The following is a 144,179-nucleotide window of genomic DNA, read 5'->3' as shown; positions in this document are numbered from 1 at the left end:
TGGGCGGTCTCGGGGTTCTCGTGGATGGCACGACTCAACCTGATCAAAATGGTGGTACTTCCCAAATTCCTATTCCTCTTCCAGATGTTCCCCACTCAGGTCCCAGCCGCGTTCCTACAGTCCATGAAACATATCCTACTCAGGTTCCTCTGGGGGGGGGAAACATAGGATCTCCTACGACGTCCTAACGAGACCCAAGGAAGACGGTGGGGTGGGATTCCCGGACTTCGATACATATTATAGGGACGCCCAGTTGAGGACTTTGGTCGACCATTTCAACCCTGGGTCAGAAAAGCAGTGGGTAGCACTGGACAATAGGTTACTTGCCCCGGTCACGCTCGATGAGTGGTTGTGGGTCCCCAGAGCGCACATCCCCAGGCGTGTTTTGGACCACCAGTACTGGGTGTACTGTGGTCTGTCTGGAAAGAGGGGGGGGTTACTATACATGGCTCACAACCTGGCCTTCCCCACTAAGATGCAACTGGGCGCCAACATTCATAGCTAAGGTTGCAGAGCCGGCCGCATATCAGAGGTGGAATGAGGCGGGCCTTGCCAGGGCTTGCCACTTGTGGGTGGGTGGCTCCTTCATGCCCCTTCTGGACCTGGAGGAAGCCCTGGGGCTGGGCAAGCTTTCACCTTTTCGTTACCTCCAACTGAAGGGAGTCCTATCCGAACCCTCATGGGGGGACACACTCAGGAGGGAACTCACGGACTTCGAGAAAATGATCATCTCCACATGGGATTCCAGGGGGGTCATATCTCGTTTGTACAAACTTCTCTTGCTTTCGATACCCAGGGATCCACCGCCAGCACGGATACAATGGGAAAAAGATTTGGGCACGGCAATAGACGATAAAATGTGGACCAAGATGTGCATCCGGGCCCATCGCTCAACGACCTCCCCCCAGTACAGACACCAAGCCCTCAAGGTTTTACACAGATGGCACTACCCCCCACAGTTGATAGCCAGAATGAGTCCGGGCTACGACCCACACTGCTGGAAATGCAAAAAGAAAAAAGGGGACTAAATGCACATGTGGTGGTCCTGTCCGAGGGCGCAGTCATATTGGGGAGAGGTCCTATCCTGGGTTAGGGGGGTGGATGGTGTCTCTAGGCCCCTGTGTCCCTGGTTGCTTCTATTCGGTATTGAGGTGGGTGATGACCAGGAGGACACACAGGGCCACATGTTGCAGGTCATGCTCGTAGCGGCCAGGTGCTGCTTGGCCCAGAAGTGGAGGAATCCGCACATGCCTGATGAGAGGGAATGAGTAACGAAGGTGCGGACGATATATGACTTCGAATTTTTAACCCATGTCCTGGATGAATCCAGATCCAACATTGAAGAACTCTGGCTTCCCTTCTTTGAAAAGTATGAGCGATTGACCTGAGGGGTGAGCCCATGAACTGTTGGCCTGTTTGGGTTTTGAGTCCAGAGGAAATGGAGGACCTACTAGGTATCCGTTGTAAAAGGCACGCGCCCTCCCCGTGGGGTGCTGCTAGGTTGAGCCCTAGACTATGTGTGCACTAATATATTCGACAGTCCGAACTCGAAAAATGCATAACGCGTCCCTGCAAGATAAGCTTGAAATCGGCACCTGTTCACTGGCTAGGGGTGGGCGGGGCGGGGGGGACGTTATTGTTTGAACATTTTTTTCTGTGAATGACATCGGATTGAAATGACATGTTTGTTGTAATAACCTTAAAAAAATGCTAATAAAAACTATATTTTAAAAAAAAAAAAGGCAAATTTGCATTAACAGAAATGAACATCGATAGTTAAAAAGGAGAAAAATAGCAATCGAAATTGGCTTAAGAACTGGATGAATTCCATTAGGAATGTGCAGTGGCAGCAAATGCTGGGGCCCCTTACATCTAGGTACTCCCACTCCATATGACAGATCCTAACGTAAGCCAAAGATCGTAACACTAAAATGATCTTCAATCCGATTAACAAGGAAACTTGGGAAAAACATATAAAATCTGGGGAGCTGTCCAAGCCGGAATTGCATATACAAGTGGATCCGGCTCCTATGCAGGTATGGCCTTTGAATATTAAGTTAGATCACGCAATTGAGGGAATAGTAAATCTTAAGACCTCACGAGCACCTGGTCCAAATGAGTTGTCCAACTTTGTGTTGAAAAGTTCCACAGAAGCATGGGCCACCATTCTTCTGTTGTTGTATAATAAGATTTGTGCGGGACATCAGATACCGTCCTCATGGCAGGAGGTTGTGTTGGTACCGGTCTATAAGAAAGGTGACAGAAAGGTCCCGGACAATTACAGGCTGCTGTCCAAGACCTTTCTCTTCATATAATTAGACAACCTCCACACCGCTTCTAGTTGCCATCGTTCTGCTTCCTCCCTCTCTATGCTCTCTATGTGTTGTCCCGTTCTTCTTCGTCCTTGTGTCCTTGTCGCGCCCTGATGCTTGCGAGCTTCGGCGCGTTACAAATAAATAAATAAATAAATAAAATAAATGTTGGACGTGACTGGTAAATAGTTTGGAACCTTCTTGCTGGAGTTGCAGATCTGGGCTGAGGAATCTGGAATCCTGTATAAATATCAGACAGGCATCCGCCCAGGTTCGGCAACTACATATAACTTAAGGATGTTGGACATGTTGGTCAGGAAGGCCGTGGCAAAAAATAGGCCTTCCTCATACATAGCCTGCGTGGACTTCATAGCTGCTTTTGATTGTGTTGATTGTGCTAATCTGTGGTACAAGGTACAAAAAATGGGTTGCCCGGGTTAGTTGGTTTATGCAATCCAGCTACTTTACACAAATACCCAGGTCAGATTACATTTGGACAACTAAGGGATTGTCAGGATTGATTGTTACCAGCAGGGGAGTCAAGCAAGGATGTGTGCTGGCTCCCCTGATATTTAATCTGTATCTGACTGATCTCCCGGCCTGTTTATTGGGCAAATCAAATTGCCCACCAAAGGTCGGCTCAGAACACATTGGTAGTATGTTATTTGACGATGACCCCAGTGATATTCGACCACACACAAAGAGCCTTGAGAAATATGTTGAACAAACTGAGTGAGTATGTCAATGAAAATGGCCTTATGATTAATGATACTAAGACTAAATGTATGCTTGTGACAGGGAAAACTGTGACTAAAGTATCCATGAAAACGGAAATGAGCGCGATTCATTACATGGAGAGCTATGTTTATCTTGGTCTTGAGATGAGTGATAAAAATGGTTACACCAACATAATTGAGACCAAGATAAGAAAGGCGAGATAACTGATTCTGCTCTTGTGTACGTTTACTAATACAACAGCATGTTACTCAATCCGGGGAATCCTAATATTTTACAAACAGTGTTTCAGCCCAATGCTATTGTACGGTCTGGAGGCCTTGGCTATTAAAGGCATGGTCTAGTAAAAAATGTTATTTAAAAAATAGATAGGCAACATTAAAAAAAAAATACTAGCATTCTCTTTTTTAAAACTTCCTATGTAAAATTTTGAGCTATTCAAGCTCAAAATTCGCAAAAGCAAGCACATGTGCGCATCCATTTTGTGAAATGGATGCCCTCCTGTGCTGGCTTTTGCTTTTGCGGCACTAATGAAGGAAAAGCCAGCCAGCTGTAGTAAACAAAAACTACCGCTGGGTGGCTTTCCCTTCATTAGTGCTGTACGCGGAGGATGGGGACCGGAGACCAGAGCAGGAAAGCTGCAGCTGAATCTCGGTAAGTGCTATTTATTTAAAAAATAAAAATAAGCACTAGCTGGAAGAGCCCGGAAAACTTAGAAATAAAACCGCAGCTTTAAAAACGTAGTATTTATGTTTGCGGTCGCTTTTGAAGCAACCGCAAACATAAATACAACGTTATTGTGTTGGAAAACGCTGCGGTTTTTCTTTCCAAGTTTCTCAGGCTCCTCCGGCTCCCCCAGTGGATCACCGGAGACCCAAAGTGAAAGCCAAGGCAGGCAGAAACACAACACGGTTGTGTTTACATGCCGCAATGTTTCTGCCTACAGCTGATTTCCCATTTGGGGCTGCCGGGCTCCCCACGGGGGGCCCGAGAGCCCCAAATGGGAAATGCTAAATGTGCTTTGTTTCTGCCTAAATCTGCTTTCCCATTTGGGGTTCTCGGGCTCCCCGGGAGCCCGAGAGCCCCAAATGGGAAAGCAGATTCAGGCAGAAACAACGCGGTTTTTTTCCGCAATGCCGCGTTGTAAGCACAGGTTGCAAACATGCAAGAAATAAGCAGTTCACATGTAAAAAACGCTTGAAAAATAAGTATTAATAATATACATACACAGTGGAAGAAAGGGTATATAGTTACAACATTTACAAGGTTAATGTACAATATATTTACAAGTTAGCAGAGGCTAAATACGGTTAAATACAGATGGATCAAGGCGGTAAAGCTATGATACTATATGAGAAGGACCTGATGTAGTTGGGCCATCATTAGCTCTGAGCTAGTTAATGGTATTGCGTCTGAAATTAAGGAATGTTTGATCAGCCCTCACAGGGGAGGAAGGGAGTTCCATAGCTGTGCCGCTTTGACTGGGAAACTGCTCCATCCAGCCTTGATTAATTTAAACCTGGGTACAATTAGACAATCAGACTTGGCAATCCTCGTGGGGCAGTTGTGAGGATTTTCTGTTGATTCTCTCCATAAGGTAACGGGGCAGCATTGTTCAGGCATTTGTGGTTTAAGGAAACAGTTTTGAGTAAGATTTTGTCATTAATGGACAGCCATTTGTTCTTTCTCCTAACTTCTGAAATATGCTCTCTTCTAGAGATGCCATCTACCACTCTTAGGGCAATCTTCTGTAAAATGTGGTTTTTGTTAATAAGCTGCTTGCTGGTGCCCAGGTACAATGAGTTGCAATAGTCCAGCTTGGACAATATTAGGGCTTGTGCCAGGATGATACAGCTATCTTTGGAAAGAAAAGGTTTGCCGCCTCTGATAAGCTTGCATGTGTATGCGGTGGCCGAAGCCATGGTGTTCACGTGTTTGGCAAAGTTGAGGGAGGAATCTAGGTAGAAACCTAGAGTTTTTACCTCTGTAGCGACTTTGATGAAGTTTACATCAATATTAAAGGATGAATATTTGGGGCCAAGTTTATAGAGGTTGAGAGCCGTCCCAAGGATGAGGAGCTCCGTTTTGTCATCATTCAGACATAGACCGTGAGCGGCCATCCATGCCTGGATGATGACATAGATTTTATTTAATAAGGCCAAATCCTTGTCATAATCTCCAGGTCCAGATCATCGAATAAGGGCTTAGCAAATATATTGTGCATTGTTGGTGAAATGCAGGAACCCTGCGGCACACCGCATGTAATAGGAATGGGGTCTGCCGCCGCAAATGGCAAGAAGACCCTCATGGTCCTTGTACTCAGAAAGGATTGTATCCAGGCTATGGCGCCTTGGGAAAAATAGGCGGCTGAATTAAGGTGATTGCAAAGTATTTTATGGTCCACCAGATCGAAGGCAGCTGAAAGATCAAGGAGTAGCAGCAAGGCTGTGTTTCCTTTATCCCTCAGCTCATCGATCTGGGTTTTAAGATTGATCAGTGCCGTTTCCGTAGTGTGTTAGGGCCTGAAGCCGGATTGACAGATTCCCAGGAGTTGATTAGATTCAAGGTACTCCTGAATCTGGAGATAGGCCACTCGGTCTAAGATTTTAAGAAGAAATGGCACAGTCGTAATGGGTCTGTAGTTGGTGGGGATGGATGGATCTAGTGATTGTTTTTTCAGGAGGGGAAGGACCCAGGATTCTTTTAAATTATTGGGGATGGTGCCTGAAAAAAAATAGGCATTAATTAGCTTAGTTATGAAAGGTGCAAGGTCTCTAGCAGCATCCTTTATGATTTGGGTTGGGCACTTGTCTTCCTGGCAGTTATAAGGTTTCAGGGATAAGATTATCTTCTCCACTTCAATAATAAAAACTTTAGAAAAGCTGAAGCGGTGTGAAGGTTTGCTGGGGTGAGTCTGGGTAGTGGCTGGGGTGTCTGCATTAGGTAGGTTTGCTTTTTTTCTTCAATTTTATTCTGGAGAAGGGTGATTTTGTTGGCAAAGGCATTTTGTAAATTAGAACACCAGAGTTTGTCCTTCATACAGTTGTCTGTCGATGGAATAGGGGCTTCTAGCTCTTTTAAGATGACAAAGAGTTCCTGTGTGCTTGAGTTTGCTTGCAGAATTCTGTTATTTTATGTTTCCTGTTTGGTCTGTATTATTTCTTTCTTATAGAAGGCTGAGATGTTGATAAGGTCAGATTTGTTTTCATCAGTGGGCAGATGTCTCCAAGTAACTTCACATTTTCTTTTTTCAGCCCTCAGAGCTTTAAGGTGTGGGGTGAACCAAGAATTCCAGTGAGCTTTGGAATGCTTCTTCTCATTTTTAATGGGGCGCTAATGTCTAAAGCTTTGGCCATGGTATTGTTGTAATTGTCTACTAGAGAGGTGGGATCAGACGTGTCTGGAAGAGAGTTGAGGATGGGGGTTATGCGGGGTATAAGCTTCTCTACAGTGATATTCTTTTTGTTCCTGTTCGGGATAGGAGGGGCAACTGGGTTGTTTGTGGTGGTGAGAATTTTAGCTGAAAGCGTGAGTGATAGGAGGTAGTGGTCAGTCCATCGTTGGGGCATTATCGAGGTGATTGAGGCGTTGCAGTATAAATACATTGTATAAATACCAGGTCACATATTTGTCTCTTAGTATGATAGCACAGTGTGTTGTTTAAATATGTGTTCCATGCACTATATATATATTCACAAAGATTCACTTTTCTATATTAGAAAATGTGTCTTGTGTATTGCTGTAAAAATTCAGACCAATCTCTAGGAGGCTGTTTTAGAAACCAGGATCAAATCTAGTCAATCTGAGTGATGGCTCATATGTGTAAATGACATATGTTCTGGGCTCAACCAAAGACTTGTTAGATGATACAGTTTTCTAACAATACATAGTTGTTTTATTTAGCCATGTAGTATTTGCATATTGCACATGGACATGTACAAATTCATCATAATCGCTTTATTTCCATAGAAAATTTACCATAAAAGCCAACATTTACACATAAAAAACGACATCAAAACTTACATTAGACCAACTATTAAAAATAGTTCTCAATGCCGGTAAAAAGCACCAGCATACAGTACATAATGGCTTCATATTTAACATGCAGGAATCATGAATGTCCATTCCTGAATTACTAACCCCCCATTAAATGCTAATTCTTTTAAAATAAAATAAAAAATAATCAAAATAGACCCAATAGAATGAATACAGGGCTAGTTTTGGTCAAGACAGAATATTGCCATCTTTCAACCTCCTACGCCAAGCGCGTATCAAGAGCCACCCTGTCGTGAACATTGCAAGGGGAACCTTAGCTCCCAAACAAAGGCCAATGGCATCGGCAATGGTAACAAACTGGTACTCCAGAAACAGGGGCTTGAGAGATCGTTTCCTAATGTCCACACACATGGGGCAGAAAAACAGGACGTTAACTCTATCCTCCATAATACTTGGGAAAAATTGACAGTGTGGGCTTGTACTGATATTCCATTTTAACTTCACGGATGCCAAAGGTAACATATCAAGGCGTAATTTAAGAAACAAAAAACGCATTACTTTGGCACACATGCAGTCTAAGTAATCTTCATAGCCTTGGGCCTGTTTTAGGGCCCAAGAGGTACTAAGGTGAGATGACCTGCCCAATCTCCTATTTATATCTGCCATCCTTTCTGACCTAAAAGCATGTAGCATGTTGTACAGTAGTTTTAGTATTTACATCGATGGTCATTGGGGAAGTCCAAAAGTTCAAGAGGTCCATGGCCGAGAATTCCTTCTTTATGTGCAACAACCAAAGAATGGAAAAGCCACCCTCCTGGGCCACAACATCCTCCATAGCTTAGCTTGCCAGTATCTAACAAGGTTTGCACTTCTCCTTAGCCTAATCCAATATAGGAGTGGTTTTACGCTACATAATTGATAAATAGATTGTAGGTCCAGCTCAAGGAAGATTTGAAAGGTTGGCGTACTGGTAGGAAGAAGCAATACATATTTCAAGAAGGCGTTCTCGCTCACAGGTAAATGGGTAACATTACACCACCCTCTGAGTTCAGTGCCGTAAACGGAAGCTTGCCTGGCTTGAGCTTTATAGGCCTCTAGGAACACACACACAGCACTGCCCACATGCGATTTTGCAACATTCGCTATTGAGCCACTCTACCTTGTTAGGGTCAGCCCTGCCTTTTTGGATTGTTCACTCCAAGAGCAGTTTTCATGCACCCTTATGCACAGATAAATGTACATCTTAACCTGCTCAATATGTGACCTTTCAAGTACCAAATCAAGCCCATAGCACCTTTTCTTCCTAGTTCCATGTACACATTGTTTTATGAGACACCAGGAATGTAGTATTAAATATAAAGTTTTAATTGTGTAGCCTATTATTTTCAATGAAGAGTACTTCTCATCAACATTTCAAATATAGGCCAACATGTGGTATACCCTTTTCCACAATTCTGTACCCTGCATCTTGGAAAGACACTTCCACACATTTATTTTTCTCCATTGTTGACATGCCTAAACAAAAACAAATGTCACCTCTCTGCTCTCTCCAAGGTGAGGCGCTAGATGCAAGCTACGCTGCCCAGGCTGGGGATTTAGCCCTACCCAGCATGTTGCATTATCCATAATACTGCAACACAGGATAGACACTGACAAAAGTCCAACGTTTTGGCTCGTGAATAGGTATTAGATAGGCATTTGCCAGCCACTGCCATATTGGCACTATCCAGCCATAAGATGCCAACAGCTGACAAATAGTGTGAGTATCTTGCATATGTTACCAATGTCTAGTAAATGCCTATAAAATGCCTATCAAATACCTATATGCAGGCCAAACCTGTTGGCATTTACAATTCACGTTTTAACAGGACTTCAGTGCAAGGGCACACATAAAGCTAACAAAACAAGTGACTTATAGCACTCGTGGCTAAGGCATTTTTCAGTGCAGTGGTGTGTGAAGGCATCATGAAGCAAGACACAGACAACAGATTCAAAGCTCAAATAAATTACTTTTATGAACTTAAATGTCAGGATGGTAGAAGGCCTAACTTGCCCTCTCCTAAGGTGGGATTTCCCTATCTAAAGAAACTAATGATCGTCTGTGTCCTTGAGTTCAACTTAAGGTTCTGTCTGTGTCCAAAATCTATGCTTGCCCTCACATCTAAAAATACATAAAGCGTAGGGATGTCAGCAACCACATAAATTGTGTTCAAAACAAAGATATAAGCTTCTTCCAGCTCCCTGGCTTGTAGTATAGTCCTTCTTTAAGTTCAATGCATCTTCACAAACAAAACCTCAGAGATCCTTTCCCCAAGGTAAAGGTCACTCTCCCAACCCATCCCTCACCCCTGCTTCCCTTGGCCACTCACCCTGCTCCTTCCTCCTTCTCTTCCTTCGCCCTTTTCTCTATGGGAGAAGTCACCAGAGTTCTCTGCTCCATGAAGGTCTCTTCTAAACAGATTTCCCCTTGCTCATCCATCAAGGACAACATTTGCTCTCTCGCCCCTGAACTCACTGAACTCTGTAACCACTCCTTTGCTACAGGTTCTTGTTCCTCCTTCCTCAAGCACTCCCTTGTGCACCCACTTCTTAAACAACCATCAGCAGACCCTTCCTGTCCAGCCAACTACCGTCCCAAGTCCTTCACCCCCTTCCTGGGGAAACTGCTGGAGAAGTTGGCCCTGTCCCAACTCAACTCTCACACTGAACCTGTTGCCGGTCTCCACAACCATCAATCTGGATTCCGAGCATCCAGAGGCATGGAAGCTGCTCTTCTGAACACCTGTGAAGAACTGTTCTCATCCCTGGATTCCAACTCCCCTGCTGTCCTCATCCTTCTTGATCTCTCCTCTGTATTAGACAGGGTCCACCACTCCATTCTCATACACAGGCTCCATGACAGCCTTGGTATCTCAGAGCGGACACTGGACTGGCAGACCTGCTTCCTATCAGATCGCTCCTCCCAAGTCATCTTGGGCACCTCCTCCTCTTCTACTTCCTTCTCCACCTGTGGTATCCCCCAGGGCTCCCTCCATTCTCTCACTTTGGCTCTTTAACATCTACCTTACTCTGCGCTAGCACGCCTCATCTCCTCCTCCCTCAACTTCCAGTGTACCAGTGTTATGCTGATGACGCACAACTCTTCTTGAAACTTCTTGCTGACCCCCTTGTACTTTCCATCATCCCTGACTGGCTCTCTGCCATCCAGGCCTCGTGCACTTCCAATGATCTCTGCCTCAATGCCAACAAAACGGAGATCTCTAATCTATTAATATCCTTGCACCCAATGTCTTCCTCTCACTCTGGCCTTCTTCCATTGGCTCTCATCCGGCTCCCTCTTTGGAAGCCAGAAACCTCTGAGTCATCTTTGACTCCTCTCTGTCCTTCCTCCCTCACACTCAGGACATTGCCAAGAAGTCCCACTTTCAGCTCTTCCTTCTCAAAGAAATTCTACCTTTTCGTACATTCCCCAAGAGGCTCAATGTTAGCCGGGCCCTGGTTCTTTCTAGGCTTGATTATTGCAATAGCCTCCTCCTGAATTTAACTTCTTTCACTCTGCGACCCCTCCAACTAAACCAGAATAGGGCAGCAAGACTTATCCTTGGCCTCAAGCCCAGGGACTGCATCTCTCCTACCCTAAAAACTCTTCATTGGCACCCAGTTGCTTCGCGGATTAAATTCAAATCCCTCTGTATCATCCACAAGGCTGTCTGCGGCCGGGGACCACGCTATCTGCAACTCTTTCTTACTAAATATTCCCCCTCTAGACCTCTGTGCTCCACTGGCACCAATTCCTTGGGTGTAGAGCGTTTGCTAAACAGAGAGCAGTGGTCGATTGCTTTCCTCAGCTGGCTCCCTTCTCTGGAACAACCTCCTCCTCCCTCTTAGTCTTGAGCAGGACTTTCTTAAATTCCAGAAGATCCTCAAAACCTACCTCTTTACCTCTTCGTTCCCTCCCTCTCTCCTCTGCTAATCTCACAGTCACGTGATTGGTGTACAGAGCCCTTGTGCATCCTCAGGGCCCTGACCTCCCACACCGAATCACCCCAGCTTCGGTCTATCCTTAGCACTTGCCTTGGCTCACCCTGCACCCTTGGAGGATCGCACTTACCTTACATTGCACTTCACCTGTTGCTCAGCCATGAGCACCCCAACACCTATCCCATTCCCTCTCCCTTCTGCACATGCACGTTCTGAACACTCCAAAGGCATAGTAGTTTCGTCTTCCCCTCCCCACTGTATTTATATTTATATTTGTATTTTTTGTATTGTAATTGTTTCTCATCCCTTTGTCCCCTCCCTGTTGTCCTGCGGGTGCTTTGAAACAGTATTTACTTCCTTTGTAAGCACCTAACAAGCCAACAATAAATAAGTAAACACATGGTAATACAGTCTCAACAAGGATCTTGGGCCTCCCTTCCCTAAGTTCAACAAAGTTCCAAAATAAGGCCTCAGGGTTCCCTTCCCCAAGTTGAACACAGTTCCAAAATGATGTTCCTTCTCTTGGTTTCCAGTAAGTTTTCCACACCAACTTTGTGGTTCAAACTGGGCTTTCCAGTCTAGGCACAGTTGTCGGACCACATGGTACAGCCATCACAGGTCACGTACCCGAAAACCATTGGCACTTCATTATAGTCACTGGTTCTCATTAAAGTTCCTTTCAGGCACAGGCCCCCTCTTTATACTTGCACCATTTAGCTATTTGCTGCACTTTCCTCTTTGCCTCTTTGGCAGCCTTCTAGGCTCTGCCTCCATGTGACTTCAACAATGTTCTCTTTGGGGAGATGTTCCCTGCCCCCTTAACACACTTTCACACTTTGCAATTCGGTTGTATTCCTTGTACTTTTCACTTGGTTTAAAAAAAGCCCTTGTTACTGACTCCCTCATTCTTATTCTCACAATGTTCATTGACTTCTTGATTCGACTTTCATTATTGTCAGAAATGTATTTCACTTTCCTTTCATTCATCCAATAGGTTTCACGTGCTTCACACAACTTTTCTTCAGTTTGTTATTCAAAATTGAAGATACGATTAACTTCATGTGTTTCACATAACTTTACTTCAGGTCGGTATTGAAAAAATGCCTGTAAGTAACAGGTAACAGGGGGATACAATGTCTTGCCTGTGGATATCCTCTCCTCAAGGACCCTCCACCCAGGTTATCCTCCCTCGCTTCTTCACCTCCAGGGTCAGGATTCAGAAGCAATGGCCTTTCCCTGGCCACTTGAGAAGAGGGTCCAAGGGGAGTAGGTGTGAGGATACCCTCATGTTTATCATAGGTGGCTTTATTAAACCATCCAATAATTCTTAGAATACCCATAGAAACAACAGTGGAAGTACTATACTGCACAAAGATTGCTGTTGCTGCTTCATAGATTTAGCTAAATGAGATCCAGGCAATTGTGTGTCGGGTGGGGATGGGCAGATAATGCATGGGAATGGCCATAGGGGTTAGCAATGCCTTGGGAAGTCCATAGGTGGGTACAAAATAAAAAAAATCCCACAAGCTTATGTCCCCCTTCACATCCTAAATTCCTCCCATCTTTACTACAATGCAATTGTTTCTGCTTATAGATGGCACTTCATCCAATAGCCAAAACTAAGAAAGGTTCATTCTTTTGATCTGGCTCAAACCTCTCTGCTAGTGCACTATTAGGTTTAGGCAAATTTTTGTGGCACTTGTGCCACTAAATTGCTGAAACAATTTTTACAGAAGAGAGATGGAATGGGGGTCCTTAACTGAGAATATCTGGTTGGCATAGCAACCGCCAATGCCGTGGCATGAAACTGCCAAATCACTCAAATCTCTTTTTCCAAACTCCTCAGCCGTACTACCCAATGAGAAGTTCCCTAACACTAGTTGCATCAATCATGAGCTTTGTAAGAAGCAAGTCAGGTGTCATGCTTTCCATTTCCCAGCTGCGCAGTGATTTCATATTGTGCAAGTTAGTGACATTTTGTGGACAATTGGGCTATATTTGTCAGCCAGCCTTGGATCCAAGGTGCATCCTATCAACACACATCAATCCAACTCTACACAGAGTGACGGGATGCATGTATTTCCAAATATTCATCATGTGATAGCCCTGGCGACACTGTACCAAGCAGGCATGTAGAAAGAAATGAGCATGCCACCTGTGTGTGACACGGCAATCTAACAATGTGGAAAATGCCCTTCCTCACACCCCGCATCCACCATTTGGGGGAAAGGTGAGCCCTCAAATATTAATGATATGTGATGATGGACCCTCGCTCCCTCCACAAAGCTGGACGCACAGTGGAAAGGGATCTGCTCATCCATTCCAAAGTATTTCGTCCCTGTGGTATTTAGAGGCCACACTCGTATCTTCGCACAGTCTTTATTCAGACTAAACATAGAAGTCTGGGTACCATTTTAGTAGCTCCCCTCAATACCTCCCCTCAGGGCTTCATCTAATCTGTCTAAAGTTGCCTGTGTGCATAATGCTATTACTCAAAAACAATCTGTAGGGGCAAAGAGATGTGGGAGGTGGCAGCCATTCAGTGCTTGAGCAGAAGTATAGTTAGACAGAGCAAGGGGATATCCAGGGGCAGATGTTGGCTCCCACTGTGGGGAGAAATGGCATGTGAGGAGGGACACACACCATGTAGGTTTTGTTTCAGTATATATCCACCCAGACTGCCAATGGCCATGCTAATCCTTATAACCAATCCAACCCACTTTCTGACCCTCCACGCCCAAAACACATCCTCCTAGGATCTCATTGAGCTGCCTTTATCAGGCCTTACCAAAGTTTATGCTCAAAGTGCCTGCAAGTTCTTTTCAAAGCAGTATTCTGAGAGTTAATTACTTAATTGGAGTTGCTAATGGTGTAATAAGAAATGTCTTGGCCAGGTCTGCCTTCAGCCACTCGAGTTATAAGCACTAGGCGTGCACTTCACTTAAGTCCTGTTAAAAACAAGCCTCAGCAAAGCAAGCAGTTTTGGCTTGTGTATACGTATTAGAACAAAGGGAATCTTTTCACTTTTCTAAGCATTTACACAAAACATTACATGCAACAAACACCATTAACCCTCCATAGGTAGAATTTTTTGTAAAGCCATGAATTGAAGCGATTCACGCATGATGGTTTGAGGGTGACTTTTTTCGAGGGGCGGGCCACATTTACTTTTTAGGTGGCCGGGCCTATTTCTTGTCCCAGTCCGACCCTGCCTCTATCTACAGAACTGTGTACGCATTTTCTTTGTGTGTGCATTTGTCTGTCCGTGTAACTTCGTGCATAGATGTGGGTTTGCTTCATGTCTCAGGAGGATAGCTCAGGGGCAACGTGGCGAACAGGGTAACAGGGAGGGAGAATAAAAGGATGGGAGAAGTAGGTAGGGAAGGAGGAGAGGGGGTGGGGAGAGGGGAGAAGATGAGGGAAGAAGAGAGGGGAGGGGAGAGGAGAAGGTGGGGGAGAAATGGGGAAGGGAGATGGGAGAGATGAAGGGGTGGGGTGTGAGGATAGAGGGGCAGGGGGAGAGGGTAGAAGGTGGAAAGGGAGAGAGGGAGAGGGGAAGCTGGGGAGCAGAGATGGGGAGAGGGGAAGGGGAGAGAGAGAGAGGGGAATGGGGAGCGGAGATGGGGAGAGGGGAAGGAGAGAGAGGGGGAGATGGGGAGGGGAGAACGGGAGAGGGGGATGGATGAGATGGGAAGGGGGAGAGGTGGGGAAGGGGGAGGGAGTGAGGGGGCAGGGAAGAGGATACAATGGTAGGTGAGAGGGTGCAAGGAGAGGGGAAGGGGAGGGGGAGAGGGTGAGTGGGGGTGACAGGGAGGAGGGGGAGCGGGAAAAGGGTAAGCGGAAGAGGAAGGGAAGAGGGGGTGATGGGGAGAGTAGGGGGAAGGAAGATAAGGGAAAGGGGCAAGAGGGGGCAGGGGGATGGGAAGAGAGGTGTGAGGTGTCAGAGGGAGGAGGTGGGAAGTAGGGAGGGGGGTACAGAGGTGAGGGGGGCGGTGGGAGGGAGAGAGGGGTAGTGGGAGAGAGGGGGGATGGGGATAGATGGAAGAGGAGGGAGAAGGAAGATAGGGGAGAGGGGGCAAGAGGGGGAGGGGGAATGGGGAGAGAGGGGAAAGGGGGTAAGAGGGAGGAGATGGGAAGTAAGGAGTGGGTGGAAAGGGGTGAGGGTGGAGGGGAGAGGGGGTAGTGGGAGAAGGGGAAGGTTGAGGGGGAAGGGAATATTGGAAAAGGGGAGAGGGGGAAGGGAGAGGGGGAGAAGTTGGGGGAGGAGGAATAAGTTGGGGGAGGAGGAGAAGTTGGGTGGGGGAGGGGGATACAGAGAGGTGAGGGGATAGAGGGGTTGGGTGAGAGGGGGAGGGGAGGAGAGGAGGTCAGGGGCGGTGCAGGGGTAAGAGAGGAGGGGAAGAGGGGGAGAGATGGGGCGAGGAGGAGAGGGGTGATGGGGGGAAAAATGAGGGGGGAAGGGGGGATGGGGACAGGGAGAGAGGCAGAGGGAAGGAGATGGTAGAATGGGAAAAGAAGAGAGGGAGAGGAGAGGGGGAGGGGGCAGGGAGAGAGGGGCAATGGGTGAAATGGGGGAGAAGAAGGGAAGGGGAGGAGGTGAGGGGGAGAGGGAAGGGGGAGAGGGAGAGGGAGCTTGATAGAGCGAATGGGGTTGAAGAGCGAAGGTCAAAATCTACCCCTGCTTCGTCTCCCCCAGACAAATGAACTGGAAGACAAACCGAAAGAATCATGATCGCGCTCACCATTCTGCACCAGTTTCCAGTGCCCCCATGAGTGACAAAGTATGCTGACAGGTACCCACTCTGCCAACCCTACAGCCCAGGAGCAACACAGACGCTGGCCAGAGTAAATGAAGAGCCCCTGGATGCTGTTAAAAACACCTCAATTGACAGTCTTCACTAAAGTGCCAAGAAGACATGCTCCAATGTCGTTAGAGCATGACATAGCAGCATCAGATATGAAGCGCATGTGCCATCCGAACATCGGGACACAATCATGCACCCAAATACATGAAGAACACATGCGTCAGCTCTATGAATTAGAGGACAGATACATGTACATACTGCCATTGCTTTTATTATTTTGTCATTAGCTTGACTGCAGCAGCGCAGAAACTGCAAGAAATAAGAGATCCTGTGTAAAGCTTGCAGATGCTTACATGCAAATAACCCTATGGAACTGCAAAAGCACTTGAAAGACCTGACAGAGCCATAACTGACTAATCAATGGATACTATAGAATAGCACAATGTAGAAGCCATTCTATGGATTAGGAAATTACTGTAAGCCATAATAATGGCAGCGCAGGCTGAGCTGGGATGAATTCAGAGCACACCGAAGAGCAGCCATGGGATGAGGCTCACTGCCAAGGCTACTTTTTTGAAAATGACCTTCCATTCCTTGAACTGAAGTAACACCAGCAGAGAAAATACGAATAATTCTTCATAAAATTCAAATTAATTCAAGCACGTTGTTGAACATGTGGTCCAGCAGAGCTGAGAGTGAGCCAAACTGGCATCTGGGAAAGAAGGACAGTCTCACGAGCCAGACAATGGCTTGCAACAAATTGTTACAGCCACAGCCGAGTGTGACATGAGTAAAACAAGCACTCTCATAGGCATCGATGGTTCACACACATTATAATGCAGACACATAATTGTTCTTATTACCTTGAAAAGAAACACTTTGAGCTGAGAACAGATTCTGTCCCAGGCCTGGGGGCACCAGCTCTAGCCAATCACAGTTCAGGACCCCAGGGGTGAATAGCAAGGAACAAGAACCAATCATCACTTATACTGCAACAATGTAGAAGTAACATTTTTCAGGGGTGACCCAGGCCCGCCCTCTGACATGGGAGAACCAATTAACTAACAGCTTAAGGGGTTACTATAGGGGAACTACCACACAACGCCCAATCACAGGATATGATAGGTTTTCTGGAGAAGGGCCCAAGTGTAATATCAGTGTGATGCAAGTGCATCAGAAAACTGGTCTGTGAGCCGGAATTCTCAGCGAAGTGCTTAGATCTTTGTTCTGCATGCTAATACCTGTGGGCTTTGGTCATAATAAACCACAGTTTGGACTTGCTATCTGTCTGAGCCTGCGTTTCTTTTTGCAAAGGGAAGGGGTTAGGCCTTCCGTGAGTTCTGGGTTCAAGAACTCCTAGTAGCCCTCCTGCCTACCTGGGAGTTTTCTCCCAACAGGGTGGAGCGGGGCAATCGAGGAGAGGGAGGTGGGGAGACGGGACAGGGGTGTGGGGTAGGGTGAGAGTGGGGACTGGGGGGGGAGGGATGATAGGGGAGGGGGATGAGAGGGAGCAGGGGAGAGTAGGGAAAGGGGCAGAAGGGGGTGCAGGAGAGGGGTTCAGAGGGAGGAGCTGGGGAAGGGATAGGCGTAGGAGGGGAGAAGACAGAGGGTGGAGACAGTGGAGGGGAGAGGGGGAGAGAGAAGGCGGAGAGAGAGAGGGGGGTGAGGATGTGAGTGGAGATGGGAGATGAGGGGGAGGGAGGTGGGAGAAATGGGAGGGGGTGGGAAGGGAGAGAAGGGGGATGGGAAGAGTAGAGGGAGGAGAGAGAGAGAGGAGAGGTGGGGTTGAGAGGAGTGAGAGGTGTAGGGAGTGGGAGTGGGGTTGAAGGGGAGATGGGGTTTGATGGGGCAGGGGGAGAGGAGAGAGGGGGAGAGGGTGAAACATGGAGAGAGTATGGGGAGAGGGAGGTGAGGGTAAGAGGAAAGCAGAGGGGAGGGAGGGGGACAGGGGGAGGGGGAGAAGGAGGAGATGGCGATGAAATGGGAGAGGGGGAGAAGAGGGAGCAGAGGAGAATAGGGAGGGGTGATGATGGAGGAGAGGGGCAAGAGGGGGAAGGGGGAGGGGGAAGTGAGGGAATAGGGGTGAGAGGGGAAGAGGGTGGGGGTGGTGTTGTAGCATTGAGGAGGAGTTGAGGGGGAGGGGAAAAGGAGAGATGGGGAAGGGAGATGGGGAAGGGGTAGGGAGAGGTAGGGGAAGCAGGGGATCGAGATAGGGAGCAGCAAGAGGATAAGAGGGAGATGGGGAGAGGGAGGAGAGGGAGAGGAGAGGGGAGAGAGGCTGGGAAGGGAGAGGAATAAGTGGTGATGGTGGAGAGGGGAGAGGGGAGGAAAGCGGGTGGGGGTGAGTGGAGGAAAGGGGTTGGGGAGAAGGGAGTTTGGAGGGGGAGAAGTAGGATGGGAGGGTGAAGATGGGGAGGGGGTGAGGATGGTTCGGGGACTGGGGAGAGGGGGAGGTGGGCGAGGGGGGCAAGAGAGGGTAGAAGATGGGGAAGGGAGATATGGGGACAGGGAGAGGGGGAGGCAGGGAAGGGGAGAAGAGGGGCTATGGGATAGTGGAACGGGGAGGGCGAGGAGGGTGGAGAAGAGAGGGAGATGGAGAGAAGTAGGAGGGGGTGAGGGGAGCAGGGGAGGGGATTGAGGTAGGAGGGAGTAGATGGCAGAAGGGGGAAGGTAAGAGGGGGAAGAGAGAGGAAGGGGGAGAGGGGACGGGGAGAGAAGGGGATTGGCAAGAAGGGAGGGGGAGAGGTGGGGAAGCCAGAGAGGGAGAGAGAGCATAGGGCGAGGGCAAAGGGGAGCAAGGGGATGGGTAAAATTGGAGGGGGAAGGGGAGAGGGGAAGAGATATGGGGAGAAGGGACAGGCATCGGGGAAGAGAGAGAGTTGGTGACTGGGGAAGTGGGCTGGGGGGTGAGACGGAGTAGGGAGCAGTGGGGGAAAGGCAGCAGAGGGAGGGGTTGGGGAGAAGGGGAGAGGGGAGGAGATTGGGAGAGGGGCAGAGTTAGAGAGGGGGTAGTGGAGAGAGGGGGTGAAGGGGGGATGGGGAAAAGGAAGGAGAACGGGAGGAGCAGGGGTGGGCGTGGGGCAAGAGAGGAGAGGGGTGAGGGGCAGAGAGGGGAAGAGGGCAGAGGGAGGTGGGGAGAAGGGACATGATGTAGGGGTGGGGGAGAGGAGTGGAGGGGTGAGAGGGAGGAGGTGGGGAGTGGGACAGGGGGATAGTAGAGAGGGGAGGGAGAAGAGGGGGCAGAGAAACAGGAAGGGGAGGGGGATAGAGAGGGGATAGAGGGGAGAGGGTGGGAGAGGAGGTATAGGGAGAGGGGTGAGAAGTGGGAGAGGGGGATTGGACAAGGGGGGAGGGGTAGAGGAGAGAGGGGGTAGATGGATGAGGAGAGAGAGGGGGAGGAGAGAGGGCGATAGGGGGGGAGGGTGTTAGGGGTGACGAGGTAGAGGGAGGGGGAGAGAGGGGAGGGTGGACAGGGGGAGAAAAGGGAGATTAGGAGGAGAGGGGAAGTGAGAGGTAGGAGGATGGGTGGGGGGAGAGGAAGAGTGTGGGGAGGGGGTGTTAAGGGAGAGAAGGGGGAGGGGAGAGTGGAGGAGAGAGAGCGAGGGGAGGTGGGTCGAGAGGGTTAGATGGTGGGAATTGGGTTGGGGAAGAGGCAGTTTGATGGGGTAGGTGGAGAGAGGAGTGGGGAGGGGGAGGTAGAGAAAGGGAGACGGAGGAGATAGGGATGAAAGGGGAAGAGTGGAGTGGGTGTGGATGGAGAAGGGGAGAGGGGGAGGGGAAATGGGGAGAGAAGGAGAGAGGGAAGGGGACAGGGGGAGAGGAGGGGGAGACAGGCAGTGGAGAGGGAGAGTGGGGAGAGAGGGAGCGGAGAGAGGCAGGTAGGAGAGAGTGGGATGAGAGTGGGAAAAAGGGATAGAAGAGGAGGGGGTAGGGGGAGAGAGGTGGGTTAAGAAGGGGAGAGAGGGAATGTGGGGTTGGGGAAGAGGGGAGGGGGGAGATTGGGAGACCAGGGATGAGAGGGGGTGGGGAGACAGGGGAGAGAGGAGAGGGGGGCAGATGGGAGAGGGGGTGAGTAGGAGGGGATAGGGAGGGAAAAATGGGGAGAGTGGGGAAAGGGAAGGGGAGAGGGGGAGAGAGGGGATAGGGGAGAGAGGGGGTTCAAGAGGGGGAAAGAGGGAGGGGGAGAGGGGTGGGGGACAGGGAAGAAGGGGAGGGGAAGAAGGTGGGGAGGGGAGAGGGAGAGTAGGTGGGGGAGGGGAGAGGGAGAGTAGGTGGGGAGGGGGAGAAGGTGGAGGAGGGGGAGAAGTGAGGAGGGGGAGATGGTTGAGTGGGGAGAGGAGCAGAGTGGAGGGGATAGAGGGGTGGGTGATAAGAGGTAGAAGGGGTTAGAGGTGAAAGGTGAGCAGAAGGAGGGGTGGAGAGGGGAGATATGGGGAGGGAAGAGGAGGAGATGTGAGAGGGGAGACATGGGGGTGAGGGGAGAGGGGGGAGAGGCAGGATGGGGAGGTGGAAGGGGGAAAAAGAGAGGGGGAGAGGGGAAAGGGGGATGGGTGAGGGGGTGATGGGAGAAGGAAGAGGGAGCTGGATAGAGGGTATGGGGTGGAGGTAGAAGAAGGGATGGGGTGGTATTAGGTGTAGAGTGGGGGACTTGGGGAGAGGGATCAGTTGGTGGAGAAGGAGGAGGTGGAGAGGGGGATGGGGCAAGATGGAAAGAAGGAAGGGAGAGGGTGATGGGGAGAGGGATGGAGAGGGGTGGGGGGTGTGGGGAGAGGGTGGAGAGGTAGATAGGGAGGGGTAGAGAGTGGAGTGGGGGAGAATTTCGGGAAGAAGGGGAAAGCAGGGAGAAAGGGAAAGAGGGGCAGGAGAGTGATGGGAGACAGGGGTTGAGAGTGGTGAGAAGGGCAGAGGGGAGTGGGGTTGGAGGAGAGAGGGGGTTAGATGTGGCAGGGGTAGAGAGAAGGGAAGAGGGGTGAAGGGGGAGAAGGGGTAGCAGGGGAGAGCGTACGGGGAGAGGGAGGTAAGGGTGAGAGGACAGGACAGAGGGGGGAGAGGGGGAGAGAGACAGGGAATGGGGAGAGGTGGGTGAGGGAGGAGATGGGGTGAAAGCGGGAGAGGAGGGAGTAGAGGGGAGGAGAGGGGGTGTAGATGCAAAAGGGGAGGGGCAGAGGGGATGGATTGAGAGGGGTGAGAGGGGAAGAGGGTGGGAGTGGGGTTGTAGCAGTGAGGAGGGTTTGAAGGGGAAAGAGGAGAGATGGGGACGGTGAGAGGGGGAAGGGGTAGGGAGGGGATGGAGAGGCAGGGGAAGGGGGTGAGAGGGATGGTTAGAGGGGGAGCAGAGAGAGGATAAGAGGGGGCGATGGGTAGAGGGAGGAGAGGGGGAGGAGAGAAGGCATGGGAGGGGGTTGGAGGGAAGAGGGGCTTTGATCGGGCAGGGATAGAGAGGCGATGGGGAGGGGGAGAGGGGGAAGTAGAGAGAGGGTATGGGGAGAGGGAGAGGTGAGAGGGAGAGAGGGGGAGAGGGGAGGATTGGAAGAGGTCGAGGGGGGACATGGGGTGAAATGGGGAGGAGCGGAAGAAGAGGGGAAGAGGGGAGGGCGAGGATGGTGGAGGGGAGGGAGAGAAGAGGGAAGGGGGAGCGAGGGAATGAGGTTGAGCGGGGTGATAGAGGAAGAGGGTGTGAGTGGGGTTGTACCAGTGAGGAGGAGTTGAGGGGGTAAAGGGGAGAGGTGGGGAAGGGGAAAGGAGGAAAGGGAAGGAGGAGAGGGGGAAATGGTAGGGGAGGAGGGGGGAAACAGGGGGCGGGGAGAGGGGGAGCCGGGGGAGGACGGGGAGACGGGAGAGATGGTGAGGGGAGAGGAGGAGATAGGAGAGGGGGAGAGGTGGGAGTGAGGGGAGAGAGGGAAGGGGAGAGAGGCAGGCGGGCAGGAGGGCGGAGGGGGAGAACAGGAGAGTGGGAGACGGGGGAAGGAAAGGGGGACAGGGAGAGAGGGGAGATGGGCGAGATGGGAGCGGGAGAGGTTGGGAAGGGGTGGGGTGAAGGGGAGAGGGGGAGAGCGGGGAATGGGGAGAGTGGAGAGGGAGTCGGGTAGAGTGTATGGGGTGTGGAGGAGGGGGAGACGGGAGAGGAAGGGGGGAAGAAGGGACAAGGGGTGGGGGTACGTGGAGAGTGGGGGACTGTGTAGAAGGTGGAAGGGTGAGGGGGAGAGAGGGGAGGGTTGAGAGGGAGGAGGAATGGTGGATGGGGGAGAAGGATCAGTTAGTGAGGGGGAGATGAAGAGGGAGAGAGGAGAGGTGGAGTGGGAAAGGGGCAGGGGGGAGGTGGGAGGAAGGGGAGAAGGGGATGGGGAGAGGGATGGAGGGGGTGGGGGAGAGCGATGGATAGGGTGGCGAGGGAGTGAGTATGAAGGGGAGAGAGGGAAAGGGAGAAGTGGGTGAGAAGGGGAAAGCGAAGAGAGGGTATGGGGGAGCGGGGGTAGGGTAGAGAAGGGGAGAAAGCTGGGTGAAGAGGGGGAGTGGGTGGGGAGGAAGGGGGAGGGGAGAAGGAGAGAGGGAGAGGGATAGAGGGAGGAGTGGGGGAGAATTGAGTGAGAAGTGGAAAGCAGGTAGAGGGTAAGTGGAGAGAGGGGCAGTGCAGAGAAGGGGGAGAAAGCTGGTGGAAGAGGGTGGGGGAGAGGGAGGGGGACAAGGAGAGCAAGGAGAGAGGTGGAAGGGAGAGGGGGAGAAAGTGGGGCGAGGGAGAGGTGGTGAGGGCAGGGGGGAGGGGAAGAGGCAAGGGGATAGAGGGGTGGAGGAGAGGGCGAGGGCAGGAGGGGAGGGGAGCATGGGGAAAAGGGAAGGGAGGGGGAGAGATGGGGAGAGGGGGAGAGGGGGAAATCGGAGAGGGCAGGGAGTTGGGGGTGAGGGGAGATGGGGAGGGGGATGGGTAGAGAGGTGGGAGAGGAAGAGGAGGAAAGGGATAGAGGGGAGAGTGGGGGACAGGGAGAGAGGGGCAATGGGTGAGATTGGAGGGGGAGAGGTAGGGAAGGGGGAGGGGTGAGAGGCAGAGGAAAAGGGGAGAGGAAGATTGGTAGAGGGAATGGGGGTGGGAAGGGGGGATGAAGGAGGGGGAAGTGGGGAGAAGGGACAGCGGGTGGCGGAAGAGAGATAGAGGTGGACTTGGGGGAGAGGATGAGAGGGGAGTGGGGAAAGGGGGGAGAGGGTGTGCTGGAGAGGGGCTGAGAGGGAGGAGGTAGGGAAGGGGTAGGGGAGAAGGGGAGAGGGTAGGAGAGGGGGAGAGAGGGGAGGGGGTGGGGGAGAAAGAAGGGACAGAGAGAGTGGAGAGGATGGGAGGGGAGATAGGAGATATGGTGGAGAGGGGGAGGGAGGTGGGAGAGAGGAGAGATGAGAGAGAGATGGGAGACAGGGGTTGAAAGGGGTTAGAGGGGGTAGAGGGAGTTGGGTTGGAGGAGAGAGGGGGTTTCATGTGGCAGGAGGAGAGATGAGAGCGGGAGGGGAGAGGGGGAGAGGCGGTAGCAGGAAGAGGGTATGGGAAGGGAGGGAGGTAAGGGTGATAGGACAGGAAAGAGGAAGAGGAGATGAGAGGGGGAAAGGAACAGGGAGAGGTGGGAGAGGGAGGATATGGGGTGAAAGGGGGAGAGGGGGAGGAGAGGAAGCAGAGGGGAAGAGGAGAGGGGTCGAAGATGGAAGAGGGGATGGGGAGAGGAGATGCATTGAGAGGGGTGAGAGGGGAAGAGGGTGGAAGTGGGGTTGTACCAGTGAGGAGGAGTTGAGGGAGGAGGGCGAAAGGGGAGAGATGGGGAAGGGGAAAGGTTGAAAGGGAAGGGGCAGAGGAGGAAAGGGTAGGGAGGGGGAACAAGGGGGAGGGGACATGGAGAGGAGAGCAGAGATAGGATAAGAGGGGGAGATGGGGAAGGGAGGAGAGGGGGAGGAGAGGGGAGAGAGGTGGGATGGGAGAGCGGGGAAGGGGAAGTGGGGGAGAGCGGGGAAGGGGGAGTGGAGGTGAGAGGGGAAAAGGGAGAGGGGAAGGGAGATAGGGAGAAGGGATGGGATGGGGGTAGAGGTAGAGTGGGTGACTGGGGGAGAGGATGGAGGTGAGAGGGGTAGATGGAGGATGGAGGAGTGGGATCAAGGGGGAGAGGAGGGAGGGGGTGCAGGGTGGGGTGACGGAGTTGGAGAGGGGCGAGTTGGGGGAGGTGGAGAGGAGATGGGAGAGGGGGAGAGTTGGGGGGCAAGGAGAGAGGGGCAGGGGGAGAGAGGCAGGAGGGTGGAAGGGGGAAGGGGATGAGGAGAGGGGGAAAGGGAGACAGGGAGAGAGGGCGAAAAGGGGACAGGGAGAGAGGGGGAATAGGGAGATGGGGGAGGGGGCTGGGTAGAGGGTATGGGGTGGAGGAGGGGGAGAGGAGGAATGGGGAAGAAGGGACAGGGTGGCAGTAGGTGGAGAGTGGGGGAGTCAGGGGTGCGTGAGAGGGGGTGAGATGGAGGAGCTGGGGAAGGGGTAGGAGGAGGAGGGGAGAGGAGTAGAGAGGGGAGACAGGGGAGGGCGTGAGGGAGAGAGAGAAGGGGAGAGAGAGGAGAGGGTGTGAGGGGAGATGGGAGATGAAGAGGATAGGGGAGGGACGTGGGAGAGAGGGGAGGGGTGGGGAGGGAGGGAGTTGAAGGGGGAGGGCTGATGAGTGTGGAGGGAGGGGAGAGAGAGGGGAGGGGGTTTAGAGGATTGAGAGAAGGTAGAAGGTGGGAGTGTGGATGGAGAGGAGAGGGGGTTTGATGGGGCGGGGGAGAGAAGAGGGGAAAGGGGAGACGGGGAAGCCGGGAGAGGGTATGGGAGAGAGGGAGGTGAGGATGAGAGGATGGGAGAGGGGGAGGAGAGGGTGATAGGGGAGGGGTACAGGGGGAGGGGAGGAGATGGTGTCCAAGGGGGAGAGGGTGGAGGAGAGGGACCGGGTGAATAAGGGAGGGGGGTGAAGATGGAGGAGGTGGAAGGGGGAGATATGGGGAAGGGGAGAGGGGGAAGAGTAGGGGGAAGAGTAGGGAAAGGAGGGGGAATCAGGGAAGGGGCGAGTGTAGACATGGGGACAGGGAGTGGGGAGGAAGGTATGTGTAGAAGAGGGGCTGGGGGATAGTGGAACAGAGGAGAAGGGATGAGGGGAGAAGGGAAGAGATGGGACTACAGGGGGGGTAGAGGGGGAGATGGGAGATGGGGCAATGGGAGAAGGGAGAGTGGTAGGAGGGGGTAAGGTGAGAGGGGGAGGGGAGAGTGGGAGGATGGGGTAGAGAGCAGGGGGAAGGGTAGAGAAGGTGAGGGGGATAATGGGGAAGGGGGTACAGGGAGAGAGGGGCATTGGGGAGATGCCGGTGGGTGAGGTGGGGGAGAGGCAGATGGCGATATGGGAGGAGGAGGTGGGAAAGGGGGCGAGGGGAAGGGAGATTGGAGACCAGACAATGTGGGGGTAGAGGGAGAGTGGGAGAGTGAGGAAGGGGGTGGAGGGGAGAGAGGGGAGATGAAGGGGGAGGAGAGGGGGAAATGAGGTTTAGGGGGAGGGAGGGGCTGGAGGAGAGGGGGAAGTGGTAGAGTGGAGGGGAAGGGGAGAGAAGGGAGAGGGGGAGCTGGCAGAGGGGGTGAGGGGAGAAGGGGAGATAAAGGAGAGGAGAGGTTGGGACAAGAGAGGAGAGGGGTGAGGGGAGGAGAGGGGATGAGGTAAGGTGTGGAGGGGAGAGGAGGAACAGTAAGGGGGAGAAGATGGGGTGGGAGAGAAGTGGGGAGATAGAGGGGGTTAAAGGGGAGGTAGAGAGGAGCAGAGGGGGATAGAGGGGTAGGTAAGAGGGGCTAAAAGGGGTTAGAGGGGAGAGGGGGAGAAGAGGGAGGAGGGGGAGAGGAGAGAGATGGTGAGGGGGAGATGAGGAGATAGGGGAGCGGGAGAGGTGGGGGTGAGGGGAGAGGGGGAGAGAGCGGCAGGACGGTGGGGAGAGGGGGGAAGGACGGGGGACAGGGAGAGAGGGGAGACTGGTGAGATGGGAAGGGGTAGAGGTGGGGAAGGGGTGGGGGCATGGGGGAGAGTGGGAGAGTGGGAGAGCGGGGAATGGGGAGGGTGGAGAAGGTACCGGATAGAGACTATGGATGTGGAGGAGGGGGAGAGGGGAGAGTGAGGGGGGAAGAATGGACATGGGGTGGGGGTAGGTGAAGTGGGGGACTTTGGAGAGGGTGGAGGGGAGAGGGGGAGAGAGGGGATGGGGTGAGAGGAAGGAAGGAGAAATGGGGACGGGGATGGGGTGAGAGGAAGGAAGGAGAAATGGGGACAGGGGGAGAAGGATCAGTTAGGGGAAAGGGGGGAGGTGGATGGGGAAGGGAGACGGGGGGACAGGGGGAGATGGGAGAAAGAGGAGGAGAAGGGGGTGGGGAGAGGGAGAGTGAGGGGTAGGGAGTGAGGGCGAGGGTGGAGAGGAAGAGGGTGTGAGGGCAGAGGGGGAGAGGGAGAAGGAGGAGTGGGGGAGAAGGCAAAGAGGAGAGATGGTGATGGGAGAGGGAGAGGGGGGTGAGATGGAGGTGAGAAGGGGGAGGGGAAGGTGGGAGGGTGGAGAGAGGGAGGAGGGTACAGGGAGACAGGGGAGGGGGATAGAGGGGGATAGAGGAGGTATGGCGAGGAAGTGAGAAGTGGGAGAGGAGACGGGGAAAGGGGGAAGAGAGTTGAGGGGGAGAGGGGGTGGGGCAGAGGTGGGAGGGGAAGATGGGGAGAGTGGGGGGTTTGGGGGAGAATAGGGAGGGAAGGAGGAGACAGACCAGGGGAGAGAGGCAAGGTGGAGAGGTGGCATGGGCAGATAGGGAGGGGAAAGGGTAGGACGGGAAAGGGGAGAAGGCGAGAGAGTGGGTTGAGAGGGGGAGAGGGGAGGGGTGGAGAAGATGGGGAGGGGGGAGAAGGGAAGAGGGTGGGGAAGAAGGGGAGAAGGGGAGAGGAGGAAATGAGGAAGGGAGAGGGGGAGAACTTGGGCGAAGGGGTGACATGGGAAGGGGAAGTGGTTAAGGGGGAGAGGAGCAGAGGGGGATAGAGGGGTGGGTGAGAGGGGGTCGAAGGGGTTAGAGGGGCAGAGGGGGAGCAGGGGAGGGGGAGCAGGAGAGGGGGAGATGGGTGAGGGGGACAGAAGGAGATGGAAGAGGGTGGAAGGGAGTGCAGGAGAGTGTGAGAGGGGGGAAATTGGGAAAGGGAGGGAGGGTGAATGGGCCGAGATGGGAGGGGAGAGGTGGGGAAAGGGGAGGGGCAAGAGGGAGAGGGGGAGACCATGGAATGGGGAGAGAGGAGAGGGAGCTGGTGAGAGAGGAGAGGGGGCTGGGAGAGGACATGGGGGTGTAGGAGGGGAAGAGGGTAGGGGGGAGAAGGGACAGGGGGAGAGGTGGAGATGGGAGGAAGGGAGTGGGGAGATGGGGAGAGGGAGGCAGAGGGGTGGGGAGAGTGGGGGAGAGGGTGGGGAGGGAGAGAAGTGGGTGAGAAGGGGAAAGCAGATAGAGGGTGAGGGCAGAGAGGGGGCAGGGTGGAGAAGAGGGAGAAACCTGGGGGAAGAGGGGGAGAGGGTGGGGTGGAAGGGGGGAGAAGGAGAGAGGGACAGAGGGGTACGGGAGAGGGAGAGAAGGTGGGGGAGGGGGAGAAGTGGGATGGGGAGGGGGCAGGGGAGGCGAGGTGGATAGTGGCTGGTGAGAGGGGATAGGGGAGGAGAGGGGTAAGGGAAAGCACAGGGAGGGGGGATGAGAGGGGAGAGGGGGAGATATGGGGCAGGGGGAGAGAGGAGGGGGAGAGGGGGAAATAGGGAGACGGTACGGGGACAGGGAGAGGGGAGGGTGAGAGGTGGTAGGGGAGAGGAGATGGTGTTGAGAGGGGTCAGAGGGGAAGAGGGTGGGAGTGGGGTTGTAGCAGTTAGGAGGGGATGAGGAGGGGAACAGGGGAGAGAAGGGGAAGGGGTAAGAATAGGAGGGGTAGCAGGGGAAGGGGCAAGGGGGAGGGGGATGGAGAGAGGGGGAGCAGTGAGAGGATAAGAGGGGAAATGGGGAGAGGGAGGAGAGAGGGGGAGAGGGGAGGGGGTGGGACGGGAGAGGGTAGAGTTGTGAGTAGAGGGGTGAGGGGAAAAGAGGGGAGTGGGAGAGAGGGGTTTGGAGGGGGAGAGGGGAATGGGAGGGTCGAGATGGGGAGGGGTTGAGGGTGGTGATGGGACTGGGGAGAGGGAGAGGTGGGAAGGGGGAGAGGAGTGGCTAAGGAGAGAGAGTGGGAGAGGGGGTGGGAGAGAAGGGGATGGAGGGTAGGTGTGGTTGAGAGGGGAGAGGGTATCTGAGGGGAGACAGGGGATAAGAGGGGGTGTGAGAGATAGGGGAGGGGGTTTAGGGGGTGAGGGCAGAGGTGGGGAGGGGAAGAGAGGGAGAGTGGGGAGGAGGTTGGGGGAGAGTGGGGAGGGAAGGGGGGCCAGACCAAGGTAGAGAGGCAAGGTGGAGAGGTGGCATGGGCAGAGAGGGTAGGACGGGAGAGGGGTGGGTTGAAAGGAGAGGGGGGTGGGGAAGATGGGGTGGGGGAGAAGGGGAGAGGGTGGGGAAGAAGGTGGAAAGGGCGAGAGGAGGAAGGGAGAGGGGGAGAACGTGGGGGAAGGGGAGACATGGGAAGGGGGAACTGGTTGAGGGGAGAGGAGAAGAGGAGGATAGAGGGGTGGGTGAGAGGGGGTAGAAGGGATTAGAGGGGCAGAGGGGGGAGCAGGGGGGAGATGGAGGGAAGGAGGAGATGGGAGAGAGGAAGAGGTGGGAGGCAAGGGGAGAGGCTGAAGGGAAGGGGGAGAGAGTCAGGATTGTGGAAGAGGGAAGGGGAGTGCAGGAGAGGGAGAGGGGGGAATTGGGACAGGGAGTGAGTGTGAATGGGCCGAGATGGGAGGGCAGAGGTGAGGAAGGGGAGGGGGCACGAGGGAGAGGGGGAGACCAGGGAATGGGGAGAGAGGAGAGGGAGCTGGTGAGAGAGGAGAGGGAGCTGGGAGAGGGTATGGGTGTGTAGGAGGGGGAGAGGGTAGAAGGAAGAAGGGACAGTGGGAGAGGGGGAGATGGAAGGAAGGGAGTGGGGAGAGGCGGATGGGGAGAGGAAGGGGGAGTGGTGGGGGAGATTGGGAGAGAGGGTGGGGGAGAGAGGGAGGAGTGGGGAGACGTGGGTGAGGAGGGGAAAGCAGAGAGGGTGAGGACAGAGAGGAGGCAGGGTGGAGAAGGTGGAGAAAGCTGGGGGAGGAGGGGGAGAAGTGGGATGGGGAGGGGGCAGGGGAGGCGAGGTGGATAGTGGGCTGGTGAGAGGGGGGAGGGGAGGAGAGGGGCAACGGAATGCACAGGGAGGTGGATGAGAGGGGAGGAGGAGAGGGGGATGGGGCAGGTGGAGAGGGGAGAGGGGGGAGGGGGAAACAGGGAGAGGATACGGGGACAGGGAGAGGTGAGGGTGTGAGGGAGGATGAAAGGGGGAGAGGAGAGGGGATGGTGTTGAGAGGGGTCAGAGGGGAAGAGGGTGGGGGTCGGGTTTTTGCAGTTAGGAGGGGTTGAGGAGGGGAAAAGGGGAGAGAAGGGGAAGGGGCAGGAAGAGGAGGGTGTAGCTGGGGAAGGGGCAAGGGGGAGGGGGATGGGGAGAGGGGGGCGGTGAGTGGATAAGAGGGGAAATGGGGAGAGGGAGGAGAGGGGGAGAGGGGAGAGAGGGTGGGGCGGGAGAGGGTAGAGTGGTGAGGGGGAGAGGGGTAGGGGGAAGGGGTGAGGGTGAGGGGAGAAGAGGGGGATGGGAGAGAGGGGTTTGGAGGGGAGAGGGGGATGGGAGGGTCGAAATGGGGAGGGGGTGAGGGTGGTGGGGGGACTAGTGAGAGGGGGAGGTGGGAAGGGGGCGAGATGGGGTAGAAGATGGCGGGAGACATGGGGAGAGGGGGAGGGAGGGAACGGGGAGAGGAGGGGCTGCAGAGAGAGAGTGGGAGAGGGGGTGGGAGAGAGGGGGATGGAGGGGAAGGGTGGTTGAGAGGGGTGAGTGGAGAGGGTGTGGGAGGGGAGACAGGGGATGAGAGTGGGGTGTGGGAGACAGGGGAAGGGGTTGAGGGGGGGCGGAGGGGAGATGGGATGAGATGGAGGATGTGGGGAGGGGAGGTGGGGCGGGAGGAGGAGACAGGCAGGGAGAGAGGGAAGGTGGAGAGTGGGAGTGGGGAGAGAGTGAGGGGGGAGAGGGTGGCACGTGAGAGGGTAGAAGGGGGAGAGGCGGTGGTAGGAGGAGAGAGCGGGTTTGTGATGGCGAGAGTGGTGAGAGGAGGGGCAGAGGGGTGGGGGACAGGGAAGAGGGGGAGAGGAAGAAGGGGAGCGTATGGGGAAGAAGGTGGGGAGGAGAGAAGTGGGGAGCGGATGGAGTTGAGGGAAGGGGAGAGGAGCAGAGGAGGATACAATGATGGGTGGGAGGAGGTAGAAGGGGTTAGAGTGGAGATGGGGAGAATGGGGAGGGGGAGCAGGAGGGAGAGGGTAGAGATGGGGAGGAGATGGGAGAGGGGAAAGGTGCGGGAGCAAGGGGAGAGGGTGAACGGGGATGGGGAGAGAGGGGGATGGGCGAGATGGGAGGGGGGAGGTTGGGAAGGGGTGGGAGATGAGGGGGAGAGTGGGGAATAGGGAGAGGGAACTGGGTAAAGGGTATGGGGTAGTGGAGAGAGGGAGGAGGGAAGAAGGGGCAGGGTGTGGGGGTATGTGGAGAGTGGGAGACTGTGGAGGGGAGAAGGAGAGAGATGGGAGGGGGAGATAGAGGAAGGAGGGGTGGGGAAAGGGGGACAGGGATCAGTTACAGGAGAGTGGGGAGGTGGGGAGGGGAGGAAGAAGAGAAAGGGAGAGGCGGGAAATGTGAGGAAGGGAGGTGAAGATGCGAGGAAGGGAGAGGGCGAGGGGGATGGGGACGGAGAGGGGGGAGGGAGTGAGGGGGAGGTGAAGAGGGCAGAGTGGGGAAGAAGTGGGTAAGAAGGGGAAAGCGGAGAGACAGTGAGGGGAGAGAGGGGCAGGGGGAAAGGGGGAGGGTGGAGGGGGAGGGAGTGGGAGAAAGAGAGAGGGGAGATCGAGTGGGTAAAGAGGGAAGAGAGGGGGAGGGTGGCAAGTGGAGAGAGGGGATTTAGTGTCAGGGGGGTTTAGATGGGGAAAGGGTGGAGATGGGGAAAAGGAGGGGAAGAGGGGTCTAGGGGAGAGGGGGCAATGAGCTTGGAGTGGGAAAGAGGGGGAGCGGAAGGAGTGGGGAGGGAAAGGTTGAGGGGGAGAGGGAAGGGGAGGCAGAGAGTGGAGTGGGTGATGGAGGTATCGAGGGAGTGGTATTGTTTACTGGGGAAAGTGGGCAGGGTTAAGATGGTTAAGGGGAGCAAGGGCCGTGAAAAGGGCAGAGGCAAATTGCATGCAGCGGGTCTAGAGGGGAAGTCTAGACAGGGAGAGGGGATGACAAGGGCATGAGGGGGAGGTGCCACAGTGAAGATGGGCAGTGGGAAGGGTGGGAGAAGGGAGCAGAGTAAGGATAGTAAAAAGAGAGGGGAGAACGGTGAGATTTTCAGAAGGCATGGAGAGAAGGAGGGTGAAGGTGATGATGGGCTAGAGGAGATGGGAGGGTAGAGATGGAAGTGAAATTGGGATGAATGTAATGAGAGAAAAAGGAGGGCAGTGAAAAGGATGAGGGGGATCGGGCTGACAGGGAGTGTAATCCATTCCTGCTAAATGAGCAGGAATGGATTGTGGTTGTGTTGGGATAAGATTGGAGTAACGAGTTAAAAGAAACAAGTCATAATTCAGAAAGGCAGAGGTTAAAATTGGTTGACATGTTAGAATTGAAGATTGAATGCTGGATTTAAAAGACGATTCTGAAATAGGTTTAGGTTAAGGGATTGAGAGGCTTCAGTGGGGATCAGGATTCCAGGGTAACAGGAAAAAAGGGGCATTCCAGGTTGGTAATCAGTTTGTTATTCAGTTCAGTTCCATTTGGTTCATTTGATGTATATACTTACCCCCCCTTTTTCCTCCACCCCTTGCCCTCTTCAGTTCATTGCTCCTTGTAACCTCTATGCTAATTGCTCCAGAAGTGATCCTCCCTGATCAAGGTCCTGGTCTCCAATGCTGCATCTCCCTGGTGACCAGACTTTTATAGCAGGGACTTGTCACAATATGGAGCTCATCATATGTAATCATGACATCACAAGTGTGGGTGATACCATGTGCCCTCTGCCTGAAGGGGGCAAAAGAAAAAAAAAGGAAAGAGTATCTACTATATACAAATCTGCTGTATGTTGGCACCTGAATAGAAGACTGCCTGGTTACTGTAGCCTGCCTCATTAATGTTCCTTGCTTCTCTACTGTAGTTGATGGCTTTCGTGTGCACCCTCTTATGTCTTCATGTCCTCATGTCCTTCAAACATCGTGACATCACGGAGCTGTAACAGTGACATCATAAGTATTCTACTCTCAGAGCTCCTGCCAGCCTAATACTGCTTAATGGAAATGGAGCACTTTAAATATATTTTATTTAACGTAGACTCTTCTCAAACATCATTTCAAATGAGCGCCTCTACAGTCACTGCACAATCTTCTCTCATCACAGTGCAAAGGATCCGCCTCTATGAAATGGAAAACTGCAGCCTCAGTGGCGCCTATTTCTGGGGTCGAATAGCTCTTATTTCCATCTGTTTGTTTAATACTGCTCTCATGTCCAAGATTCATATTTGAAACTTGGTAAACACAGGGGTGGGGATCCGATGAATTAAAAGATGATTCTTGCATATATATTTACACCAGTGGGATAATAAGCTCAGTGGAGTTGGTACCCTATTCTTTGCCAATCAGAAGCCTCCCTCTCTTCCAGGGAGTTCTACACGTTTGCTCATAAAGTGAAAGAATAAAAGTGAACCAGGCACATGAAGTCCAAAATTCATTTTTTTTCCTGTCCATTTCTTTTACATTTACTGATTTGTTGGTAGTGTTATGGTAACAATTATTCCTAAAACACTTCTTGATGAGTTCAGCCTCTTGGAACGAGTGCGCTGGCCAAACTAAAAGGAGGATGAGATCACATCTGGATTTTGCCTTCAGTCCTTGTCTGGGATCTAGAGGCCGATTCCAAACAACATTTTGAGGTTGCTTCATATCCGCTAAATAAGCTTCTTTTTGGGTACAAACTCGTCCATTTAATTGCCCAGGCAGAGAAACGAATGAAGGGACTTCTGGTGACAATCCAATGTTCCCTTCCCTCTCACTTTATTACATTATATTCCCTACATCGTTACATTTTGAAAATCGTTTCATGGTAATGAGGTGTAAAGGTGTGTGAATGGCACTCATTTTGCCTCTGCTGCTTCTGAATGGAGGCTTTGGTTGTTCACTTGTTTCTAGTTAAGCCTCCCTTTGTCTCTGGCAGCAAAGATCCTTTGTTTCCCTCTTTCAGGTCAATGGTTGTGATGTCGGGACACTCTCCTCAGGGTCAGTTGAAGATGAGGAACCAAATTTAAAATGTATTTATTTATCAAATATAAAAAAAGGTAAGCAAAAGGGCACACTTACAGTTAAAGGGTAATTGGGAACTCGGCAGAATTTCAAAATAAAATGCCAATTTGAAGAATATGATCAATGAACACACATGAACAAAACCGAAGGAAAAGAAAATGAAACGTAGAAAGCAGGAAATAAACAATTTAGAGAAATATTATTTACAAATGATTGAGTAAAGGTAAACCCATTAGTACCAAAGCAACTCAGTTCTCAAATGAAGAGAAAGCACAACCGAAAATATGAGTTTTATTTAGTATTATTATTTTTCTTTTTTAATGACGCAACAGCGACAGAAATGCACAGCCTGGACAAGAATCTCCAGCCTGATTTGGGTGTATGGCAGGGTTAAACAATGGATACCCAGTCTAAATATGGATTTAGGTATCGAGTACGCATGGAAACAGAGCATTTATTAGCAAATCAACCTGCTGGGAAAGTGAGCATCCAGAGATATCAAGGGTTGAACATATTCCATTTTTGAAACAATGTTCATTGCTAATGGCTCCCTGATCACCATCCAGCACTTTCTCCAAATATTCCAGGACTTGAGTTAGATTATTCATTTAAACCAGTCCTGGAATGAGTTGAAAGTGCATTTTGGCACTATATTAACACAAATGTTACCTACGAGAAATCCATTCAGTCCTATATCCCATGTTATCAACCTTTTGCTTGTCACCATATAGTGGTAAAATGGCCATAAAACATTCAACACTATGGGCCTAATTACAAGTGTGACGGTTTGGAAAGAAGGGTGCAGGTAAGCTTACTGGCACCCTTGTTTCCGGGCCGCCACACTACAAGTCTGCCTGCAGGGGCTGTTGCGCCCAGCAGGTCTGACCCTGTGCTTCTGGCCGACGGTGCCAGTGCTTCTGAGTCCCCATCTGAGTCCTATGGGAATCCACGGCAACGGGGACTTACCAAATTCGACACCTTACTTCCCATGCTGTTGGCACTTGTAATGTCCCGGTGGCACCGGGAAGTCAGGCACCAGAAACGTGCTTCAGGGTCTGCGGCAACAAGCTGGCAGCACCAGTGGGTTACCGCTGATCTTGTTCACACTTCCTCCTGCCTTTCATAGGGAAGCACATGGCCAGGGCATGAACTCCCTGCACTGTCTTATTTGCATCCCTATGAGACACATTCCTCTGACATCACAGCATTTATTTCCCGACATGGGTCCTGGGAATTCAGCCGTTGCAGGGAAATAAGTGCCTCTTCGCCACTCCTTTTTCATGTTTTGCTCAGGCCAGTTATGAGGTCAGAGTGGTGACAGCTCCCCCCACCCCCTGGCCTGGTTCAGAGAAGAAGGAAGGAGAGGTGGAGTCTGTAGATGCTGGGCCTGCTGATGAGCATGTGTCTGCGTGGAGTCTCAATCCTGTGGAGAAGATATCACTGCCGCTGCCCAAAGGTAAGTGAAAAGTTGAATTTGTGTGTGTGTTTGTGTGTGTGTGTGTGCATGTGTGTGAGAGAGGGGGAGATAGAGTCAGAGAGAACAAGAGCGAGAGAGAGAAAGAGAGAGAGAGAGAGAGAGAGAGACAGTGACACAGAGCGGTGTCTGGTCAAAGCATCGAATCCAAAGGGTCGAATGGTCAAAGGATCGACACCAAAGGATCGAAAACCAAAGGATCGAATTTTCTTTTATTATACATTTTTTTGGGGTTTTCGTTTAGTGAAAAAAAGTGTTTTTACCACAAAAACAGGGGTTCGGGGGGACCTCTCCAAAAAAAATGTAAAATAAATAAATAAATAAATTCCATCCTTTGGTTTTCGGTGTCGATCCTTTGACCATTCGACCCTTTGGTTGTCGATCCTTTGACCTACAACCACACAGAGCATGTGGGAGACTGTTTGTGTGTCAGTGTTGTAATGGTGTGTGCATTAGGAGTGTGATAAAAGTTGGCAAAGATGGTGAGGAAAGAAACTATATTGTCAGTATGATGTGTTGAGCAATCCGGTTTTTACTGTCAGCCATTAATGAGAGCATTGGGTGATATTAGTAAAAGTAATTCGAAAGAGATCAAGCAATAGTTGTTCTTCCTCAGACCACCTTATGCCATGGAAACAACAGGTTGTTAACGACAGACAGATAAAAAGCAGTTATGTCAAAAAGGAAAAGTGTGTTGAGTGTGTGAGTGTTTTGGGGAGTGTGTGAGAGTGTGTGAGATGAGTACTAGTATATTCCATGTGTCTGTGTGTGTGTTGTTGGGTGTCCTGACCCACGTTTGGACTATTATGCTGCAACAATTGGTGCTGTGGGCTTAGGAAATCCAAGAGGGCGGAAAAGCCCACATTTGCGCTGGAATCCTGGAGAACCGTGCAGTTTTGCGCACAGCAAAATGGTCCCCTGACCTGCCACCCACCAGTGCAAAGAAAGATGGTTCTGTTCAAAACCCGTTTTTATTAATGTCAAAAATTGCTAAGATCATGGGCCCGGAACCACCAAACAAAAATCCAACTATGGTTGAGTGTTTTACTTTACTCTACTACAGATCCACATCAATGCCATGTCAAGCAAGGATCATATACTATCAAGTAAAATCCTTTCTTTTGGAAATGTATTAATTCAAGACAGATCCCAAAAATAGGTGCAGCACCGGCATTTTCCACAAACCGGCGCTAGCGGTCTAAACTCTGACTGGGGTCCTGTATTGCAGAAGCTAAACAGCATCCTGAGCTAGCTGGGACTTCAAAGGTGTGTTCCCAGGAGACAGTCTGATTCAATTAAAACAGTTCAAAGGGCCTCTGTCCATGGGAAGCATTCACACCAGCCCTTACCAGCAACAGCCTAGGAGATCACATGGTCATGCTAACCAAATGCAGAGTGGCCCCCTGGTCTGCTGACCTCAGTCAACACAATAGACTCTTTCCATTGAATGGGATATGCTGATTTGTCTGTGGACTGTATATAGAGCTCTGCCTGGAAGAAGAGACATGTGATCCCTGACTCACCCAGTTCCTAGGGGCGGGCCAGACACTTTTTGTGAATTGAATTCAAGACAAATATATGTTTTATAAAAACACTGATAACTAATTGTAACCAGTTGACAGGAATGTACAATTTGGAGATCCTTAAAATGGAAATGTACCTACAATTTGAGTCTCAATTCAATTCCATATGATGCTCTGGGACCGAACCCCACAATTTATTCATGTTGCAGACACTGGGTTTAAGCTAGAGACATGGAAATTTATTGGAATATGTTTAGAAAGGTGGTGTACATTTGTGCCATATTTGGTAAACGTCCGATATTGGTAAACCAACTAAAAACGAAAATAAATTGTCATTTTTTAATGCAAGCTCTTACGAAGATCAGAGTTGAACAAGAATGTACCTTAAGTCATCTGCAATCTGTACATGTAATGTCAACCACTTGTGCATCTGGGAAATGTGTTTAGTTATGAAAATGATTTTCTAAGGTAAAAGCAAAGGGGGTTGTTCTTTCTGTACGCCATAAAGATGACACCTGATGACTCACTGCTCCCTTCTGTAATCAGGTCAAAGAGAAATCCTTGACCTATCAAATCGTGAGTGGGGTGGGCACAGAAAGTTAGCATCCACACCCATTTTCAAAAGACATAAAAAAGAGCCACTGGAACCCAGGCAGGAACATTCACTTTCCACTTTCTTGCGGGACGCTTTGCCGGGAGACTCCAGACTTCAAATCCATCAATCTCTAGAGACCAGAGATCCAGAGAGACCAGAGATCCAGAGAGACCAGATCGCTGTGCAGTGCTGAGAGCTGACCCAGATCACTGTGAGCAGAACCAGAGAACCAGTACCCAGTGGCGAGAGAACCGCAGCCAATCCTGACCTGATCTGTGACGGAGTCTAATTCCTGTCCAAAATATAGTGTGAGTACTCAGCCAGAACTGTGCAAAACCAATCTCTTAGTTTAAAATAATCTAATTCAAACTATTTTAACCTATTGAGAACTGCATCCTAGAAATCGTGTCATTCTGTCATCCTAAAGCTGCAAAACTGTCATTTGTCGTTCTGAGCTTTATTTTAATTTTGAGAATCTACCTTCACAAAATCGTCTGTATCTCCAGAACCGTTTGTCCTAGGAACGAAATTTCACCTTAAAGCTAAGATTCTAAGCTTTCCAACGAGCCTAAAACCGTCTTTCTACTCCTTATACTTCCTCCGGAATTGCGCTCGACGCACGCAACTAAATTGCCGCGATTTGACATTTTGCTTCATTCCAGCCACGTGTAAAAACATTTGTCTTTTGCTTCCATCACGGATTTCTGTTTTCAACTTGATAACCATCCCTGAATCATTGATAGGGCTGGCCTGAACTGATTTAAAGTATCTCTCACTCACCCTGAACCTCCTACAGGGAATTAAAAGCAATTTGAGTATATTTTTCACTTCATTGCCTCCACATTTAAAAGGATTTTGCCTGTGTTTAAAATCATACCTGTTTTCCTCTAAGCTCGCTGGGGGGTACTGGAACTTTGTATTGCATTTGTGTGTATTCCTGAGAATTGTGTGTGTTACTTCCCTCCTCCTTACATTGCATTGGGGGGGAGTGAATTGTCAAAGAAAAAGTGATCACATTATCTTTTGCTGAAATCATATCAAGTTTATTTATGTACTGCCTTTTATTCATCTTTGCATCTCCTTGAAACCATAAAGCATTCTCTGATACCTTATTCCCCTGTTCCTAGTCATAAGTCACCAGAACTGTGCTATTGTAGGATTACCTATTGCTGATTACTGCTCATATTCACAAGTGTGATATCAATTATTAATTTATTATAAAAGTGTGATATATATATATATATATATATATATATTGTTTACTTCTCAAATAAACCTTTTAAATTTGCAAAACAAACTTACTTCTTGGCTCAGTGGGGTCAGGGGGATTCTAAGAGAGGGGTGTTATATAAGGGTTGTCATCCAGAGTACACAAACTGGACATAAAAATATATAAATAAGGGCTTCCCTTGGGCATCCCAGACCAGGCACTGACTTAGTGGGATTGATTGATTGGAGTCATTTAACAGTGTGTTCACGAGAAGTCCAAATGTGGTGAGATTTGCAGTCTGCAATCAGAACATTTTGAGGGCAGCAAGTGCAACATGGAGCAGAACTGGGGCAATGGGAGTGACATTGGGCATTAGATGGACACAGAAAGCCACCTTAAGGCAGAGCTTGGGCGCAAAGAAAGACATTGGGAAAGAGCTTGGGCACAGACCCTCGTCTTTGGGTGGCTTAAGCCCTCCTAAATCGGAGGCTGCAGACAGAAGGCAGCAGTGTGCCGTGACACTCAGCGCAGCGGTGCTGATAAGAAAGGGGTGTTATAAGAAGAACCTGTCAAATTTCTCACCTGAGAGAGCAGAGTGCTTATGTTTAAACAATAATTAATGTGGCAGGAGCAGCAAACCTACCATGGCAGAGTACAAAAGCCTGCCCATGCATCATCAATATACATCATAGGATGAAACCAAAGACTTAACTACTCTGCTCAGGTTTTAGATTACACAAGCCTCCTGATATTTAGCATCTCTGCATCTCTTTGTGCAGAGGGGACCTGGCCTAGCAGTTCAGGCTGGGCTGCTACCATTGGTGGCAGTACCTGACTGATTTGCATATGGTTGGACCCCTTTTGCAACGGTGCAGACGGGCTAAAAAACGGTGGTGTGGAAGGTTGCCCAGAGCAATGCCAGTGGTTCAGATTCATGCAAAACCTTCCACCCATCACTTTTGTGCTTACAGTTTGTCTCACTGTGTGAGAGAGGGTATGCCCAGACGTGGGTCCCTTGCTCGCTGCGCCAGAGGGAACCGAGCTGCACCTCACTGAGGAGGCCCAACAAGGCCAAAACATGTCTGGGGTTGCTTGTGTTTCCGTGCAGAGGGGACTTGGCCTAGCAGTTCGGGCTGGGCTGCTACCATTGGTGGCAGTGCCTGACTGATTTGCATATGGCTGGACCCCTTTTGCAATGGCGCAGACGGGCTAAAAAATTGTGGTGTGGAAGGTTGCCCAGAGCAATGCCAGTGGTTCATATTAATGCACAACCTTCCACCCATCACTTTTGTGCTTACAGTTTGTCTCACTATGTGAGAGAGGGTATGCCCAGACGTGGGTCCCTTGCTCGCTGCGCCATAGGGAACCAAGCTGCACCTCACTGAGGAGGCCCAACAAGGCCGAAACATCTCTGTGGTTGCTTGTGTTTCCATGCAGAGGGGACCTGGCCTAGCAGTTCGGGCTGGGCTGCTACCAGTGGTGGCAGTACCTGACTGATTTGCATATGGCTGGACCCATTTAGCAATGGTGCAGACGGGCTAAAAAACAGTGGTGTGGAAGGTTGCCCAGAGCAATGCCAGGGTTCAGAGTCATGCAAAACCTTCCACCCATCACTTTTGTGCTTACACGTGCTATAAGAAGAACCTGTCAAATTTCTCACCTGAGAGAGCAGAGTGCTTATGTTTAAACAATAATTAATGTGGCAGGAGCAGCAAACGTACCATGGAAGAGTACAAAAGCCTCCCCATGCATCATCAATATACTTCATAGGATGAAACCAAAGACTTAACTACTCTGCTCAGGTTTTAGATTACACAAGCCTCCTGATGTTTAGCATCTCCTTGTGCAACTTAATACCTTCTGAATTGGTGTCAATTATACATATAATCAGCCAATGGAAGGTGTAATAGCTATTCAGCCTTCTAGACTCAGAAGGAGATGGGGTCAACAGACCAATGGGTTAATGACCCCACTTAGGTTCACCTTTTAAAACTGTTATAAAGACCCTCAGAATGTTGAGGCTGGCTCTTCTACTGGCAGAGAAGAATATTAAGGAAAAGAAGATGGTGACACAGAGCTGTATTGTGGCAGAACATGGGCACATAGACTGACATATAAGTGCCTCTAAGAGAAATTGTGTGAAGGAACTAAACCAGGGTATCTTGTATTAGTGAGACATTGCAAACGGTTAAGTAAGACATGTTTAGGGTCAGGTTGGACAGTGGAAATGTGCTGATACAATTATGTAATTATGATCTCTTTTTCCTTAATTGATTACTCTGGATGGGGTGGAGGTCCAGTAAGGGCAGCATACCTAAGTGAGCAGAAATATAGCAAATTCTGGAGTTATTTGGGCTAACTCAAGAGGACATCAATTGGACTTGCACATTCCAAATGTCGCCTTTCAACTGCAGATGTAGGCCAGTGTCTCTACTTCATTTAGGTCCGGTTCAGGGACCTGAAGTGAACTTGAATCCCAAAACTTGGATGGGTGCCTCCTGAGCCAATCTTGAAGACAATGTTTAGTCTTTCCAGTGCATACCAATTGGTCATAAAACATCTAAATGTTTTTTTTTTTAAATGTTATTTAGTTGGTTTTATCAGATTAGCGATTTTTACAAGAAAAAAAAGTAAAGAAAAAGAGGAACAAAAATAAAATGTAAAAAGTAGAAGTTGCACGAACTTGCAGAAAAAAAATAAGAAAAAAAATGTATTATTCTCAAGACATTTCTCAAGAAGTGCCATTTTTTATTCATTTAATAGTGTTACATATGAAAGAAAGAGCTCAAACACAGTCTCCTGTCACATGGTCGAGATGAATTTTGGGCAAGCTACTCCAAGACTTGAAGATAAGACCATGCTCACACTCCCTTTTATTCTCAGGCACAGTGATACTTTGCAAGGCTGAGTTCAAAGACAATTCGAATGGCAGACAGCAGGAGTGATGATGGGCTAATTAGCTGGGGAGGAATGGTCAAGCCCAACCCTCCAGCACCTGGGGTACCAGCTTGCATGCCGCTGGCAAGTGGAATATTCCAGAAGGGTACAAGCATGCCAAGCAATCATAGAGGGCCACATAGAAAAGAGCCCTATAGTTTGAAAGCCAATGAAATGTGTATTTCATGACAGCAATGATGACTTGCACTAGGGGTGGTCATAGCTGTCCACCTGACCTTAGAGATCTAATCATAATCCTATCCCCCTTAGAAAGTATACCTAGATGTTCCCCTTAAGCCTATGATGACTCCAAGTAGGTTTTCTTATTTTGACACTTAGTATGACATCACGTATTGTCATGACCGCTGCCTCCAAAGAGTCAGATCCAGCCCAACATCCTTGGAAGCAGGGTCACAACTTCCATTCCAGGCACCAGTCGGTCCCCACAGGGGCCTTTTGGACCTTGTCCTGGCGCCAGTGGCGCCAGGCTCATAAGGGAACCCAGTCCCGGCACAGGAAGCGCCGGGCTCATATTGAGAGGAATGGTGCTTGGGTGGACCTACCTGCTGCAGACCATGCTGCTCACTTACCTGTAGGATGATATCCTCATCCATTCCTGGCTGGAACTACTTTACCTTCTGGGTGTGGCCAGCACCACTCCCTGGGACTGGATACTGGAACTGTTCTGGAAGCTGGAACTTCTTTCTTGCCTGGGCGAGGCTGTGGAAGGAGACACCTAAGCACTCCAGTGGCCTATTTAAACCACACCCGATCAGTGCAACGTGCTTCGCGTTATTCTGCACTAGCAGCAGGACGCTCACCGTGTCAGCTCCAGAGAATCTTCAGCTTCTGCATCTGTGAACAAGAAATCTTCAGTCTTACCTCCCGGAAAACCAGTCTTCAGTCTTCAGCAGCGTCTGAAAGAGAACAAGGACACCAGGTTAGGACAAGGCAAAACCAGCGCTGACTTGCCTCGTCCATCGGTGCATTCCGAGGCCGCGTACCGCACTCTTCATACTCCGGCAACCCTGCGGAAACAAAGAACATTGGTTAGTGAACCTCCGTGATAATTTTGCTTACCTGTGCCACGTACGCCTCGATCTCCGCCAAGCGCTGTTTAACCGCACCTGCAAAAACAAGAAGGACATCATTAGGGGCACTGTACGCCATCACTACTCACGTGCCTTCTAGCTGTAATCTGCTTGCCCATACTCCGGCACGTACCTCGGCGTCCATCTCCAACGCCGGCTGCTACGGCTACCTGAAAAAGGGAAAAGAGACATTAAGAAGTGCATTTAACTTCGAATAACATTCTTTTGTTTACGTGCCTTCACGAGCTCCGGCATTCTTCTCGCTTACCTTATCTGCATACCAGACCTGCAAAGGCAAGAGACATTTAAGTGGACATATAAATAAAACTCCATATTCAAGCAATTACCGTTTGTGCGGCTAACGACGGCCTTGCTCCCCGACTTCATCCTCTGCAATCAAGAGGCTGGGCTATTAACCAGTGAAGCAACTGGCATTAGCGCCCCTGCAGAGACGCAGGATGGAGAGCTCCGCTTTCACCTATCTAAGGTGAGCACATTCTTTCTCCTACTTGCAGACACCACACCCTCCAGGTCAAAATTACGGTGAGGAGAGGGCCCATCCAGGGTGTTACCAGAGGCCTGCGCGTGACCCTAGAAGACACTGAAATCTCCCAGCCCGGACCTGCGCCTCCGAGGGATTCAGGTGAGCGCTACACGTATGATGAGTTTCTGCTATAAAAGTAATGTTTTTTATGAAATGCATTGAAATTATGCTATGAGACGTCCGTTGATGTCTGTTGTACTCCCTGTTTTAGACAATTGCAATGAAAACAGTTATGGTTTTGTCAACTTCCTGAGTCCGTCTTATTATTGGTGTGAGAGTAAGATCTGCATCCCCATTTAACCCATATAGCTCTACCTCGCATAAAAGGGCCTACGTTTTCAACCCTAAAAACAGGACAAATTCTCCCTCTACTAAAGAAACCCACTCTGGATGCCGACAACCTAGGTAACTATTGCCTCTTCACCCATCTTCGCTTCCTAGGTAAGATCATCAAGAAAGCAATAGCAGCACAACTGCAGCAACACTTAGACACCACAATCACCTCCAAACCTACCAATCCAGATTATACCCAGATGCAGCAGAGAGAAAAGCACCCAAACAGGTGGTCAATGATGCCCTCAGCATCCTTGATGACGGCCAACCTGCCTTATGGTTCTACAGAACCTCTCAGCCATTTGTGGACACAGTAGAACCACGAGGCACATATGGACACCCTACATTGGCGCATGGGGATCAGCAGCCTTGTCCTACACTAGTTCAAGCCCTACCTCACCAACCGCAAATAGTTTGTTCAGATGGACTCCTCCAGATCGCAAATGCAACCTGTCTCCTGTGAAGTCCCACAGGGATCCATCCTCTCCCCAGTGATCTTCAATCTATAAATAGAGCCGATGCGAGCCCTCTTAGCCACACACAACATCCCCATTCACCAATACGTTGACAATACACAGCTATATCTCAAGATCGACTCAAGCACGGACACCCACAGGCTCAAAACATGTCCCTTGCTGATCCAATCTTGGATGTGCAGTGTAGACATGAAGCTCAACCCCTCCAAGACCAAATTCCTACTCCTCACCAACAACACGGACACCCAGACATACAGACCTGGCTATCAACCATGAACTCTGAGAGCTTCACACCCAAGCTCACCTCCTGTGCCATGTCCCTCTGGTTCCACATAAACAAACACCTCTCCTTCAAGACACACATAGCTAAGAAAACTCAGACAGCTTGGTTTCAGCTCTCCCTCCTGTGAAAAGTCAAAGTTTTCTTCCCTCCGGACAGTTTTAGATATACCGTTCATGCACTCATCCTATCCCACCTGGATGGAGGCAATTCTCGAAGGCTTCCCGTCATCCTCCATTGTGCCTCTGAGAAGTGTCCTACATTCGGGGCATGCCCATCAAGGGTCTCTGCAGATATGACCACATCACCCCAGCCCTCATCGGCCTTCACGGACTACCACTGCAAGCACAAATCACCTTCAAGTCTTGCTGCATCATCTATAAGGCATTCACCCTCAAGTCACCAAGCTACCTTGCCGAGAAATTCTGCATCTCCAGTGTGCCAGGAAACGTTTAGACTTGAATTCTGCCTATGCAAAAAGGACAGGACCAGAGAACAAGTCTTCTCTGCCTCAAGACTATGGAACCTCCTCATTGTCGGTATAAGACTCACCCCCATGCTCCTACAATTCAGAAAAGAGCTCAAGACCCACCTCTTCATGGAGACACTCCTCCTCAACACCTAGACCATCATGTCACCCATCATGCCACCTAACTCGCTAAGTGCCGCCCATCCCTCTGCTCCCCACCACCAGCTGTACCCCTCCTCTGTCATTTATCCTACCACCTTCTGTATATCTGATCCATTTTTACCACTGAAAAGTGGTCCATTATGCATCTGTAATGTTGTACACCTCTGTAAAGCACTCATTTATGTATCTGTATTGGTGTATACCTCTGCGAAGTGCTGTGTTGCTTCTCAAAGCTAGGTCTGTACTCCATACATACAACAATAATAATAATAATAATACCCATATTCTTCATGCTGTTGTACCAAATATTGTGAGCTTCTAAGTGATGCACCTCTATGATGCTACTGAATATACTTCCCTGATTTTCAACATCCCTTTTTTGACCAGTCGCAAGGTCTCTATTAGGTGTTAATACATGTGTTGCACCTGTTTCATCCCCACTTTTTCTACTGCTATGCTCATAATGTTTCATCAGAGACAAAGAGGTTTAGCCTGCGGGCTGTAGCGCTAAATACATTTTAAAAAAATAAAAAGAGAGAGAGAGAAATAAACAAAAAATCCCTAACAGCAGTTTCTCTTTTGCGGTTCTGATTTGCTGATACTTCTAGTTGAAAAGATCCATTATTTCTCCAGCGCACAAGAGGGTGCAATGATTTGGTGAGAGTTCTCATGTCTTGGGCGATACTCAACTTAAGAGTCTGTGTTTTCCTTTGCGTTCTCCTGCTGCTGGTGGGTGGGGCTGTTGCTGGTGTTCCATCAGATGTCAGTGAGGAGCACCCACATGTACCATGACTGCAGTAGGGTTGCTGTATATCATTATGTAGGGGCTGGAGAACTTGGGTTCACTCCATTTCTTCTTGAATGTCTTTATATACATTTTCCTTAGAGGGTAGAGCAGTGACTTTGGTAGTGATGCAGGGTTGCTTGAGTTCGGTGTGGTCTGTAGGTGCACTTGTAGTGTAACCTGATAGTAGATAAATCTTGCACATGTCATTAAATACCTCAGGTACCCTGCAAAAACCTCCCCCAAAACTTCTGCACACCTATGGGCAGCTGTGAATGTTCAAACAGGGAAATGAGCTGTGTACATCCGCTGACCTGTAAGTACCTTATGTGGTGTCAGCTGGTCTGTGCCTGGCTGGTTGCTCAAACCAAAAAATGCCAGAGGCAGACAATGCAGCCAACTCTTCTTTAGAGTGTGGCAGATTTTGGCCAATGTGCTTCTCAATTAACCATTTAGTCTCTACACAACACTTTTGGCTTGAGGGTGGTATGATGAGCTGAGCTTGTTTTGTTGTGCCATGTAACTTGGTGATTACCCTAAACATCTGATTCGCTAAACGAGACCCATTGTCGAACCTTAGTGCATCACTGATGCCCCTCCTTGAGAATACCTCTCTAACCAGATATTTTGTCACAGATTTTGTATCGACATGGACACATTGAGAGAATGAACAGGCAACAAGACTCATCTCATGGAATGCTGCCTGTTTTGCGGCTGTATTTGCAGCAGCATTGCCCCTTGAGATTGGGTCTCTTCCTCTGGTGTTGACAGTGCACTTCACAATAGCCACTTTGGAGGGACACTTTAATACATCTATCAATCTGAATAATTGGACTGCATGTTGTAATTGGGCTCCATCCGACTTCCCGAACCCTCATCTGTGCCATTTGGACAATCCAGAATGGACTGTGGAGGGATATATACGCTGAGTTGGAGTAGATGGCTCAGGTGTAAAACTGCATCATTAGGATGGACATGGAATTGATCTGTATCAAATCAAAACACAATAATGGAATGTGCTTTGTGCTTTCTTTTTATTTTTCTTTCCTTTCTTTTTTATTTTTCCTTGGCTTTATTGTGTGGCACAATATTTAATATTGCCTCACCTTGAAATGCAATTGTATTGGATGCCCTGTGTTGATACATATAAACTATCACCAACAATGGTGGATACTTCAAACCAATGTTTGACACATGATGCCATATTTGTTTCGAATTGTTTTTTCTATGGATGTTTATTGTTCATTTATTTTGTTTAATGGTCATTTATACAGCACATATACACAAAAAGTATTTGTTGTATATGTCTTTTGGATTGGATTTATTCTTGGTTTTCGTAAATTCTATCATTTAATGCTGTATATATTACATATTTGTATTAATTGTTGCATTATATTGATGATTATGTGGGTTATTGACAAATTCAGCCTGGAAAAAAGACCTTGCAGGTTGAAACATGTCTGCAGAGCGTTTTAATTAAATATATACTGAATCCGTGCAGTGTGATAGTGCATGATTTCAATGTCAATGTATTCAAGGTCCAGGTGGGCCCAGGGATCCACTTGACACTAATGCCCGCAGCAGATTCTCTTTGTACTACAAACTAACAAGCACAGCAGGTTCAAGACCTAAGAGCCCTCCATTGTTTCAATTAGATGGTAACTTCATCAGACTTTAACATCTCAAGAGCTCCAATGGGTACTATGAGTTCTGCTGCCTGTGCTGAATAACATGCGCATAATCTTTTCTATATTATTATTTGACATTCCTCTTCTTGTCTCTTTGCATATCTCACTACTGCTGAATATTTGTTCCTCTGCCCATCTGTCTGATCGATTGTCGATGACCGATCCATGAAAAAATCTCTCCTGTGTTGAGAGCATCTTCGCTTACTTTGTTACCTTCCACAGATGTGCCCTCATAAACTGCACAATCAAGCACTTTATCTTGTGGCTGCACAGGCTTTGCCATACATTTCACTGGATTGACAACATGACACCTGACAATTTGGATAGAAGGTTTGGATAGTTTCACTTCATATCCTGTGGCTCTCGGTGTGGTGTGCATTGATTTGGACTTTTCCAGCATTGCAAACACAGCATTCTCCACAAATAGAGTGAATGAACATCCCATTGTAATTGTGGAAAATGTCTGCACTGCAAATGCAGCCGCTGCAAGAGCCTGTTCACATGGAAAAGGGCATTGCATTACTGGGTCTAGAAGGCAACTCTAATAGGCTAGGGTTTATGTCCCATGTTTGTGCTTTGAGTGTTGACTGCTGTCATTACCTGGCCATTTGAGTGTGAGAATAAATAGAATGGTTTGTTGTAATTTGGTGATGCCAATGCAGTGGAATTGGCAATTGCTAGTTTGAGGTCAATAAAGCAGTCTGTCATTTCATCTGTCCACTCACGAGAATCTTTGGTTTTCTGTGCCTCTTTCAGTGCCTGGAGTAGGGGATTGATGTATGTTGTGTATTCAAAGATCCATGATCTTAAATAATTATAGAAAACCAGAAACCTCTGCATCTCTTTCACCGTAGTTGGATGGGGTATATTGCAAACTTCTACTGCTCAACCTGGGGTACCTCTCTTCCCTTCAAAAGATAATATTTGTCCCAGATATACTACCTCCTTCTGGCAGTAGTGCACCCCTGTCTCCATGCGCCACATCTCCTGAATTCAATGAATGTAAAGTGCTAGGTCATCATCTGATTTCATCGTATATGCCAAGATCGATACTATTACTGTTTTGGCTGGGTTGGTGTCCCTCAGCGCCCTCCGCACATGGGCCCAACAGTTATTAAATGTAGCATCATTGTGTGCGTGACTTTCTAATGGTACGCGTGCATACCTTGCATTTTCACAAATCATATTGGTCTGCTCTCCTAATATTAAAGCAAGCAAGCTCTTCATATATCCCACTGCTAACGTAACTCCTATCATATGCTTCTCCAGGGCATGTATCCATTTCCCAGCTCCTGCTGTAAGTGAGGGCACTGCCTTCATTAAGTTGTTCCCATCTATTTTGGGCCAGGGCACATAATGTGCCCTCATGCCCTTCTGTAACTGGGGAAACTGCCTCCCTGTCTTCCTCTTCTGTGGTGTCCTCCCTCTGCTCTTCCCTTTTGCTACTGTCATCTGCCTAGGTCATGGTCTATGCTGCCTGCCCCTTGGCATCATTTCTCCCTGTTCCCCGCCTGTCTCTCACTCCTCCTCCTCTGGCTCCTCATCTCCTTCGGAGAAGAAGGTATCGTAATCTATGCTCTGGTGCCTTCCTTACTTGCCCAGCTTGCTCTCCTGATTTCCCCTCACAACAGGGACTCCCTCATCTGTCTCGATCTTAACATCTGCAATGAATGTGCTGTCCAATTTTTAGGAATATCTGACCCATCTTCCATGCCCCCCTATGTACCTCCATGCTACGGCTGCTAGTTCCTCCTCTGTCTTCTGTAATGCTGCTTCGAAGTCCCTGCATGCTCTGCTCCCTATCTTCATTATGAGTGGGTCTCATGTTTTGTTTTTAGATCCCCTGATGCGTTTGGTTTGGGGTCCCTTGTGGCTCATGCCGGGAATTTGTGTAGCCGGCAGCCAGTTGTATTGGGTATGTTCCAGCTATGGTACTGTGGCAGTCAATGGTACAGGCATCTGTGCATTTGCCTGGTTGGGACTCTCCTCTGAAAGGGTTGGGGCTGTATTCAGCATAGGTGCCTTAACCTCTTCCTTTCTACTATCATTGTGTGCTTTGTCAACCTCCTCATGTATTTTCCACAACTCTAGAATGCTTTTTCTAACCTTTAGCTGCTTGTCATTGTAAGTTGACAACAAATGCGTATACATGTGTTACATTATTAGCTTATTGTACGTGCCCTCCCCGGGACACGCAGTATGCATTTTTTCTTCTGTTCTCTGTACCCATTTATTGTTGTACTTCAAAATCGTCCCCCTGTACATCCGGAGCACCTTGCACATGTGCTCGATCGGCATGCTCATTTTTAATGACACTAACAATAGCACAATGACCAAAACAAAATCGTCACAACCAAGATTACCACTAACAATACCTCCAGGGGCCGCCCTTCCGGCGCCCATGCTCCTAAGCTACAATAAACCTCAGTTCCATTTCATAGTCCCAGGACCAGAGACTCATTGAAGCACGGCTGCAGTGTGTGACCCCTTGTCACACCTCTAAAACAGTTGTCTCCCAGGGGGGCAGAGAAAGCACCCAGAGTAAGGAGACAATGAAGGATGGGATGAAGCACTGCATTTAGGTTCCAGCAACCTGGAATACCTAGTCATGGAGCTAGCTGCAATGGGAATGTCCCAGGAGTTGTGGGTGCACAAGTTAGTTTCAGATTCGGCTTGTAGTTGCTTGGAGGCTTTGATTCAGAGAAGTAAGATCTGCAGGGGTACCAGAGCCATGTCTATGCAATGAATAAGGTAGATGTGACCTGTGTACATGGCCCATAGGAAGATAGCACCACAGCAGCAGCAACAGCAAAAGCAACAGCAACAAAGCAGATGAGAACCCAGCAAGGGTCATAAACAGCTCTTTGAAAACAAAGAGTCCAAATAGCAATAGGGATGATCACTCAAGGCAGGATGCCTGCAAGAGATGGCCCAGGACATCCCAAAAGAAGTAGGCAAAGGTGGACTTGCTGTACACCACTCAGGACTCCAGCCAGTCAATCGTGGCGCCCACCTCAGGGTAGCAGTAAGGAAAGGGGGCTTCCAGAGGGTACTAGGATTGCAGACATGCAGTATCGAGCAACACAGAACATAGGGAGGCAGCACAATAGCCATCAGTGCATTATTTTCAGAAAAGCCTGTACATAAGACTTCCTCACTAGGACAGCACTTAGCCTGTACAGATGGTCACATCAGCATCAGGAATCGTCAATTTCACCAGAGGAGCATCCAAGTAAGTTCCAATAGATCTAAGGATGGCAAAGGGTCTCTCACTGATATACATATTCACTCAAGGTCTGGCTAGGGCCTCCCAGAAACCCACAAGTATGCAAGATTGGAATTGCATTGGCCAGCCAATCAGGGCAGACCAGACAAACTTCCAAACACTCACGCACAGCACAAAATGGGGTTGCATTGGCATCCGGATTTCAGTAGAAGCCGCTTTGAATATGAACAAATCCAAAAACCACAGCAGACAGTAACATTTTTATGGTGACCCAAAAAGCTAGGCAACATTTTTTTGAATTCTGCACTATATAAAGCACGTACATCAGGTGTAGCAGATGCGAGTTGCAATAGACAATGAACAATTGTACGGTTGTTTTAAAAGCGGGCTCCTTTAATAAAATGAAAGAAATTAGCATCAGCCAAGCGAAATAGTAGTGCACACTTCAATTAAATAAGCATCTTGTTTTCAAATTCTGCATTAATACAAATGTGCAACTGATTGTGGCCAGAAAACTAAAACATGGTGTTGGGTGTCAAGGACATTGAAGCTGTTTACTTCTTTCCCTGGATGGGAATTATAACATGTTTTTGCTCAGGCCGTGGCAGATCTTCTCAGCCACCGAGCTGTAAAGCAAATTCCCTACGTAGGCATTTGTTCCATTTCTTTCAGCGAGTACACATCAACAACCACCAAATACATAATAAAAACAAGTCCAATTCAAAAAGGCAGAGGAGGTGAGATTCAAGACCAGCTCCCAGTAATGCTCCTTGATCCGAGCCGAGCATTCAAACCACGTCAGAACCAATGACTAATCATGAAACGCCCATAGTTTCGGGAGGATAGCTCAGAGGCCACGTGCACGCCTTGGGAGCAAGACGTCACGGAGCACCACAGGTTCGATTCCCGGGTCTGCAAAAGAAACCTCTGGGTATTATCACATCATATCATAGACGCATTGGTAACCGTTAACACATTATTATTGGGAATTTTGCACTCAGTTAAAACCTTGCACATACGTGTGCGTGGAAAGGTTTTCTTAGATTCTCTGTAGGCTTATCAGCAATGTGAAGAAAGAAATAAACCCACCAACGGTCACTCGCCGAGGAAGGGATCTCATATCTAGACAAAAGCAGATGCTATTTATGTCTGGTCCAATTCACTGTCCCCAGTGCATGTCTCATTATACCACTCCTTCATCACCTGGCATACACTCAGCCCATAACCATTGCATGTTATAAAGGCACCCTTTGTTGTAAGGGAAAAAGGACAGAGCCCCTTTAAGAGGGAGAGCTCGAGACTATGGGAGGGAGCGGGAAGCGGGAGGAAAGGGAGGGGCGACGGAAGAGGGAAATCAGTAAGAGCCTGGAGGAATAAAGGGAAGGTTGGAGAGGCAATGGCTCCTGTGTCTGTCATCCAGTGTGCGTGTGAATGGCCCACCTCAGCAGTATAACAACTGGCGACGAAGGGAAACGTCCCGCGCTGTGGAGAAAATGATGAAGGAAGAACCCCATGCGGAAGATAAAAGGGCCGGGGTGCCCAGCAGCAGTGGAGGCCCGTGCGCCCAGCAATAACAGAGGGCCCGTGCGCCCAGCAGTAACGGGGGCTTGTGTGCCCAGCTCGAGAGGGGCTCATGTGCCCAGCTGCAACGGGGAGCCCGAGAGCCCGCAGTGAGGACGGGCCCGTGAGTCCAGCAACCAAGCTTGGCCCGTGTGCCCTGCAAGGGCCTGTGTGCCTGGTGATGACGGTGGGCCCGTGTGCCCTGCAGAGCGGTGGGCCCGTGTGCCCTGCAGTAACAGTGGGCCCGTGTGCCCTGGAACCCCGGTGGGCCAGTGCGCCCAGCAGAGCGGCGGGCCCGTGTGCCCTGAAAGGAGCCCGTGTGCTCGGGAACAACGGTGGGCCGGCGCGCCCAGCAGGCAGAAGCTGGGCCCGTGCGCCCGCAAAAGAAGATAACGTGTGTGGAGCTCCGGAGGAGGGCCCGTATTCCCCGCAGTGAGAAGAGCCCAGGAAGGGGGCCCCAAAGAAGAGGAACGCAGTGATGGCCTAATGTAATGGCTGCCAAAGTAGGACGACGCAGCGGGTGCGTGTGACCCCGCCGCAGGAGCCAACCCCGTCAACGAGGAGAAGACCGCCGGACGCAGCCCAGCAGAAGGAGGAGCTGCGGGAGCCCACCCCGACAGAGGAGAAGACCGCCGGACGCAGTGCAGCAGAAGGAGGAGCTGTGGGAGGCCACCCCGACAGAGGAGAAGACCGCCGGACGCAGCCCAGCAGAAGGAGGAGCTGCGGGAGCCCACCCCGACAGAGGAGAAGACCGCCGGACGCAGCGCAGCAGAAGGAGGAGCTGCGGGAGCCCACCCCGACAGAGGAGAAGACCGCCGGACGCAGCCCAGCAGAAGGAGGAGCTGTGGGAGCCCACCCCGACAGAGGAGAAGACCGCCGGACGCAGCCCAGCAGAAGGAGGAGCTGCGGGAGCCCACCCCGACAGAGGAGAAGACCGCCAGACGCAGCCGACAGCAGAGAGGATCGCTGGCCAGCAGAGGATGATGCGGAAGCGGCCCCCAGCAGGAAGCGGAGCCGCCACCAGGAGCAGCCCCAACGGCGAGAGCGAGACGCCGCGAGGAGTGCGCAGCGGCTGCAGGTACTAAACCCCGCGTCTCCCGCGCAGTGACAGTCAAAAAAAAAAAAATAACACCACCAAAACAAACAAGGGAATCCCCGTGTCTCCCACACAGTGACATTTGGGAAAGGAAAGGGGAAACCCTGTGTCTCCCACAAGTGACACTCAAAAAAAAATAAATATATATAGCTAAAACAAACAAAGGAAACCCAGTGTCTCCCACAAGTGACATTGAAAACTAAAATAATACAAGCCACAACGTATGGCCCAGCGGCATTGACCCCGTGTCTCCCACCCAGTGACATTAGAAAACGTAAAAGGAAATAAGAATGGGCATGATGCGTGACAGCAGGAATAAAGGCCAAACACTACGACTCAACTGCAATATATGAACAATAAGAGGCAAAGAATAACACGGCTGGCCATACCCTACCAAACCAGCAGGCAGAAGTACCTATAAGGAATGGACGCATCATGGCACACTAAACAAGTGACCACAGTGCCCCATGACACCTAAGCAGCTACAGCATACACAGGGGCGCCACCACGTCGGATCCGGATGCGGCAGACCTCAATGCCCAGCCACCACAACTAGAGCCAGCACACAAAGGGGCACCCGGCACCCTGCTAACACCCCGGCTGCCCCGACCAACGCAAAGGTCGCGTGGAGGTAGTGATAGTGAAGAGGGGCGTCGCACTAATGGAAAATTAATGGTGACCACCCACCGCCACAACTTCACCAACACCACCACAAGGACACGCACAAGACAAAGAGAAGACAGATATTGGAAAGCTGCCCAAACTCATGCGTACCAGCAGCAGAGAAGACCCGTACCAGACAGGACCGGCAACAGCGAAAGTAAAAGAAACACCACCCATACAAACCAAAGGACCAAAACACAGCGATCTGCCGCCAAAGACCGCACGCAAGTGCACCGCAAATCCATACCCGAACTAAACACTGGCAACCATGACCGACCTAGAGCAAGCAGACGCCGACGCAAGTGCGCAAGCCCTAGCAGACCTGGGCCCCACGTCATATGCCACCGTCATGAGACGGCCCAACCCATTCGCCTTGATCCAGCACCACGACCATGGAACAAGATGGGAGGAATGGGTCGAAGAATTTGAGGACTTTCTAGGTGCAATTGGGAACAAAGACCCGCCGAACAAACGCAGCATATTTAGGAATTTGGTAGGAAAAGAGGTAAAGGACATCATCAAGACAATGCCTGCCACAGACAAAACCACGTACCAACGTCTCCTCGATGCAATAAACGACAGACTCATAGTAGGATCCAACAAAGACTACGAACGCCTTGCATTCAACAAACAAAGGCAACGTTCACACGAATCAATTGGAGAGTTCGTCATACGTCTCCAGCAGAAGATAGGAGACTGCGACTTCGCCAACTTCAATGATGAAGAAGCTATAAGACTAAGGATCATAGAAGGGTGCACCTCGTCAACATTCAGGAAACACCTTCTCATAAAGCCCCTACCCCTAGCGAAAATACTGAATATGGCAAAAACATACGAGAGAGTTGACGCACAGGCAGGCGCCATTGAGAGGAAAGTTGAACGCGACACCATCGCGGCCCTCACGGAAAAGCAATCGCAACACTCCGAGCCCACTCCACCCTGGAGAAGGAAGAAACAGAGAAGACACTGGCAAGAAAGCCCGAGCAAAGAGCAATGCCACGGGCGAGGGTGGAATAACACCCACAGACAACCATACCCAGCTCTTAGACGAATATGCTGGCGCTGTGGCCAGGAAGGTCACTTTCAAGGAATGTGCACAACTGGACCACCCACATCTCGGCATGCCAACCCACACCCCAAGAAAGATGCCCGGGTACACCTAGAGCACGGTTAGACATCAGGAAAGACATCAAGGACATGACCACCAGCCCACCCAGAGGTTTCGGGCATGCACACCACCTCTACCCTGAGTTAGCCCACCACAAAGGGGACGGACCGGCACTTGGCACACAAACCCCACCCGTTCTGCAAGAGGACTATGAGCTTCGCAATTGCCCAGTACCCTTTGAAATATCGTACGGGGGGGGAAATGGAAGTCACAGGAAACGTCAGTACAAGGCAACAGTACTAGACAAGGGCGGAAGAATACCCCCTAGACAAACCCCAAGACCATGCCATCCAATGGACGACGGCACAGACAGAACAGCCTAAAGGACGGTCACAACGTGACCCAACCCAAGGAGACCGCAGAGTGCCGGACACCATCCGCACAATACCGAGTCCCGCCAGAGGACACAGCCGTCTCAGTAACCGGACAGCACTACAGCACGCACTCATCAGCGTCCACTATAGATCATTCAAAGTAACCCACAAGAAGAACCACGTGCCCGAGCAAGATGCGGGAGAGACAAGCAAAGCCAAAGGACAGACGAACAGCGCAGATCCCATCCTAGCGACAAGGGACAAAGAACAAGTGACAAATACGACGAGGAACTACAGCAATATGATGCCAAATTACTCCCTCCTCCACGAGTTATACTTTGAAGAGCATGAACCAACGGAAAGGGAGGTGATCGAGATGGAGAAAAAAGAGAGAGAGGAGACTCATGAAACACCGCAACGAGAGAGGGCAGAGGAGAGCCACGAGCAACCAAGTAGACCCCATCGGACCACAAAGAGACCCCAACAGCTCATCGAGCAAATGTAACCTCGGAAGTCTCATGTTAAGCAAGGGGGAGGTGTTGTAAGGGAAAAAGGACAGTGCCCCTTTAAGAGGGAGAGCTCGAGACTATGGGAGGGAGCGGGAAGCGGGAGGAAAGGGAGGGGCGACGGAAGAGAGAAATCAGTAAGAGCCTGGAGGAATAAAGGGAAGGTTGGAGAGGCAATGGCTCCTGTGTCTGTCATCCAGTGTGCGTGTGAATGGCCCAGCTCAGCAGTATAACACCCTTCCGCAGGAACTGTCTCTCTCATCTGTACAAATACGTTATGAAGTCATTTCTGTTAGCATGGACATCTGTATTGTTTAATAGATTCCAAATAAAAATACAAAATGAAAGTGGCGGCTATTTTGCAAAATCCCTTGACTGGCTTGTAAGGGTTGCCCGAGCAGCCAAGTGTGTTACAGATCAACAGGAGATCCCAATGGGAGTAATTAATAGCTGCCAGAGTGTGAACATTAAATGAAGGGATAACTTAAAAAAAAGCTAGTACAGTGGTGCCATGTTTTTTTTCTTTACTTCCTCTTTCATATGCAGCATTTGACTTGAACGTTTTGGAGCATTGGGATGATAGTAGCTAATGCCTGCACAATTCAGGCATTCTTACGAATTATGTACTGTGACGGAGGTTAATTAGTACCTGAAATACAATTTGTACTTGCTGGGATTTGCGGATGCAGTTGCGGGCTGCTCAGAATGCGGTAAGCCTACTTGTAAATTATCAGAGCAGCAGAACAGCTGGTTCATGATTATTTTTAGAACAATGGACCAATCGGGATGAGCTCCCTTTACCTCTGAATTCTCCTTTACCGGGAAGCGGATTGACAAAGGAGCCTTTCCGCTGGGATCAGAGGCTTTTCGTTCTGCGTTTGCCAGGTGTTCCAGCTCCAGAACAAGAGCAAGTGGTAGGGGGCCTTTAGATGACTCTGCTATTACCCCTATGTGTGATTTTACTGGACGCGAGGATGAGTTCGTTTGAGCCTGCATCAACAAAGCAGCTAAGTATGTCAAGCCCTTTAGAAGGTGTTCAATCTATTTTAATTAGGTAATTTCTCTCAATATATCTTAATATAGGACATATGTATTAATATGTCTTTACGAATTTCACGTTTTGTGTGATTTTTATCAATTGCTCAGAGGATAGAACCTATAAACTGTTACATCGTTTTGCCTCTCCCAAGAAACATTATTCTGAGTGCAGCATCGAAGTATTTCAGGAAGTTGAAATCCAAGAGTATTGCCATGTTAATTTGCATTATAAAGTGTTGATTACTTCAAGGACAGGGTAAACTAAATAACAAAATATAAGATTTTAAATTGAATACCAAAATTATTTTACATATGTCCTCTTGCTTATATAACTTTTTAATGGTAAAATCAAACTTCTCTTTAAATACCCATGATTTGAATACTTTATCACCAACTCACCTAAAACAGTGACTAATCAACTATCAACTATGCATCTATAGCAATTGGTGATGGGAATGGTGTACTTGGCGGGGTATACCCCAGATGCAATCTTTTGCAAAAAGAAACCTGGTTACAAATGCATCCCCAATGCAGATTCTCTGGAGGGGTCACCTTACAATAACATTTGTGATCCAACCTCCCAAAAACTCCTTCAATTCAGAAAAGAAACTGGAAATACACTAACACCATGCAGCTAAACACCAGACTGAAATCCACTAGACCACTGACTACATTGAAGAAAGAAATGAGGAAATCCAAAAATGGATTACAAACACACAAGAGGATAGTGCACTGAGAAATACTTTCTCCCCCCTCTGTAAAGTAAACAACTGCAGTATGGTTCTCACTCCACCTCTTAGCACTAAAGAAAATTAACAGGAAACTGGAACAAGAATGAGGAAAAACTATCACCAACAGACCAAAGGCAGATGATTCTATAGAAAGTAAAAATCCTATACTACACTGACCGTATCGCAAATTCAAGGAACACCCAGAAGATGTTCAGCCTCATCACCGAGCTAAGAAACAAGACAGCTTGCAACAGTACACCCACATCCTCACAAAAACTGTGCGATGACTTAGCAAACCATTTAAAAAAAACATAATCACAAGCATTCAGCAAGCCATCAAGAATATGCAGGTGAAAACACACACTAAGAAAAACCCTCAGTAGGGGTTTGGGAAAGTTGGACCTCACTTGGACAAGGTGGGGTCATTATGAGTTCAATGGTAGCCGTGCCAGTAAATACCGACATGGCTTGCGCCGGGATAATTCTTTTTTCGGTGCCTGGCAATGGGGACTTTACCGGGGCATTACAGCCCCGGCGGTCCCGGTAATTCCTCATTGCCAGGTGCTGGAAAATATTACTCCCCATTCCCATTTGAGTCCCATTGGATTCAATGGGAATGGGGAGGACGGATGCAGCTGCACCATTCGTGAATGGTGCCGTGCATCTGTCAAGGTCTGCAAGCGGGTGTCGTTCCGCCCGCATGGTCAGATCTGGTGGGCGAAAAGGCACCCGCTCGCAGAACTCGTAGCTTACTCGTAGTTTTTTCTGGACGGGCAACCTTATAATGAGGCCCAAGGACTTCCATTACCATGTGGAACTCCCTATGAAGGAAACAATATCTGCATACATGTGAATTCAAGAAAACAATATGTTCTTCCATCATGGGACTCAAAACAACGTTGATGTCAGGTACAGACATTTGGCTTAAGCGAATGCTGGATACCAGGAGGATATGGCATCTGATCCCATCCAAAACATGCCCCCTTTTGGTCACAGGTTTCAGATAAGAAGGACGTCTGCCTTGAATGGAGAAGAAGACTTCTGCAGAGGCAAACATATGGTGTACGCACACCATGCAAAGGTGTGGCTACTCTTCCCAGCAGAACCAGCTGTTACAGAGAACGGCATTGGCAAAGGAGAGAGACACCACTGAGTAGGCAATGAACCGCAATACCGCGTTGAGACCAGGACCATGAAAACATGCCCCTGTTTGGAGGCATGACCACCCGGAGGGTGCAGTGGGTGGTGAGCCCAAGCAACGACATTGAGCCCAGCCCGCAACTGAGGGACAACTCCTCCGATCACAACAGTGAAGGAGCTGGCCAGGAATGAAATGCTGTCAATACTCAGGAGAATGCCAGATAGCGAAAGAAGGCGAGAAGTCGAGCTTGTGGAAACCACCTCAGCAGAGTGAGCTCTAGATCAGAGAAGGTACACAGGGTGCTCAAGGTGGAGAGAGAGACAAGAGGGGAGGAGTGGAAGTGGAAAGGATTACCCCCACCCCAGGTCCAAGGCCCTAAGGAAAAATTACATTTTCTTAAAGAGAACAATTGTGAAAGAGCAGAAGGCCCAGTTATAATAATAAATCAAACGGAGTATGGTGAAAGGCCAGAAGACCTGACTATAATAACAAATCAAACAAAGAATAGACACTATGCCAAACCAGATACAGAGTTTCTGAGAGGGAGTTATCAGCAACACTGGAAGATGAAGCCCAAGGAAAAGGAACAATCCCCTAAAGAGGACACTTGTGAAAGGACAGAAGGCCCAGTTACAATAACGAATCAAACGGATTATAGACATTACACCAAACCAAGAGAAGGGTATCTAGAAGGGGGTTATCAACAACCCTGGGAGATAAATAAGTGTTTGAGATTAGGGTATCCAGTCAATCCTGAAGAATACAACTAGAAAAAGTTGAGGAGAAAGTCTGTGACAAGCTAAGAGTGAACTATATGAAGAGAGACAACACCAGATGGTGGAAAGGGATTAAGGATCTATCCATTTATGTACACCAAATTATAACTTTAATATTTTCTGGAACTTGGGACTTTGTGGGTGTTTGGAGAAACATATTTTTTTGTTGTGTACTCTTTTTGGATGCAGACAATAATTAGGAAAGTCAAGAAGAGCTATCTCACAGACTGAGGAGAAGTCAAGATTACACAAACTCTAGAAGCTGGTTACACTGCTTAATTTAAGATGGGTTTATTTTAGTGCTAGAACCAGATAGAAGCTAGGTTTGGAAGGAAGACTTAATGTATTGTTTTGACGAGCACTGTAGAATCATTTTGAAGTAGGGGAATATCCCTTTAGCCATAGGGATAGAAAGGAATTTCTTTAATTTAATATTAATAAATCGTATTGAATACAATGTGTTCCCGCCAGAGTCCTTCTTCTGGTTCGCTACATCCCATAACTAGCCAACTCCAGAACCAACCACAAGACTACACTACCAATTTTGACAGAAACATTCATCAACCTAGTGAATGAAAGTAAAAGAGCAGGCTCACCACTAGGTCCTTGCACACCAAACATATATAAGTCTAGGCACATTCAAAAAACACCTGCAGAATACCTTTTCAACCTCTAACCATTCACTAGCAGCAGGAAATGTACTGATCAGCTTCAAATAGCCATACATAAAACCACTCCTTGAAAACCACTCAGGGAAACACAGAAGACCTAATCAACTGCCTACCATTATCTAACATCCCGTACCCAGCGAAACTCCTAGAAAGGTACTTTTACGAACAAATCCTGGAACATGTAGGAACCAATTGCATCCTAGACAAGTTGGTTTCAGACTCAACAGAGGAACCAAAAATGTGCTACTCTCCATCTGTGATGCCCTAAAAAGAAATGCGGACTCCAACATCACCTCAGTGCTAATACTATTACACCTATCAGTAGCCTAGGCAGCCCACCACAAAACCCTAATCAAAAGACTCACAGAAATAGAAATTGGCAACAAGGCTTAACTATGGTTAGAATTCTTCCTGAGAGAAAGAACAGAAACAACGTCACTCTCCCCCTTCAACTTAGTACCACACACAACAGCCTGCAGAGTTCCACATGGTTCCTCACTTTTGCCAGTACTTACCAATTGAAAAAGGCTTTTGCAAATCAGACCCATTGACTCACCTGCTACATCTATGTAGGTGACACAAACATCATCTATAAAATCAACACTAATTGAGAATCATGCCAAACCCTTATCAACGTCCTCACAGAAATAAATGAATGGATGAGCACCAATAGCCTTAAACGTAACCCTTACAAAACAGAAATCATGATTACACCCAACAGCCTGTCGACCACAACTGTCCAAAGTAGTTAAACCTTAGAATATTAATAGGCAATGATTTAACATTCAAACCACCAGTCAGCAAAGTAATGAAAAAGTGTTTCAACCTACATATAATCAAGCCGATACTACCATTCCTCACCTTCCCACACAGAACATTCACCGTTATCTCCCTCATCATGACAAGAATAGATTATGACAACTATGCCAACAGCATCTATCTTGGAATGCTGGATTACCTCAGAAAAAAACTACAGGGAATACTCAACGGAGCACCAAGACTACTGCTCAGTCTCACTAAGAGGGAACAACATCACACCAGCACTGAGAACCCTACACTGGCTACCAGTCAAAAATAATTTTATTCAAAATGATGCATAACCCACAGAGCAATCCACGGACCAGGAACAGCATTCATACAGTAAAAAATCTCCATCTATAAACCAAACCGAACATTGAGGCCCAGCAATGACATTCGCCTCAAACTAAAGCAATATTTGCAGTGGAAATATGGTGGATCAGCATTCACCTGCATCTCAGCAATATGTTGCCATTAAAGAGAAACACATACCATTAAAGAGAAACAGCCAACCACAACACAAGGAGAGACACCCAAACCCCAAACAACCAAAACCTAATGAACAGAAACCTGAGATACCCCAATGAAATATAGCTTTCTAATACAATCTAGCATACAGGGAAATGAACCCAGCCAAACCAACATAACCATAGCAGAGAAGCACACAGAGCAATCTCATCACCAAACGTACTAAAAATGTTCAGTATCCTACATACTCACCCACCCTCAACCACCAAACAAAACACACACATATATTTACCACAGCTGAAACTTGAAACTACCACAAACTACATGATCTCTGCACACTTTACCCAACACATTACTGAAAACTTAAGCACAGACAGGCAAACCGACCCATACACACTCATACACCAAAACAGTGCCAAACCCTTAACAGCTAAAAGCAAACCCAGAACACAGTGACACTTTTTTTCCAAATTGAAGCTACCAACAGCACAACAAAGCTCTCTTGCCCTTTCCCTCTCCATCCCTCTAACTAACCCTCCTGATCCCTCCTTCCTTTTCAGATCCACCAGAGCGCCTGAAGACCATGAAAATGGTAGCAGTGCCTGGTATAAGTCACAATAACATAACAATAATTGCCATGTTCTGGGATGAGAAATTCACAAGGAAGAAGATGAATGGTCTTCCCAGATATGACATGTACAATACTTGATCACAGATCCACTTGTTCATCTTTAGTAGTGTGTGGCCATATACATTTCTAATAATTGTGCACATTTAATCCCTTTTTCATCTGCCCTGAGGCATCCCCGAAGCATTCCAACCCACTTTGACGTCCCTTCTGCTGATGGCTCCTGGGTGACTGCTACTGTTATCTTGCTACACTGCGATTCTCCCATGGCCAAACCCTCCGAGGTATTACCCACTGCTATCGTTCCCCACCATAACTTGCTCTTTGATAACTGCTACTTTTTGCCACACTATGATGTAGGACCAGACGCCAAAGCGCTATGGTTTCAGGGATACCAACCAAATTCCAGGGAGCTTCAGGATTTCTCAAACGTATCCTACCTAAGGTGCAACAACACAATGTTGATGCAAATTCATGGAATAGACTCTCCAAATGCCCATTGGTGCCTCTATGGACCACTGCCCGGGGACCCACTAACATGATCACATTCTTTCTTCCAGAGTTTAATTGAACACCCCGCCAAATACGCACCAAACATCAGAATTCTATATGTCTCCAATATTACAGTGACAAACAGCACATCCTAGTACTACGGGATTACAACGCTCCCCCCTGAATACAGGTATGATATATGATATGTCATTTATAACGTGCCTGTACACAAGTGTTTCTAGGCGTGGCAAGACAAGGGAGAGAAGACAGGAGGAGGACAAGAGAAATGATCTTACTGGGACTTGTGTCATTCAGATCGTGCAAGTGCAACAATGCAAAGTGCAGGGGGAAGGGAAGTGGGAAGAGCCAGGGAGAGGGAAGGGGAAAGTGCAGTCAGGGCAGCATTGCTCTACGTAAGGGCAGCCAGTGCAGTGCAGCTCTGGGTAAGTGCAAGGGTGCAGGGAACTGTAGGGTTACAGTTAAAGCTCATAAGTGCACGGTAGGGCCTGAAGCAGTGCAGGGGAGACTGATCATGGAGGAGCCCAGTACCCAGCGAGACTCTGAGGGTAACCAAGCAACAAGTCGGAGCAGCCAAGACAGGTAGGTCAGCAGTACAGAGACAGAGAGAGAAAGCAGAGGAGAAAAGGAAGGTCTTGAGGTGCTTCCAGTACTTCAGGAGGTGCAGCTCAATTTTGAGAGGGGCTGGGAGGCCATTCCAGAGGGAGGCATCTGCAGAGGAGCATTAAGGCAGAGATCGTTGGAGGCACACCAATCCTGAATCACGGATGGACAGTCAGGAATGAATGCAAGAGGAGAGGAGGCCACTGGCGTAACAGGGGCCCCGCAACCCCCGCGGTGCGAGGGGACCCGCCAGCACATGTCCTGGGAGGGGGCCCCACTGGAGGAAAACATTTTTTTTTCTTCAAAAAAATATCTTTTTTTTCTTTTTTAATTTACTCTGCATTCATAAAGAAATGATTTCTGTAACAGAAATCACTTCTTTATGAAGGCAAAGAGACTACAAAAAAAACATTCTGGCTGGAGGTCTCCATGTCATGGGGTGAGGGGAGCCCTATGACTTCAAAAAGAAATAGTTTATTTTTGAGGTCACTCTGCCTTCACAAAGAAATTATTTCTGTTATGGTTCGCTGCTTAACGGAAATAATTTCTTTATGAAGTCAGAGTGACTTCAAAAAGAAACAATGGGCCTCATTACGGGTTTGGCGGTAACCGTGCCGGTGCTAGCGGCAGGTTGCCGCCAGACCCGTAATAATTTACTGGTGCCCGACATCCCGGTAACACCGGGTGATTACAACTCCGGTGGTCCGGGAAGTCAAGCGCCGGCAAATGGTAAGTCCCCGTTTCCAATGGACTCTATGGGAATGGGGACCACAAAAGCACTGGCACATTAATAATGGTGCTGGTGCTTCTGTGAAAACTCTGTGGGTGGGTGCCGTTCTGCCCGGCAGGTCTGACCTGCCAGGCGGGACGGCAACAGCCCGCAGAGCTGAATTATGCCGGTCCGGAAACAACAGTGCCGGTAAACTTACCGCCACCATTGTTTCCAGACTGGCATAGTTGTAATGAGGCCCAATTTCTTTTTGAAGTATTAGGGCTTCCCTCAACCCCATGACATGTGCATGTGGGAGTGTGTGGTGAAAGGGTGCACACTTAAATGTACGGGTGGCTGCCTGAGCGAGCCTGTATGGGGAAAGGGTGCACACTTAAATGTATAGGTGGCTGACTGTGTGAGTGTATGGTGAAAGGGTGCACACTTAAAGGTATTGGTGGGTGGCGGGGTGTGTGTGCCTGTATGGTGAAAGGGTGCACACTTAAATGTACGGGTGGCTACCTGGGTGTGCCTGTATGGTGAAAAGGTGCACACTTAAATGTATGGATGGCTGCCTGGGTGTGCCTGTATGGTGAAAGAATGCACACTTAAATGTATGGATGACTGGGTGTGCGTGTGTTTATATGGTGAATGGTGTGTGTGCTTGCGTTCAGGGGCGCAACAAAACTACATTTCAGGGGATAACCCTTCAAATGTGGGAGAGGCGCTAATGTCTTTTGCGGTGGAGGAGAGACAAACTTATTTGTTTGGGGGCATCTCATTTCTTTATGCATTTTAATGAGACTATTCTTGTGCAGCTTCAATGTTACAAGCAGTTAACTCTCTCCTTTAAGGTTGAAAGCACCCACTTATGGACTGCTGTGAGAATGAGTGGTCTTCTGTTCCCCCTCTAACCTTCCAATGACTCCCCTGGCATGCATGTATTAAACCCACATCACGATTTCAATTGCCTAAAAAATGTGCCATTTGAATGCAGGTACTAATAGGGAAATGCTTTATGTTAGTAATTGCTGGGCTCTTGTTAACAGCGAAACCCAGGTGCCATTTAACATCTGTGTCCTGTTCTGTCTGGCAACTGCTCTGAAGGTCAGTCAGGTTGAGTCAACATAGCCCAAAATTTCAGGGTGGGGGGAGTGCTGAATCCCAGTCAACTCAATGGTGTTGCACCAATACGTGTGTTTAATGCCTTGATTACTCATTACTCCTAGCCCTATTCTTCCTCGTCCCAGTGTGTATGAGACAGTACTTGTGTATAAGGTATGCTGCCTCATACACAAGTACTTGGGTGAGGTAGAGGTACATGGAGGTAATGCCTGACTAAGCTACCTGTAATCTTCATTACTCCTAGTCCCACTCTTTCTCATCCCAGTACTTAACCTATGAGGCAAAGAGCCTCATATGTAAGCTCTGGGACAAGGAAGAGGGATGTGAAGGTAATTATAGACCCAGGAGCGGATTTTGGAGGATGGGGCAGGGTTGGGAGGGAGAGGGGATGTGTGGGGGGCAGGATTGTGGAACAAATCATAATGGCTGTCCATGTCCAGACTAAGCAGGCATGATATTTGGTATTAGTGGCTTGAGAGGCATTTCGGTGCATACAGTCTAGTCATTCCTCAGTTTGGTATGACTTTATTTTAACTGGGCATTTCTGATAAAGCAGTCCTGCTAAGTGAATTACCTGGCTAGACTGCCATTTGTGTGCTGCCAGTCTAGCCATTTCTTACTGCAGCATTGTATATTTTTCTGGGAATCTGTGATCCAATTATATGATAAAAGTCATTAATAACGCACCTGCACACAGGTGTTTCTAGGAGTGACAAGACAAGCGAGGGAAGATAGAGGGAGGACAAGACAAACAATCTTACTAGGCCTTGTGTCATTCAGATTGTGAAAGTGCGAGAAAGAGAAGTGCAAGGGGAAAGGGAGGGGGGAAGTGCAAGGGAGAGGGGAGGGAAAAACAGGGCAGCAATGCTCTGAGTAAGTGCAGCGAGGGCAGCGGGGCTCTGGGTAGTTCAAGGAGAACAAGGGACTGTAGGGTTACGGTTACAGCCCCTAAGTGTGTGGTAGGCCCAGAGGCAGTGCAAGGGTGACTGATCAAGAAAGAGTCTGGACTCAGTGAGACTCCGAGGGTAGCCAAGCAACCAGTCGGTACAGCAGACAGGTAGGTCAGGTAGGCCAGCAGGGGAGGGAGAGAGAGAAAGCAGAGAAGAGGAAAGTTTTGAGCTGCTTCCAGACCATCAGGTGGTCTGGCTCAAGTTTGAGAGGGGCAGGGAGGCTATTCCAGAGGGAGGCACCTGCAGAGGAGACAGATCTACCCCCCACCCTCCGCCTGGAGAAGCATCTATACCTTAGAGAGTTGTAGGTAGCTGAGCGAAGGACTCGAGAAGAAAGATATTTTGGAAAAGAGTGTTGGATGTAGTGCCGGCCCCAGGCCCAGGAAGCCTTGTGGACAATGCAAAGGGTCTTGAACTTGATCCTTGCAGCAAGTGGGAGCCAGTGGAGAGATTTCAGGGCTGGAGAGATATGATCCCCAGGCTTGAGGCAAAGGATAAGTCTCACAGTCCTGTTCTGGATTAGTTGCAGAGGGTGGACAGTAGAGGAAGGCAGATTGATGAAGTGGCTGTTGCTGTAGTCCAGCCTAGAGAGAACCAGGGCTCTGGCGACATTGAGCTTCTGAGGGAAAGAGAGAAAGGGAAGAGTCCCTTTGAGGAGGTGCAGCTGCTAGTGGGACTTCTTGGCGACGTCAGAGATGTGAGGAGAGATAGAGAGAGTGGAGTCAAAGATGACACCAAGGTTGTTTGCCTCACAGGAAGGTGAAGGAAGAGGGCCCAAAGCGGGCGGCCAGAGTGAGAGAGGGAAATCAGGTGCAGGAGTCCAAATAAGAAGGATCTCCATCTTCCTGACATTAAGGCAGAGATCGTTGGAGGCACAACAATGAGCGAGAGAGGAGAGGAGTCTGAGGGGAGCCTGAAGGAAAGAGGAGTGTCATCCACATAACACTGAACGTTAGAGGAGAAGGTAGAGATCAGGTGGGACAAAGGGGCCAAGTAGAGGTTGAAAAACCAGGGTGAGAGGATGGAGCGGAGAGAAAGGGACCAAATTGGACCTGGGTGGGGCTGTCCAAGGGGAAGGAGGTCAGCCACTCAAGGGACTGATCCGTGATGCCCAGGTTCTCATGGAGTCGATTGATCAGGATGGCGTGGTTGACCGTGTTGAAAGCAGAGGAAAAATCAAGGAGGATGAGGACAGAAGGAATGCTGGAATCAAGGTTAGAGAGCTGATCTTCACAGGTGTTCAGGAGAGCAGTTTCCATGACTCTGTCAGCTCTGAAGCCAGTCTGAAGGTCATGGAGACAACCAACAGATTCCGTGTGGAGAGTAAGCTGGGAGATGGGCAGCTTTTCCAACAGTTTGCCCAGGAAAGGGGTGATGGAGATTGGGCGATAGGGGTGATGGAGATTGGGTGATAGTTTGCCGGGCAGGCAGGATCAGCAGACGGCTTCTTGAGGAGTGGGTGCATAAGGGAGTGCTTAAGGGGAGAGGGGAACATTTCAGTGGCGAAAGAGTGATTACAGAAATCGGCCAAGGCTGGAGTGAGGGTGTCAATATGGTCCTTGATGGTTCTGGAGGAGCAGTGGAGCACCTGTTTGGATGACACTTTGATAGATCAGACTTGTCTAGAAACCTCGTTAGGTGTTGTCAGAAGAGAAAGGAGGAAGAGAGGTAGAGATGGCCTAAGGGGGACCGAGAGAGGAAGAGGAAGAGGGAGATGGGGAGGAAGAGGAGATGGAGGACAGGATGTCCTGAGTTTAAGCGGAGAAGTGAGATGACAGAGCCATACAGAGGGCCTGGGAGGGAACAGGAGAGGTAAAGACTGCAATAGGATTGACCAGTTCCTTGCAGATTTTAAAGAGTTTGGCCGTGCTGTTAGAGGCCATGGGCTTGAATGTGTGTTCTCTTCTTGATGAGTGTAATTGCTTCGATTGGCATTTTGGTGCAACCAGTCTAGGTATGTCTAAATCTGGCCTGGCATGCTTTACTGTAACGTTATTACATGTCTACACTGGTCTACATTGTGCAGCCAGTTGGACATGTTTTCATTGTGGCGTGGCATTTTAATAGCAAAGCATTAATGTTCCTGTGCACTGTTGACTTGCATTGGATTTGGTGTTACCCTACAAAAAAATTGCAAACACTCTGGCTTTTTAGCCAATTTTTCTTAGAAAGTGTGCTGTATATCGCACTAAAACACATATTTATATCTTTCTCGTAGTGCAGTGTGCAGTATATCCCTGCAGCAGCACGTTTGCGCGTATTGCACAATCGTGGTAATCTAGGCCAGCCCAGAGTGAGGCACGACCAGTGATTTGTTGCTGAGTTGGGGGGGGCCCTCAGCAAGGCTCGCGGGGGGGCCCCCACATTTTGTGTTACGCCACTGGAGGAGGCTGAGTAGAGCCTGAAAGAGAGCTGAGTGTCATCCGCATAACACTGAAAGTGAGAGTAGAAGGTAGAGATCAGGCGGGCCAAAGGGGCCAAGTAGACATTGAAGAGCCAAGGTAAGAGCTTAGAACCTTGGGGAACACCACATGTGGCGAGAGAAGTGGTGGAGAGAAAGGACCCAAGTTGTACCTGGGAGAGTCAGTCCAGGAGGAAGGAAGTCCACCAATCCAGGACCTGATGCGTGATGGCTAGGTTCTCATGGAGTCGATTGATCAGGATGGCATGATTGACCATGTCAAAAGCAGAGGAAAGGTCCAGAAGGATGAGGACAGAAGGGAGGCTGGAATCAAGATTAGTGAGCATATCTTCACAGGTATTGAGGAGAGCCGTTTCTATGCCTCTGGCTGCTCTGAAGCCAGACTCCTGGTCATGGAGACAGATAACAGATTCAGTGTGGAGTGTAAGATGGGAGATGGCTAGTTTTTCAAGGAGTTTGACCAGGAAAGAATTGATAGAGATCAGGCAATAGTTTGCCAGACAGGTAGGGTTGTCAGTATGCTTTTTAAGGAGGGGGTGCACAAGGGAGTGCTTAAGGAGGGAGGGGAAAGAACCTGTGACAAACAAGTGATTTCAGAAATAGGCCAAGGCTGGAGCAACAGTGTCAATGTGGTCTTTGATCTTTCTGGAGGAGCAGGGGAGCGCCACTTTGGATGACACTTTCATAGATCAGACTTGTCTAGAAACCTTGTTAGGTGCAGTCAGAGAGAAAGAGGGGAAAAGAGGAGATTGAGAGTCTGCTAGGGGGTCAAGAGAGGTAGAGGGAGAGGAGGAGGAGAGAGAGGACAGGATGTCCTGAGTTTTAGTGGTGAAGTGAGAAGCCAGAGCCGTACAGAGGGCCTGGGAGGGAACAGAAGAGGTGGAGACTGCAGAAGGATTTTCCAGCTCCTTGATGATTTTAAAGATTTGGCCGTGTTGTTAGAGGCCACAAAGGCACAGCTTTGGATAGGGACTCTCTTCTTGAACAGGACAGAGAGTCTGTATTGCCTTTGCAGCAGGCGGCAGGCCAGTTTGTCAGAGGATGCGCCCAAAGCCCTCCACTTCCTCTCAGCCATCCTGCACTTGCGTTTCAGGGCGGCGAGGTCAGAGTCAAACCAGGAGTTGTACTTGTGGGCAGGCTTCAGATGGATTCTCATGGCAAGGGCAAGGATGTCCAGAGTGTTGGAGATTGAAAGATGCAGGCTAGAGAGGGCTGTGTCAGAGTGAGACAGCCGCAGGCGTTGGAGGAGCAGAGAAAGTAGCGACAAATGCCTCCACTGACACATGCTTCATGGGTTGAATGACCGAGATGGTAGGTGGCAGTGCTGGGGAGGGCTAACACTCCGGGGCAGAGAGTTTCAGGTGAGAGGAGAGTAGAACGTGGTCAGTCCAAGAGAGATGAATGGCGAGAGGGTTAGAGAGGGGGATGTCTGAGGAGATGATAACATCCAAGGTGTGTCCGTCAGAGTGTGTCGGACCAGAGGGTAAAATGGAAAGAGAGATAGTGTTTCAGAGGTTGTGGAAGAGCAAATGATTAGAAGCATTCAGGTGGATGTTGAGGTCTTATAGGAGGAGACGTTGAGAGGTAGAGGAGGCAAGGAGAGAAGATGAGAGGTCAGCCCACTCAGAGTGGAAGAGGGAATCCTGGCCAGGTTGCCTGTAGATGATGGCCACAGTCAGAGAGAACCAAGGACCAGGCATTCAAAGGAGGAGTAGGCCTGCATAGGAATGACAGAAGCAGGGATCCACTCCGGAAAGATCAGAGCTAATCCACCTATGGGTCTGTTGGTTCTAAGTTCAGAGAGGATCTTGTAGCCATCAGGGAGGAGAGTGTCAATACGTGTGACAGAGCTGGGCATAATCCATGTGTCAGTGAGAGTGAGGACATCCAGGCCAAGTTCTTCAAAGAGGTGGCATATGTCAGATGAGTGTTTGATAGCAGAGCGAGAGTTGATAGTAGCGACGTGAAGCAGGTTGCCACATTTGAAAGACTTCCGGGGTGGGGCACAGTTTTGAGGTACACCCAGCAGACGTTGAAGAGGGGCCTGAGAGTGGGCATAGGTGGTAGCAGAGAGGTGGCAGAAAAAGGAGGTTCAGAGCCCGAGAGGTGCTTGTAGGAGTAGCAGGGGAAGGAAGTTGATAAGATGCAGCAACATCTATCAAAAAGGAGGACATTGGGCATTCAGATAGACATTAATGATGGTCTTGGAGGAGTAGAAGAAGGCCAAGAGGACTTCCCACTGAGTGCCACCATTAATGGTAGAGAAAGAGATAGGACAGTGAGCTGAGACCATACGGGGTCCGTAGTTCTGGTGAGGGAATGACAAAGAGGATGTCGGTGAGAGTCTGTCTGGTGGAAGCACTGGTGTAGTTATCAGCAATAGGAAGACCTTGGTTGGAGACCAGGATGTCCCTCTTGAAATTCTTCCTTCCAGACTTAGTGAGAGGGATAGGATAGGAGATAGAGTGGCAGTTGGAGAAGATGGGAGAAACAAAAAACAGCATAGACGGTGCGAGGAGGAAAGTAGGAGGTGGGAGCAAAAGAGAAAAAGCAGAGATGCACAGCCCAGCGTCGTACAAGGCAGAATGCGCATAGGGGGGTCAGACAGTAGGGAACACACAGGAGGAGCAGACAGGTGACACACAACAGTACAACGGTACACCCAGTTGGGTGGAGACCCAGAGAGTGGGAGAGAGCCTGTTGGGACACGGTTCACCATACAGTAGTGGATGGAAACCTAGAGAATTGGAGAGAGCCTAATGGTACACCGTTCACAGAAAACAGTAACTGTAATTGAAAGCGACCTTGAGAAGGCACACAAAACACAAAGTACGGCTAACCACAAGAAGGAAGAGCCCAGGGTTGCACAGGGACAGAGTACATTTTGTCACACATTTAGGTGGAAGGACGCACAAAGGCAGGGCAGTTTAATAGAGAGCAGTAGTGGCTGCTCTCACTTCCTGCAGCTTTCTTACTTTTCAGTCGCTGATGGTCGATGGCTGCATATTATACTCGCACTCTGCGCCGCAACCCCTTCATCGCCAAACACCTGAGTCGCACAACACCGCAGACTTGTTCTGCGAGGGCTTTGCTGCTGAGGGTCCATTCCTATGTTCTTAAAGGTTTGTATGTGTGGACGTAGGCACAATGTATTATGTACTGACGGGCAGCGGCTCCTGCCTGTTAGGAAAGATTCTCTTTACTGCACCTTTCCTTCCATCTTTATGCAACCCCCAAACGTTTTGCTTTGATTTTTCCATCTGACCTGTACATTTTGATACTGGCCTTTGCTCACATGTTATGGGGAAACTGATATGTCCTTAAGGCTATCAGTACTGGGAAACAGTGTTTCCCTTAGTCTTGTGACTATGTTGCTACTTGTATCACATGTGGTAACTTTTTATCATTGCACACAGCAGCTTACACTGCAGTGCAATGGGGTTCATTTTTGTTTTGCCTAGACTAACACTCAAAGGATTTTTTGGTTATTCTGAGGTGCTTAAAAGATGGGCTGGTGGTAGCAGTGACTTTTTCCCACTTTTTGGGGAATTTCGTTTTAGCTTAACCGCGTTTACCGCGTTTGGCTACTTACTATGGCTACTGGCCAAACATGGCCGTGCCACAAGGTTTTGCGTCCATTCTTTTTGCTTCTTGTTGTTTAGCCTTCTTCCTGGCCTCAGAGGTCAGAAAGATCCTTATGAGGACTTCCAGTGCCCTCTAAAGCAGCAGCTTTTGGCGGGCTACTGGAGGGCTTTGTGTGTTTGCAGGCAGGATGTGGGCTGGGTCAGTCCGACCCCAATACACATCCTGCTTTCTGTGTGTCTGAGTGGTATGCATGAGTGTTCCCGCCAGTGATCCTGATTAGACCACTGTGGGGTGTGTGTGGGGGCTAGTTCTGCCATTGCCTTGTGGGAGTTTCAACTCCTACCTGGCTTTTAGGATAAGAAGAGGGCCCTTGCATGTAATTCTCAGAGATCCTGGAAGAACCTGAAGGAGCCAAGAATCCGTCCAGCTGAGAAGACCCGCAAAGAAACCTGTAACCTATCTGAAGGAGGCCTGGCAACCAACTTCTGCTGCAGTCCTGGTGGAACCCTGTCTGTCTCTATCTCCAGTAGGCCTGCGAAGGTGCTACGACCCCTGGATTGGAGGGACCATCCATTCCGGAAGCCTACTCGGTGCCCAGTTCAAAAACCGCCTCCGTAAGTGCCCGGTAATCGTCCTGTGGCTGACCAGCTTTTTTTTGGGATACCGAGTTATCTTCGTTGCCGTTCGGAGTTTCTGTCTGAAACTTGGTACACCCTCAGCTGCCACTGCACCGACACCCTCTTGCTTTTCTGACCCGCCTCCAGTCCTGAGAAGGGCGCTGCATCATTTGTTTCTGCATTTCTTCATCAAGGGTCCTTGCACCAGCAAAAGATCCTAACCGGAGAATCACTCGAACCTGCAACCCGTGAAAATCGTGGACCACGGAATTTGGTGGGAAAAGCAAGCCAGGACACCCTTCCTTTGTTCTGTAAAGTCTTGGGAAGATTCGGAATGAGGAGGGTAAGTCATTGAGCTTTTAACATACCTCTACACTCCCATTGTAAGTCAATAGACTTATAATACTCTTTATCTTAAAACTATTGGCTTTGCCAATACTTGCCTTGGCAAGACTTCTAACTGTTGGGGGGAATTTTGGACACTGTCTATCCTGAACCCTGGCTCTAAGAATCAATCAATGGACCCCAGATACCCTACCTATATTTTCTCCAGCCTCCTGAGTGCTGTATCTTTGTATCCTGAACAATAGGACACAAGGCCCCAGGCAACTTAGGGTTGGACAATATTAGTTAGGGGTTAATTCTCTGTGGACCTTTTTGTGTTTAATACTCATCTATTCATTCGCATGCAGGAGTATCTTGAATTGTATTATGCACTTGAACCTGTGATTGTATATATGTATGTTAGTTTAATGCTATTGGTTGATAAGTCTACATGCTTGTGTTCATTTTTCTTATAGTGTATTTGGCCATAATTAAATAACTGCATTTTTATACATCCTGTCTAAGGGTAATTTGTGACTCCCATTGTGTGACCTCATTGTGGACCCTTTACAATCTCACCCCTCTGAAGTTCTTAGCCTAGACCGCCTGTCACTGCTACCTTAAACTGGTTTGGCTACAGCTTCCCAGAGTTGTCCCTGTCACAATATAGGTTGGCCTTCTATACATCTGTCCACCAGGCCAGAGTATAGGAAATCAGTCTTAACACTGCCCACCTGTGTCACCCAACATTGCAGCTTCATCCTGGGAGGGCTTTGCCGCAGTGGGTCTGATCCTTGGTTCTTAAAGGTTTGGATGCGTGGATGTAGGCGCAAAGTATTAGGTACCGACAGGCAGTGTCTCCTGTGCACTTGCATCGCACAACACTGCTGCCTTGTCCTTCGAGGGCTTTTTCGACCTCAAATGTTCTTGACAAGAAAAAGACCTGTCCACATTACGGTATCAGGTATTAATATCGCCACATATATGGTCACCGTAAATAATATCGCCGGGAAAATGTTGTGGCAATATTATTTGGGTGACCATATATGTGGCGATAGGGGCAAAAAAAATGAAAAAAAATAAAATGTGGGGGTTGCGGGGGTGTCCCCCGCATGTTCCATGCAATAATGTCACCACAAAAAATGACAATTTTTCGGCGATATTTTTGTATGGTGATATTTTTGTGGCGACATTATTACATGGAACCCACATTACTTGGAAAATTACGAACTGCCTGCATCAGCAAGCTATTTGGCATTTTCCACTTGTACCCAACTAACACATTTTATCCTCCATTCTGTGCAGGTTCTATAGTGTCATTACACCCTGCATATGTCAGCAGGTTACGGTGCAAAACCCAATAACACAATAAAGGAAATAAGTAGATAAAACCATATATTTATTTCAAAACTACAGTCTACACATTTTGTGTCTGGTTTACTGAGCTAGATGGCTTAGTGTGCAGTTCTGGGTACGAGAGCTTCCACCCTGTTGAGAGAACAAGTACACTACAAGGTCCTGGGGAAGTGCCTTCGAAAGAAAGCAACTTGTTTAGGCTGTTTTTTTAAATACATTAAACTTCCAAGCACTTTATAAATTAGTGTGATTTTTCTTCTATCTGTTGACAGAAAGTGATTAATGCAAAAGATGCATTCTTAAACTCAATGTGGCTCAATGTGGCTCACGCTTAAATAAGTATTGTAAATATGGTTATTATTGCTCTTGTCACTAACATACCTGTTTGTTGATAGATGTTATACTATAAAGGCAACAATGCTACATGTCTGCCTCTGTTAAAAAGTGTTATGTCACTGCTGTTGTGCTCATAATTACTGTTTTGTAGACATTACTCTTCAATCAGGGGAGGAATGGTAGTTTACTTATCTACATTCTAACATACATTCTTTATACTGTGATGAATCTGATGGACCCATCACTGTTTCCTCAGTGCTGACCTCCTCCATGCAGCCAGGGGCTGCACCCGATACCTGATCCTGACTATGGGGGCAGCTATATGAGGGAGGATCACATGGGAGGGGATATCCTCTGGGGAATGGGGGGGTTTCCACCGATGAGACATAGTATCCCCCTTTTCCCATACAGGAGGAATCTCCCATACGCAACATCGTAATGGCCTATTGTGGTTCCTTCCCTGCTTCCACAAATGAGAGTGCTGTATTTCTCTCAAACAAATCTCCGGAACAGTTCTCAAGCATTGACAAGCCCTCAGAACATGTTGAAACCATTCCTATAATTTTTTCATTCAAGTTGGAAGAAAAAATGACCATTCATAGAAACCCCTTAATACTGCAATGAAGAAGAGGAATGGAGGAATGTAGATCATAGGGAGCCAGAGCACAAGCAATGCACTAGTTGTTGTGAGCATACACCTGTGCCCAGGACATTTAAAAGAACACCACAGGAAGAAATTGCAGGCTGTCGGTGGGAGCAGGCTGCAGCTCTTCGAGAGACCGGACAACTAAAAGAAGCATGTTGGAGCCAACCGGCTCCTGCAGTGAGAATAACAGGAAGACTTGGAGAAACTTTCATACGGGAACACCAGAAGCGAGAACAGTGCTCCTAGGAATTTGCCGGTGGAATTAGGCCAAGAGAAACTTACTGAGAAGATGTGAGGAGAGAAGAAGCCCGGCCAGCGTCACAAGAGATGTGGAAACTGAAAGCCGAGCAGCGTGAAGGAGAGGGAATTCAGCGGCTGACATCAGCAAGCCATAGGCAGAACAGGAGATGCCACGAAGAGCAGATGAGTCTACGTGGGGAAAAAGGGAACAGCGGGAGTATTGGCGCACACGCTGCATGTTAAACTTTGAACAATACAACTGAGATAACGAGACAAAATAATTTCTCGATACTGAAAGCAAGAAGTTAAATGCACTTTTGCCTCAGAAGGGGATCTTTAACGGATAACGTACATTAACCCACAATGCTAAGGTGGTGAATGCTGATAAAACGAGGAAATTGTGATACTGAAAGTATGAAGTGAAAAGCATGATTACCTCAGAAAGGAATCTTTAACAGACAATGCACATTAACCCACAGTACTAAAGTGTCAAACAATCGGAAGTGTGAGCAAAACACTAATGAGGAAATAGACTATGAAATTAAAGAATTAGCCAAGAGAGAGAATGTGATAAACTATCAGAGGTGGTGCCGTAGAAACCGACAACTACAAGAAGTCCTGGCAGGAGTTTGTACCAAGCAGTTGCAAGTGTGTGAAACAAGAAGCCCTGGCAGGATAGTATACTAGGCAGTTGAAAGTGTGAGAAAACAAGAAGAAGCCCTGGCAGGACAGTGTACCAGGTATTCTAACAATCTAAAGGCCAAGGATAGACATAGAAGTGTCTTTAATATTGAACAAGAGGAAAAGACAAGTGCTGTTATTGAGAAATTGTGAAGAAGATTCCAGGGGAAGGCTGCCTCCCTCTGGATTAAGGGACTATCAGCCTCATTACGAGTATGGCGGTAAGAGGTTGGGTTTGTAGTGGAGAATATACCTCCAGGAAAGTCCTGGAGGCAAATCTTCCCACTGAATGCCAAAAAATCTGCAGAATCGGTGGAATTACTGTGGCAGAAATGTGTCGATGGAATTCCTCCAAAAAAGCCACATTGAGTCCAATGGACTCAAAATAAATGGGGAATTACACGGCCACCACCACTTGTAATCTGGCAGAATTTCCACCGACCAAGTCGCGTTCATGATAATTGTGTTGGGCGGTATTCCGGTGGATTTACTGCCGGTATACCACCCAACTTATAATGAGGCCCCATCCACAAGATACTTTCAGGGTAATTCATGGAATCAAGCGCAGAAGTGGCGCACACGGCTGGCGCACAGAGGGAGCGTGCACCAACTTGCGCCAGCCACCTCCGTCAAAACCCATTTTCACGCACCGCGTGTTCATGGATTTCACCATCCATATCCAGACATGGCGCAGCGACCCTGCAGCAGCACCAGTTACGCCCCCAACCCCGCCCCTTGTGCCAAAAACAGCCGCATATATCCCCTACATGGCGCAAAGGCCTGCGGAGCAGCATACAGCCCCCCAACAACGAAATCACGCTAAAAACGCTACTCACGCCGCTTGCCGCAGCCCAATCGCGTGTAAAACTCCTCGTGCACCACACGGAATATGCATACCCCACTTGCGCCAGCCCAATCGCGTGTAAAACTCCTCGCTCACCCCTCGGAACATGCATACCCCGCTCGCGCCAGACCAATCACATGTAAAACTCCTTGCCCACCCTTTGGAATATGCGAACCCCGCTCGCGCCAGCCCAATCGCATGTAAAACTCCTCACACACCCCTCAGAATACACAAAACCCACTCGCGCCAGCCGAATCGCGTGCAAAACTTCTCACGCCCCCTTGGAATATGAATAGCCCGCTCGCGACAGCGCAATCGAGTGAAAATCTCCTTGTGCACCCCCTGCACTACGCACACCCCGTCTGCGCCAGGCAAATGGTGTTGAAAAAGTCCCCGCCCTGGTGTGGGCTGCCTGCGAGACATGGTCAGAGTGGATAGGCTGCCTGCAGGGCATGCCCAGGGGTGATGGGCTGCCTGTGGGGCATGGTCAGGGGTTGTAGGGGTGTCCCCTGTGGTGTGGGCTGTCTGCGGGTCATGGTCAGGAAGGATGGGCTGCATGCAGGGCATGCCTATGGGTGATGGGCTGCCTGCGGGGCATGGTCAGGGGTTGTAGGGGTGTCCCCTGTGGTGTGGGCTGCCTGTGGGACATGGTCAGGGGTGTAGGGTGGACCCCTGTGGTGTGGGCTGCCTGCAGGGGGTGCATGTGGCTCCTCACCACACTGGTGCGCAAATCTGGGGGTATGTGAGTGAGCTTTACATGCAATTTCGCAGGTGTGATCCGGGTATATGTATTCCGGGGTACGCGAGTGAGCTTTCCACGCGATTTTGCTGGCACCAGTGGGGTACGTGTATTCCGGGGTATGTGAGTGTGCTTTACACGTGATTTTGCTGGCACGATCGGGATACGTGTATTCCAGGGTACGCGAGTGAGCTTTACATGCGATTTTGCTGGCACGTGCGGGGTACGTGTATTCCAGGGTACGTGAGTCTGCTTTACATGTGATTTCACTGGCGCAAGCGGGGTACGTGTATTCCGGGGTACGAGAGTGAGCTTTACATGCGATTTTGCTGGTGCAAGCGGGGTACGTGTATTCTGGGGTATGCGAGTGAGGTTTACACGCGATTTCACTGGCGTGTGCGGGCTATGTGTATTCCAGGGTACGCAAGTGTGCTTCACACGCGATTTCGCTGGCGCGAGCGGGGGACGTGTATTCCGGGGTACGCGAGTGAGCTTTACACGCGATTTCGCTGGCGAGAGCGGGGTACATGTATTCCGGGGTATGCGAGTGAGCATTACACGCACATTGGCAGTGTGGGCCCTCCCGGGTATGCACTCCCCACTCCCCATGCCCCGCAGGCAGCCGACACCACAGGGGACCACCCTACACCCCTGGGCATGCCTGGCAGCCAGCCCATCACCCCTGGGCATGCCCCGCAGGCAACCCACACCATAGGGGACCAACCTACACCCCTGTCCATGATCCGCAGGCAGCCCTCACCACAGGGTCACCCCTACAACCCCATACCATGCCCTGCAGGCAGCCCACATGGCACCATGCACTTGTGAGCCCCAACACATGTCCCCCCCACCAGTGACGGGCACCTGTCAGCAGGCCCCAACTCATGTCCCCCCCACCAGTGACGGGCACCTGCCAGCATACCCCGACACATGTCCCCCCACCCCACCCCCATTGATGGCAACCTGCCAGCAGGCCCCGACTCATGTCCCTCAACCCCACCCCCATTGACGGCAACCTGCCAGCAGGCCCTGCCTCATGTCCCCCCTCCCCAGCCCCATTGACGGCAACCTGCCAGCAGGCCCCGACGTGAAAGGGGCCCCTAGGGGTCCCTTACGTCTATGGAAACAAGGCAAGTCACCACACACAACATTTACTGGTGCCCGACATCCCAGTAACACCGGGTGATTACAACTCCGGCGGTCCGGGAAGTCAGGCGCTTGCAAATGGTAAGTCCCCATTTCCAACGGACTCTATGGGAATGGGGACCACAGAAGCACCGGCATGTTAATAATGGTGCTTCTGTGAAAACTCTGTGGGTGGTTGCCGTTCTGCCCGGCAGGTCTGACCTGCCAGGCGGGACGGCAACAGCCCGCAGAGCTGAATTATGCTGGTCCGGAAACAACGGTGCCGGTAAACTTACCGGCATCGTTGTTTCCAGACCGGCATAGTTGTAATGAGGCCCAATTTATTTTTGAAGTATTAGGGCTTCCCTCAACCCCATAACATGTGCATGTGGGAGTGTGTGGTGAAATGGTGCACACTTAAATGTATAGGTGGCTGCCTGTGTGAGTGTATGGTAAAAGGGTGCACACTTTAATGTACGGGTGGCTGCCTGAGCGAGCCTGTATGGGGAAAGGGTGCACACTTAAAGGTATTGGTGGGTGCCGGGGTGTGTGTGCCTGTATGGTGAAAGGGTGCACACTTAAATGTACGGGTGGCTACCTGGGTGTGCCTGTATGGTGAAAGGGTGCACACTTAAATGTATGGATGGCTGCCTGGGTGTGCCTGTATGGTGAAAGAATGCACACTTAAATGTATGGATGACTGGGTGTGCATGCGTGTATATGGTGAATGGTGTGTGTGCTTGCGTTCAGGGGCGCAACAAAACTACATTTCAGGGGATAACCCTTCAAATGTGGGAGAGGCGCTAATGTCTTTTGCGGTGGGGGAGGGACAAACTTATTTGTTTGGGGGCATCTCATTTCTTTATGCATTTTAATGAGACTATTCTTGTGCAGCTTCAATATTACAAGCAGTTAACTCTCTCCTTTAAGGTTGAAAGCACCCACTTATGGACTGCTGTGAGAATGAGTGGTCTCCTGTTCACCCTCTACCCTTCCAATCACTCCCCTGGCATGCACGTATTAAACCCACATCACGATTTCAATTGCCTAAAAAATGTGGCATTTGAATGCAGGTACTAATAGTGAAATGCTTTATGTTAGTAATTGCTGGGCTCTGGTTAACAGCGAAACCCAGGTGCCATTTAACATCTGTGTCCTGTTCTGTCTGGCAACTGCTCTGAAGGTCAGTCAGGTCGAGTCAACATAGCCCAAAATTTCAGGGGGAGGGGAGTGCTGAATCCCAGTCAACTCAATGGTGTTGCACCAATATGTGTGTTTAATGCCTTGATTACTCATTATTCCTAGCCCTATTCTTCCTCGTCCCAGTGTGTATGAGACAGTACTTGTGTATAAGGCATGCTGCCTCATACACAAGTACTTGGGTGAGGTAGAGGTACATAGAGGTAATGCCTGACTAAGCTACCTGTAATCTTCATTACTCCTAGTCCCACTCTTTCTCATCCCAGTACTTACCTATGAGGCAAAGAGCCTCTTACGTAAGCTCTGGGACAAGGAAGAGGGACGTGAAGGTAATTATAGGCCCAGGAGTGGATTTTGGAGGATGGGGCAGGGTTGGGAGGGAGAGGGGATGTGTGGGGGGCAGGATTGTGGAACAAATCATAATGGCTGTCCATGTCCAGACTAAGCAGGCATGATATATGGTATTAGTGGCTTGAGAGGCATTTCGGTGCATACAGTCTAGTCATTCCTCAGTTTGGTATGACTTTTTTTTAACTGGGCATTTCTGATAAAGCAGTCCTGCTAAGTGAATTACCTGGCTAGACTGCCATTTGTGTGCTGCCAGTCTAGCCATTTCTTACTGCAGCATTGTATATTTTTCTGGACATCTGTGATCAAATTATATGATATAAGTCATTAATAACGCACCTGTACACAGGTGTTTCTAGGCGTGACAAGACAAGTGAGGGAAGATAGAGGGAGGACAAGACAAACGATCTTACTAGGCCTTGTTTCATTCAGATTGTGAAAGTGCGAGAAAGAGAAGTGCAGGGGGAAAGGGAGGGGGGAAGTGCAAGGGAGAGGGGAGGGAAAAACAGGGCAGCAATGCTCTGAGTAAGTGCAGCCAGGGCAGCGGGGCTCTGGGTAGTTCAAGGAGAACAAGGGACTGTAGGGTTACAGTTACAGCCCCTATGTGTGTGGTAGGCCCAGAGTCAGTGCAAGGATGACTGATCAAGAAAGAGTCTGGACTCAGTGAGACTCTGAGGGTAGCCAAGCAACCAGTCGGTACAGCAGACAGGTAGGTCAGGTAGGCCAGCAGGGGAGGGAGAGAGAGAAAGCAGAAGAAAAGGAAAGTTTTGAGCTGCTTCCAGACCATCAGGTGGTCCGTCTCAAGTTTGAGAGGGGCAGGGAGGCTTTTCCAGAGGGAGGCACCTGCAGAGGAGAGAGATCTACCCCCCACCCTCTGCCTGGAGAAGCATCTAAACCTTAGAGAGTTGTAGGAATCTGAGCGAAGGGCCCGAGAAGAAAGATATTTTGGAAAAGAGTTTTGGATGTAGTGTGGGCCCAAGGCCCAGGAAGCCTTGTGGACAAAGCAAAGGGTCTTGAACTTGATCCTTGCAGCAAGTGGGAGCCAGTGGAGAGATTTCAGGGCTGGAGAGATACGATCCCGGGGCTTGAGGCTAAGGATAAGTCTCACAGCCCTGTTCTGGATTAGTTGCAGAGGGTGGACATTAGAGGAAGGCAGATTGATGAAGTGGCTGTTGCTGTAGTCCAGCCTAGAGAGAACCATGGCTCTGGCGACATTGAGCTTCTGGGGGAAAGAGAGAAAGGGAAGAGTCCCTTTGAGGAGGTGCAGCTGCTAGTGGGACTTCTTGGCGATGTCAGAGATGTGAGGAGAGATAGAGAGAGTGGAGTCAAAGATGACACCAAGGTTGTTTGCCTCACAGGAAGGCGAAGGAAGAGGGCCCCAAAGCGGGCGGCCAGAGTGAGAGAGGGAAATCAGGTGCAGGAGTCCAAATGAGAAGGATTTCCATCTTACTGACATTAAGGCAGAGATCGTTGGAGGCACAACAATGAGCGAGAGAGGAGAGGAGTCTCAGGGGAGCCTGAAGGAAAAAGGAGTGTCATCCGCATAACACTGAAAGTTAGAGGAGAAGGTAGAGATCAGGTTGGACAAAGGGGCCAAGTAGAGGTTGAAAAACCAGGGTGAGAGGATGGAGCGGAGAGAAAGGGACCAAATTGGACCTGGGAGGTGCTGTCCAAGGGGAAGGAGGTCAGCCACTCAAGGGACGGATCCGTGATGCCCAGGTTCTCATGGAGTCGATTGATCAGGATGGCGTGGTTGACCGTGTTGAAAGCAGAGGAAAAATCAAGGAGGATGAGGACAGAAGGAATGCTGGAATCAAGGTTAGAGAGCAGATCTTCAGAGGTGTTCAGGAGAGCAGTTTCCATGACTCTGTCAGCTCTGGAGCCAGACTGAAGGTCATGGAGACAACCAACAGATTCCGTGAGGAGAGTAAGCTGGGAGATGGGCAGCTTTTCCAACAGTTTGCCCAGGAAAGGGGTGATGGAGATTGGGTGATAGGGGTGATGGAGATTGGGCGATAGTTTGCCGGGCAGGCAGGATCAGCAGACGGCTTCTTGAGGAGTGGGTGCATAAGGGAGTGCTTAAGGGGAGAGGGGAACATTTCAGTGGCGAAAGAGTGATTACAGAAATCGGCCAAGGCTGGAGTGAGGGTGTCAATATGGTCCTTGATGGTTCTGGAGGAGCAGTGGAGCACCTGTTTGGATGACACTTTCATAGATCAGACTTGTCTAGGAACCTCGTTAGGTGTTGTCAGAAGAGAAAGGAGGAAGAGAGATAGAGATGGCCTAAGGGGGACCGAGAGAGGAAGAGGAAGAGGGAGAGGGGGAGGAAGAGGAGATGGAGGACAGGATGTCCTGAGTTTAAGCAGAGAAGTGAGATGACAGAGCCATACAGAGGGCCTGGGAGGGAACAGGAGAGGTAAAGACTGCAACAGGATTGACCAGTTCCTTGCAGATTTTAAAGAGTTTGGCCGTGCTGTTAGAGGCCATGGCCTTGAATGTGTGTTCTCTTCTTGATGAGTGTAATTGCTTCGATTGGCATTTTGGTGCAACCAGTCTAGGTATGTCTAAATGTGGCCTGGCATGCTTTACTGTAACGTTATTACATGTCTACACTGGTCTACATTGTGCAGCCAGTTGGACATGTTTTCATTGTGGCATGGCATTTTTAATAGCAAAGCATTAATGTTCCTGTGCACTGTTGGTGACTTGCATCTATTGGATTGGTGTTACCCTACAAAACAATTGCAAACACTCTGGCTTTTTAGCCAATTTTTCTCAGAAAGTGTGCTGTATATCGCAATAAAACACACATTTATATCTTTCTCGTAGTGCAGTGTGCAGCATATCCCTGCAGCAGCACGTTTGCGCGTATTGCGCAAGCGTGGTAATCTAGGCCAGCCCAGAGTGAGGCACGACCATTGATTTGTTGCCGAGTTGGGGGGGGGGCCCTCAGCAAGGTCCGCAGGGGGGCCCCCACATTTTGTGTTACGCCACTGGAGGAGGCTGAGTAGAGCCTGAAAGAGGGCTGAGTGTCATCCGCATAACACTGAAAGTTAGAGTAGAAGGTAGAGATCAGGCGGGCCAAAGGGGCTAAGTAGACATTGAAGAGCCAAGGTGAGAGGTTAGAACCCTGGGGAACACCACATGTGGCGAGAGAAGTGGTGGAGAGAAAGGACCCAAGTTGTACCTGGGAGAGTCAGTACAGGAGGAAGGAAGTCCACCAATCCAGGACCTGATGCGTGATGGCCAGGTACTCATGTAGTCGATTGATCAGGATGGCATGATTGACCATGTCAAAAGCAGAAGAAAGGTCCAGAAGGATGAGGACAGAAGGGAGGCTGGAATCAAGATTAGTGAGCAGATCTTCACAGGTATTGAAGAGAGCCGTTTCTATGCCTCTGGCTGCTCTGAAGCCAGACTCCTGGTCATGGAGATAGATAACAGATTCAGTGTGGAATGTAAGCTGGGAGATGGCTAGTTGTTCAAGGAGTTTGACCAGGAAAGAATTGATAGAGGTCAGGCAATAGTTTGCCAGACAGGTAGGGTTGTCAGTATGCTTTTTAAGGAGGGGGTGCACAAGGGAGTGCTTAAGGAGGGAGGGGAAAGATCCCGTGACAAACAAGTGATTTCAGAAATCGGCCAAGGCTGGAGCAACAGTGTCAATGTGGTCTTTGATCTTTCTGGAGGAGCAGGGGAGCACCACTTTGGATGACACATTCATAGATCAGACTTGTCTAGAAACCTTGTTAGGTGCAGTCAGAGAGAAAGAGGGGGAAAGGAGGAGATTGAGAGTGTGCTAGGGGGTCAAGAAAGGTAGAGGGAGAGGAGGAGGAGTGAGAGGACAGGACGTCCTGAGTTTTAGTGGTGAAGTGAGAAGCCAGAGCCGTACAGAGGGCCTGGGAGGGAACAGAAGAGGTGGAGACTGCAGAAGGATTTTCCAGCTCCTTGATGATTTTAAAGATTTGGCCGTGTTGTTAGAGGCCACAAAGGCACAGGTTTGGATAGGGACTCTCTTCCTGAACAGGACGGAGGGTCTGTATTGCCTTTGGAGCAGGCGGCAGGCCAGTTTGTCAGAGGATGCGCCCAAAGCCCTCCACTTCCTCTCAGCCATCCTGCACTTGCGTTTCAGTGCGGCGAGGTCAGAGTCAAACCAGGAGTTGTACTTGTGGGCAGGCTTCAGATGGATTCTCATGGCAAGGGCAAGGATGTCCAGAGTGTTGGAGACTGAAAGATGCAGGTTAGAGAGGGCTGTGTCAGATTGTGAGACAGCCGCAGGCGTTGGAGGAGCAGAGAAAGTAGTGGCAAAGGCCTCCACTGACACATGCTTCATGGGTTGAAAGACCGAGATGATAGGTGGCAGTGCTGGGTGGGCTAACACTGCGGGACAGAGAGTTTCAGGTGAGAGGAGAGTAGAATGTGGTCAGTCCAAGAGAGATGAATGGCGAGAGGGTTAGGGAGGGGGATGTCTGAGGAGATGAGAACATCCAAGGTGTGTCCGTCAGAATGTGTCGGACCAGAGGGTAAAATGGAAAGAGAGATAGTGTTTCAGAGGTTGTGGAAGAGCCCACACAAAGGATTAGAAGCATTCAGGTGGATGTTGAGGTCTTATAGGAGAAGAAGTTGAGAGGTAGACGAGACAAGGAGAGAAGATGAGAGGTCAGCCCACTCAGAGTGGAAGAGGGAATCCTGGCCAGGTTGCCTGTAGATGATGGCCACAGTCAGAGAGAACCAAGGACCAGGCATTCAAAGGAGGAGTAGGCCTGCATAGGAATGACAGAAGCAGGGATCCACTCCGGAAAGATCAGAGCTACTCCACCTATGGGTCGGTTGGTTCTAAGTTCAGAGAGGATCTTGTAGCCATCAGGGAGGAGAGTGTCAAAACGTTTGACAGAGGTGGGCATAAACCATGTCTCAGTGAGAGTGAGGACATCCAGGCCAAGTTCTTCAAAGAGGTGGCAGATGTCAGATGAGTGTTTGATAGCAGAGCAAGAGTTGATAGTAGCGACGTGGAGCAGTTTGCCACATTTGAAAGACTTCCGGGGTGGGGTACAGGCTTGAGGTACACCCAGCAGAAGTTGAAGAGGGGCCTGAGGGGTGGTAGCAGAGAGGTGGCAGAAAAAGGAGGTTCAGAGCCCGAGAGGTGCTGGTAGGAGTAGCAGGGGAAGGAAGTTGATAAGATGCGACAACATCTATCAAAAAGGAGGACATTGGGCATTCAGATAGACATTAATGATGGTCTTGGAGAAGTAGAAGAAGGCCAAGAGGACTTCCCACTGAGTGCCACCATTAATGGTAGAGAAAGAGATAGTACAGAGAGATGAGAGTATACGGGGGTCCGTAGTTCTGGTGAGGGAACGACAAAGAGGATATCGGTGAGAGTCTGTCTGGTGTAAGCACTGGTGTAGTTATCAGCAATAGGAAGGACTTGGTTGGAGACCAGGATGTCCCTCTAGAAATTCTTCCTTCCAGACTTAGTGAGAGGGATAGGATAGGAGATAGAGTGGCAGTTGGAGAAGATGGGAGAAACGAAAAACAGCATAGACGGCGTGAGGAGGAAAGTAGGAGGTGGGAGCAAAAGAGAAAAAGCAGAGATGCACAGCCCAGCATCGTACAAGGCAGAATGCGCAGAGGGGGGTCAGACAGTAGGGAACACACAGGAGGAGCAGACAGGTGACACACAACAGTACAACGGTATGCCCAGTTGGGTGGAGACCCAGAGAGTGGGAGAGAGCCTGTTGGGACACGGTTCACCATACAGCAGTGGAAGGAAACCTAGAGAATTGGAGAGAGCCTAATGGTACACCGTTCACAGAAAACAGTAACTGTAATTGAAGGCGACCTTGAGAAGGCACACAAAACACAAAGTACGGCTAACCACAAGTGGGAAGAGCCCAGGGTTGCGCAGGGACAGAGTGCATTTTGTCACACAGTTAGGTGGAAGGACGCACAAAGGCAGGGAAGTTTAATAGAGAGCAGTAGTGGCTGCTCTCACTTCCTGCAGCTTTCTTACCTTTCAGTCGCTGATGGTCGACGGCTGCATATTATACTAGCACTCTGCGCCGCAACCCCTTCATCGCCAAACACCTGCATCGCACAACACCGCAGACTTGTTCTGCGAGGGCTTTGCTGCTGAGGGTCCATTCCTATGTTCTTAAAGGTTTGTATGTGTGGACGTAGGCACAATGTATTATGTACTGACGGGCAGCGGCTCCTGCCTGTTAGGAAAGATTCTCTTTACTGCACCTTTCCTTCCATCTTTATGGAACCCCCAAACTTTTTGCTTTGATTTTTCCATCTGACCTGTACATATTGCAGTACAGTGAAGCCTTAAGCTTCACTGTACTGGCCTTTGCTCAAATGTTATGGGGAAACTGATATGTCCTTAAGGCTATCAGTACTGGGAAACAGTGTTTTGACTATGGTTACTTTTGTATCACGTGGTAACTTTTTGTCATTGCACACAGCAGCTTACACTGCAGTGCAATAGGGTTCATTTTTGTTTTGCCTAGACTAACACTCAAAGGATGTTTTGGTTATTCTGAGGTGCTTAAAAGATGGGCTGGTGGCAGCAGTGACTTTTTCCCACTTTTTGGGGAATTTCGTGTTAGCTTAACCGCGTTTACCGCGTTTGGCTACTTACTGTGGCTACTGGCCAAACATGGCCGTGCCACAAGGTTTTACGTCCATTCTTTTTGCATCTTGTTGTTTAGCCTTCTTCCTGGCCTCAGAGGTCAGAAAGATCCTTATAAGGACTTCCAGTGCCCGGGAAAGCAGCAGCTTTTGGCGGGCTACTGGAGGGCTTTGTGTGTTTGCAGGCAGGATGTGGGCTGGGTCAGTCCGACCCCAATACACATCCTGCTTTCTGTGTGTCTGAGTGGTATGCATGAGTGTTCCCGCCAGTGATCCTGATTGGACCACTGTGGGGTGTGTGTGGGGGCAAGTTCTGCCATTGGCTAGTGGGAGTTTCAACTCCTACCTGACTTTTAGGATAAGAAGAGAGCCCTTCCATGTAATTCTCAGAGATCCTGGAAGAACCTGAAAGAGCCAAGAATCCGTCCAGCTGAGAAGACCCGCAAAGAAACCTGTAAACTGTCTGAAGGAGGCCTGGCAACCAACTTCTGCTGCAGTCCTGGTGGAGCCCTGTCTGTCTCTATCTCCAGTAGGCCTGCGAAGGTGCTACGACCCCTGGATTGGAGGACCATCCATTCCGGAAGCCTGCTCGGTGCCCAGTGCAAAAACCGCCTTCGTAAGTGCCCGGTAATCGTCCTGTGGCTGACCAGCTTTTTTTTGGGATACCGAGTTATCTTCGCTGCCGTTCGGAGTTTCTGTCTGAAACTTGGTACACCCTCAGCTGCCACTGCACCGACACCCTCTGCCAAATGTCGGCGTCCTAGAACCAACGGGACCCAAGAAAGACCAGAAAGTCCGACCGCGGCTACTGAGTCCTGCTGCATTGCTGTGCGAGGTGTGCGCGGTATGCACGGTCCGAAACTTGCTTTTCTGACCCGCTTCCAGTCCTGAGAAGGGCGCTGCATCATTTGTTTCTGCATTTCTTCATCAAGAGTCCTTGCACCAGCAAAAGATCCTAACCGGAGAATCACTCGAACCTGCAACCCGTGAAAATTATGGACCGCGGAATTTGGTGGGAAAAGCAAGCCAGGACACCCTTCCTTTGTTCTGTAAAGTCTTGGGAAGATTCGGAGTGAGGAGGGTAAGTTATCAAGCTTTTAACATACCTCTACGCTCCCATTGTAAGTCAATAGACTTATAATACTCTTTATCTTAAACCTATTGGCTTTGCCAATACTTGCCTTGGCAAGACTACTAATTGTTGGGGGGAATTTTGGACACTGTCTATCCTGAACCCTGGCTCTAAGAATCCATCACTGGACCCCAGATACCCTACCTACATTTTCTCCTGCCTCCTGAGTGCTGTACCTTTGTATCCTGAACAATAGGACACAAGGCCCCAGGCAACTTAGGGTTGGACAATATTAGTTAGGGGTTAATTCTCTGTGGACCTTTTTGTGTTTAATACTTATCTATTAATTCCCATGCAGGAGTATCTTGAGTTGTATTATGCACTTGAACCTGTGATTGTATATATGTATTTTAGTTTGATGGTATTGGTTGATAAGTCTACATGCTTGTGTTCATTTTTCTTATAGTGTATTTGGCCATAATTAAATAACTGCATTTGTATACATCCTGTCTAAGGGTAATTTGTGACTCCCATTGTGTGACCTCATTGTGGACCCTTTACAATCTCACCCCTCTGAAGTTCTTAGCCTAGACCGCCTGTCACTGCTACCTTAAACTGGTTTGGCTACAGCTTCCCAGAGTTGTACCTGTCACAATATAGGTTGGCCTTCTATACATCTGTCCACCAGGCCAGAGTATAGGAAATCAGTCTTAACACTGCCCACTTGCGTCACCCAACATTGCAGCTTTGTCCTGCGAGGGCTTTGCCGCAGTGGGTCTGATCCTTGGTTCTTAAAGGTTTGGATGCGTGGATGTAGGCACAAAGTATTAGGTACCCGCAGGCAGTGTCTCTAGTGCACTTGCATCACACAACACTGCTGCCTTGTCCTTCGAGGGCTTTTTTGACCTCAAATGTTCTTGACAAGAAACAGACCTGTCCACATTACGGTATCAGGTATTAATATCGCCACATATATGGTCGCCGTAAATAATATCGCCGGGAAAATGTTGTGGCGATATTATTTGGGTGACCATATATGTGGCGATAGGGGCAAAAAAAATGTTTTAAAAAATAAATAAATAAATAAAATGTGAGGGTTGCGGGGGTGTCCCCCGCATGTTCCATGCAATAATGTCGCCACAAAAAACGACCATTTTTCGACAATATTTTTGTATGGCGATATTTTTGTGGCGACATTATTACATGGAACCCACATTACTTGGAAAATTACGAACTGCCTGCATCAGCAAGCTATTTGGCATTTTCCACTTGTACCCAACGAACACATTTTATCCTCCATTCTGTGCAGGTTCTATAGTGTCATTACACCCTGCATATGTCAGCAGGTTACGGTGCAAAACCCAATAACACAATAAAGGAAATAAGTAGATAAAACCATATATTTATTTCAAAACTACAGTCTACACATTTTGTGTCTGGTTTACTGAGCGGGATGGCTTAGTGTGCAGTTCTGGGTACGAGAGCTTCCACCCTGTTGAGAGAACAAGTACACTACAAGGTCCTGGGGAAGTGCCTTCGAAAGAAAGCAACTTGTTTAGGCTGTTTTTTTAAATACATTAAACTTCCAAGCACTTTATAAATTAGTGTGATTTTTCTTCTATCTGTTGACAGAAAGTGATTAATGCAAAAGATGCATTCTTAAACTCAATGTGGCTCAATGTGGCTCACGCTTAAATAAGTATTGTAAATATGGTTATTATTGCTCTTGTCACTAACATACCTGTTTGTTGATAGATGTTATACTATAAAGGCAACAATGCTACATGTCTGCCTCTGTTAAAAAATGTTATGTCACTGCTGTTGTGCTCATAATTACTGTTTTGTAGACATTTCTCCTCAATCAGGGGAGGAATGGTAGTTTACTTATCTGCATTCTAACATACATTCTTTCTACTGTGATGAATCTGATGGACCCATCACTGTTTCCTCAGTGCTGACCTCCTCCATGCAGCCAGGGGCTGCACCCGATACCTGATCCTGACTATGGGGGCAGCTATATGAGGGAGGATCACATGGGAGGGGATATCCTCTGGGGGATGGGGGGGTTTCCACCGATGAGACATAGTATCCCCCTTTTCCCATACAGGAGGAAACTCCCATGGCCTATTGTCGTTCCTTCCCTGCTTCCACAAATGAGAGTGCTGTATTTCTCTCAAACAAATCTCCAGAACAGTTCTCAAACATTGACAAGCCCTCAGAACATGTTGAAACCATTCCTATAATTTTTTCATTCAAGTTGGAAGAAAAAATTACCATTCATAGAAACCCCTTAATACTGCGATGAAGAAGAGGAATGGAGGAATGTAGATCAGAGGGAGCCAAGAGCACAAGCAATGCACTAGTTGTTGTGAGCATACACCTGTGCCCAGGACATTTAAAAGAACATCACTGGAAGAAATTGCAGGCTGCCGGTGGGAGCAGGCTGCAGCTCTTCGAGAGACCGGACAACTAAAAGAAGCATGTTGGAGCCAACCGGCTCCTGCAGTGAGAATAACAGGAAGATTTAGAGAACCTTTCACAAGGGAACACCAGAAGCGAGAACAGTGCTCCTAGGAATTTGCCGGTGGAATTAGGCCAAGAGAAACTTACTGAGAAGCTGTGAGGAGAGAAGAAGCCCGGCCAGCGTCACAAGAGATGTGGAAACTGAAAGCCGAGCAGCGTGAAGGAGAGGGAATTCAGCGGCTGACATCAGCAAGCCATAGGCAGAACAGGAGATGCCACGAAGAGCATATGAGTCTACGTGGGAAAAGGGAACAGCTGGCGTATTGGCGCACACTCTGCATGTTAAACTTTGAACAATACAACTGAGATAACGAGAGGACATAATTTCTCGATACTGAAAGCAAGAAGTTAAATACACTTTTGCCTCAGAAGGGGATCTTTAACGGACAACGTACATTAACCCACAATGCTAAGGTGGTGAATGCTGATAAAGAGAGGAAATTGTGATACTGAAAGTATGAAGTGAAAAGCATGATTACCTCAGAAAGGAATCTTTAACGGACAATGCACATTAACCCACAGTACTAAAGTGTCAAACAATTGGAAGTGTGAGCAAAACACTAATGAGGAAATAGACTATGAAATTAGAGAATTAGCCAAGAGGGAGAATGTGATAAACTATCAGAAGTGGTGCCGTAGAAACCGACAACTACAAGAAGTCCTGGCAGGAGTTTGTAACAAGCAGTTGCAAGTGTGTGAAACAAGAAGCCCTGGCAGGATAGTATACTAGGCAGTTGAAAGTGTGAGAAAACAAGAAGAAGCCCTGGCAGGAACGTATACCAGGCAATACCAAGTGTGTGATACTAGGGAAACAGAGGAAGCCCTGGCAGGAGAGTATACCAGGTATTCTAACAATCTAAAGGCCAAGGATAGACATAGAAGTGTCTTTGATATTGAACAAGAGGAAAAGACAAGAGCTGTTATTGAGAAATTGTAAAGAAGATTCCAGGAGGACTATCAGACTCATTACGAGTATGGCGGTAAGTGGTAAATTATGAGGTTGGGTTTGTAGTGGAGAATTTACCTCCAGGAAAGTCCTGGAGGCAAATCTTCCCACTGAATGCCAAAAAATCTGCAGAATCGGTGGAAATACTGTGGCAGAAATGTGTCGATGGAATTCCTCCAAAAAAGCCACATTGAGTCCAATGGACTCAAAATAAATGGGGAATTACACGGCCACCACCACTTGTAATCTGGCAGAATTTCCACCGACCAAGTGGCGGTAACGGTAATTGAGTTGGGCGGTATTCCGGTGGATTTACTGCCGGTATACCACCCAACTTATAATGAGGCCCCATCCACAAGATACTTTCAGGGTAATTCATGAAATCAAGCGCACAGAGGGAGCGTGCACCAACTTGCGCCAGCCACCTCCGTCAAAACCCATTTTCACGCACTGCGTGTTCATGGATTTCACTATCCATATCCAGCCATGGCGCAGCGACCCTGCAGCAGCACCAGTTACGCCCCCAACCCCGCCCCTTGTGCCAAAAACAGCCGCATAAATCCCCTACATGGCGCAAAGGCCTGTGGAGCAGCATACAGCCCCCCAACAACGAAATCGCGCTAAAAACGCTACTCACGCCGCTTGCCGCAGCCCAATCGCGTGTAAAACTCCTCGTGCACCACACGGAATATGCGTACCCCACTCTCGCCAGCCCAATCGCGTGTAAAACTCCTCACGCACCCCTCGGAACATGCATACCCTGCTCGCGCCAGACCAATCACATGTAAAACTCCTTGCCCACCCCTTGGAATATGCGAACCCCGCTCGCGCCAGCCCAATCGCATGTAAAACTCCTCACACACCCCTCAGAATACACAAAACCCACTCGCGCCAGCCGAATCGCGTGCAAAACTTCTCACGCACCCCTTGGAATATGAATACCCCGCTCGCGACAGCCCGATCAAGTGAAACTCTCCTTGTGCACCCCCTGCAATATGCATACTCCGCCTGCGCCAGGCAAATAGCGTGGAAAAAGTCCCCCCTGTGGTGTGGGCTGCCTGAAGGACATGGTCAGAGTGGATAGGCTGCCTGCACCAGTGTGGTGAGGAGCCACATGCACCCCCTGCAGGCAGCCCACACCACAGGGGTCCACTCTACACCCCTGACCATGTCCCACAGGCAGCCCACACCACAGGGGACACCCCTACAATCCCTGACCATGCCCCGCAGGCAGCCCATCACCCATAGACATGCCCTGCAGGCAGCCCATCCATCCTGACCATGACCCGCAGACAGCCCACACCACAGGGGACCACCCTACACCCCTGGGCATGCCCCGCAGCAAGCCCATCACCCCTGGGCATGCCCCACAGGCAACCTACACCACAGGCGACCAACCTACACCCCTGCCCATGATCCACAGGCAGCCCTCACCACAGGGACACCCCTACAACCCCTGACCATGCCCTGCAGGCAGCCCACATGGCACCATGCACTTGTGAGCCCCAACACATGTCCCCCCCACCAGTGACGGGCACCTGCCAGCAGGCCCCGACTCATGTCCCACCCACCAGTGACGGGCACCTGCCAGCATACCCCGACACATGTTCCCCCACCCCACTCCCATTGATGGCAACCTGCCAGCATGCCCCGACTCATGTCCCTCAACCCCTCTCCCATTGATGGTAACCTGCCAGCAGGCCCTGCCTCATGTCCCCCACCCCACCCCCATTGACGGCAACCTGCCAGCAGGCCCCGACGTGAAAGGGGCCCCTAGGGGTCCCTTACGTCTATGGAAACAAGGCGAGTCACCACACACGATAGATACGCCAGACATGAGGTTGTATTCCCAAAGCTAGGGTTTATTGCAAAGCAAATAGTCTCAGCTGGCCAACTCGGTCTCATGCCCCGCGACGTGTATCTCTAGACCTCGAGGGACGCAAGAGAGTGAATTACGTACATCAGTTACATATATACAAAATGCATATCATACAATCAGCTATGACATGTTTAACACCCCCCTTTATTGGGTTTCTTTGAACTCAGTGTGATGATGGACACTTTCGACAATTATGACACCTTCAAATATCTATTCTAGTAACAATATGCAATTTGTATGTGCGGAGGCATCTTTCAGTTGTTGAACAGAACACAGTGCTTCTGTTCTTGGAAGCGAGCTACATACGGGGGAACGGTCGCATTCCAGACCTTGCTATCTATGAGGTGCTATTCATGTCCTGGGAGCCAACACGCTCTAACAGGTCTAAGTAAAGGGGGGCCCTAAGAAGAGCATAATTCAAGCCTTTAGCTGCTTTATTCTAAACATATTCTACCATATAACGAGACTGGCGGGCAGCTGCGAAATGATTAAATGCCCTGCAGCTCTGCTTCAAGGCTACATTCGGGAGGGAGCCGGGCATTCTTTCCTGGCGCTGCCTACGTTGTTTTTCAACAAACTCTTGTTATCCTCGCGGCCCTGCGGCCTTGTCCTTTCACGTGCAGACAACAATGTTTTACAGTCGAGCAGTGTAAGCAGAAAATGTACTGCAAAGCAATAAGAACAGAAAGCAATGAGCAATGGTTAGAAAACAAAATGGTGATCCTTGTTACATCAAAATGGCCATTCATTGGCAAACTCGGAAACCTATATGTCTGTCATATCGTGCATGGGACGGTTGGCCCACGGCCATCAAAATACGTTTTCCGTCACATATGAGAGGTACCCATTTTTCTAGACTGACAAACCCTCCTTTGGCCATATGCCAAACGTCTCATCCATTCATTGTATCCTCCTCTAATGACGATAAGTCTGAAGTACTTATGTCTGAATTTTGCATGCTATTATAAGCATCATCTTCATTAATATCTATAGCCATCAATTCTTTTACTGTTTTCATCTCATTTGTGTCTTGGTCAGCCCGACCATGAGTTTGTTTTCTTTTTGTCATCATATGCATACATCCCTTAGTACATCCCTCAGTTACCTCAGTGCAAACTATTGGTAGGCAGTGTATGCAACAACAGCACGTTATGAATATTCCAAACACCACTACCAATATCGAAATCAACTTCCATCCCCAAGAACGCAGTATTCCCCAAAACCAGGACTCTATTCCCCAGCCTCCTTCTCCAGTAGGGAGTTCAGAACTTAGGACATGCATTTTCGTTATTGCTTCAAAGATTGTAGGGGAATAGTCATCTACAAATACACAACACGCTGATCCCACTATTTTGCAAATTCCCCCACGATCAACCAGGATCACATCGAGAGCCATTCTATTTTGCAGCGTCATTAACCTGATTCCTTTTTCTTCCAACGTCATGTTAAATAGTATATCTGTCGTTGTGTTTATGGTATTTTTTAGTATTCTGGACAGCTGCCTTATATTATAGGAGTTCACTATCTGGGACAAGAATGGAATGAATGATTTTGCTACATCAGTCGCTATCAAAACACCTTCGCTACTCCTTTTGACTCTAGATCTGGATAGTCTGGCCATGTCTGCTGTTTCCAAGAGGAACACTCCTGGGAACAGTAGACCTAGGTAACATGTACCTCCCCAGTTTCTGGGCAACCAAGGATATGCTTTCTCTCCACATATAAAATAAACTGGATCTCCCACACATACTGGTTCTATTTCCCATTTCAATACCACTATATTCATGCATCCAGTAAATGTTCCTACTGAAAAGGAGCCTTTCTTTTTTAGACAAAAAGGGACAGTTCTTGGGTTATAATTCACCGTGTAAGAAGGGGGAACTGCATCTTTGTTCCTGTCTGTTCTTACACGAAACGTCATCACAGATGTTTTATCTGGTGAGGACAATCTATCTTGTCTATTTTGTCGTGTTATCTTTCGCGTACTTTTCCTCGTAGGCTCTGGGGTCATTACTTGCGCTTTATGGAATATGGAACAACCCACAGGCCTCATTATTATTTCCTCAAACTCATGTTGGTTCTGTCTAATTGACCCGTACTACTCTTATTCCATTTCCCATAGAACATTACACTTAAAGATGCACTACATGCAGAACTTAATGGTAATGGCTGTACATACCAACCTATTCCTTTCCCAGCATGCTGCGGTAAATGGGCACATACCCAACAAATTGTTTTCTTCAGAATTGCATGTGTCATATTCATAATTAATAACAACGTGTTGTTCCCAAACCCTTCCCTATGTCTTTCTTCCATTGGGGACAGGGTATAAGTAATCACCTCTACCAGGCTTTCAGTAGTGGATATATTAACTATTGGTAAAAACATTCCCAATGGGTGTATCGATTCCACATACCATAATATTAGGGCTGTCGTTATCGGTGCTACCACCCTCATAAAGCACATAATTATTGTCAGTGCCAGCATATAATTCTTTTTACCATGCGTTTTTCTTAAGCTTACAGTCTTTACAATTGACTCATTCTCAGCAATGGTGCACGAGGAGGCTGGAACCGGTCCTGACATGTTTCTCATCGTCCTTCTTCTTCCTTATTACAGTTCGCCGTGGATATCTCTCTTCGTTGCACTGCTATGATGTCAATAAGTTCAACGGAATTTGTCACAGTTCAGTTCTGCCAGGCCTTTATAGCCTGGATTTGCTTATTTTGTTTTTAGGAGAGATCACTTGTCCTTTCTCACACTGCTCAGAGGACTTCTGAACAGTTATCTATTGCCTTAGTACCATGGCCGCCCAGCTTGTCCGCTCTGGTTCCAGACACATGTACTTTTTATGATCACACCGAGGAGCCGCGAGTCTTGAATTGTCCGACTTGCACAATTCTCATGCTTCTCTCCTCTACACCTCTAGTTCCTTCTCCGTCCATGAGCAGAACCAGAGGTTGACGTAAACACCAAAGAACTGTGGATCACTTTGTCTTTCGAGGCCACAAATTGTATCGCCTCACTCCTGGTATTGTGTGATCCGTGAACAGTGCCGGTGCACTTCCAGATTCAGGCTCAAAGTCAGCCTGTGGCGCTACTGCAGGTGCTGGTGTGCGCTGCGCCAGTGATGCAGATTCGGTCTTTGGCGTGCTGGCAAGTGCTGGTGGGCGCCAAAGGGGTTCACGTTTAGTTTCTGCTGGTATTTGCAAGGCAGACTTCGTGTCGACCAACAGTGATGTAGATTCTGCTGGGCAACGTTGGGGCACTCTTTGCCCTTTCCCCTTTTTGGCAATCGTCTCAGGCTTTGTTTCGAGTTTCACTTCTCGCTTAGGCAGATTTGGTGTCTGCTTACTGGCAACAGTGTCTTTCGTTTCTAGGACCGCTGACTCTTTCCGGTCGTCTGAATCAGGCAAGTCTTTCAGTGAAGTTGGAATCTTTTTTGCATGGGTGGCATGGATCCATGACTTCCGTCCATCCACCCGTATCGCCATCTGCGTCGCCAAGAGTACTTGATAGGGGCCACGCCACCTCGGTGCTAATGATGACTTTCTTTCAAAAATGTTAAGCAGCACACAGTCTCCGGGCTGCAGCGCGTGCCCCGGACCGGTGTATCTCACTGGTAATGCCTCCTGCACCTGCTGATGAATCAAATGCAATTTCTGCATTAAAAGGCCACAATACGTACTAAGCACAGGATGTTCTACCTCTCTAAGTCGTTTTGGCTGAGGTGCGCACCAAACATTTGCCGGCCTCCCCATTATGATTTCGTACGGGGAGAGCCCAGTTTTAGCCTGTACAGACATACGCATGCATAATAGCGCTATTGGTAATGCATCCACCCAACTCAACTTGCTTCCTGCACATATTTTGCTGATTTTTGACTTGAGAATCCCATTGTGCCTCTCCAAAAGACTGGTCGAACTCGGATGCCTTGAACTATGGAATCTCTTATCAATTTGAAGACCCGCACATATCTGTAACACCACTGCACCCACAAAATGTGGGCCATTATCTGACCATAGGACACAGGGCAAGCCAAAACGGGAAAAATATTCTTTAAGCATTACTTTTGCTGTGCTCATTGAGTGCAGTCTTTTAAGGGTTATGCCTCCACCCACTTGCTGAATGCACAGATCACCACTAAGACATATTTCAAATTTTGGCATCTCTCCATCTCTATGAAATCAAAATGGATCACCTCAAAAGGCATAGAGGGCGGGCCAAAACTGCCTATTGGAGTCACTGTTCCCTTTCCTACATTGTGTTGTAAACACGTAATACAGTTCTGAACCAACCTCTCTGCATTCTTCTTTATGTTTACATTCTGCCATACCGTAGATAGGTGCTGTATTATCTTTTTCGCACAGATGTGAGTAGGGCTGTGGGCATTGTGACCATTGGAGTCACATACGAATTTGGCAACATCCAGTTTCTAGTTCCCTTGTCCACCCAACAACCCTCCAGATCTAACTCAGCAGAGCCCTCTGCCCACCTTGTATTTCATCGGCCGTAGCTTCGGCCTGCATTTCTTTGACAGTGGCAACTCCATTTTCTATCATACAGGGTACTTCCTCAGTCTGAACTGTCATCATTTTGGTATTTAAATCAGTGGCAGTTTTTTTCGCAATTCTGTCTGCAAACGCGTTTCCCTCTCCTACTTTGCATGTTACCTTTTTTGTGTGCCTTGCATTTCACTATTGCTAGGCCCTTTGGAAGCGTGAGTGCAGACAGCAATCGTACAATCAAAGGGCCATGTTGAATTCTGGCACCATGTGATGTCAAAAGCCCTCTCTCAGCCCAGAGTCGACCAAAGTTATGATCCACCCCAAAAGCATACTGACTATCAGTATATAAATTCACATTCCATTTTTCAGAAATTTCGCAGGCTCTGGTCAATGCTATTATCTCTGCGGCTTGTGCCGAGTTAAAGGGGATTCTTTTGCTTTCTACAACACTCTCTAGGGTAGTGATAGTGTACGTGGCAATTGTCGTGCCGTCAGGTAATTTAAAACAAGAGCTGTCACAAAATAACTCTCCATCTGGCTCTTTCTGTAGGGTATCACTTAAATCAACTCTCCCCTTGGTTTCTTCCTCAGTGACCATTAAGCAATCATGGGGGGGGGGTGATTCATTCTCCCCAATTTCTTTTATGGGTAGTGGCATTAATTCTGCAGGATTCAAAGCGCTATACCTCATAATTTGGATATGGGGCGCGAACAAGATAATCTCATATTTTGTCAATCTAGCAAAGGTGAGGTGTTGCGTCTGTGTTCTATTTAATAGAACGTCTATGGCATGTGGCACCATCAGAATTAAAGTATGCCCCAATACCATCCCTTCCGTTTGTTTCACTGACGCGGCAGCCGCCACGACAGATCGCAAACATCATGGTAGTGCGCGCACTACAGGGTCCAGCGCAGAAGAAAAATAGCCACATGGCCTATTTCTTCCACCTTGTTCCTGTGTCAAAACCGCCAATGCACATCCTTCACTTTCACACACAAACAGTCCAAAAACCTTCTCATAATTCGGCGTGCCCAAAACTGGAGCAGAACATAATGCAGTTTTCAATTGATCAAATGCTATCTGACATTCCTCATCCCACTGTAAAGGCAAAACCGCATCCTTTGTAGTCAAATTCACCATCGGTTTCACAATTAACGCAAAATTACCAATCCATTGTCGGCAATATGAAGCCATGCCTATTATGGCTCTGACTCCTTTCTGTGTCTTTGGAATAGGCATAAAAGAAATACTTTCTATGCGTTCTGGAGTTAGCCTTCTCCCTTCTTTCGAAAGTAGGTAGCCCAAATAGGCCACCTCCTTTCGATTATATTGAAATTTCTTCAAACTAGCTTTATGGCCATGCGCCGCTAGGTGTGACAGTAGTAATACAGTGCTTTCTTTACAAATCTCCTCTGTGTCAGCAGCTAATAATAGATTGTCTATGTATTGCAAGAGTACGCAACCCACTGGTAAGTCTAACATGTCTAGCTGCTCTTTCAATGCTCTACTGTAAATACTCTGACTTTCCGTGTAACCTTGTGGAATCCGCGTGAATGTAAATGATCGTCCTCCTAATGTGAACGCGAACAAATATCTGCTGTCCTTGTCCACCGGTATGCTAAAGAACGCATTTTTTAGATCAACTACACTAAAATATTCTGCTGAAACAGGTATCATTGTCAATATTGTAGTGACATCTGGCACTAAAGGAAACTGTGGATCTACTACTTTGTTTAGCGCGCGCAAATCAATTATAAAACGGTATGGTACTTCATTGCCTCCTTTTTTATAAACTGGAAGAATCGGGCTGTTGCATGTATTGCCTGTAATTTATTCAATCACCCCTAATTTCACCAAATCTGTAACAATACTCTTCAATCCTTTCTCACCTTCAGCTGAAATTCTATATTGGGGAATTCGCGGTAGGGTAACACCCTCTTTCAAAATGATCTTTACTGGCTCTATTTTCAAGCATCCTACATCGTTGTCATGCATTGCCCATATACAGGTTGGCACTTTACTTAGTTCTCCTGGTAAAGTTTCAGACATGAATTCTGACACAGGGGCATCTTGTGGCCAAATCGTCAGGAACACCCCGTCTGCCGTGCAATGTATGACAGAACCTAATTTGTTCAACAAATTTAATCCCAACAAGTTCTCCCCACAATTTTCTGTTAAAAGGAAAGGACAATGTTCAGTGAATGGTCCTATAGTAACTGGGACTGGTTGGGACACTGGGTTTATGACTGGTGTACCTGCAAACCCTACGGAAACATTCTTTTGCCCTGACAGTGGTATATCCGGAACCAAGTGATGGTCTATTGAACACTTTTGTGCCCCTGTATCTACAAGAAAGCGGTGCTCCTCATTCCCGACTCTCATTTCTACGTAGGGTCCTCTCTGATTCACGGGAATAGACACTGGTTCCGACCCCTGTCCTGGGCTGTCCTATTGGGGAAATAAAACATCGTCCGATGTGTAATCATTACTGTTACTGTAATACGTGTTTGGCTGTGTATCGAAAACGTTCCCACTCTTCCCTCTATTTCCCCCACTCTGGTTTCCATGTCTGTTGGCAGGATCACTGGGAATATTAGGTCTATGTCACCCATGGTAAGCATGGATGATTGCAGGCAGGACTCTACTTCCTTGTAAAACCCTGCAGGATTATTTTTTATATCAGGAATCGTCTGCTTTAAGCTGTTCACCTCCTGTCTGGAAAAGGGGACATGCACATATTGGGCGGTATAATGGGCTGGTGTTACCTGTGCCGCTATATTGCCCGCTGCGGGAACCTCTACTTTGGGCAGAAAGGTAGGTGGGACCTCTCTCATAGGAAATGCCCCACTTACTGTTCCTTCCTCCTTCTCTCATGTGTAACAATATTTCCAGATCAAGCGATAGGGCTGTTTATCCTGTCCCTCGCTCTAGTGCTCTCTTATATACTGCCATTATTTTGGGTGGGCTGGCCTTATTGTTTTTTATATCTTTGTCTAGTAAATGTTCAGCCATTGACTGTAGTGCTTTTCTTTTCATGGGCATGGAATATTCATCAAATATCGCATGTATCTCCATTGTTGCGATACTGGGATCCGACATCCATCTAAACACTTCTCGTATACATACTTTCAACTTGTCGCCCCTCTGCACTTATGACATTGAATGTCGTCGTTGTATATACGGCTCTACAGCTTCCTTCCTATGTCTCCCGATATCCTTACCGCTGTACCTAGGTGTAGTAAACATTTCGGCATAATCAATATCTAATTCATCTTTAAGTTCAAAAAGTCCACATACATGTTCTCTCATTTCTTCATCCCTCTCCCTACAGCGTGCTAATGCATTCAAATCTAACAATCGCTGCGGTGGTAATTTCCCAATTAACTGTTTCCATTTCTCCACCAAATATTCACCCATGCATTCCAAACAACCTGTCTTTCGTTGCTTCTTTGGAAGTCATATATCGAAGCCAATGTTGTCGTCCCATCATTCTCGTCTATATACATCTCTGCCTGTGGCTGCAATTCCACCTTCCTTTCTTTGCTGATCGCACTGAGAGTTACCCTCGTGCATCCCCGTTGTTCAGTCCCGCCTCTCACCCCTGTGGTTTCAACTTAAACCCCGGGAGGAACGGACGGTACTGAGTCTGTGTCTAAGGCAGGAGGTGCGGATGGGACAATGGGAACAGGGAGTGTCTGTTGTGGGCCTGGTTGGCTAATAGGAAGTGTTACATGCGCGGTCTGTGGCTGTGGGAGGGCTTGAGCTACAGGAGGGAGAGTTTGGGCTAGGGGCGGGGTTTGGGCACTAGTTACTGACATGTTTGGCCTCCCTTCTGATCTTGAGCCTTGTTTTGTATGGTTCAATATGTTTTCTATCAATTCATCTGCTATGTGTAATTCTCGTTGTGGGTATATTTTTTCTATATTCAACTGGTCACGTCTACCTGACCTTCTTAGACTCTCCTCCTCTTCCTTTTCTTCCCCTACTTCACCTTTTGATTTATGCCTGCGCGCATGCTTCGCTCTACTTCTTAATCAGAGCATTGCTTCCCTTCTCCAGTCTTTAACGATATCAAATGCTGCAGGACGCGCTTCCATTAATCGGCCACTGATGGTCTTGTTGCTTTCTCGTTTGCCTATGCCAAGTCTCACAGAATATTATTGCACCCACTCCATACTTCACATACATCTCATGTGCCGGCGTTCCTCCAGGTGGTGCAATTTGGCCATCTTCCAAAGATTGTCTACCACAGCGGAAAAACCCAGCTAGGGTGGACAATACCCCAGGCATGTTTTAACCTTCCCCCTGGTTAATCAACCTTACCTAGGGCATTTGATTTTGCAAAGTCAACTCTCAACCAATATCAGGATTACTTTGAATCGGGGAATGACTCACCTGATAAATCAATTTGTCCTTTCGGACACAAGTCGTCTGTATACTGACGCAACCAATGACGTTGTGTCTGCGTTTCTTGGCTTCTGCCTCGTTTCGGGACCCTCGCCTCCTTGTTCTCTGGCCAGGCACGTCGATCAGGGATCAGATGTGTGCAGATCTGCAAAGGAGTCTCTCATCGCTTCTACAAGGTGCCCCGAACACCTCTTGATCCCGGCTCGATCGTCCCGTCCTCGCCGTTCTCCGCCTTTACTCAATTACAACGTTTGCGATGGAACAAGTGGGGGAGAGTCCCTATTCGGGCGCCATCTTGAAAGGGGCCCCTAGGGGTCCCTTACGTCTATGGAAACAAGGCGAGTCACCACACACGATAGATACGCCAGACACGAGGTTGTATTCCCAAAGCTAGGGTTTATTGCAAAGCAAATAGTCTCAGTTGGCCAACTCGGTCTCACGCCCCGCGACGTGTATCTCCAGACCTCGAGGGACGCAAGAGAGTGAATTACGTACATCAGTTACATATATACAAAATGCATATCATACAATCAGCTATGACATGTTTAACACCCCCTTTATTTGGTTTCTTTGAACTCGGTGTGATGATGGACACTTTCGACAATTATGACACCTTCAAATATCTATTCTAGTAACAATATGCAATTTGTAAGTGCGGAAGCATCTTTCAGTTGTTGAACAGAACACAGTGCTTCTGTTCTTGGAAGCGAGCTACATACGGGGGAAGAGTCGCATTCCAGACCTTGCTATCTATGAGGTGCTATTCATGTCCTGGGAGCCGACATGCTCTAACAGGGCTAAGTAAAGGAGGGCCCTAAGAAGAGCATAATTCAAGCCTTTAGCTGCTTTATTCTAAACATATTCTACCATATAACGAGACTGGCTGGCAGCTGCGAAATGATTAATTGCCCTGCAGCTCTGCTTCAAGGCTACATTCGGGAGGTAGCCAGGCATTCTTTCCTGGCGCTGCCTACGTTGTGTTTCAACAAACTCTTGTTATCCTCGCGGCCCTGCGGCCTTGTCCTTTCACGTGCAGTCAACAATGTTTTACAGTCGAGCAGTGTAAGCAGAAAATGTACTGCGAAGCAATAAGAACAGAAAGCAATGAGCAATGGTTAGAAAACAAAATGGCGATCCTTGTTACATCAAAATGGCCGTTCATTGGCAAACTCGGAAACCTATATGTCTGTCATATGGTGCATGAGACGGTTGGCCCACGGCCATCAAAATACGTTTGCCGTCACATATGAGAGGTACCCATTTTTCTAGACTGACAGATGCATGTCCCCCCATCTCACCCCCATTGACGGCAACCTGCCAGCAGGCCCCAACTCATGTCCCCCCCACCAGTGACGGGCACCTGCCCGCAGGCCCCGATGGTATCAGGTCATTCTATCGAATCACAAACCATCGAATCACAAACCATAGAATTTTTTCCATAGAAATACCATTCCATAGAATGGCCATTTTGTTGAAATAAATGTGATGGTTCCATCGACATGTAATGGTAAGTATTAGGGGCTAGGGTTAGTGTTAGGGTTGGGTTTGGAGCTTGGGTTAGTTTAAGGGTTAAAATGGGGTTAGGGTTGGGGCTAGGGGTAGGGTTGGGGCTAGGGTTAGTTTAAGGGTTAAATTAGGGTTAGGGTTGGGGCTTGGGTTAGTTTAAGGGTTACATTAGGGTTAGCGTTGGGGCCAGGGCTACGGGTTAGGGTTAGGGGGTAGGCATGGGGGTTGGGGGGGATTGTGGGGAACCCCCCCAATATAAGAAAAGATAAATGAAAATGTTACAAGGGGCTGGCTAGTGCTGAAATTTCATCACTGGACAGCGCCATGTAACGTTTTAAAGTAACACAAAAATGCATGAAAATGCTGCTTTTTACATGTAAAAGAGCATTTCCATTGAAACGTGTCCATGTATATTGTCGATGGACTGGTTTCGATGGAATTGCACTTTTATATGTAAAATATAGGATGTCAAGGGTTTTTCATTCGAGGGTTTGTATTCGATGCTTTTGTAACTCGACCCTTTGTTTTCGAGTCTATCACTATAAACCGGCCTGATACATGGCCCCCCACCCCATCCCCATTGACGGCAACCTGCCAGCAGGCCCCGACACATGTCCCCCCACCCAACGTGCTGTCAGAATAGAGGCCCATGTCAGAAATGCCAACCCAAATGCCACCCCACGCCGCAGCACCCTAGTCCAAACACACAACCATATATTGTACCCACTCCCCACTAAAAGCACCACGCCTTGACATTCAAAAAAGCACACGCATGCACCCAAAGACATGACCAACAGAGCCACACAGTGGTGACACATGACAGAGGCAATGGACAGTGACACATGCACAAAACTAATGAGAGTAGACCACACCAATGATGAAGATTTGTGAAATGTATTAAAAAGAAAACAAAATGACAAAATGAAAACCACACATGCAAATGAAGAAATTATCAATGCAGTACCAAAAACAAATTAAAATCCAAGGAAAAATAAAAATCCAAGACATGAAAACTGAAAAGTGGTCCATCGCCAAAGTCCATAGAAATAAATCCAAAAATAAAAACCATAAAAAACCATTACTCCATGGGATGAAGTAAAAAAGAAAGTATTTACATTTCCGGAACTATACACAATGTAAGTCACAAGGGTCCATGTTCCCAAAAATAAAGGAAACCTATCAAAAATCCTATCAAAATCAGAACTATGTACAAAAAGGAGGAGCAAAGAACGTGGACTCCAAATCATAAATTAAAAGAAAGGAAACCTATGCCTAAATAACTATGTACAAAGGCGGCGGGCTAGTCGGGCGGCTCACTTACTGATGTTTCGGGTCAGGGCATCATCGAACTCCATGTCGATGTTCCGGAGGCAGGCCTGTTCCCTGGCCTCGAGGTCTCAAAGGGATGCAGCCATGGCATCCACCAACTCCCTGCGCGTTGCCTCGAGGCACTCAGCACGCCTCAAAACCTGGTGCAGGGAGTTCTCGGCCCTGGCCATCGTGAGCTGTGCCCTCTCTGCCCGCCGCCAGTCTGCATCAATTTGCTGGCCCAACCGCTGCCACATGGAAGACACTCCCAGTCCTGGGTCCTCCTGCCCGCCGGCCGATGCCTGCCCCCGGGATGTTGTTGGCCCCGAGCGATGATACCTCCCACACCGAGCCTGCTGCAGCCTCAGAGCCAACTGCCACTGCCACCACAACGGCCTCCGGGCTGATGGAATCCTCTGGCGCCGTCGTACATGTTCCTTACTTGATGATGCCTGCACATCCTCCATTTGCTGGGGCCCAGTTGGTGGCGTGACAACCCCTGCTGGACCTCTGACTCCCGACTGTGGCAGGGATGTGCTCTTCACCAGCCTTGCTGCAGGTTCAGGGGCAGCTCCACAGGGGGCCCAGGTGATACATGGGCTGGAAGACGGTATGGAGGATGACTGGTGCATAGGGGGTGCAGTTGAGGAGGGGGTTGCAAGAGCGTCCAGCACATGAAGGAACCCTGAGCCAGTGACCTGTCCTAGCAAGTCGAGGCTGGCCACACAGGTATTCGAAAATAACGTGCACTGTTCTGCCTAGAACCATGCACGTCATCCTGAATACCACGCGTGCGCAACGCCACACCGACTAGGACAGGCAGCACATGGTCACGGATTGCCACGTCCACAGGGAGAGGACGGCCAGTTGTTATAGACAGATCCCCTACCTGCAAAAGGGCCTGGACAGAAGCATCCCTGCTGGTGCTGGATGATGCAGTCAGAGGATCAGGAACAGGATTAGACGCAGGCACCTTTGCGGCGACCTGTGCTGTCTCCTGCCCCTGCCTCTGGACTGCACCACTTGCAACAGTGGAACCACCCCCTGCAGGCCCCTTGCGTGAGGCTGATATGGCCTCCTCCTCAACCACACCACCCACCAACCTGGATGAATCTGTGCTGTCTTCCTCAGTACTCCCCTGTGGAGTTTCAGCTGCCCCTTCTGCTCGCGGCAGGTGCGACCATGGACGCGGCACCAGACTCCTCACTCCCGGAAGATATGATGACCTGGGAGGGGACCTGGGCCCTGCATCTCTGGCTGGCGGTGGCATCCCTGCCGCTGGGCTCGAGAGCACTGTCTCCGCCCTCTTCATCAGTCGACGCTGCAGACAGGGAGAGACAGAACACAGGCATCAGGGCACCGTACAATGGTCTGCTACAGACATGACAGTTGCACATGAGTGTCAGTGTCAGACATCACAGATGGCATCACACTCCCCAACACTCATGTCATTTGAACCCACACACATGCACAAATAAACTGGAATCGTGCAACAGGCATCAGCATCCATACACACATAACTGCATGAACATCCAAAGGTTGGCATGACGTCACAAGCAACATGGGGAGTGCCCATCACATGCACATATGCCACCAGACAAACATGCATCTTTACATCTCCACCACCTGTCACAGTGCAATCATCAGCAACTATGTCACATCTGCCAATCAGGTACCCACAGGTCCGGGTCAAATGCATCCATGGTGTCTCACAGTCACACACATGCCAAACAGACACACGCACATGTACACTGTGCACGTACATGAAGGTTGGACCAGCATCCATGTGTCGCACCCCAACCATGGCATAGTACATACACAGAAATGCAAACATGTGTGCATCTCCACATGCAGTTGGGCATCATGCATTGGAACACATACACCATTGATGTGCATCACACATGACTGGACTCACATGCAGCATGGGCATGTCCCTACACACACACATCCATACATGGGCCATGTCAGACATATGTCCAAGCTGCATACTCCTGCCACACCTCAACATGCACTGTGTGGAATGGGATAGCCTAGACACTCACCGCTCGACTCCAGATGAAAATGCCTCTTTAGGACCTGGTGGTGAAGCACTGGGTTGATGCGTTCAAGGACCCTCATCTGGTCGATCGTAAGTTGGATCTGGCGCCCCCTGCATCCGCTGCAAGCAAGAGGCGCCGGGCCTTCATGAGGGTCCTGGACCTGAAGTCCTCCCAGCGCTTCTGGATGTGTTTCAAGTCACGGGTTGCCACCCCCTGCGCGTTGATTACAACCACGATGTCCGACCAGGTCCTCTTCCGTCTTTCATTGTCGCTGCACGGTCGTCTGAAGAGGGCATCATAATTCCCCAGGACTTGCTCCACCAGGATGCCAACTTCTTCGGCTGAGAAGCTGACAGCCCTCTCCCTCTCTGGCTGGGGGTTGCCAGTGGTCTCAGATGGTGTTTGCCCCGACATGGCAACCCCTGAGGTAGGTGTGGGTTGGCAACTGGGTCCTGGGGCTGAGCTGTGGAGCAATGGAACACCAGTCGGGAGTCTTCTGTTCCAGCAGGGGTGGTCACAGCAACTGGACCCCTGGCAATGGCTGATGTGCAGGCACCAAATAGCAGGGCACGAAAATGGCCTTCTGGGCAGGAGTGGGGTCTTTTGTGTGTTGTCGCGTGGCCAGCTTAATGCAGAGTGATTTAGCATGTGGAAAACAGCATGTCAGCGTGTAATTCGAGGAAAGGGCCTTAGCACATAAGCGCGTAAGTGAAATGACGCGCGCGGGCGTTTCCCTCGGCACGGGTTAAAGGTGAGCGCGGGCCAGCAGTTCACTGTACGTGCTTTTCGTGGAGACCGTCGCGTGTGTTGGTACTTCTTGTTGTTTCACATGCCATCACTTCACAGAGGATCGAGGACGTATCTCTTCTTTTGGCGGGGGGTTTTGCCTATGCATGTTTTTCTTTCCCACACTAGTCAGACAGTGAGTCGTGTGCATGCTATTTTTCCCACTGTGGGTCCTCCTGTGTATTGCTTACCCATTTTCGAGGTCATAGTAGCCTGTGTGTCCCATGCGTATGCATTTTTTGTGTCCCTGGGTGCCACCGCGTACTGCGGGTGGTTAATTCCACACACTTGGACTACCAAGGGTTGCGTGCATGGTTTTATTGTATATTTGGGGTACCTGAGCATTGCTTGACCCATCATTTTCCCAAAGGGGTCACATACAGCCTTGCAGGAGCACAGGGGTCCTGTTTACATCACGTACCCGCCCCCTTCACCCCAACTGCCCAGGAAAATAGTCGTGTGCACCTCCCATTGGCACTAGTACATCCGTGCCATGACTGGGAGGCCACAAAAGGTGAGGGTCGCCTCAGTTGGGCGTGGTCAGGGACATGGCCGGAGTGACCAGGGAGTAGGGGAACTCCAGGGTGGCCAGTGTGGCTGTAGAGGGGGAAGAGGCAGGGGTGTGCCACATGTGCAGGATGCCCTGACACGTGTTGGTGCAGTCATACCACCCCCCCTGTTGCTCGGGAGATGCAGCTGTTGCATCCGACACTGGCTCCATGTGACCCGGCAGTCAGTTTAATCTACTGTCACAGGGCCAAAGGTAGTGGTAGCTGCAGGTGCAGCTGGGGTGACCAACACCCAGGCTCTCGGTCGGCCAGCACATGATGCGTTGGCACCTGAGGACTCCCAGGCTGAATTCAAGGTGGTCAGGAGGCACAAGCAATTTGCACGCAGGAATGCTCAGACCAAGGCACATGTCCCTGGGGCAGTGTTGTCATCTGCTGCCCCAAGCAGCCGGGTGGTGGCAACTGCATGGGCAGATGCAGCCAACACCACCCCAGATTTGAGTCTGCCAGCCAGGACAGTCTCGGTCACTGACCTTGCCACTGCGGCAGTTGATGTGCTGGGTCCTGGGAACAGCACCCAGCAGCCACTGTCGCAAGTCAGGGCTTCCGTCCTGGTTCCACAAGCCACTCTCTTTGTCCGGTCCACCAGCACCACTGCCCCTACTAATCAGGGCGGCATTTGCCAATCAAGGTCCGTACCGCTGCCCAAGAGGATGAAGATTCCTCCTGCGAAAGAGGCTGGGACCCAAGATACGGCTCTGGCCTCTGGCATGTCGAGGAAGAAGCCTTTCAACAAGCAGGAACTGGACTTCCTTGTGGGCTACGTTTTGGAACACGAACACAATATACAAGTGGGCCCAAATTGCCATACTTCGCTTGCCCAGCGTTTGGCACACTGGCAGCATATTGCGTATGGTGTTAATGCATTTGGATATCAGGTGTGCACAGCTCAGGACTGCAAAAAGCATTGGGATGACCTCTGACGCTGTGCAAAGCAAAAGCGTGCCTCCAATTATGTCATGACTCAGGTGACTGGCAGTGGGCCACCACCTGAGGAGGGAGAACTCACTCCGCACGAGGATAGCGCTGCAGAGTTCATCCCGGCACAATTGATCAAAGGAGTGGGAGAGATGCATGTTAGGGAGAATTCTCTGTTAAGGCTAATTTGCCAAACCTAGTGAGTCCCCCAGCAGCTTTGCTGGAAATTTGGAGTTTATTTTTTTCTCCTGCTAAGAGTGAGACTCTGTTTTCTGCCACTCTTAGACATGATTTGAGATATCCTTTGACTTTGAATGTGTTTGATAGGCTATGGGGTCTTTTACTCCATACGCCTTCATGTGTTTTTGGTATGTGTGTAACACAGCACCATCCGTGCCGTAACACAGGGGTGTCATAGTGACCCCCAAACATAGACTCCGTACCCTGGGATCCACTGCCAGGAACAACTGCCCCCGCTGGAGGATTCTCTCCACTTTCAAGGTACTGTGTCTGCCTGGCCTCCCTCGCAACGGTCTGTGTGGGGTGTCTCGTAAATCCTCAATTTACCACTTGGGTTGGCCCCAGGCTGGCTAACTGAACTTTTCTGAGCTGAACTGATTCCTTTTTAAACTCTCTGCAAGACTTTCCAAGCCTTTTAAACTGTGTGATCTTGGGCGCATTGGTGTTCTACTCTCTCCAAGAGGGAGCCTGGCCTCTGAACTTTTTGCTCACAAGTAGACTTTGACTTTCCTGCCTTGCTGAGTGCTTCTAAAGTATTGTGTTGTGTGCTGTTTCTAATTTCTGCCTTTTCCCTCCCTTTTTCTAAACTTATTGGAGTGCCATCTTTAGTTAAGCGCTCACCTCTGTCTGGAAATAAGTGGTGTTAACTAAGACTTGTCTAATAAGGAATAAGGGAGGTATATATATTAATAGTGACTGTGTTTTTGAACTTGCTTATAATAATAGTGCTAAAGTGTTCTGTCTTTAAATAAATAATTATATACTTGATACCAAAAGCTCTGGTCAGTGTTTGCTTGTGCTTCTGTATTTTGGTACCTAGCTTGTATAATCTATATACTGTCTAACTCTTCTTGAGAGAAGTCTGGCTGCTCAGCCACAGCTACCAGGTAAATCTGGGTGGTGCAGACTGCTACCAATTGGGTTTACTGCCAACACCTGTAGTCTTAAGCCTTTTGCAGTGGTCCCTAAGGGAACTGCACAGGTTTCTGCCTAACACTGGTGTACAGCGGTGGGATTTGTATTGAGTATACATTTTAGTGTGCTTATAGATATCTTAGTGCAACTAACCACAAAGCTTAGCACTAAAAAAGTTATTTTCTAAACCTGTCAACTATGGAAAGTTATAGTCAAGAGTCCCTTGCTACAAAAACTGCGGATTGTTTAAGAGTTCTCTGTAAGCATAAGAATCTCGTGACTAAAGGCAAGAAAATGGAGCTAATAGAAAGGTTGTTAGCAAACCAAATTCTGGATGGTGCTTCAGAGGAAACTTACCACTCCAGCAAATGTAGATAACAGCAATGATATTGATGTTGATGCTAGTATTGATAACTTTGAGTCAGAGCAGAAGAGGAGGGTGAAGATGATATTGTTGTTTCCCCTGGGCCTCTACCTGCCCTGCCAGCTGTACCTACTGGACCTTTATCAGGTCCCACACTTAATCCCCAATATATGGAACTAGAAAAAATGAAGCTTGAATTAGAATTCAAAAGAATTAGTGCTCAAACAGAACAACGGCACGAAGAACTAAGGCTCAGAGAAATGGAGCTCAACCATAAGCTATAAATGAAAAAAATGTCTGTGGAAAGTGCTTCTCTCTCCGAATCCTCTAGGAGTTCCAGTGCCAAAAGACCCCGGATGCCTAAGGAGTTGGTGGGTATGTATGAGCCTAAATTGGATGTGTTGGATTGGTTGAGTTTGTTTGAGTATAATCATGGGCTTCAGGACATAACAGGAAATGCGTTGCTCACCTGGTTGTTCTCTAGGCTTCCCCCTGTTGCAACTGATGTGGAAATGGAGTTGGGGAGGAGGATAGGAAAGATTATGAATGTGTGAAACTACCTTTGATAGCTAAATTTGGGAAGACCCCTTCCCAGTACCTTAAGAGGTTTAGGACCCTCAAAAAGCATGATGGTACCCCTTGGGCTACCTGGGTGAGTGAAAGTTTGAAGAACTTAGAGGGATGGATGAAGGGTTACAAGGTGAACACTTATGAGGGAATGAAGAATCTTGTAATGTTGGAGTCAATGTATGATGCCTGCTATCCTGTGCTCAGACAGCACTTGGCTGCTGCAAAGGAATTAGATTCCAGAAAGCTAGCTAAGGCTGCTGACTTGTGGGTTGCCAACAGGGCTACTCACAAGGACTCTGGGGTAACTCAGAAAAGGATGAGGGGAAACTGCAAAAAAAGGACTCCAAAGAGAATTCTAATAATTCTAATCCCAAAGAGGGCTCCAAACCAAACAATAAGGGTAAGCCACAAGGGAAACCAAATCAGAGTAGTGTACCTTCTGGTGGTAAACCAGAAGAAGGTCAGAGCAAGCCACCATTCCAGAAAGCATTTGGTAAATGCTATGTTTGTAGCTCGCCTGACCATGTGAAAGGAGATCCCAGATGTAAGGGTAAACCTTCAGAGGTCCAGCTTGTCTCCTTAGCCTTCACTCCTGAGGAGGAAGTCCAAATGGCTAATGCTCACTTTAAAGTCTTTTTTGAAGAACCTTTGGGTCTTCAAGCAAGTGTAACAGTAGAGTCCATGGATCTGGTGAGTGATCAGAATAGGATTGTGTACAACTCCATACCAGAAAACTCTAAAGTTTATTATGTGGAAAGTGTTCTTGTCAATGGCCAGGCGAGACTCTGGGGCCAGCAGAACAGGAGTGGATGAAAGCTTTTTCAGTCCTGAGGATGTTGCTAAGGTACCCAAAGGTCCCACTAAGATGTCTGGAGGCCCTGTCCAAATGGTTCAATTCTACCAGCCCTCATTCAGTGTAATAACATGACAGTGAGGATTCCTGTCAGTGTTCAGACTGAGGTGCCTGGGAGAGTCCTGTTGGGGAATGATCTAAGAACTCTAGGAGTAGTATCCAGTACCCCCAGGCCTCCCAGTATGGAGACCCAGAACCAAACCAAATTGGCTAGAGAGGCCACCTTAAGGAACCACTCTAAGCCTGTGGGAACCTCTACTGAGAACCCCACTCCAATCCCTGGTGTTGGTAAGTCGACCTGTGACCCAGGCAAATTTCAGGCTAAAATGTTAGGGAAATGGGAGCCCGAACCAAGCTCCATCATTATTCCCCCAGTTTTAAAGTCTGTGACTCCCCCTGCTTCTGAGGAAGAGGTGGATAGACCAACTGGACCCCTAACTAGGCCTAAGAGAACTGGTAATTCTCAGTGCAGGTGGAAAACCCAGAAAGAAAAGTCTAAGGCCAAAAACCTTCGGACTGTTGGACCTTCTACTGAAGACTCCAATTCAAATCCTAATCTTGGGAGTGAAACTCCTAAAGTAGGTAAGGGTAGATCTAAGAGGAAGGAGAAGCATGTACCTTGCTTATCTCCATCCCCTCCAACCAAGAGGCCCAAAACCCAACCTTCTCCCAACAGAGAAGTGGTGATGAACTCTGGAGGCCCCTCTAGATCTAAAGGAATCCTTTATAAGGGCCCCTTGAAAAAGCCTAACACAGGTTCAGAAGTTGTAAAGCAATGTTCTGCTGGCATGGGGGTCAGCTCCTGCAATTGTGTCCCAGCCCACCAAAATATCTGCCCAGACTGCCCATTTCCACCTACACCACCAACAATACAGCCCCAGTCTCACTCCCCCACTGACAGTGGGCCCTAACCATAGAATAATAAATAATAAAAAAACAGTACTCAGATAACGTTGCAGCTGTTCAATTATAAAAAGCTGTAAACAAAACAAAAACGGTACCTCACATGTGTGGGTGCACCTACCAGGGCACAAAAGGAAAAGGCTAACCCACTGGTAACCCCAAGCCTTTCTTTCGGCACAGTACATTTTGTTCATGTGGGCAACCTACAGATTTGGGCCTAGGGAGTCGAAGCCAGCAAGGAAATCAGGGAACCCGATGCATTTCCCAAAAGAGGACACCCGTGGGAATCCACAGAGGTCTGACTTACGCTAATCTCCCCAGAATGTATTACCCACAAGCCCAGCCAAAGGCCCACATAGCAGAAGGGTGCCCAAGGCCAGGGACATTACCGCCAACTTTGCTGGAGCTCTGGCTGGCCTGCATTACAGCTTCTCCACACCAGGGAGTCCCAGCAGTGTGCCAATACCTCCCCGAAGGGAAAAGCTGTAATGCAGCCAAGCCACAAATCCAGGACGGGTGAAGGTGATGTCCTCGGCTTTGGACATCCATGTACCATGTTAGTGTACCATCCCCTAAGCACAGTGGCAGCTCCAGGGAGCCCCGGCAGGATCCCCATTCCTCCCCAGAGGTGACATCTGTAATGTAGCACAGCCAGAGGTGTAGCTGGGCTTGCAGATGGACAATCCACATGGGAGATATCCGCTCACAGGGAAAAAGCAATGTTCTGCTGGCATGGGGGTCAGCTCCTGCAATTGTGTCCCAGCCCACCAAAATATCTGCCCAGACTGCCCATTTCCACCTACACCACCAACAATACAGCCCCAGTCTCACTCCCCCACTGACAGTGGGCCCTAACCATAGAATAATAAAAAAACAGTACTCAGATAACGTTGCAGCTGTTCAATTATAAAAAGCTGTAAACAAAACAAAAAACATTTGTTACCTACGGTCACCCCAGCAAAATCAAATCTACACTCATACTTTCCAATCATGCCCCCCCCTTGCAAGACATCACTGTTGATCTACTGAACCTCACCCCCAAATGAAAACACATTTGCCCCTTCCTAGGTGCAGAAATCTGCCCCCAGGGAGGGCTGCATGAGGTACCCCCCACACTCTATTTGGGGTGAGGAAGAGGCCCACCCCAAAACTTCAGACAGGCCCCCCCATTTTATGGGGCAGTAGGGTTTGGTCACCCTGGGGGCAGATTGGCACACCAATGTACCCATCTGCGCCAAGGCAAGTTTGGTAAACAAAGAAAAAGATTGAAAATGGCAGACTGCCCTTTAGGGGAGGGGGGGCTGAGGGGCACCCTAAACCACCAGGAATGTTGTAATATGAAGGGGGGTGTACCTCTCCACCCCCCCAAATGAAGGGATGGCGCATCTCATGTAGCCCTCCCTAGGGACAGATAAGGAGGGGATGACATGCACTCCTCCCTGTGGTGAGGTGTACCAACATCTGAGGGACTGGTCAACCAGATCCCCTATAGTTTCAAAAAGACTGATGTTCCTCAAAGGGTTTGTAGGTCATATAGCCTTTGATTTGACCATAGAACCTAGGTCAGGGTGTCTCCACCAAAATGCTGATGGTCTCTCTAGGGTGTGTATAACTGACTAGAGGTATGAGATTCATCCAGGAGTGGATTAAATCCTCCTGTCCCTTAGTCTGGGGGGGGCGAGTGTTAGGGAGAATTCTCTGTTAAGGCTAATTTCCCAAACTTAGTGAGTTCCCCAGCAGCTTTGCTGGATTTTTGGAGTTTATTTTTTTCTCCTGCTAAGAGTGAGACTCTGTTTTCTCCCACTCTTAGACATGATTTGAGATATCCTTTGACTTTGAATGTGTTTGATGGGCTATGGGTTCTTTTACTCCATAAGGCTTCATGTGTTTTTGGTATGTGTGTTACACAGCACCCTCCATGCTGTACCACAGGGATGTCATAGTGACCCCCAAACATAGACTCCATACCCTGGGACTGACTACTGTCTCCCAGGGCATGTAAAGTCACCATTGGCTTTACTAGTCCTAAATTGTGAACAGAACCAGTACAAACCATCATATTGTGGGCGTACTGGTAGGGGCAATTCGATTGCCCCTGGGTCTGTTGTTCGAGGGGGCACTGTCCAGTCCCCCCTGAGCGAGGTTTGGCTGGTGGCAGGGGATACTACTTTTTATATTCAACCGCAAATATATTCCTATGGGATTTTCCCGTTGTTCGAGGCTAATACTTTTTAACATAGCCTCAAACATACCGCCAGTTTATTTATTTAATATTAATTCACCGGTTGGTATTTTTTGCCAGAACTCGGTTCCAAAATGGCGTTTGTGTTCGCTTCTGTGACTCCAACCCAAGTCGAGCCCTTTGTTCCACTTTTTGGCAGGCTTCTCCACAGAAGCCTCCAAAAGTGATGCCACTCTGTCTGGGTACCACAGGGGGTGTGGGAGGGGGTTTAGGCACCCTGGACTGAGTTGCCTCGGCAACTCAAGTCACACTCTTGTGTAATTGGCCCAGTGGTGAGCCACCCGGCTCACCACTTAGCATGTTTGAGTGACAGCTAGGACTGATGAATACAGGGTTTTCGGCATAAAAGCAGGGCTTTGGGGACTGGGACTTCAGACGTCGCCACAGGACCAAAGAATCCGAAGTGGGAGAAGCTGAGCCGACCTGCAACGACGACACCACCGGTGGAGCCCTGCTGAACCAACTCACCACTTCTTCCAACGACAGAGGAGATCTTCATCCCGAAGAGTCTTCTTCCTTTGACTGGTGGGGATAACCAATTTGCCCGCCTTTTCGCCTTCCCGGATCATCTCGTGGCCGCCTTGCCTGTGCCAAGCACCCTGGCAACCGGGATACCAAGTTTTTCCACTACCGCGAATAAAAGGGTAGTACCTTTTTACCGGGGTTCTCCGCGGCTGGTTTCTTCCCTGGCAGTGCAACGACCTTCAGCTTTCCTCCACGTCGAGATCTCTTCTTCCACTGGACGATGCCGCGACTTGCATCAACTGCCAGGAACAACTGCCCCCGCTGGAGGATTCTCTCCACTTTCAAGGTACTGTGTCTGCCTGGCCTCCCTCGCAACGTCTGTGTGGGGTGTCTCGTAAATCCTCAACTTACCACTTGGGTTGGCCCTAGGCTGGCTAACTGAACTTTTCTGAGCTGAACTGATTCTTTTTTAAACTCTCTGCAAGACTTTCCAAGCCTTTTAAACTGTGTGATCTTGGGCGCATTGGTGTTCTACTCTCTCCAAGAGGGAGCCTGGCCTCTGAACTTTTTGCTCACAAGTAGACATTGACTTTCCTGCCTTGCTGAGTGCTTCTAAAGTATTGTGTTGTGTGCTGTTTTTAATTTCTGCCTTTTCCTTCCCTTTTTCTAAACTTATTGGAGTGCCATCTTTAGTTAAGCGCTCACCTCTGTCTGGAAATAAGTGGTGTTAACTAAGACTTGTCTAATAAGGAATAAGGGAGGTATATATATTAATAGTGACTGTGTTTTTGAACTTGCTTATAATAATACTGCTAAAGTGTTTCTAAGTGTGTCTTTAAATAAATAATTATATACTTGATACCAAAAGCTCTGGTCAGTGTTTGCTTGTGCTACTGTATTTTGTTACCTATCTTGTATACTCTATATACTGTCTAACTCTTCTTGAGAGAAATCTGGCTGCTCAGCCACAGCTACCAGGTAAATCTGGGTGGTGCAGACTGCTACCAATTGGGTTTACTGCCAACTCCTGTAGTCTTAAGTCTTTTGCAGTGGTCCCTAAGGGAACTGCACAGGTTTCTGCCTAACAATGCAGGATTATGATGCTTCGTCCGGTGAGTGTTGTTGCGTGTTTCTCCAGGCCATGTGCTGTTTGTGATGTGTTGTGCTTGACTGCCACTGCATGCTATGTGTACATGGTTCTCATGTGCGAGTCATGCAATGCTTCACTGATGCGTGACTGTTGTGATGCATGCTGGACATGTGAGGCAGGCGGGGACTGTCCTCATCACCACACATGCACCCTACTCACATGCTAGTCACTCGGCTGCCCCTCTGGTCCATGTCCGAGCTCACTGTCCTGTCTGCATGTAGCCTGTGGTGTCGTTTCACTCAGCACTCGAGCTATGTCATTGCATGACTGACGTGCATGTGTGGTCAGCCTGCATGCGGGAACTCCACATGGACATGCTTCCTTGCCACTCCACCCCCATGCACCTCAGTTTCAACATAGCACTAGTGGGTAACATGTTGGACTATTGCAATGACCTGTTCCACGCTCCTGTGTACATGCACACTTCCCCCTGCGAACCTGCCAAACACATACTGTGGGGTACATCCTTTGTCCTTCATGAAGGGTGTCTCACTCGGACTGTGCAGATGGTAGATGCTCCCCGGGGACATGAGTGCCCATTCATGCTACATGTGCATTCCATGCACGCTCCTATGTGTCCTTGGCAGGATGATCATTGCAGTACGTGTTCGGGATTACATACGTATCATGGTATTTGCTCATCCATTCCATGCTCACTCTGGCTCAGTCCTGCATCACGCACATGTTTAGGGTGTCATTGGCCCTCATTATGACCCTGGCGTTGGACCATGGTGCTAATAGCACCATGGTCCATGCCGGTAACTTACCGACTCCGCCATGGCGGAATGGGGAATTACCGCCCCATTCCGAGGTTGGCGGGGCAGTAATTCCCCATGCCGCCATGGCCCTTCCCCATTCCCATTTTTGCCCCATAGGGCTCAATGGGAATGGGGAAGGCGCTAAGTACGGTGCCGCAAATTGCGGCAGCGTACTTAGCACCAAGGTCCCTTTGCGGGTTGGTTTTTAACGCCTGCAAAAAGCAGGCGTTAAAATCTCCAACTCGCAAAGGGACCTCATAATCAGGCGTTAAGGGGTTAACGGCGCCGCAACCTTTTACGGCGCCGTTAACCCCTTAACGCCAGGGTTGTAATGAGGGCCATTGTCTGTGTGGGGCACAAGCCTACCCGTGTTGCAGGCCCCCTGACTCTGTTCAACTGGTGTAGTGCCTTCTGCATGAATTAGTGTACTACTGAGGGTTCATCATGTGTCCTGCTTACTGTCCCATTCTCATCAGCTGTGGTGTCAGTTGACTGAGATGATGCAATTGATGCTAGCCAACACTCCCTGCATTTTCTCTGAGGGGGGAGTTAACTGTAGCCATGCAACCCAGTGCATGCACATTGCACATGATGGCTGAACTTGCCCTTACACTGCGTCATGTTAAGTGATTGACATCAAAACGTACTTGTTGATGTAGATTGTAGGGCTATTCAAACAAGCCTGGCTAGTACGGGTAGGTTAGTTCAGAACCAGTTGGCATGACGATAATTAAGCTAATTAAGTACATGTATTGCTAGGTTGTAGGTCAAAGGATCGACAGTAAAAGGATCGAATGGTCAAAGGATCGACACCAAAGGACCGAAAACCAAAGGATCGAAAAAAAGATTTCAAATTATTTTTTTGGCGGGGGGGGGTCCCCATAACCCCTGTTTTTGTGGTAAAAAACACTTTTTTTCCCTAAACGAAAACCCCCAAAAAATATATAATTAAAAAAATATTCGATCCTTTGGTTTTCGGTCCTTTGGAGTCGATCCTTTGACCATTCGACCCTTTTTTTTCTATCCTTTGACCGGACACCGTATTGCTAAATAGTTTGATAGGAAATGCAGTGTTGGAAAGATGGTCTATTGCGATATATGGAGTCAATTTCCAAGGCTATTACTAACTTTACATGTAAACATAGGCTAATGTGGTATTCAGCATAATGACTGTAAGTGGCGGGTGGCGCCGCAGAGGGCTGCACAGATCAGGAACCTTGGCATGTGTACTTTTTGGTTTCGATTGTTAAGGTTTTCGGTTGAACAGCAGGTCGACATTCAGAAAAGAGGCACATGTTGCATAGGAATACCTGAGGGTCTCGTAGCGCGGTTTGTCTTTGAAAAAGTGTTAGGGTGCCGGTGGGCTAGAGAAGGAGTTCCACGCGTTGATTCAATATGATGCAGGGTGCCAAAGTTTCTTAGCGACCTTGATGCGGCCGTAGACAGGCTAGAGACAGGCAAGCGCCTTATAGTGTTTGCCTTAGTGTTGCGAACCGGCTAACGCCTTCCGGCAATCACGATGGGGTTAAACAAGAAAGCCGGCCCCATCAGCATGGATCGTTGCAATGCTTGTATCTAGGCAGCAAGCCTAACAATAATAAAAACGGCCATTTTGAGTGAAAACATAGAAATATGTATAGATTTGTACCTGCTCTTCATTCCTCAGCTCTGTGCTATCACACAGCACCAGATCGCCTGCCCTGCATCTCGTGTCAATCTAGTATAGACAAATGATGAGTATGCTGACTGTGCACAGATGAGAGGAGACAGGCCTGACTTTCTACACCCTGCTAAAACCTCAACAGTCCGTACTACACTTTTATGCGTGGAGACTATACAAAACACATAAAGAAGTAAATTATAAACTTACATCGAATACAATTGTAAGTTTATAAACGGAATCTAATCTTACAAATACTTTTAGAGTAAAAGATCATATTGCACCATTGCAGGTGCTGCAACTGTACCATTCGATCCTTGTTCCACACTTGACACATACCTCAGACACGTACCACACTCCCCAGGTCATCTGCACAACCATCCTGCCTGAGAACTTGGACTCACCCTTCGGGATGGTTCTTGGCAATTTAATCTTATCTCACTCCCTGACGACAGTCTGATATCTCGCCTATTTGATCAAAAAGTCTCTTCTCCTTCCAATTTTTGAACATTCTTTCAAGTACCCCGTGAGTCTCAACATATTTCAAGTTAGATCTCCCCATCCATCCTGGACTCATCATGGACACAGACAGGGCTGCACTGCCCCACCGGGACATCCCCCGGTAGGCCTCGGAGCATAGGGCCTCTTTGGCGCATAGCAGATGGATACAAAATCAGAAGGCCCAAAAACGATCGCGTCACGATCCAGCCTAGGTGGTTCACATAGAATGGGCTGCCCTGACTGGCTGCAAATTTCTTTTCTGCAGGGCTGGGCTGACAGTGATGCTGGCTTGCACATGCGCGTATGATGAGTGGCACCACCCTGGGGAACCGCACGTGCCTGCAGTCGAGACTGTTCTAACTTCTACACACATTGGACAGGTGCAGTGTGCACTGGCAGCAGTCTGGGCAGACAGCAGCAGCCAGGCCTGGCTGCTTTCAGATTTCTGAAGACGAGCGACTCACAAACGATCAGGTGAGAACGGAGCTGACATGGAGTTGGTGGCGGTTTTACAATGGGGGTGTGAAAAAATGCATTTATTATACGTATCGACTTGTAATAAATGCATTTTTTCACACCTTGTTTTCATATTGAAGGTAGAATTAAGAAAAGATTGATTGATGTGGTGGTCTTTCCAGTGGGCGGGTGGTGTGGTGGGTAGTGTAGTGTACTGTTGTTGGCTGGCTGGTGGCGGGGCTGGCCTGAGCTGGAGGGAGCAGCTTGTGGGTGTGCTTTCAAAAAAGATAAATGTATGAGCCAGGTGTGGAAGCCTCCATGGAGATGAATAGCGGAGCTGCCTGTTATACATGTTTAACTAGCAAGCAGTTAGAGATGGCCACATATGCACACACCTCAGCTAGGCGGCATGCCTTGCTCATGCTCTTAGTCCCCGCTCCAAACCCCATTCAACCTCTTTTGTAGATCACCAGTTTGTCACCGGCTGCGCACACAGGCTTGTCCTGGTATGCTGCTTCTGCTGTTTTAAATGTTGTTTGGCGGCTTTGAAACTGCAGAAGGAATGTGCGCTTCTGCTTCATCCCTAGTGAGCGACATCGCTGCCTCTTTGAATGCCAGTCCCTTTTCATTGCACAGGCTCAAGGAGAGGACACTAGAAAAACGAAACCGTGTGTTACCACACGGTAGCCCCATATGCACTCCAAATGGGATGATATCCCTGATATCGCTCAAAAGTCTATTTGCACTGCGACCCCAAGGGTGGGATATACAGAGGAGTATGGATATAGACCTAATCAATTTATTTTAGCGATCAAGTATTTCACAAACAGTTAGTACATATAACTCTCAAGGGGAGAGTGAGTCTGATTCCGTAACAGAACTAAATAACTGGCAGTTTGGCCAGTATTGTAACCCAAATTACTTTCCAAAAGGAATATACACACAGGTTTTTATTAATAACACGAAAAACACAAAGAAGTATAACAATATTTCAAAAAAAGTTCAAAAAGCATTTTCAAATAAATTGCAGATGACTAGTGTTTACAACATTCATACTAGAACATTTTTGAGAATTCATCAAAGTCCATAAGACCCATTTCAAACAGCACCATTGAGTTCAATCAAATGCCAACGCGTTTTTGATTACTGCAGAATCCATCCTCAGGGCTATGGTGACTATTCGTTCCAATTCTTCAAAATATTTCACAATTCAAATCTCTAGAAAATAACAGAGAACACAATCACTAAGAGTTTGGATGTTTTACCACAACTAAATCACTAATAATATAGGGAGGACCACAAACCTCGTAGTCCATCAACAGTAGTTGTTGTCAGATAGTAGAACCAGACTTTGCGGGACCACAGTGCACCACTGGGTCCGGTAGCAGGTAGGTGTAGGACTCTAGGAAATCAGATACCCTATGGGGAGGGAAAGAAGGTGTGTATACATTAAAAAGGGGAAACCTCCCTGTCAAGTAACATGAGGCCCCAAGGGCCTCACAGTCAATCTCAGATGCAATTGGCACACCATTTAGGACTCAGAGCTACTCGGAGCTCAACATAAAACAACCCTTGAGGGCATACTGTGGAACTCAAACAAACCCAAAAAGGGGCTCCTAACTCAGAGTGTCAGGCCCCCCAAGTGACCGGTCAAGGCTGCATTACAGACTAAGGCATTGTGGCATATTACAAACATTCACGTTAGCATGAAGAAACATAACTCAACACGAACGTTTAGCGTAAGGAAGCATGACTCGACATAACAGCATTAGGCACCTATGCTTCTAAACAATACGAGCGTCCCATGACACTCGCACCTCAATATGAGTTCCAAACTCATATACCTGCTTCCCAACAAAGGGAAGCGTTTGTGCGAGCACTCACCTCGCTGTATATCCGCTGTGTATCCGAGAAACCAGCCGTCCGACGCATTTGCGCGGGGCTCTCCGTATCTTATGTTTATCTTATGCCGGTCAAGTGGCACAGCGAGTAGAGCGCTTGCTTTGACACCCGTGCAGAGCTTGCTAACGCAGGTTCGAATCCCGGCAAGGCCAAACTCAGCCCTTCATCCTTCCGAGGTCGATAAATGAGCACCACACACCGTGGGTAATAATAAGCAGCGCTCAGATACCTGATGGTTCGCAGCGCTATATAAATGCCAAATTATTATTATTATTATATGTTGCCATGGCGATATCACGCATGCGCGCAAGGGTCACCAGCCACCATCTTGGAGTGGGCATTACCGAGTCCCAATCCCGGAAGTATACGCTCAAGGCGATGCGGCAGATGTCCAAAGGCACCTGGATCGCAAAGGCCTCAAGACGCTACATTGCTAACAAGGTGAAGGAGAGACTCATATGTATTCCGGGGTGGCATTATTACATTAAGTGTTTTAGGAACCATAACGTGCTCATAATTGACCCCAAGGATATATGAGGTACACATAGGTTACACAAACCTAAAGGCGGGCAAAAGGGGAGATCCAGAACAAAGTCTGCTGGGGTCCCCGTGCCCACCCAGTTCACTAGTGCACATAGGTGACAAAACCTAAAGGTGGGCGTAGGGGGAATGCAGAACAAAGTCTGCTTGGGCCCCATAGCCACCTAGATCTCAAGTAACAATGTTCTACAATTTCCTTGATACAGTCCTGGGGGGATTGCAGATCAAAGTCTGCTGGTACCCCAATTACCGCCAAGTTCATCAATACAAACGTATCAAAAAGCCATGCTAAAATCAATGTCTTCTGTGGTCTATTAGGACAACCAAGGGATGGAACATAAATAGATCCATGCAAATCGCAAATTCAGGCATTTACATTCACTGTCGACCCTTGAACAAAGTGATCCACATCAAGAGGCAGATACATGTCTCAACATACTGCCGCACTGGGAGCACCCAATTCTGGGCATCCAAGCCGTTCCCAATCTACAAGTCAATTAACAGCATATTCCTACACATAATAGGCAAAATTTACCAAATTTGTTAGTGGTCTGTCATTTGCATCGACAATGCAATCGAATAGGGTATGGCAGATAATGGATGAGAAAGAGAAATCTGTCTCAGCGATCTGCCCCACTTGGAACCCCCAGGCCGAGTATCCAAGCCGTTCACAATCTAACTGCCAACCTGCAGCATGTTGCTCAACAAGACATGTATCTTGACGGTACAGGAGATAATAGTTAAGTACAATTCCACATCTAGTTAATACTCATATCCTATACAGTCAGCATGACAGTCAGAGGTCAATAAATTGGAGGGACTCTCAACATAAAGCCAAGGGTAATTAGACAAAACACATCAAATCAAATTCAAGGTTCATGCCCCTTGGACTGAGGCAATCCAGCAACTCAATCCAAACGATTTCTCTCTGTTAAAGCTTCCTTATATCACCTCCCCTTGACCCCATTTCACCTGTTCCAGTATGACGCATTTCAATTGGGCTACTGTGTGCTTGGCTTCTGCAAAGTGTGCCGCCACTGGTGATTTTTGACTCTTGGTACGGATATTTGATTTATGCTCCGTCCAATGTATCTTGGCCTTCCTAGTGGTCATCCCCACGTAGTAAAAGCAGCAAGGACATTTTAGGCCATAGATCACATTCACTGCATCACATGTGCACGAATCTTTCAGCCAGATTGGTTTCCCTGAATGTGGATGTCTAACACTATTACCCTTGATAACATTAGCACAGTGATGGCAATTCAGGCAGGGTATTGTGCCCCTAAATGTACTTGTGTCTGATCTCGAAGTTTGTACCTCTGCTTTAACGAGGCTACTGCGCAGCGCCTTATTGTTTTTATATGCGAATGTGGGTGTTTGCGGAAAGAGTTGTAATTTAGGGTCCATTTGTAGCATTGCCCAATGTTTCTGTATAATCCTCTTGATTCTCCTACTTTGCATAGAGTGTGTTGTAACATGTACAAGAGTCTCGCTGGTCTTCTGAGCTTTAGGTGAGAGCAAGGTGTCTCTTTGAACTTTACTAACTCGGTCTTTCACTCGGGTTTTCCCCTTTTTTCAAATTTCCTCTCCAACATGGCAGATTGCCGCATGTACTCTGCGGGTTCTGAGATGTTACGCCTATACAGCAATTATCGGACGTCCTGGAGGCTTTAAAAGACCGGAAGATGAATTACGAGATTTTTTCAATATGATGGACCAGATGCACCTGAGAATTCAATTCACAACTCTCACGAGCAAGTGCAATATTCATATTTTGGATGTTGAGATCTATGCGCAAGCACAGAAATTGGAGACCCGCATTTTCACGAAAGCCACTGACAGGAACACCCTGTTACTCGCTACTAGTTTCCACCCACAGAGAACACTGGACAGTGTCCCCCTGAGCCAATTCCTACGGTATAGGTGTAACATCTCAGAACCCGCAGAGTACATATGGCAATCTGCCATGTTGGAGAGGAAATTTGAAGAAAGGGGCTATGAACATACACTCATTGAAAACGTGAAAGACCGAGTTAGTAAAGTTCAAAGAGACACCTTGCTCACACCAAAAGCTCAAAAGATCAGCGAGACTCTTGTACATGTTACAACACACTCTACGCAAAGTAGGAGAATCAAGAGGAATATACAGAAACATTGGGCAATGCTACAAATGGACCCTAAATTACAACAACTCTTTCCGCAAACACCCACATTCGCATATAAAAACAATAAGGTGCTGCGCAGTAGCCTCGTTAAAGCAGAGTTACAAACTCCGAGATCAGACACAAGTACATTTAGGGGCACGATACCCTGCCTGAATTGCCAACACTGTGCTAATGTTATCAAGGGTAATAGTGTTAGACATCCACATTCAGGGAAACCAATCTGGCTGAAACATTTGTGCACATGTGATGCAGTGAATGTGATCTATGGCCTAAAATGTCCTTGCGGCTTTTACTACGTGGGGATGACCACTAGGAAGGCCAAGATATGTTGGACGGAGCATAAATCAAATATCCGTACCAAGAGTCAAAAATCACCAGTGGCGGCACACTTTGCAGAAGCCAGGCACACAGTAGCCCAATTGAAATGCATCATACTGGAACAGGTGAAATTGGAGTCAAGGGGAGGTGATATCATAAGGAAGCTTCAACAGAGAGAAATCTTTTGGATTGAGTTGCTGGATTGCCTCAGTCCAAGAGGCATGAACCTTGAATTTGATTTGATGTGTTTCATCTAATTACCCTTGGCTTTATGTTGAGAGTCCCCTCAATTTATTGACCTCCGACTGTCATACTGACTGTATAGGATATGAGTATTGACTAGATGTGGAATTGTACTAAACTATTGTCTCCTGTACTGTCAAGATACATGTCTTGTTAAGTAACATGCTGCAGGGTGGCAGTTAGATTGTGAACGGCTTGGATACTCGCCCTGGGGGTTCCAAGTGGGGCAGATTGCTGAGTCAGATTTCTGTTTCTCATCCATTATCTGCCATACCCTATTCGATTGCATTGCAGATGCAAATGACAGACCACTAACAAATTTGGTAAATTTTGCCTATTCTGTGTAGGAATATGCTGTTAATTGACTTGTAGATTGTGAACGGCTTTGATGCCCAGAATTGGGTGCTCCCAGTGCGGCAGTATGTTGAGACATGTATCTTCCTCTTAATATGGATCACTTTGTTCAAGGGTCGACAGTGAATGTAAATGCCTGAATTTGCGATTTGCATGAATCTATTTATGTTCCATCCCTTGGTTGTCCTAATAGACCACAGAAGACATTGACTTTAGCATGGCTTTTTGATACGTTTGTATTGATGAACTTGGCAGTAATTGGGGCCCAAGCAGACTTTGTTCTGCATTCCCCCTACACCCACCTTTATGTTTTGTCACCTATGTGCACTAGTGAACTGGGTGGCCACGGGGACCCCAGCAGACTTTGATCTGCATCTCCCCTTTTGCCCGCCTTTAGGTTTGTGTAACCTATGTGTACCTCATATATCCTTGGGGTCAATAATGAGCACGTTATGGTTCCTAAAACACTTAATGTAATAATGCCACCCTGGAATACATATGAGTCTCTCCTTCACCTTGTCAGCAATGTAGCGTCTTGAGGCCTTTGCGATCCAGGTGCCTTTGGACATCTGCTGCATCGCCTTGAACGTATACTTCCTGGATTGGGACTCGCTAATGCCCACTCCAAGATGGCGGCCGGTGACACTTGCGCGCATGCATGATATCGCCATGGCAACCTATAAACATACGATACAGACAGCCCCGCGCTTAAGCGTCGGACGGCTGGTTTCTCGGATACACAGCAGATATACAGCGAGGTGAGTGCTCGCACGAACGCTTCCCTTTGTTGTGAAGCAGGTATATGAGTTTGGAACTCATATTGAGGTTCGAGTGTCATGGGACGCTGGTATTGTTTAGAAGCATAGGTGCCTAACGCTGTTATGTCGAGTCATGCTTCCTTGCGCTAAACATTTGTGTTGAGTTATGTTTCTTCATGCTAACGTGAATGTTTGTATTATGCCACAATGCCTTAGTCTATAACGCGGCCTTGACCGCTCACTTGGGGCGCCTGACCCTCTGAGTTAGGAGCCCCTTTTTTGGGTTTGATTGAGTTGGACAGTATGTCCTCAAGGGTTGTTTTATGTTGAGCTCCGAGTAGCTCTGAGTACTAAATGGTGTGCCAATTGCATATGAGATTGACTGTGAGGCCCTAGGGGCCTCATGTTACTTAACAGTGAGGTTTCCCCTTTTTAATGTATACACACCTTCTTTCCCTCCCCATAGGGTATCTGATTTCCTAGAGTCCTACACCTACCTGCTACCAGACCCAGTTGTGCACTGTGGTCCCGCAAAGTCTGGTTCTACTATCTGACAACAACTACTGTTGATGGACTACGAGGTTTGTGGTCCTCCCTATATTATTAGTGATTTAGTTGTGGTAAAACATCCAAACTCTTGGTGATTGTGTTCTCTGTTATTTTCTAGAGATTTGAATTGTGAAATATTTTGAAGAATTGGAACGAATAGTCACCATAGCCCTGAGGATGGTTTCTGCAGTAATCAAAAACGCGTTGGCATTTGATTGAACTCAATGGTGCTGTTTGAAATGGGTCTTATGGACTTTGATGAATTCTCAAAAATGTTCTAGTATGAATGTTGTAAACACTAGTCATCTGCAATTTATTTGAAAATGCTTTTTGAACTTTTTTTGAAATATTGTTATACTTCTTTGTGTTTTTCGTGTTATTAATAAAAACCTGTGTGTATATTCATTTTGGAAAGTAATTTGAGTTACAATACTGGCCAACCTTCCAGTTATTTAGTTATGTTACGGAATCAGACTCACTCTCCCCTTGAGAGTTATATGTACTAACTGTTTGTGAAATACTTGATTACTAAAATAAATTGATTAGGTCTATATCCATACTCCCCTGTATATCCCACCCTTGGGGTCGCAGGGCAAATAGACCTTTGAGTGGTATCAGGGATATCATCCCATTTGGAGTGCATGTGGGGCTACCGTGTGGTAACATACGGTTTCGTTTTTCTAGTGTCTAATCAGTCCCGAGTGGCCACGTGGCATTCGCCCCTTTGCACCTGAAGTCTATTCATATTTTCATACCGGTTTCAATATTCCTTTATACATTAGTAACCAATTTTTGACGTGTTAGTGCCTCCCACCCCCCATTTTTTCCTCATGGAGAGGACAGCCACGAGGGATCTGTAATGCATTTGATTACTGGCTGATAAGTGACTTGGGTAAACACACACACAATATGTATACACTGCTTATTTTGTGCATACTATTCACTGCGTTGCCTTTCTTTGAGAGCGGGCATGGTTTGTTTAAATGCTGTTTGTAGTAGTTTAATTGGACCACAGAGCAGTTTTGAGTTTAGCTTGAAGTACAGAATAAGGTGGACTGTGGCGGTGTACATTCAATTCTTATTGGCCAGTTATTACCCAGTAGGGTACTCAATTAAATCTACATTCAATGGACTTGTGGGATTGGTTATTCAGTATTTCATACAAATACCAATGTCATCTGAATATATATTTGTTTTGAGCCCCCTTGCAAATCGATTTGCCCCACCTGATGTCACCTAATGACTGATGCATGATAAGTGACACTTGAAGAACATATACTGAATTTATGCGAACTGGGCGCAATCATGTCCTTCTTTTGGGCACAGATCTCCTTCATATCAACTTCTGAATTGTGTGGAATAGTTGTGGATTGTTAAGAACGCCCAGCCCACCCACGTGGTAAAGCCTACCTTTCTACGATATTAGGTCCCAGCTTGTCTTATATTTGTGATGTGTTATTAGACAAGCAGCATTAACTTAGAGAGTATCTACTACAATGGTAGAACAGGGACAGTGATAGAAGTGTACCAGAAAAGTAGTGTAACTGTGACTCCGGCGGGGGACAGAGTAGGAAGGAAGGGAGCAACGTGCAACACATTTTTCAAGGGTTGTAGTCATGCTGGTTAACAACCAATTGAGTTGAAAAAGATTTCAGTTTAGCTGTAACTGATGTCCGGTGGTAAAGTGCAGATGTGTGCTTTAACTTTATAAAGAAAAGTTGCGGAATGGTGAAAATGGCTGTAAAATGTAGTGGAGCTGTTAACAGTAAAAAACAAAATTAGTGGAACACTGCTCCTGACCGTTCCTGCTCACTTTGACCACTGAACAGGGACGATGGACCACGCACATATCCTTATCCTGAATCAGTGGCAATGCACTAGGATTCATGAACACAAATCACTGTTATCCGCTGCACTCATCTGCCTTAATGCCCCAACAGCGGTTCTCAAAAAGATAGCCCTACGCTAGCACTGTTGCCGCATGACAAGTACTCAAGGTCACCAACCTCTTTGCATTGCTTTCTGTCCAGCTTCTAAAGCTGCCCACACTGGCCCACACAATTTCAATAATTTATCGCAACAGGGGTGCCAGTGATGAAAAGCCAGTTCCTACATGTGATCACAACCACAACGTGACTCTGCATCCCGCGATAACAACCAAACCTCATAATCCCCAGACCACAATCTCTATTGGATGCCTTAACCCAATGATAAGGCTTTGTTTTATGTTGTTGGCACGTTCATCAGTGGTTTCTGCCCAGCCTGGGTGATGCCATCGGACACTGTGCTCATCCACTGGTAGGACCAGACTGCAGTCTCCCATTGGCCCACCCACACACATATATACATAATAACCACAAATCACCTCTGTGGGATGTAAACCATGGCACAGTGCAACTCCACTTTAAACCATCCATGGCCTCTGACACTGAAACTCTGCTAGCTCACCTGGGGGGCAACCCATCCTAGCAGGAATACAAAACAGGTAGCCTCCAGGCAGCCTCCAATAAACGACAACTGGCAAGAAAACCATCACTGTGCAAACTAGTGTGACACAACCTCTATAAAACACAGCCCTAGCACAACCGTATCTCTATGCAAATAGCATCAGATCATTACAATATACCTATCCCAGTCAACACCTTTGGCCCAAGGGAAGCAAGAACAGACACCTACTTCACACTTACAACCACAGCTATGTCCAAAGCATTATAGATTCCGACTTCACTTACCACATCTAGTGCTCATCACTCACATCTCTTCCAAATCCATATCTGAACCCCATATGATAATGCCAGCCAGCATACAGTAAATAGCAAACACAGCACAAACCAGCATAGGCCATGCCGGATAGTATTTCACAACAACATTACAGCAACACTGCAGAGCCCTCCTCTTGTTATTCTAATGGAAAACGGCCTTAGGTTATGAGACACCATTCAACAGCCCTGCACTCTCTGCATACTGCCACCTGATCAGGGGTGGACTGGCCTATAGGGAACTCTGGAGATTTCCTGGTAGGCCTTTGCACCCTCGACCCCTTTTGCCGTAAGAAAATGTTTGGGCTTGCTGAAAATGTGCAATATGGGGCCCCTTTGAAAATTATTCCCGGGGTCTCTTCCACCTTCTTAATACCTCAAATGGGAAAATAACTGCATGTTTTTGGAGAGTCAGCATGTAATGGGAAACCTGTTCTATGACCACTCCCACCCAATCCCCTCCAGTGCTCACTGAAATGCATATAGGATCCATATAGGTGCCATTTAAGCATTCTATGCACTCATTACATCTGGGATAGTAGAGAGATGTGTTTACATGTTTAATTCCATGACCATGAAGGAATTCCTCCTTCTGTCTGGAGATCAGTTGAGGCCCATGTTCAGTGACAATCTTTTGTTGAAACTCTTCGCACACAAAAACAGACCCCCTGAAAATGAATACTATTTCTCGAACTCACATCCCTCAGAAAACATACCTCCAGTCATTTGTGAAGGCGATCAACCACCAAAACCGCATAAGAGTCCCATGCACCCAGGTTGAGGGGACCCAAGAGATCCAGGGCAATCTCTTCTCCATGCATTTGAGGAATGAAAGGTACTACCCTGCAGGGGGTTCTTGTCACTAATACCTTAGCACTCTCCAGACTGCACTCAGCAATCCTCCTTTCTATGTATGCCTCCATCCCTGGCCACCAGGATTGCTCACTTATCACTGCCTTTGTCTTCCATGCCTCCAGATTTCCCCAATGACCAAATTCAATAACTTTGTCTCTCATGCCCACTGATTCTATTAACTGGCAACCACTGATTACAATTTTCCCTTGTATCCCCGACTCATTCGTATCCTCCCAGAAGATCCTGCCGCTGTCCACGACTCCATTAGAAGCCAACCCCTTCTGCCCATACTTTATAATGTTCCTCATGCTCCCAAAAGCACATGTCCCACTCATAAAGGTTCTTGTACAAAGGATTTCACAACAATTTTCTCTTGATCTATTTTTTGGTTAGTGTAAGGAAAAGGGATATATACATAAAAACAACAATCGCAAAGATGTTGATAAATGGTTTTTACACAAGGTTTCTGTTTTCGCTGGATGAAAGGAATTGGAGAGTAAAAGAATAAAAAAAAAATCACAAAGAGGTTCATAAAGTGTTTCTCAAAGGGACCTCCAACTTTAAGCAAGACTACAGAGCAAGCGCAATGTCTAATAGCATGTCACAAAAGGGGAATGGGATAAGAAAAAGACACAAAAAGTGCCCTGAGACCAAGCTCTCCTGATCTCTTCCCATGTGGATCCAGCCTGTTCCTGTGTGCAAAGCATAACCCACAGCGAAGCAGGACTTGAAATGGGCCTCTTGTCATGCCACTGAACCACCCGAAAACATCAAGGGTTCTGATTGGCCTGCTGAAGCTCAGTTGGGTTCTGAATGACACACCGAAGCATGTCCTGAAGGCTGAATCACTTGCGGAGCTTCTGGTCTGATTGTGTGCTTCTAATAAATCCTTTGGGATCCCACGGCACCTATGAATTTCTTATGCAATATTCATCTTGTTGTGCGAGCTTGGACTGGTGCAGTTCATCCACCCTTACTTAATACATACTTACCAATCCTCTTGCATCAATTCAGATCTTCCCATTCCAACGAATCCCAATGTCACTGGGTGCTGAAGAGACTTGAGGCTAATGGCCATCATTTCAAATTATACAACTGAACGTGTCAGCTTTCATTTAAATGCCTGCGGAAGGGGCATTGCACACTCTCCAGCATTCTCTGACACCACATGGAAGTGAAACCATGTGACCTTTTACTCATGACATGATTTTGTCAATTTTGTGGAGCAATTATTGTGGTATATTACACAACATGTATGAAGCCGGATCTGTGTGAAGTGACCGCGGCTGCATTTCCCGCGACGGAAATGTCCGCATGAGAAATGCACAAAAACAAAATGTTTGTACATTTCCCATGCAAACATGCAGGGATTTCCCCCGTGACCACCACTCACTATACTGCACAGTATAGTGAGAGGGATGTTGCGGGGGACACCCCCGTTTATTTGATTTCCCCTGTTCTGTTGGGAGAGCTCAGGGGTGTCCCCTGCAACCCCTGCTCACTGTAGTGAGCGAGGTGTTGCGGGGGACACGCCCCTCAGCCCCACGCAGCCTTTAAAAAAAATGTCATACCGACCCCACCAAAACACCTAAACACATACCACGAAAAGTTCGAACTTTTGGTAGTTAGAACTTTTCGTGGTGTGTGTTTTAGGTCTTTTGGTGGGGTCAGTAATCTTTGTCCGGACATTTCGCCCTGTTCCATAAAGCCTAATGTCTAACATTTACATACATAGCATATTAGCTCTTGGAAACTTGAGGCTGCAGCATCTTAAAAGTTGTGATTTCATTGCCTAGACAGAAACAAAGAGCTGTAAACTAGCAAAATCTGATCACATTAGTTTAACGAATTCCTGATCACAACTATTAAATCATAGGGGTTTCCAAGCAGCCTAAAATGGTTGAAATCACCAGCAAAGTGGTCCATACTGCCACTCCTATCTAATCCTGATGCCTCTGTAGTTAAGGTAGATGCAAATTTAGGAGGGGATTTCTAAAGTGAAAACTTTATCACTAATTAGCCACAAAAACATGCACTATTAAGACAAAGGTAAAACAGGTCAAGTTTGAAGACAGCAAATAAACCAAACAGGCATTCGTAGCAATTCAAACATTTGCTCGGATGTGATTCATTAAATTAAATGGAAAGTAAATAAAAAGTTTAAACAATCTACTCTACAGTCCAGTAAAATAGAAACTGTCCCCATTGTATGGCATTATAATAATCATTGAACTTTAGGTTTGAAATGTCATGTTCCTCTTGAATAAGTCTCCTATAAGAAAATAGCTTAACAGCATTTCGAACAAAGACTTAACAACTGATCACACAGAAATTCATTCGACTGAGACCACATTTTACACCAGTAACATTTTCAAAGATGCCAACTCCACAAACATGTTATTTAAAAGTGTGAAATTATTAAACCCAGGGCTACGCCCCGCAAAGTTTCCAGTTCAGAAACCTTAAGCAAGCATACTTTATTTTTTTTATCTTAGAAGAAAACATCTCCAAGATAGCAAACCGTCTGTGGCTGATAAACTAAAGAGAGATTTATTAATTACGTTTTTTTTAAAGACGGAAAAGGTCATTATCATAGGATAATGCCCAACCCCACGCTACGCAGCTTCACATTTTGTCTAGGTTTCTAAACCATGGGTACTCGCTCAGTTCATCAAACAAACTATATCAGCTGCTAATGCAATCCCAACTGTCGCGGCCAAACACTTTACTTACTCTCTGTCCCACCTAATAACAACGAAGGACAACAAGTCTGTTCTTGAAATGGAGTTTCTTTAATTAAGCAAGGTGTTTGAAAATCGGAAATATTTGCTATTTCGCCACCAAGGATATTTTTGGCTGGATTTAACAACACACAGCTGTCTTTTCAAAAAATTATTTTCATTTTTGTGGAAGCTCATTTTTTTTTATTCACTGGCAAAAAGTACACGTTCTCTGAGCAGGTTGTGTGCATAGACATGACAGCACTCTCATCAATTGTTGAAAATCAATGATTCTGTAGGTCGCTGTTCCGATTTGCTTATCGCTTGTTGTGCTTTGCACTCTGAAGTAAACTGCACTGAGAAGGGGCATGTGTGGCTCGCTGACATACCCCGCAGCAGATGTTGGGGGAGGTGTGAGTTTGGTGTGCTGCTCGAAACTGGGACCTACTGTTCTCTCTCCCCACCTGTTGCCTTACCCTGGCGTGTTGCAGTTTGTTGCGGGGCAAATGTCACAGATACGGTTTTACTAGGGTTGAGGATCTGTCCTTCTATGACCACATTGATGTTTCACCCATTTCAGGCAATCGTCTCATGTGTGAAGGTGCTGAAATCCAGGGGAATTGGGTGGGTTGTCCAAATGATCTGTAGCCAGTCATGTCCAGAGGAGACTAACATGTAACTATGCAACATTTGGTACAGATTGGTGAAATGGTGTGGAATTGCATAAGGAACAATGCTTCACCAATCCACAAACCCAGACATTTTGACTTGTGCTGAAATCTGGGGAAAGGGGTGGGGTGCTCAAATGTCATGTTATCAGTAATGTCCGGAGGGCCTTAACAGGTAACTATGCATACTTTGTTGCAGATTGATGAAACAGTGTGCAATTGTATAAGGAACAAAGCTTCGTGAAGCCGCACACCCACACATTTTCACTTTTATAAATATAGATTTTTGTAAATATTCACTTTTTAAAACACAGACCGCTTCTAGTTTGTTAATAAGCACATTTTAAATGAATCATTTCGTTTTTGTAACAAATCTGCTTTCTACAAAGGCCAATAATTTCTGTGAAAAACACTTTTTCTTTCATGAAGCCAAAAAAATAGGATACATAATGTGATACTCGCATCGTCAGCAGAGTACATTGTGGGCAAAAATACTCCAGTGTGACTTTTTTGGCAATTTAAATTCGTCTAGCCCTATGCATAAACGCTCCCTTTTAATGGCGGAAGCTTAATCGCATTTTAGCCACAAATATTAATATTATTAATGATTGTTTACTTTCAGCCCTCCTTTCTAACATATCCATGGGCGCAGTGCAAGTGAATTCGGCAAAAGCATGTTTGCCCAGTAGCTGCTTCGTATTCTCTCTCTTGATTGGTCCAAAATGTTGGTGAGGAAATTCAGTGAGACCTGGTATGCCAATGAGACTCGAAAGCCCTGGCTCCATTCACCAGCATGCTGCCAGGCAGGGCTGCAGTGCAGACATGAGGCTGTGGTACTTTCGTGCCTCTTTTCTCACAGTGACTGTCTATTTCTCACTCCTTCTCTGTCTCTGTCTCTCTGTTGCTCTCTGCCCTGTGTGAGCGTGAGGCCTTCTCTCTGACTTCCCGGTGTGCTCCAGTGGCAGGGATTGCTCCTCATTAAGCACTTCCTCACTCCAGGTGTGTGCTGGGCAGAGGATCAATGCAGCTGCTCTGTTATGGCCTCGAAATGCACGGCTTATCCCGGGAGCCGGCAGCCCTCCATCTATGACAGTATATAGCGCATTACCCCTGAGGCTTAGTCACCAAGGTGGTCCCAGAAGACAGACCTTCATTTAGGCAAGTGTTTGCAGCTCATCGAGACAGAAAGGCTCTCGCTCTCCAAAGCCCACTCAGGGATTGATGTTAGCATTATGGAGCACTCTCCCCTTATATAGGGCTTATAAGGGACCCTATAAAGCACATGTTGATGCATTTTAATAATCTTTGAACACGACCAATGTGTTTCTACTGTAATGACAGCCACCCTGGACTGTACACAATGCATGGCACCCCGAAGCTCGTGGGCAACTTGGGAGCACTTTTGAATAAAAACAACTGAGGCCCGACACGTGGAGTGGAACACAGTGCCATGGACGCTTGGTGAGGAGACCCTCCGGGCTGGAGGGCTGTTCTGCCCAGTGCTCCGCTCCAGCATCCACAGGACTCAGTGCGGCCCACTGTTACCTTGTGCATCAGGCCTCTTCTTGTGCCGCTCCCTGATGCCTTTAGTAGCACCGCTTATCATATCACTACGAGACGCTCGGCAAGGCCGCTCTGCACCCTCCTAGCTTCACCCTGGCCGCTCTCTGATATCAGCAGCCCAGTTCTTGCTCCTGCCAGTGCCACCCCGACACTACCCGACTCACTCCTAGCATAGATGCGCACTTCTGGCATATGCGGCCCAGGGCTTTCAAAGAGTATGCCCACATGCAGTGCCAACCCTGGCATATACAGCCCAGGGCTCAAAGACGTTCTGCCACCCCCCATCAGCGCATCAGGGGCCAGTGCCAGCACAGCCAACCCGAAGGTCTCTTTTATCCCTTCAAGCACTGGCAGCGTGGCCGCCAACTCGTTAACAGTTCAATTTCAAAATAAATCTTCAATGAAGGTATAACAGCTTTTTTTTTCTGCTCCCATGACAATTAGGTCATATGTGCTATGGGAATACATATTGGGAATGTGGTTGAAATTTGTGAATAGCTATTTTATATTCTGCTGAGGTATTAGTAAAACATACATTTAAAAGCTATATTTATTTAAAAACTTGATGTGTTATAACATGTTATACAACTTGTTTTTATGCTCTCTTTTTTATGTGTGTTCTTGTTTATGATATAGTGTAAAGGTCAAATGTTGACCAAAGACACTTCTTAATAAAAAATAAAACAAATACAAAAAACAATGATAATCTAACAGTATTACACGTTTAACATGCGGCTGTGATTTAAACCAGTAGTTTCATGCAAAGGTCTCATGTAGAAATTCATTTAGAAAGTGCTTGCTGCTTTCCTGTGCCACACTACCAACAGCCCTTAGACAAGGGACCAGGGAAATCCTCTTTCAGTTCATAACTTCTTCCAGTCTTCGGCCTAATGACGTGTCCACCGTTTTCTGCATTATGACAATCACATTTGCTCACTTGAACTTATCTCACCTTAACTAAACAAGAGCAGCGATGCCTGTGCCAGAGTCTTTGTTTAGAAAACGTCACAGCAGGATGATAAATGAGTACCCGCCGGTGACTTTCCATGGGATACACTAACGTGGATGGGCTCGTTTCCGAGCCATACCACAGTGTAATCCCGTAGACGCACTAAAGTGCATTGCGCGCCGGGTACACTCTTTTTTTTCTTTCTTCTGGCGACCATGGAAAGGGAGGAGGGACCACACGTAGTCCCTTCTCCCTTTTCCAAGGTGGCCATTTTCCTCCCATTCATTAGTAAGAAGCAACTTGGCCCAAAATGGCACCCTGCTGCTCCGTACTAATGAAGCAATACGAGCATTCTAGTGTTCCTAGAACCAACGCGTACTACGACAAAACCTTTTCAAACAGCAAAAGAAATGCCGCTTGAAAAGGTTTTGGCAGCCATTAGTGTTCCGGGGCCGCAAACTCTGGAAAACTAGTATCCCGAGCCTGCAGACACCAGAATACTAACGGCAATAACCACTTCGCCGGCGGCCATTACTGCCCTATGGTTATGCCCCTCGGGCCACCGTTACGGCATCGCTACGCTCTGGCCTGTAACTTCAGGCCCCGGGGGCATTACCATAGGCGGTAATGGTCCACCGGCTCAGTGGTTATTGCAACAATAATGCCTCGCTGTCTGCAGTTTACTATTGCATTACATAGGAAATCATCATTTTAAATGGCTGATACTGTAACACTAAAAAGCAAAGAGCAGTGACTTTTTATACAACGAAGTAGGTGATTGACACTAGGGTCCTTGACCATGGACGTCATTTAGGGGTCACCAGGGGTCGCGCCTATGACCTCTCAGGTCTCCCTTGCTACCCCTGTGGTGTCTCTTGCTACCTCTAAAAAAAGAACAAAAAACGTTTTTTTCTTTTTTTAGTTGAGGCTCCTGGTCTGTGGCCAGCAGCATGTGGCTCTTTGTCTCTGCAGTGGCGGGTTTTCAGACAGCTATAGCCGGTGCAATAGTTCACTGGGTTGAGTGCTCGCTGCTGCACTGTGTATGTGATCTGCAGGTTGCAGATTCGACTCCCCTGAAGTTCAACTCAGCTTTTCATCTTGCTGAGGTTGGTAAATGAGTACCAACGCAGTATGGGTGATATTGTATGCATATTTGTTCTATATGAAGTGCTTAGGCGTAAGTGCTATATCGTACCACATCATTATCATTTGGCCTTTGACGTCTGCTTGCATTCACAGTCATTTGGTAATATGAGCTTATATTAACAATACATATAGTGATCTATTCTTGTATGAAATATATATCACTTTACAGTGATATCATAACAATATTTTTCGTATTGTACTTAGAAACAATGCTATGTGATGCCACTTCCTGTTTTGTCAAGGGGTGAGAGGTTGTGTTCCATCGCTTACTGTGATGTCACTTTGGGGTGGCGTCAAATGACATCACTTCCTGTGATGTCATCAGAGGTCAAGGGTTGTGTGATGTCACTTCTGCAACCCCAAGCATTTGGTGAAATGACGTCCCTGTCCGTGACATAGTTGTTTGGCAGAGAGCATTGCATACTGGCATCTCATAGTCCCATGCGACTCGCAGCGAATGTTTTATAGTCATTTTAAGCCTTGGGTTTCCAGTTCTTGGGGTGACTTCAGGCCCCTCCCCAATGGATAGGTTATAACCTGAGTCTGGGCTGTTTAGAGATGCAGTTGTCTTAATCTGGCCTTCCACCGACATGAGTGACATTATTAGTTTTGCATATAAGGTGGCACTTTAGCACCACCTATAAACTAAAATAAATGCACTGGAGTACAGCTAGGGAGAGATAACATTCATGAGGAGGAACACAGTGCTTTCGGTGTTCTTTTGGTATTTGCTCACCCATTCACTGCCTATGACCATGCTAATCCGTATGGCCATTCCCACCCACTTCCTGCCCTCCCTCGCCCACAACACACCCTCCTGGAATCTTTTTGTGTTAACTTTATCAAGCCGTCAAGTCAAACTTAGCACTCTAAGGGCCTGATTCACAAAAATCATTTAACATGGGAACGTCCCATTGAAAACATGTTTGTAAATCCGGCCCCAAGTATCTGCCAGAGTTCTTCAAATCAGTCTTCTGTGAGTAATGGTTTAATTAGTGCTGTAAACATGCTGCTGGTGTAAATCAAATGTCTTAACTAGGTCTCTCTTTAGCCATTTAATTCATAAGCACTATCCATGTCCTTCACAGAAGTCTGGTTAAAAACAAGAATTAGCAAAGCCAATGGTTTAAGCTTGTGTAAGGGTATAAGATAAGCTTTTGCCAGGCACTGCTATCATATGGCCAGGAACATGCACCATTTTCGAGTTGCAATCAAATGGCCGGTTAGTTCCATTACGCAATGCCTGGCAAATAGCTTTACCATATCTACACAAAAGTCCAAACTGTCGCCATCGCCAATACATGTTTAAATAGCTGTGGCAAACCAATACACAATTGCCCACAGGCCCCAATGACTTTCATTAGACACTTGGGGCCTTCACTGTGATATCACTGCGTGGGACTAGGAAACTCATAATTCCCTGAAGTGACGTCACAAAAATCAATGTTCCTACTTATGGCGCTGCCTTCCATAGACCTATTGAAACAGGAACGCAGCACAAGCCTTCAGTCTACATTTCACCTGCAGTTAAAGGATAAAACTACAAACTCCAACAATTTCATGATTGAAGTGCTTCAGCTCTGGTCACAGACTGCCTCTTAAGTAGATGGAAGGGCTACAAAGGCGCTCAAGCTACACCCTTTTCCTGCCCCTCGACAGGAGGTTAGGCTCAGAAATACAGGATGACTCTCAGCCCACCTGCATCTTTTCAACAAAGGCTGCACCAGCGGCTTCTCTGATGCTTTTCTGATGCTGGGAAGCAGGCTCAGCCTTCAGAGGAAACGGGGATCTCTCTCCAGTCCTTTCGCATCCACAAAGCCCTGCTGAAAACACAAACCACAATCACAAAGAGAGACTTCAAAACACTGCAACAACTGCATTAAAAATGACACTAAATGAAAAGTGTTTGTGTGTTAAAAACACTTGTAGTGTCCTATTGTGCTCATATATTTATCAATATGTTGCCTTATGCAAGTCAGTGGGACCCACATGCAACATATAAATGCTGTATGAATAAGCTAACAGCTCAGAGATGCCACCACTTCAGAGTTCTGAGTGCCTTTATGGACCACTGCAGCGCCAATCTCATTGTCCATCAGGTGTAATTCTGAACCACGTTGGTAGCTAGCAACTACAGGGATATATACCACATTAGTACCCGGCGTGCCAAACTTTCATTGTAATCTAAACACTGATTGGTGCTTTTCCAAGCCTTACCTTGTGGTAATCGCGGTCACGTTGCTGCTACACACCACATCTTCATCTTTCTGATGAGGTCCCCATGGAAAGGAAGAAGGGACTACGTATAGTGCCTTTTCCCTGTTCCATGGTGGACATTTTTTTTGTTTACCTTTTTTCCCTTTGGTATAATGGCTGCCATGGAAAGGGAGAAGGGACTATGTGTAGTCCCTTCTCCCCTTTTGTGGCAGCCATTTTCTTTGTTTTTTTACTATGGCATCCAAAGAAAAAAACAGACTATGTGTTCCTGTCCACAGAGGCCAATATTGTGCTCATCTACACAGCATTCCTTTCCTCACAGTGACCACTGGATGCAAAATGATTTTCTGAATAGAGAGATTTAGCAAATGACCAACTCACACTGCACCTGTGAAACCGTTTATACTATTACACTGCACAGGAATTTATTTTTATAGCATAAAAAAATCACGGAGTCATTGCAAGTTTGCCGATCTGGGAACTACGGTACCAGTAAGCTTGCCGCTACTGTAGTTCCCGGACCGGCAAACTACGAGTTCTGCACGTGGGTGCCTTCCCGCCCATCAGGTCTGTCCTGGCGGGCGTACCGGCACCCGCGAGCAGAGCACGTCAGATGTACCGGCACCATTCTCAATGGTGCTGGTACATCCGGCCTCCCCATTCCCATTGAGCCGTATGAGTCTCAATGGGAATGGGAGTAATGCATTTCGGTGCCCGCGAATGGGCAATTACGGGGTCCGGCTGGGCTTTAGTGACCCAGTAATTGCCCATTCGCGCGTGCCGGTAAAAATTGCAAGTTTGGCGGCAGCCTGCCGGTTTTACCGTCCAGGCTACCACCAAACTTGTAATGAGGCCCCATTGATACATTGGGCCTCCCTGTGAGTTTGGCAGTAAATTGATGGTAAATCTACCAATTTCCTACCAAACTCGATACTCTTACTGTCACTTGGTCCGATGGATCTACCAGGGAATTATGGGCGGTGTAGTCCCTATTTTTTTGAGTCTATAGGACTCTCAGGGGGTTTATGGCTGAGTTACCGCAAGAGGTAATTCTGTGCAGTAAATCTTATGGTGTTTGCTGGTAAAGTGGATGATTTACTTCCAGCTTTTTGCTGGAGTTAAATCATCCACCTTACGGCCAAAACCTTTACAACGTTAGTGCAGTAATGTTGCGCTAATGGAATGTCACTTTATTGCCACGTTTTACCACACTGCCATTCTTATAATGTGGCAAAGCCACCTTTATGTTTCAACGTGTACCTCATTTACCACACGCAATCGTATTCACTAATAAAGAAAGTACTTTTTGATCCGTTTTTGCAAAAATTTCACCATATGCCATATAGAGGCTGGATGCTTGGAAGCTCTGCCGGTCGCTTCTGAATGAGACGTACACATTTTTATTCTGCACACACCTACATGAAAATCCTTGTTCGGCTTGGCATAAATGCTTTGCTTACTTCAGTTGACTGATTTGCTGTGTCTGTATTTTTAGTGCCATGTTGAGAAATATTCTTCTCGTTCTTGCTTTGACAGCTAAGCATTTTCTACTCCCCGGTTAGCCTTGCATATAACATTTTCACAGCGGGCTTTTCGGTGTTAAATTGCTTATTGTTTCAAAGAGGGCCTTTATGATCTGCGCCATTTCACACCGCAGACCTCGTCTTTTGGAGAAGATTTGGATAGATCCCCCGGGTCAAAGTCAGACACAATATGTGTAATAATTTTTTTTGTTTAAATCGGCCATAAAATCTACACGGTAAATGCCTAGATTGCTTATCAGTATTCTCATGACACTACGACAAACTCTTCCTCGTCCCAGTCCTAAAACCCATTTCCCCTGTCCCTGGTACAGGTATTGCATATTTTACACCTACTTCCGTATTGCCAGGAGTTCCTAAGCATTCTGGGCAACCTGAGAGAGAGGAGCCCAGCAATGCAGCGCAAAATACTATATATATATTTTCTTTAAAACTTTATTTAAATTCGATAAGCACATTTTAAGCATACATTGTGAGTATTGCTGCTCGTTGGCATCATGTCGTTACTATACAGGATACAGGTGGCATTAGTCTACAACAGCGATGCATTGGCCGGTACAATGCGCATCAGCCCTTAGCAAGGAATGTCCGAAACTCACTCCATATATCCCTAGGGCGCGACGACATTGGCTGAATCGCAATATACATGTCTTCACATTCATTAACCCACGTTAGCTCCCTTAACCGTTCTCGCTTGCTTGGAGGCAAGCGGTCTTTCCAGCGCAAAAGAAGGAAACGTTTTTCCAGCAAACACCCTACGTGGGTGCCTGTCTTGGGGCGGGGCACGTGGTTAGGACGGGGACGAGGAAGAGGGATGAAGGGGTAATGCACTGATAAATGTATCAACCTCCATATTTTTGTATCAAACTGCTGGAAATAAAGACCCGCATTCTTGAAGTGTTTGAAAATCTTCTTTGTTAAACATTAAAAATCAACAGTGGCACAATAAATTGTGCAAAAATACTTTCAATAGGTAGAAGTATACCATTTTTTTTATTACAACATTGTATTAAAAGCCACATTCATTATAATACCTCTCATCATATAAAACTACCAGTGTAATCATCAACTGATTTAGGTCAAGGACTAGAAATGTTGAACGTGTAACCAGGGCCAGTCATAGGATTTGCGTGGCCCTGGGCGGCAAAAGATATGTCGGTCCCCCTAATTTGCATAAATAGTGATCAATGATATCACAGAATTAGTCTTTAATGATAATGATAATGATGTCTTACTTATATAGCACGTTAATCCAAAGTGCTTTACAGAGCACATATTTAGGGAAGTTAAATAAAACATATTTTGCATATTTAAGGTAGTAGACAAATACACTGTGACGTCCAGTATATGAATTGTCAGTATTTTATGTATTGAATGTTTGTATGGCGCCTATACAGCAGAAAGTGTTTCCAGGCTCCACAAGACAAAAAAGGGGGGGACAAAAGAGAAAAGCAACAGTAACGGCCCTACTAGGCCTTGTGACGTTTGGATTGTGCAGGTGCAGAAAGAAGAAGTGCAGAGGTTGGGGAAAGGACAGGGGATGGGAGAGGGAAGGGGTTATTTACCTAGTTGACAATATCGGAGTGAGGCATTTTTTTTAAAAAATCAGACAGCTGAATACCTTCTACAGACTTTTTTTGTAGATAAGGCATAGTGTGATAAAAAATGTATCCGTAGCACTCACTTTGGTTAAGGGATGAAGCCCAGATTTTTAGAGCAGCCTGCAATTCAGGAACTTGAACAGATCTCTTCCCAGATGTAATTGGTAGACTGTTTGCAAAAGGTATTTTTGAAACTTTGGTTTGAAAACACTATCTGTAATTGAAACAGTATGGTGATTGTGTTTTGCTAGCTGAAACAAACTGCTGTTTTTGCAGAATTTTCATGATTGTTTTTATTTTTATTGTGTGTATTAATGGGCAATACTTGTGCCTAGATGCCTATGGGCTTAGTGCGCTTTATAAATGTAAAAATAAATAAATAAAAGATACATATTGTCCAAATTAGCAATATGATTTCATTTCAGAAGCTACAGATAAGTATTATTTTGACTATCAAATAAAAATAATATCACATAAAAACTACTTTTATCAAGTGCTGCTCACTATAAAAATGAGAACAGAGCCTCATTAATTTACCCCCTTAACCTTTTATTAGAGGGGGTGAGCAGGCCAAAACTGTCTTCTGGAGCAAAGGCAACTGAGCGAGTTAGGAGACCGTTGCTGCGATGTTATACATTTAGACCTTCCTATAAATCATATCTCTTCCTTCCTGTACCTGCCGCAAGCAACCTGTGCTGCAAACTGTAGTGTTTGACATGGGGTGAGTTTGGCTCCCTCGCTTCACTTAGTGTGGGAACTTTTGTGCCCATAGCAAAAATCAAAAACTGGCACCCAAAAATATAGGCACAGTAAGTGAACATATCTTAAAGTGAAAGATACAAATTTAGTTAAAATGACAGTTGCCCTAAGTGCACTAGACAAAAGAGCACAGGTCTTTAAAAACTAGTAATCAACAACAGAAAAGTTACATGCGAGTGGACATTTTCCAATAAATAAGCCAGCAAAGTATAAAAGGTGCTCACCTTTTAGCCCCAGCAATATGTAGTGAAATATTCCCTGGAAAACAAAATCCCAATATGATCGTGTGCTTTGATGATAATTGTATGTGTCTTCACTGGAAAGATGGCAACTTGGGTGAAATCATGGTAGCTAAATGCTTGTGCAATGCAAGCTTGTTGACCTC

At 48.1% G+C, this 144,179-nt stretch overlaps 1 long non-coding RNA gene across 1 annotated transcript; it reads right to left on the bottom strand.

The window, feature by feature from the left end:
- Positions 1 to 50,421: 50,421 nt before the first annotated feature.
- LOC138525558 (uncharacterized) lies at positions 50,422 to 139,940 on the bottom strand. The gene is made up of 3 exons (XR_011283356.1): positions 139,894 to 139,940; positions 139,375 to 139,496; positions 50,422 to 51,012 (listed from the first exon to the last, which is right to left on the bottom strand). It is a non-coding gene; the product is annotated as an uncharacterized lncRNA (long non-coding RNA).
- Positions 139,941 to 144,179: the final 4,239 nt, after the last annotated feature.

Source organism: Ambystoma mexicanum, chromosome 7p (assembly GCF_040938575.1).
Source record: "Ambystoma mexicanum isolate Mex_15411 chromosome 7p, UKY_AmexF1_1, whole genome shotgun sequence".
Taxonomy (NCBI): domain Eukaryota; kingdom Metazoa; phylum Chordata; class Amphibia; order Caudata; family Ambystomatidae; genus Ambystoma; species Ambystoma mexicanum.
Note: the sequence above shows the minus strand (reverse complement) of the source record. Positions and strands in the feature narration are given on the sequence as shown.